Source organism: Apodemus sylvaticus, chromosome 11 (genome assembly GCF_947179515.1).
Source record: "Apodemus sylvaticus chromosome 11, mApoSyl1.1, whole genome shotgun sequence".
Taxonomy (NCBI): Eukaryota; Metazoa; Chordata; class Mammalia; order Rodentia; family Muridae; genus Apodemus; species Apodemus sylvaticus.
Genome location: NC_067482.1, coordinates 38,705,650 through 38,849,828, shown reverse-complemented (window position 1 = coordinate 38,849,828; position 144,179 = coordinate 38,705,650). Strand labels below are relative to the sequence as shown.

The 144,179-nt window shown below is 37.7% G+C and overlaps 1 protein-coding gene across 4 annotated transcripts; it reads right to left on the bottom strand.

The window, feature by feature from the left end:
• Positions 1 to 26,957: 26,957 nt before the first annotated feature.
• Positions 26,958 to 137,002, bottom strand: LOC127696217 (cytochrome c oxidase subunit 7B2, mitochondrial). Of its 4 annotated transcripts, XM_052198789.1 has the most exons (6): positions 136,941 to 136,998; positions 124,881 to 124,931; positions 114,305 to 114,349; positions 87,732 to 87,784; positions 86,132 to 86,166; positions 26,958 to 27,419 (listed from the first exon to the last, which is right to left on the bottom strand). In XM_052198789.1, exon 6 carries the CDS (start codon positions 27,366 to 27,368, stop codon positions 27,123 to 27,125), a length of 246 nt encoding a protein of 81 aa, XP_052054749.1. In that variant the 5' UTR covers positions 27,369 to 27,419; positions 86,132 to 86,166; positions 87,732 to 87,784; positions 114,305 to 114,349; positions 124,881 to 124,931; positions 136,941 to 136,998; the 3' UTR covers positions 26,958 to 27,122. The 4 variants fall into 4 exon arrangements, with proteins under 4 accessions (XP_052054749.1, XP_052054750.1, XP_052054752.1 ...); XM_052198790.1 differs by lacking the exon at positions 114,305 to 114,349; XM_052198792.1 differs by lacking the exon at positions 124,881 to 124,931 and having other exon boundaries at positions 136,941 to 136,985.
• Positions 137,003 to 144,179: the final 7,177 nt, after the last annotated feature.

Genomic DNA, 144,179 nt, shown 5'->3' with positions numbered 1-144,179 from the left:
GTGACAGGAAGAGGAACATTGTTAGTCCCATTGCAAAGTTACTCAAGAACCAGAAAGGATACAGGAAGTGAAGTCACACTTAAATCTCAAGGGCAGTACCTAGTGACTCACTTTCTCCACCACGTCTTCCCATCTTGAAGGGGCTACAATGTTTCCAAGCAATGCCGCAAACTAAAGCCCAATGTTGAACCTGAAAAGTCTATGGAAGATATTCCACATTCAACCACAAGACACTTTTACTACTACTTGTTATATAGAATCATTGGTGGTCATGGTCCTCCACTACACTGCTGTGATATAAAGTGTGAAGGGAAATTGCATTCCCTTTAAATGTTTTCCTTGAATTGGATTAAAATTTTTTTCTTTTTTTTTATTCCATATAATTTTTTATTTACATTTCAAATGATTTCCCCTTTTCTAGCCCCCCACTCCCCAAAAGTCCCATAAGCCCCTTTCTCTTCCCCTGTCCTCCCACCCACCCCTTCCCACTTCCCCGTTCTGGTTTTGCTGAATACTGCTTCACTGAGTCTTTCCAGAACAAGGGGCCACTCCTCCTTTCTTCTTGAACCTCATTTGATATGTGGATTATGTTTTGGGTTTTCCAGTTTTCTAGGTTAATATCCACTTGTTAGTGAGTGCATACCATGATTCACCTTTTGAGTCTGGGTTACCTCACTTAGTATGATGTTCTCTAGCTCCATCCATTTGCCTAAGAATTTCATGAATTCATTGTTTCTAATGGCTGAATAGTACTCCATTGTGTAGATATACCACATTTTTTGCATCCACTCTTCTGTTGAGGGATACCTGGGTTTTTTCCAGCATCTGGCAATTATAAATAGGGCTGCTATGAACATAGTAGAGCATGTATCCTTATTACCTGCTGGGGAATCCTCTGGGTATATGCCCAGGAGTGGTATAGCAGGATCTTCTGGAAGTGAGGTGCCCAGTTTTCGGAGGAAGCGCCAGACTGATTTCCAGAGTGGTTGTACCAATTTGCAACCCCACCAGCAGTGGAGGAGTGTTCCTCTTTCTCCACACCCTCTCCAACACCTGCTGTCTCCTGAATTTTTAATCTTAGCCATTCTGACTGGTGTAAGGTGAAATCTCAGGGTTGTTTTGATTTGCATTTCCCTAATGACTAATGAAGTTGAGCATTTTTTAAGATGCTTCTCCGCCATCCGAAGTTCTTCAGGTGAGAATTCTTTGTTTAACTCTGTACCCCATTTTTAATAGGGTTGTTTGGTTTTCTGGAGTCTAACTTCTTGAGTTCTTTATATATATTGGATATTAGCCCTCTATCTGATGTAGGATTGGTGAAGATCTTTTCCCAATTTGTTGGTTGCCGATCTGTCCTTTTGATGGTGTCCTTTGCCTTACAGAAACTTTGTAATTTTATGAGGTCCCATTTGTCAATTCTTGATCTTAGAGCATATGTTATTGGTGTTCTGTTCATAAACTTTCTCCCTGTACCGATGTCCTCAAGGGTCTTCCCCAGTTTCTTTTCTATTAGCTTCAGAGTGTCTTGCTTTATGTGGAGGTCCTTGATTCATTTGGATTTGAGCTTAGTACAAGGAGACAAGGATGGATCAATTCGCATTCTTCTGCATGCTGACCTCCAGTTGAACCAGCACCATTTGTTGAAAAGGCTATCTTTTTTCCATTGGATGTTTTCAGCCTCTTTGTCGAGGATCAAGTGGCCATAGGTGTGTGGGTTCATTTCTGGATCTTCAATCCTGTTCCATTGATCCTCCTGCCTGTCACTGTACCAATACCATGCAGTTTTTAACACTATTGCTCTGTAGTATTGCTTGAGGTCAAGACTCTGAAGAAGGAAATGGAAGAAGACCTCCAAAAATGGGAAAACCTCCCATGCTCATGGATCGGTAGAATCAATATAGTTAAAATGGCCATTTTGCCAAAAGCAATATACAGATTCAATGCAATACCCATCAAAATCCCAACTCAATTCTTCACAGAGTTAGAAAGAGCAATTATCAAATTCATCTGGAACAACAAAAAACCCAGGATAGCTAAAACTATTCTCAGCAACAAAAGAAAGTCTGGATTAAAAATTTTACTACTCAAACATAATCCCAAGAATATAATCTGAGACATAGCAAAATGATTATGTATGTAATTCCCATGTGGCCTTATTTACAAGTACAATAAGGAAGGAGAGAGCAGGAGATTTACTATCTCCATCACAAGGAGATAGTAAATGATAGCAAATTCTTCCATACTGTGGGGAATTGTATTTTATTTAAAATTTGTTCAAGAATAAATTTTTACATAAAAGTATTCATCATCACCCAGAGGCAGCTTGACTCCTGGAAGGTTCATCACAACCAGGCTCACATGTTTGACACACCCCAATACCTAATCTAACTGGGACCCTCATGAGACCCAGCAGAGGAAGGACCTATCTGCCTTGTGACACTATCAGGTGCAGAGCTGGAGCTCCAGACCCCATCATAATGTCTACCATAACCAGGCTCACAGGAGGGATAGGCTCCAGTCAGAGACAGCAAGGACAATTAACACCAGAGATAACCAAATGGCTAGAGGCAAGTGCAAGAATATAAGCAACAGAAACCAATGCCACTTGGCACCATCAAAACCCAGTTCTCCCACTACTTCAAGTCCTGGATACACTAACACACCTGAAAAGCAAGATTCTGACTTAAAATTCCATCTCATGAAGATGATTGAGGACCTTATAGGACACAAATAACTCACTTTAAGAAATAAAGGAGATCAAAGGCAAATAGGTAGAAGCTCTTAAAGAAACACATAAATCCCTTAAAGAAATACAAGAAAACACCAACAAACATGTGAAGAAATTGAACAAAATATCCAGGATCATAAAATGGAACTACAAACAATAAAGAAATCACAAAGGAAGACAACCCTGGATATAGAAAACCTAGGAAAGTCATAGATTCAAGTATCACCAACAGAATAGAAGAGATAGAACAGAGAATCTCTGGTGCAAAAGATACCATAGAAAACATTGACACAACAGTCAATGAAAAATAAAAAGTGCAAAAAGTTCCTAACCCAAACCATCCAGGAAATTCAGGACACACCCTACAAATAATGGTAATAAAAGAGAATGAGCATTCCCAAATCAAAGGGCCAGAAAACATGAACAAAATCATATAAAAAAACTTCTCTAAGATAAAAAAAGAGATGGCCATAAATGTACAAGAAGCCTGCAGAATAGTAAATAGATTGGATCAGAAAAGAAATTCTTCCTACCACATAATAATTGAAACACTAAATACACAGAACAAAGACAGAATAAAAGGAGTAAGGGGAAAAGACCATGTAACATATAAAGACACATCTATCAAAATTACAACAGACTTCTTCACAGAGGCTCTAACAGGCAGATCTTGGACAGAAGTCATGTAGACTCCAAGAAAACAAAAATGGCAGCCCAGGCTACTATACCCAGCAAATGTCTCAATTATCATAAGTAGAGAAACCAATATGGTTCATGACAAAATCAAATTTAAACAATACCTTTCCACTTATCCAGCCCAACAGAGGATAGTAGAAGGGAAATGCCAACACAAGGAGGAAAACTACACCCAAGAAAAACCAAGAAATTAGTCATCTCAAAACAACCCCAAAAGAAGAGAACCACACAAACATAATACATTAGCAGCTTAGTATTGTATCTGAAAGCTCTAGAGCAGAAAGAAGCAACCACACTCAAGAGGAGTAGAGGGCAGGAAATAATCAAACTCAGGGCTTAAATCAACCAATTAGAAACAAAGAGAACTATACTAAGAATCAACAAAACTAAGAGCTGGTTCTTTGAAAAAATTAACAAGATTGATGAACTCTTAGCCAAACTAACTAAAGGGCACACAGACAGTATTAAAATTAACATAATCAGAAATGAAAAGGGAAACCTAACAACAGAAATCATCAGATCCTACTACAAAAGGCTAAACTTAACAGAACTGGAAAATGTAGATGAAATGGATAATTTTCTAGACAGATACCAGGTGCCAAAGTTAAATCAAGACCATATAAATTATCTAAACAATGCCATAACCCCTAAGAAAATAGAAGCATTCCTTAAAAGTCTCCAAACCAAAAAAAAAAAAAAAAAAAAAAAAAAAAAAAAAAAAAAAAAGGCCCAAGGCCAGATGGATATAGTGCAGAATTCTATCAGACCTACAAAGAAGACCTAATACCAATACTTCTCAAACTATTGCACAATAGAAACATACAGAATAGTCCTAATTCATTATATGAATCCACAGTTAAGATAACACCTAAAACCACAAAAGTACCCAACAAAGAAACAGAACTTCAGACCAATTTTGCTAATTTCAGTGAAAAATAGTCAATAAAATTCCAGCAAATGGAATCCAAGAACACATCAAAGATATCAGAAACCATGATCAAGTAGGCTTCATCCCTGGGATGTAGGGATGATAAAATATGTGGAAATTCATTAACATAATCCACTATATGAACAAACTCAAAGAAAAAATCACATGATTATCTCATTAGATGCTGAAAAAGCAATTGGCAAAATACAACACCCTTTCATAAGGTACATAACTAAACATAGTAAAAACAATAAAGAAGAAACCAACAGCCGACATGAAATTAAAAGGGGGAGAAATTTAAAGCAATCTTACCAAAATCAGGGATTAGACAAAGTTGCCCACTCTCTTAATATAGTACTTGAAGACCTAGCCAGAGCAATTAGACAGCAAAAGGAGGTCAAAGGAATACCAATTGGAAAGGAAGAAGTCAACATATCACTATTTGCAGATGATATCATAGTATATATAAATGATCCAAAAAAATTCTACCACAGAACTCCTAGAGCTAATAAACAACTTCAGCAAATCAACTGGACATAAAATTAACTCTAACAAATCAGTTCCTCTACACAAAAGATAAACAGGCTGAGAAAGAAATTAGGGAAACAACACCTTCATAATGCTCACAAATAATATAAAATATATTGGTATATCTCTAACCAAGCAAGTGAAAGACCTGCATTACAAGAATTTCAAATCTCTGAAGAAAGAAATCGAAGACCTCAGAAGATGGAAAGGTCTCCTATGCTCATGGATCAGCAGGACTAGTATGGTAAAAATGGCCATCCTACCAAAAGCAATCTAAAGACTCAATGCAACTCCTATCGAAATTCCAACTCAGATCTTCACAAAGATAGAAAGAGCAATTTTCAACTTCATCCGGAATAACAAAAAATCCAGGACAGTGAAAACTATTCTAAACAATGAAAGAACTTCTGGGAGAATCAGCATCCCTGACCTCAAGCTGTACTACAGAACAATAGTGATAAAAAGTAGTATGGTGCTGGTACAGAGACATAAAGGTAGATTAATGGTATAGAACTGAAGACCCAGAAATGAACCCACACACCTATGGTCACTTGATATTTGACAAAGAAGCCAAAACAATGCAGTGTGGAAAAGACAGAATTTTCAAACACTGGTTTAATTGGTGGTCTGCACATAGAACAATACAAATTGATCCATTTTTATCTCCTTGTATGAAGCGCAAGTTGAAGTAGATATAGGAATGCCACATAAAACCAAATATGCTGAATCTAATAGAGGAGAAAGTGGGTAAGAGCCTCGAAAAAATGGAACAGGAGAAATTTTCCTGAACAGAACACCAATAGCTCTGGCTCTAAGATCAACAATTGACAAATAGGACTTCATGAAATGGAAAAGCTTCTTTGAGGCAAAGGACACTGTCTATAGGACAGAAAGGCAACCTACAGATTGGGAAAAAAATCTTTACCAACCCTACATCCAATAGAAGGCTAATATCCAATCTTGCAAAGAACTTAAGAAGTTAGACTCCAGAAAACAAATAACCCAATTAAAAAATGGCATACAAAGCTAATCAAATAAGTCCTAACTGAGGAATCTCAAATGTCCAAGCACCTAAAGAAACAAACCCATCCTTTGTCATTGGGGAATGCAAATCAAAAGGACCCTGAGAGTTCTGGGGGTACTGGTTGGTTCATATTGTTCCTCCTATGGGGCTATAGGCTCCTTCAGCTCCTTGGGTCCTTTCTCTAGGTCCTCCATTGGGGATCCTGTGTTTAGTCCATTGGTTGGCTGTGAACATCCACTTTGTCAGGCACTGGCAGAGCCTCTTAGGAGAGACAGTGACACTGCCGCATATGTAGCAGAGGTTGGCCTTGCCAGACATCAATGAAAGGAGAGGCCTTTGGTCCTGAGAATGCTGGATGCCCCAGTGTAGGAGAATGCCATGTCAGGAATGCGGGAGAGGGTGGGTTCATGAGCAGGGGGAAGGGGATGTGGGATAGGGGGATTTTTGGAGGGGAAACAAGGAAAGGGAATAATATTTGAAATGTAAATAAATAATAAAAATTTACAAAAAATACCCTGAGATTCTATCTTACACTCATCAGAGTGGCTAAGGTCAAAAACTCAGGCGACAGCAAATGCTGGTGAGGTTGTGGCAAAAGAACACTCCTCCATTGCTGGTAGAATTGCAAGCTGGTATAACTTTGGAAATAAATCTGGCAGTTCCTCAGAAAATTGAAATAGTTCTACCTGAACACGCAGATATACCACTACTAGGCATATACCCAGAAGATGTTCCAACATAAACAAGGACACATGCTCTACTATGTTCATACCAGCCGTATAGCTGGAAACAACTTAGATGTCCCTCAACAGAGGAATGGATACAGAAAATGTAGTACATTTACACAATGAAATTCTAATCAGCTATTAAAACGACGACTTCATGGATTTTGTAGGCAAATGAATGAATCTAGAAAATATCATCCTGAGTGAAGTCATTTATACCCAAAAGGCATGCAGGTGATATGCACTCACTGATAAGAGGGTATCAGCCCAAAAGCTCAGAATATCCACAATTCATAGACCACATGAAGCTTAAGAAGAAGGAAAGCCAAAGTGTGGATGCTTTAATCCCACTTAGAGGGGGAACAAAATAATAATGGGAGGTAGAGGGAGAAAAAGAGACCTAGGTCGAAGGAGGAAGGGGGAAGGAAAGGGAGGGGCATGGATCAGGTATGGGATGAGTCAGGAGAGAAGTCTAGGGGGCCAGGAGAATGAATAGAAATAAGTAGCAGTGGGGAGTGGGGAACAGGGAGGGGAGACTAGAAAGTTCCAGATGCCAGAGATGTGAGAGGCTCCCAGGACCCAATGGGAATGACATTAGCTGAAATATCCAACAGCAGAGAGAGAGAATCTGAAGAGACCATCCCCTAGTAGATAGACATGGCCCCCAGTGGATGGATGGGGGCAGCCACTCTCAAAAAAATTAACCCATAATTGTTCCTGTTTAAAGGAAATGCAGGGAGAAAACATGGAGCAGAGACTGAAGGAAAGGCCATCCAGAGACTGCCCCACCTTTGAATCTATCCCATCTGCAGACACCAAACTCTTTTTTTATTGATATATTTTTTATTTACATTTCAAATGATTTCCCCTTTTCTGGGTCCCCACTCCCCGCAAGTCCCATAAGCCCTCTTCCGTCCCCCTGTTCTTCCATCCACCCCTTCCCACTTCCCTGTTCTGGTATTCCCCTATACTCTTGCACTGAGTCTTTCCAGAACCAGGGGACACTCCTCCATTCTTTTTGGACATCATTTAATTTGTGGATTATGTCCTGGGTATTCAAAGTTTCTAGGCTAATATCCACTTATCAGTGAGTGCATACCATGATTGATCTTTTGAGACTGGGTTACCTCACTTAGTATGATGTTCTCCAGCTCCATCCGTTTGTCTAAGAATTTCATGAATTCATTGTTTCTAATGGCTGAATAGTACTCCATTGTGTAAATATACCACATTTTTTGTATCCATTCCTCCGTTGAAGGACACCTAGGTTCTTTCCAGCTTCTGGCTTCTACAAATAGGGCTGCTATGAACATAGTGGAGCATGTGTCATTATTGCATGTTGAAGAATCCTCTGGATATATGCTCAGGAGTGGTATAACAGGGTCCTCAGGAAGTGTCATGCCCAGTTTTCTGAGGAACCGCCAGACTGATTTCCAGAGTGGTTGCACCATCTTGCAATCCCACCAGCAGTGGAGGAGTGTTCCTCTTTCTCCACATCCTCGCCAACACCTGCTGTCTCCTGAGTTTTTGACCTTAGCCATTCTGACTGGTGTGAGGTGAAATCTCAGGGTTGTTTTGATTTGCATTTCCCTAATGATTAATGATGTTGAACATTTCTTAAGGTGTTTCTCAGCTCTCCGAAGTTCTTCATGTGAAAATTCTTTGTTTAGCTCCGTACCCCACTTTTTAATGGGGTTATTTGGTTCTCTGGGTTCTACCTTCTTGAGTTCTTTGTATATATTAGATATTAGCTCTCTGTCGGATTTAGGGTTGGTGAAGATCCTTTCCCAGTCTGTTGGTTGATGTTTTGTCCTTTTGACGGTGTCCTTTGCCTTACAGAAACTTTGTAATTTTATGAGGTCCCATTTGTCAATTCTTGATCTTAGAGCATAAGCTATTGGTGTTCTATTCAGGAACTTTTCCCCTGTGCCCATGTCCTCCATGGTCTTCCCCAGTTTCTTTTCGATTAGTTTCAGTGTGTCAGGTTTTATGTGGAGGTCCTTGATCCATTTGGAGTTGAGCTTGGTACAAGGGACACCAAACTCTTGACACTATTGCTGATGCTAAATGTGCTTACAGACAAGAGCCTAATATGGCTGTCCTCCGACAGGCTCTGCCAACACCTGACTAAGATAGATACAGATACTCAGAGCCAACCACTGGACTGAGCCCAGGGACTCCATTTGAAGAGTTAGTGGAAGGGCTGAGGAAGCTGAAGGGGACTGCAATTCCATAGGAAGAACAACAGTATCAACTAACCAGACTTCCACAGAGCTCCCAGGGACTAAGCCACCCAATGAATAGTATTCATGTTGGCTGGCCCATGGCTCCTGCTACATATGTAGCAGCGAATCGCCTTATCTGGCATCAATGGGATGGGAGGTGTTTGGTCCTATGGATGCTTGTTGCCCCAGGAAGTGGGGATATTAGAAGGGTGAGCGGGAGTGGGGGAGTGGGTGGGGGAGCACCCTCTTAGAGCAAAAGGGAGGGTTTGGGGGTAGGGATTTACATAGGGGATACTGGTAAGGGGGACAACATTTGAAATGTAAACACATAAAATAATTAATAAAAAAATCAAATGTGGAAAAAGAAAATATTCATCATAATATCCTGTGACAAAGGTAGGATACGCTATGATACTAAAGCTATATATGCAGAAATAAAAGAGAGCTTTATGGGAAAAAGAAACATTTCATTGTCAGTAATGACACCTATGCTGATTAAAATTTACTTATTTATAAGATTCTAAGTAATGCAGGTTTTCTTCAAAGATGATATGTCTGTTGTAAAACCAATATGATTTTAGAAGTGCAAGACTAAATATCTATTTTATTCCTACCCCAGAGTCCCCATAAAGAGACAACAAATAATAGCACATACAAGTAATACTGAGCAAATAGGAGCTTTCAGCAAACACAATTCTTATTAACCAGGGTGAGAGCAAACAAATCTTGCAGACTGGAATAAGAATTGTTTCAGAAATAGAAGCATCTGGCCTCCCAGATGTGAAGGGGCTGTCATGGAGCTCATCTACTGATGCTGTGCTGTACAACTCCACACAAGGAAGGGATGGTTTTCTAGTGGAACTAAAGCGGCTCTTTGTGGGGAAGCCAGCATAATTAATACATGTTGTTGTGGTTTGAATGTAACTGGCTCCCATAGGCTCATAGTGAGTGACACTAATACTAGGAGGTGTGGCATTTATTAGAGTAGGAATGGTATTGTTGGAGGAAGTGTTACTGGAGGTGGGTTTGTCATCTCCTATGCTCAGATTAAGACCCAGTGTGCCACTCTCTCCCTGTTGTCTGACAATCTGAGCTACCTCTTCAGTACCACGTCTGTTTGTGATGTCATGATGACAATGGACACGACTTCTAAACTGTAAGCCAAACTGTAGAGACAATTTCTTAGAAGCAACACCTGCCCAAAACAAAACAAAACAAAAAAAACAAACAAACAAAAAAACCAGCCTATGGCCAATGACCCAAGGCAGGAAAGAGGAGGTGGAACATTGGCAGAAAGAGAAGATTCTGGGAAATTTTGAGAGAATAGAGACATGGAAGGGGTTCACTGGGGTTCACTGGGGATTGAATTTCAGGTAATAATTTCCCCACACTGTTACTGCTAGGGGATAATTAGACTTCCAAACTGCTTTGAGGTTTTGGGTCAAAATCCCTTTTTGAAATAAATTAAGTTTTTTGATATTTACATTGGTATCTTGTTCAAGATTATTCATCCTGATCTTCTTGCTAGAGGTTTTTCTTCAACTTTGGGCAGTTCCTGGTTGTCTTTTCACATTGAAAATTGGGGAAATTATTACCTGAAATTCATTATCATACAATAGTATCCACAGATAGTGGCTAAAATATTTTAATACAAAAACATTATCTGTATTTTATGTAGAGGAACAAGAACTATTCAAAAATCAATTACAAAATTGGGAAAAGTTTCCAGTTGAAAGGATTTTATGTACGGGACTGTTCCTTTTAGTTTAAGTCTATGTTGCTTGAGCAGTTAAGCCAGGAACTAATATAAATGTTCAAATATAAGATACTCACATACAACCAGAAATGATAAAATAAATCAACAAATTGCTGTGCATACAACTGCATCATTAATTCTTCTAGCAATGAATGCATGTTTGTTTTTTGAGCTCTTGCTGACAGGCTGCACAGTGGATTATTTTGCAGTGGACTCTGCATAGTGTACTGAATTTTAGAAGTCCACATACTATAACTGTGCTATAACTCTTTACTCTCAGTTAATGAATGCCTCCACAGTCCCTTGGTTTTCTCTGCCATTATGTGTACAGGAAACTGATATTGGTCAAGAATTTTCCAATCATAACTTTTTCTACATATAAAAGACTTTCTGTGCCTCCTCATTACCAGTAAATTGGTAACAAGGTTTAGATCCGTTATAAGGGTCTGGGGTGGGCGGGCCATAGGTCTGTTTTTATTCTCTCAGTAAACATGTTTTACTCTCTTAGCAGTCAGAAATTGCCATTGCCTGGATATGTTCTTCAAAATGGGCAGCACTGCATTTTGCTTCTTTCATTTCCTTCACTTATTAGCTTTAATAATAAAAAAAGCGATCTTCTCACACCAAATATTTAATTTTAAATTAGATTTTATGAAGTTTAATTAATTGTTAAATGGGGTGATTTTTTTAAATGCTCTAAAACAAAATTCGAATTTTCTAATGCTTACATATGGTTCCTTGTGCTACCACAGGCGCCAATAAGAACGACTCTGATGGTGATGCCCTCCCCTGAAGTTTAGGGGCCATGTCTGCTTGTGATTCCAAGTTGAGGTGCCCAATTCCATCACGGCGTGCCCTTTTTGGCTGACACCTGAGTCCCAGTGCTGTATCTCGTATTCAGGCTTCTTCTGTCTACTGGTTGCCACTTCTCCCCATTCTATCTTGGGCATACCACATAGGTAGTTGTTTATATTGATATTCCCATTTTCTCTAGTTAACTCACTTCCCTCAAGGAAAAATGAAAATCTCAAAATTAGTGACCTAGGGTTATTACTAGACAGTGGAGTCAATTTTATCTATTCTCTGCACTTAACTTGTTAACCCAACACTATTAATTAAAAGTCCACATTTTCCTGGATATTAATTGTTCTTCCAAATTAACTATATAATCAACATGTCAACCTCCAGACAAAATTACTTCGGGCATGACAAGGGCCATATTTACAGCAGCAGGGAACAAAGTCTTGTTGGAGAGGAGTGTTGTTTCGACACTCACAGGAATTACTGACAAACCATTGCAAGACATCGTCATGGATTTTCCATAAGGGATACAATTTAGCTTCAGTGGCCCTGTACACACTTACAAAGGCCAGCAAGACAGACAAGTCTTCATACCAGACACTCCTAAGTGAATGGTTTCAGAGTTCAGAGACAAATGTGTCTGTTTACAACATATGCCTTTAGAAATATATTGGCAGAAATAGGACTGTATGCATGTATGTGTCCCAGTGAATGTGATAGACTCCTAGAAATAAAATGGCTGGGTCAAAAACAGATGTAGGATGCTGTCAAACTCTTCTATTTAATGTTTTCTATTTTCAAGCAGCAACATATGTCAAAACCTGTATTTCTACAGCTTCATCAAAAGCATCATAAAAAAGGATCAGAATTTAATCTATTTTACTTGTACTTCGCTCACCAAATAAAAATTTATTAAACAAATTCACCTTTTCCATTTAAATACTGCCCTCACAGAGACAACATTTTGACATGCAATAAAAGTCTACATATGAATTCTGCTCTGTTGATCTCATTGTATGTGTATGCAATGGGAAACTGATTTAAAAATACTCTAGAAAAGATTTTAAGAATTAATAGGGACCACATGTTTGCCTTCTGTGTTTCCGGATTAACTGTTGTTTATTCAAATAAATATTAATATTAGCTTGCCAAACACAAAGAAAATAATTAGTAATATTGTCTTATAACATTATAATGTTATGAATCAGCTCAGGGAAGACAAAACTTTATGTGACATTGTCTTACTTAACAATTAAGTTCATTGTTCACACATAAATTAGATCTTAGTTTATGTTTTCTCAGCTTATTCATTTTAACTTTATTAAGTAATAATTGCATCCATATTTTCTATTTGATGATGAATTTTATGGTTTTGTGGTATGATCCTGTCTTAGAGTTGTTACTGCTTATATTTTATTGTGTTTTCTGCATATATTATCTTTGGCAAATTGAGAATAACTTTTGTTGTCTAAATTTGTTGAAATTTTTGTGTAATTTCATATGCTAATACAGCAAAACTTATAATAACAAAGATGTAGACTACATTTTGGCATCTGTATACATTTCTTTACCTGCTCATGCTTTAATGGTCATTTAGTTTCCACATCTTGGTTGCAATGAATAATTGTGTATGAAATAGCCTGATACCTGTTTCAGAAACTACTTTATTTCCTGAGAATTGGAATGTGGAGTTACTGACCTGGGATTCATATAATAGTCTTAGAATTGTCATAGATATGTCCAGTGGGGTGTTTTTCAGTAAGATTAATGAATTCATTATGAGAGTTGTGCACTTTGGTGGCTGAGTGAAGTGTCTGTGAGTCCATGGGCTGGATTCCCAGCACCCACATAAGAAAAACGTGGATGACCTGGTGGTTCCTAGGATCTGCCAGCTGGGAGGGCAGAGCCAAGGTACTGAAATTTAATGGACAGCCACTCAGCATCCGGTGCAGCAAGAGATCCCACTGAAAAGAAAATACAGTGAACAATGGACGGAGACATCCAGAATGGACTCGTAACCTACACACTCACACACACACACACACACACACACACACACACACACACACACACACACACACGCAAACACGCACCTTTGGAGTGCTTATTTAGTAAATTAAGCTGTTGTTTTTCCTTGTTGGTTATAGTCAACAAAATTTTAATATTGTTCCATCATAATGGAGTTACCTAACATTTTTCAACAGAACACCTTTGTCCTGGATATTTTAGGGTGAAGGCCTGAGCCGTGGCAGCTCTAATAAGCAAGGCTCAGCCTCCAGTCCTAATGTGCCAATTACAGAGGTAAAGAAATCATGGTGGAAACATGAGGATAATTAGTGAGGCCAAATGGAAAAAGGAACACATAATGGGGTCTCCAAGTCTGTTTTGGGGTTACTGACATGAGGTTAATCTTTAAACAAAAGAAGAATGGGGCACAGAGGGCAGATGCGCATGGCCGGGCAGTTCTGACCTGGTGAGGCCCAGATCACCATGTTTGTTTTCCTAGTTCTGCAGGTATCTCAGGGATGATTACTCCGGCTCCTGAGTGAAGCTCATCACATCTGTTCTTACCTGACAGTTACCTGTCTGTACTGTGAGGTTTTGTTATTGGAATCCAAGGTTACTGGGGGTTTAGGGCAAATCACCTGTTTCCTGGCCTTGGAGAAATGAAGTAGGGTAGACAGGTTTTGAATGATTAAAGTGCAGACATGCTGATGTAAGCAGGTGACTGCAAGTCAAGGAGACTAATACAAAATGGAGGCAGAGACGCCAGCCCTGTTAGTATTCTGTCTAAGCTCAACAAGCCCTTCATCCTGCTTTTGTTTACAGAGTCAGTAGTCTTTCTTTAGCACAGCCTCTCCCAGGATGCTTCTAGACTCTTAGGATTATTAAATGTGACTCATGTTGTTACATTATACAATGTAATGAAAGCACAGTTCAAATGTACTACTTTGGAAACATGCTAACCAATTGAATCTTTACTTATATACGGAAGTGAGAAATTTGTTAAAAGTGATTAACTTGTGAGTAATGTTTTTGAAATGGGCATGATATAGGAAGAAAGCTCAGAGTAGCTTCGAAGGCTTAGTCAGTACCCTAGAGTAATTTATAGTTACTAGGACTGCAGAAATGTAGATTTCGCAGGCTGCCCTGTGAATCTCACCACCATTTTGAGAACATCAGGTGAGTCCATGGAATGGTATGAGTACTCTGTGAACACAGTCATAATACTTGAAAGCTCAAGTTCAGAAGTGATGGATAGACAGGCAATATAGAAGGTTGGAATTTGAAGTGAAGGAAGGATGTAGTTCATATATGACAATTTTGCAAACCAGTAACTGAACATTTAAAACAGGAATGCATAATGCCAAATAGGGTCTCTAAAATTAAGTCATAATTATAAGTCAAGGTTAACCTGAGATTAAAAAAAAAAAAAAAAAAACATTAAAAGCACCCCTTTAGCATACCAGATATATTTTTACCTATGTTTTCTTATTTTTATCTTCTGAATATTTCAATGTAAGCTTGTCAACTATCTATTCTCCATTGCAGCAAGAGAAAAAGGTTTAAGGGCTACTTAATATTGGTGCTACTTCTAAGGTAGTATAGTAGCACCACAGTATATACATATTTAATCAGATTAGATTTAAATAGGACTGGGCATAAAAGCAGAGACAGATATAGGTGACAGATGAAGAATAATAGAATAAAAAGAAAATCAAGAATACAGGAAGACTATAGTGGGCAGAAAAAGTCACATCTGCTCTGCTCTGCAAGGCCACAGACTTCTGTTTTCAGCTTCACTTTGTTCTCACAGAGTTTGTCCCCACACTCTATTGATACATCTACTACACAAATGTATTTGTCATGTATATCTTGGCAAATTTAATATACTGGTATGTGTATAAAAAGGGCTATATTGAAATGAATAAACCTAGGTATAAATTAATTTTCAAAAAGTGGTAAGTTACTTAAAACTCACACATCATTTGTGGCATTTCCTTATCCCAAATCATGTGACCCAAACTCCAAACAACAACCTTAAAGGTGACTTTTTTGGTGGAATAAGAAAGCAGACTGCAGGCGGCAGCAGCAGCAGCAGCAGCGGCTGGTCCAGAGGAAGGGCCATCAGCAGTAGAACCAAGCGGACAGGGTCCAGGCAGACCCTGCGCCCACGACCACTGGCCATCGCTGGCCAGCCAGGCTGCGAGCAGCGGAGGATTTACGGCGCCTTTCACCACACAGAAGCCACACCAGAACTCTGCCTCCTGCCAGTCAGATACGAGGCCTCCATATTGGTTCTCGGTCGCCAGAGAAATCAGACTGAGGTTCGCAAATATAACCCGAGACCAACATCGCGGGGGTCTAAGCCCGACGGGCGCTGGCCTGCACCCAGGCCCTGGGCTGATCGGGGGCCCCCAGGGTGCAAACCCGGCCAGGAGGTTTCCCCCTCCCCCCGCCGGCGCGCACGCACCACCACCATTTTGCCTAAGGGAAGCCAGAGAGACCTAGCAGGCAAAACCAAACCGGCTAACAGGCATAGCCGGAGGCGGACATAGCATGGGTCTCAGACGGTCAGGCCCTGGACTTCCCCCAGGTCCTGGGTTGCTCCATGGGCCATCTGTGTGCCGACCCAGCCAGGAGCTTGTTTGCCCTGGCCGGCGTGCACCGACGCCATTTTGCCTACGGGAAGCCAGAGGGACCCAGCAGACAAAACCAAACCAGCTAACAGGTATAGCCTGAGGCGGACATAGCAGGGGTCTCAGACGGTCAGGCCCTGGACTGCCCCCAGGCCCTGGGCTACTCGGTGGGCCACCTGTGTGCCGACCCGGCCAGGAGGTTGTTTATTCCGGCCGGTTTGCGCACCACCGCCATTTTGCCTATAGGAAGCCTGAGAGACCTAGCAGGCAAAACCAAACCAGCTAACAGGCATAGCCCGAGGCGGACATAGCAGGGGTCTCAGACGGTCAGGCCCTGGACTGCCCCCAGGCCCTGGGCTGCTCCGTGGGCCATCTGTGTGCTGACCCGGCCAGGAGGTTGTTAGCCCAGCAGATTCTCCCAGCACTCTCAGGGAGCGCGCACATGCCACCATCCTAGCCACCTGACAGATCCAATTAACACTCACAGCTGAGGGGAACTTTGCTCAGACATTGGCCTGCCAGGCTTTTGCCTAGACTCAGGGCCTGAGCAGCTAGGCTAGCCTTGTGTGCACCAACCCGGTTGGGAGTTCCGCTGCCCAGCAGAGAGATCAGCACGCAGAAAAGGTCCCTACAGCATACAGCCTCAGCACTCCCTGAAGGAGCAAACAGGCACCTTCTGGCTCACAGACACAATCTGGGGCAAAGAACACTAGGGCTGCAAGGGCACCCAAGAGGAGGAAAGCACATAAGCAATCTGCAACAGGGGAAACCCTGCCCTCCAGTGGTGCAGAAACAGCCCTAGAGCCTCTCAGGAGGCTGAAACACCAGCCAGAGACAAGACCAATTAGCTCCAGAGAACAAGATGGCAAAGGGCAAACGCAGGAACGCTACTAACAGAAATCTAGGCAATATGGCAGCATCTGAACCAAACTCTCCAACATCAGCAAGTCCTGGTTATGCCAACACACCAGAGAAACAAGATTTGGATTTAAAATCACTGTTCATGATGCTGCTAGAAGAACACAAAAAGGACATGAATGAATCTCTTAAAGAAATGCAGAGGAACATGAATAAGCTAGAAACCCGTATAATGGAAACACAAAAAACACTTAAAGAAATGCAGGAGAATAAGGCCCAAGAGATAGAAGCCAATAAAGAAGAAAGGCAAAAAAAAAAAAAAAACTTAAAGAAATGCAGGAGAACTTGAGTCAACAGGCAGAAGTCATGAAAGAGGAAACACAAAAATCTCTTAAAGAATTACAGGAAAACACAGACAAAAAAATGATGGAACTGAGCGAAACCATCCTGGACCTAAAAACAGAAGTAGAAACAACTAAGAAATCACAAAGGGAGACAACTTTGGAGATAGAAAACCTTGAGAAGAAATCAGGGGCCATAGATGCAAATATAAACAACAGAATACAGGAGATGGAAGAAAGAATCTCAGATGCCGAAGATATCATAGAAACCATTGACTCAACTGTCAAAGAAAATACAAAATGCAAAAAGCTTGTATCCCAGAACATCCAGGAAATCCAGGATACAATGAGAAGACCAAACCTAAGGATTATAGGTATAGATAAGAGTGAAGATTTACAACAGAAAGGGCCAGCAAATATCTTCAACAAAATTATGGAAGAAAACTTTCCTAACTTAAAGAGAGAGATGCCTATGAATATACAAGAAGCCTACAGAACTCCAAACAGACTGGACCTGAGCAGAAATACCTCCCGTCACATAATAATCAAAACCCCAAATGCACTAAACAAAGAATATTAAAGGCAGTAAGAGAGAAAGGCCAAGTAACATATAAAGGAAGACCTATCAGAATCACACCAGACTTCTCACCAGAGACCATGAAAGCTAGAAGATCCTGGGCAGATCTCATGCAGACCCTAAGAGAACACAAATGTCAGCCAAGACTACTATACCCAGCTAAACTCTCATTCACCATAGATGGAGAAACCAAGATATTCCATGACAAAACCAAATTTACACAATATCTTTCCACAAACCCAGCTCTACAAAGAATAATAGGAGGAAAACTCCAATACAAGGAGGGAAACTACACCCTGGAAAAAGCAAGATAGTTACCTTCCTTCATCAAACCCAAAAGAAGATAACCACTCAAATATAAAAAGAACATCAAAAATGACAGGAAGTAATAATCACTATTCCCTAATATCTCTTAACATCAATGGTCTCAATTCCCCAATAAAAAGACATAGACTAACAGACTGGATAAGGAAAAAGGACCCTACAATTTGCTGTATACAGGAGACACACCTCAGTGTCAAAGATAAAAGCTACCTTAGAGTAAAAGGCTGGAAGACAATCTTACAAGCCAATGGTCACAGGAAACGAGCAGGAGTAGCCATTCTAATATCAGATAAAATTGACTGTCAACCTAAAGTCATCAAAAGAGACACAGAAGGACACTTCTTGCTGGTCAAAGGAAAAATCCACCAAGAAGAACTTTCAATTCTGAACATCTATGCGCCAAATGCAAAGGCACCCTCATTCGTAAAAGAAACTTTACTAAAGCTCAAAGCACACATTGCACCTAACACAATAATTGTGGGGGACTTCAACACTCCACTTTCCTCAATGGACCGATCGGGAAAACAGAAACTAAACAGAGATACAGTAAAACGAATTGAAGCTTTGGACCAATTGGATTTGACTGATATTTATAGAACATTTCACCCTAAAGCAAAAGAATATACCTTTTTCTCAGCACCTCATGGTACCTTCTCCAAAATCGACCATATAATTGGACACAAGGCAGACCTCAACAAATACAAGATGACCAAACTAATCCCATGCCTCCTATCAGATCACTATGGTGTAAGAGTGATTTTCAATAGCAACAAAAACAACAGAAGGCCCACATACACATGGAGGCTGAATAATACTCTACTCAATGACACCTTGACCAAAGAAGAAATAAAGAAAGAAATCAGAGACTTTTTAGAATTTAATGAAAATCAAGGCACAACATACCCAAATCTTTGGGACACAATGAAAGCAGTGCTAAGAGGTAAACTCATAGCCCTGAGTGCCTCCAAAAAGAAAATGGAGAGAGCATACACTAGCGGCTTAATGACACACCTGAAATTCCTGGAACAAAAAGAAGCCAATTCACCCAGGAGGAGAAGAAGGCAGGAAATCATCAAACTCAGGGCTGAAATCAATCAATTGGAGGAAACAAAGCGAACCGTACAAAGAATTAACGAATCCAGGAGCTGGTTCTTTGAGAAAATCAACAAGATAGATAAACCCTTAGCCAGACTGACCAAAGGGCACAGAGAAAGTATCCAAATTAACAAACTTAGAAATGAAAAGGGAGATATAACAACGGAAACTGAGGAAATCCAAAAAATCATCAGATCCTACTACAAGAGCCTGTACTCAACACAACTGGAGAATCTGGAGGAAATGGACAATCTCCTTGACAGATACCAAATACCAAAATTAAAGCAGGACCAAATAGATCATCTAAACAGTCCCATAACGCCTAAAGAAATAGAAGGAGTCATAGAAAGTCTTCCAACCAAAAAAGCACAGGACCAGATGGCTTCAATGCAGAATTCTATCAGACCTTCAAAGAAGAGTTAACACCAATACTCTTCAAACTATTCCACAAAATAGAAACAGAAGGAACACTACCCAATTCCTTCTACGAAGCCACAATTACGCTGATACCAAAGCCACACAAAGATCCAACAAAGAAAGAGAACTTCAGACCAATTTCCCTTATGAACATCGATGCAAAAATACTCAATAAAATTCTTGCCAACCGAATCCAAGAACACATCAAAACGATCATCCACCATGATCAAGTAGGCTTTATCCCGGGAATGCAGGGTTGGTTCAATATACGGAAATCCATCAATACAATCCACTACATAAACAAACTCAAAGAAAAAAACCACATGGTCATTTCATTGGATGCTGAAAAAGCATTTGACAAAATTCAGCATCCTTTCATGCTTAAAGTCTTGGAAAGAACGGGAATTCAAGGCCCATATCTAAACATAGTAAAAGCAATATACAGCAAACCGGTAGCCAGCATCAAACTAAATGGAGAGAAACTTGAAGCAATCCCACCAAAATCAGGGACTAGACAGGGCTGCCCCCTCTCTCCTTATCTTTTCAATATTGTACTTGAGGTACTAGCTCGGGCAATTCGACAACATAAGGAGGTCAAAGGGATACAAATTGGAAAGGAAGAAGTCAAACTATCATTATTTGCAGATGACATGATAGTCTACCTAAGTGACCCAATAAACTCCACTAGAGAACTCCTAGAGCTGATAAACAACTTCAGCAAAGTGGCAGGTTATAAAATCAACTCAAGCAAATCAGTGGCCTTCCTATATTCAAAGGATAAGCAGGCTGAGAAAGAAATTAGGGAAATGACCCCCTTCACAATAGCCACAAACAGTATAAAGTATCTTGGGGTGACTCTTACCAAACATGTGAAAGATCTTTACGACAAGAACTTCAAGACTCTGAAGAAGGAAATGGAAGAAGACCTCAAAAAATGGGAAAACCTCCCATGCTCATGGATCGCCAGAATCAATATAGTTAAAATGGCCATTTTGCCAAAAGCAATATACAGATTCAATGCAATACCCATCAAAATCCCAACTCAATTCTTCACAGAGTTAGAAAAAGCAATTAACAAATTCATCTGGAATAACAAAAAACCCAGGATAGCTAAAACTATTCTCAGCAACAAAAGAAATTCTGGGGGAATCAGTATCCCTGACCTCAAGCAATACTACAGAGCAATAGTGTTATAAACTGCATGGTATTGGTACAGTGACAGGCAGGCAGATCAATGGAACAGGATTGAAGATCCAGAAATGAACCCACACACCTATGGCCACTTGATCCTCGACAAAGGGGCTGAAAACATCCAATGGAAAAAAGATAGCCTCTTCAACAAATGGTGCTGGTTCAACTGGAGGTCAGCATGCAGAAGAATGTGAATTGATCCATCTTTATCGCCATGTACTAAGCTCAAATCCAAATGGATCAAGGACCTCCACATAAAGCCAGATACTCTGAAGCTAATAGAAAAGAAACTGGGGAAGACCCTTGAGGACATCGGTACAGGGAGAAAATTTCTGAACAGAACACCAATAGCGTATGCTCTAAGATCAAGAATTGACAAATGGGACCTCATAAAATTACAAAGTTTCTGTACGGCAAAGGACACCATCAAAAGGACAAATCGGCAACCAACAAATTGGGAAAAGATCTTCACCAATCCTACATCAGATAGAGGGCTAATATCCAATATATATAAAGAACTTAAGAAGTTAGACTCCAGAAAACCAAACAACCCTATTAAAAAATGGGGTACAGAGTTAAACAGGGAATTCTCACCTGAAGAACTTCGGATGGAGGAGAAGCATCTTAAAAAATGCTCAACTTCATTAGTCATTAGGGAAATGCAAATCAAAACAACCCTGAGATTTCACCTTACACCAGTCAGAATGGCTAAGATTAAAAATTCAGGAGACAGCAGGTGTTGGAGAGGATGTGGAGAAAGAGGAACACTCCTCCACTGCTGGTGGGGTTGCAAATTAGTACAACCACTCTGGAAATCAGTCTGGCGGTTCCTCCGAAAACTGGGCACCTCACTTCCAGAAGATCCTGCTATACCACTCCTGGGCATATACCCAGAGGATTCCCCACCATGTAATAAGGATACATGCTCTACTATGTTCATAGCAGCCCTATTTATAATTGCCAGATGCTGGAAAGAACCCAGGTATCCCTCAACAGAAGAGTGGATGCAAAAAATGTGGTATATCTACACAATGGAGTACTATTCAGCCATTAGAAACAATGAATTCATGAAATTCTTAGGCAAATGGATGGAGCTAGAGAATATCATACTAAGTGAGGTAACCCAGACTCAAAAGGTGACTCATGGTATGCACTCACTAATAAGTGGATATTAACCTAGAAAACTGGAATACCCCAAACATAATCCATACATCAAATGAGGTACAAGAAGAAAGGAGGAGTGGCCCCTTGTTCTAGAAAGACTCAGTGAAGAAGTATAGGGCAAAACCAGAACGGGGAATTGGGAAGGGGTGGGTGGGAGGACAGGGGGAGAAAAGGGGGCTTATGGTACTTTCGGGGAGTGGGGGGCTAGAAAAGGGGAAATCATTTGAAATGTAAATAAAAAATATATCGAATAAAAAAGAAAGCAGACTGCACATCAGTAACAGCAATGCAGCACGCATCAGAGCTGTTGATACAGATAATGTGGTACTTAGAGTTTACATCTCACCATTCACTGCCAGCCTGAACATGCCACGGTCAATACCATTAATCCTGCCTCCATTTTAAGCAGTAAAACAATCACAAATTCTTATTAAGAGTTTAAGCCTCCTCATCCTCAAAAATTTTCCATAAAATGTTTATTATTCCTATCTACTTTATCACAATCCAATTAAGATATAAGGCAGGTGGTTGCAGAACTGAGTAAGGATCTGAAAACAGAACTAAACTCAACTCTTATAGGAAACTGCCTTAAAACAAAAATCTAACAAGAATAATGTATTAAAAGATCAGAAAGCAGTTTTCAAAAAATGTATTTTGTTTTTATTTCTGCAGTAGTGGTATTTATCTTGTAAATGTTCTTATGTATAAGTCATATTAAAACCTTCTTATATGTATTACCTAATGAATAGCCAGCCATGTACCTCTCTTCACATCCTGTTTGTCAGACACTCATTAGTTACGGGTGTGTGTCTGATTGGAAGATCTTTCATTTCAAGAAAATGTGAAGTGTTTCCATGGAGATCAGATTGTGATAGCCCAGTGACGAACTTCTTGGCTATAATTTCACATTGGTTTCTATGGTTTCACGATAGGAGAAGAAAATGAAGTTGCAGATTTTTTTGTAATGTAAAAGGTTATTGGAAAATAAGAGATACTGCTCAAATTAATGTCATCTCCCCGAGGAACCCAGCTGCTGTTGCTGCAAAGCATGGAAGATTTTATGTCATATGAATACATGCATATGCTTTTTTTGTACCTGTCATGACAAAGAACTGCTGTAACACATAAACAGTGTTATAAAATTAGCAGACACCTTTCTCAAAAGGGAGGCTTTTCATCAGTGAAATGCTTTGGTAATGGTTACTAATAAATAACTCATAATCACATTTCTTACATCAAATCTTTTAAGATGTCACATAGTATATAGAAATATGCATCTTTATTGACAGAGTGTTGTGTAATTGCCATTTGAAGTATTAATTCTAAGCTGAAAAACACCATCTGACAATGCTAAAGAAATGTTTTCCTGTGGAGCTGGTGTATTTTAAATAAGGAGTAAATTCATAGCACTATTTAACCAGAGTGCTATTTATTACAAGCTTTGAAACCAAGAAGTGAATATAGGAATGGTTCCTCTTCCGATTACCCTCAGAGTCCCACTAGTGAGATAGTTGCTTTCTGTCACTAAGATTTTCTTTATTGATATAAAAGTGAGGTTTTACCAGGAATTACAGCAGTAGGATCATTAACAATGCTACTCTGAGACAACCAACTGAGTGAATCTGTATTGGATGCTTACTCCTGACCTGAGGTGAGTGTACCTCTTTCTGAATACTTTGTAGAAAGAAGAGCTCCTGCACAAGAAGGCTCCCGCCTCCCCCATCTTGTGTTCATTCCTAATTGATAGAAAATATAAGCTTACAAATGCCTTATGGGAAGAAGTTTCAGAATAGTTAGTAAAATCAAGCAGACATGTAAATGGTATCTAGTTATCTAATTACAATCCTTAATGGAAATCAAATTCCTAGTTTTAAGTTTTTTTAAATGTACGTGGGCTAGAATTACTTATAGTTACACATTTAGTCATCATTCCAGCATCACTGACAGCCTAACCTACCAGCTCCTGCTCCAAATGTAAATTCACAAAAAGCATTCCATACCTATGGTCTTACAGATTTCACAAGGTGGTAATAAACAGAGAAGTAAAAGACTTCCTGAAAGTTAGATAATGAAAAAGCTATCGAGGAAACAAGGGAGGGCGTAGCAGAAAGAGAAAGCAAGGCCAAAACAGAGGGAGCCATGGTTAACAGGTCGACTCTGAAAACCAGGCATGTGAGCAAAACCAAGAAGTGATCATTACAAGTGATAATCCAAAGTGCAGCCAGCCTATCACAGAAAAGAGACAGGAAGGCATCCGGAGGCAGGAGGCAAAATGGCCACTGCAGCTTCCAGAGCTACTTTTCTTTTTCTTTTTTCTTTTTTTTTTTTTTAAAAAAAGATTTACATGGAAAATATTTCAGATAAACACATTAAAATTGACAAATTTCATGAAAAATTAAAGAGTAAAGTGGTAAACATGTAAAACATTGCTAAATTAATTGAAATATGGGATAGAAACATTTCCATTTTATATGCAAAATTTTCCATGGAATAGTCCATTTTAACGTGTTTGTCTATTTATTTCTTGAATTTTATCAGAAATATTTTCCATGTAAATCTTCAATGTTATCAGAGCTACTTTTCTTATCTAAGAGCTTTGACTCTAGAGACAAAAAGCAAGTGGCATCGTGCCAGTCTAGATGATCCTGATTTATGTGAGCTAATTTTATATCCAGCCACTTTGCTGAAGTTGTTTATCAGGTTTAGGAGTTCTCAGGTGGAATTTTTGGGGTCACTTAAGTATACTATCATGTCATCTGCAAATAGTGATACTTGGACTTCTTCCTTTCCAATCTGTATCCCTTTGACCTCTTTTTGTTGTCTAATTGCTCTAGCTAGAACCTCAAGTACTATATTGAATAGATAGGGAGAGAGAGAGCAGCCTTGTCTAGTGCCTGATTTTAGTGGGATTGCTTCAAGTTTCTCTCCATTGAGTTTGATGTGTGCTGTATATCGCTTTTACTATGTTTAGGTATAGGCCTCAAATTTCTGATCTTTCCAAATCTTTTAGTGTCTACAGCGCATGGCCATAGCAGAAAAGTTCCTGAACAGAAGACCAATGGTTTATGCTCTAAAATCAAGAATACACAAATGGGACCTCATAAAATTGCAAAGTTTCTGTAAGGCAAAGGACACTGTCAATAGATCAAAACGGCAACCAACAGATTGGGAAAAAATCTTTACCAATCCTACAACCAATAGAGGGCTAATATCTAATATATACAAAGAACTCAAGAAGTTAGACTCCAGAGAACCAAATAACCCTATTAAAAATGGGGAACAGAGCTACATAAAGAATTCTCAACTGAGGAAACTCAAATGGCTGAGAAGCACCTAAAGAAATGTTCAACATCCTTAGTCATCAGGGAAATGCAAATCAAAACAACCCTGAGATTTCACCTCACACCAGTCAGAATGGCTAAAATCAAAAACTCAGGTGACAGCAGATGCTGGTGGGGATGTGGAGAAAGAGGGCCACTCCCCCACTGCTGGTGGGATTGCAAGCTGGTACAACCACTATAGAAATCAGTCTGATGGTTCCTCAGAAAACTGGACATAGTACCCAGCTATACCACTTCTGGGTATATAACCAGAAGATGCTCCAACATGTAATAAGGGCATGCAATGTTAATAGCAGCCATATTTATAACAGCCAGAAGCTGGAAACAACCCAGATGTCCCTCAACAGAGGAATGGATTCAGAAAATGTGTTACATTTACATAATGGACTACTACCCAGCAATTAAAAACAATGACTTCATAAAATTTGCAGGCAAATGGGTGGAATTTGAAAATATCATCCTGAGTGAGGTAACTCAGTCACAAAGGAACACATACTGTATGTACTCACTGATAAATGAATATTAGCTCAAAAGTTCAGAATACCCAAGATACAATTCACAGACCATATGAAGCCCAAGAAGAAGGAAGACCAAAATGTGGATATTTTAGTGCTTTTTAGAAGGGTGAATAAAATACTCACAGGAGGAAATATGGAGACAAAGTGTGGAGCAGAGACTGAAGGAAAGGTTATCCAGAGACCACCCCACCTGGAGATCCATCCCATATATAACTACCAAACCTGGATGTTATTGTAGATGCAGGGAAATGCTTACTGATGGAAGCCTGATACAGCTGTCTCCTTAGAGGCCCTGCCAGAGCCTACCAAATACAGAGGCAGATGCTTGCAACCAACCATTGGACTGACAGCAGGGGTCCTGATGGAGGAGTTGGAGAAGAGACTGAAGGAGCTGAGGGGGTTTGCAGCCCCATGGAAGGAGCTCATGGGGACTGGACCACCAACCTAAGAGTGCACATGGAGCCCATGGCTCCAGCTGCATATATAACAGAAGATGGCCCTGTTGAGCATCAGTGGGAGGAGTGGCCCTTGGGCCTGAGGGTGTTTGATGCCCCAGTGTAAGGGAATGTTAGGGAGGGAAGACTGGAGTGGTTGGGTAGGTGGCGGAGTACCCTCATAGAGGCAGGGGGATGGGATAGGTTTTCTGAAGGGGAGACCTGGAAAGAGGAAAACATTTGAAATGTAAATAAAGAAAATATCCAATTAAACAAAAAAAAAATAAAAACAAAAACAAAAAAACAAAAAACAAAAAACAAGATGATCCTGACTGCTGACCTGAGTCAGGGTGAGGGAGGTTCAGGGAAGAGATGCAGCAAAGCAAGGAGACTAATGAGAAAGTTTATTTATCAAGGGCAGTGAAAGAATGGTTGGTACACACCAGCCTGGGAAAGAGTAAAGGGCGGATTAAAACTGGTCAGCTGATGACAAAATATGCAGTGGACACACAACTAAATACATTTCTAAGGTACATATGTATGAATGCCTACTGAAGGCAGATATACAGAATATGTCATTAAATCAAAAGAACTCTTAAAATTCTACTTTCAAATAGATGGTCTCCACACCTGGGTATCTATATCTACTGCTAGTGTACTGCTTTCAGGAACTAAATGATAATTTTCAACAACTTGTTAGTTCTTTTGAATGAATTTTATTTCTTTTGTTATGCTATATTTTAATGAACAGAAGAACATTTCCATGACAGGTTTGTTTTGAGACAATTCTGCATTATTGAATCTAAGATGGTTACTTATTCTTCCACTCTTTTGGGGTAACTCTGCCAACAGGAGACAGGTTCCACTCCACTCCCATCTGTGTCATATAAATTGCATACCCAGCAAAACAGAAAGTGGTCCCACTAATTAGCATCATATTGCCAAACTTGTCATGAAAGTCTGGTGGGGACTTTGAGTGGTTCTGTCTTCCCACAACTTTCAGAATGCTTGGAGTCTTGAGATAGTTTAGTGCATATCTGGCCAAGGGAAACATCATGATGTATGACAGGATTATTACTGATTGAAGCAACAGTCTGTTTTCAGAGATCTGAAAAAAAAAAGATAACATAACATAGCATAGCAAAGCATAACATAACTTAAAATAACATAAGGCAACACAATAAAACCTGGGCAATAATATCTGATCTATAATCAGTTCGTCCTTTACTTCAGTGTTTCATCTAGACCCCTAGATCTTCTGGAATAGTAGTCAAGGACTATGATAGTTCATTTTGCTTGGTCCATTGTTGGTGAGTGTCTGTGTGTGTGTGTGTGTTTATGTGTGTGTGTGTGTGTGTGTGTGTGTGTGTGTGTGTGTGTATACATTCATGTGGAGGCCAAATTTTCAGTGTGGTCTTCTACTTCTTTTAAGTTCAGTTTTTGAAACAAAGGTCTCTCACTATACCTCCTTATGGTTTCATGTAGACTTTCAGGCTGAGAACCCAAGATCTTCTGCAAGCTTTGTCTCCCATTGATGGAATTAGCCATGTGCACAAGCCACACTGAGCATTTATATAGCCGTTAAGGATCTGAAGGCAGGTCCTCCTGTTCTTGCAGTAAACAATATGCCCAATACACAATCACAGCATTGTGACTCTGACATCATGATGTCTGGATTCTAGCTTCAGCTAAGCCACGGGTTAACCAAACATTTACACAGTTACTGAAATCCCTTTGTTTCATCTTCACTGTCAAACTGGTAACAGTGGTGTTTACTAGTGCATGTGATAACACAAAAGAACAACAAAATAGATAGTTCCAGGATAGATAAATCTATTTTCAACAAAAGAACTTCTGAGGGAATCACCATCCCTGCCATCAAGCTGTATTACAGAGTAATAGTGGTAAATACTGTATGGTATTGGTACAGAGACAGGCAGGAAGATCAATGGAATGGAATTGAAGACCCAGAAATGAACTCACACACCTACAGCCTTTTGATATTTGACATAGGAGCTAAAACCATGCACTGGGAAAAAGCATTTTTAACAAATGGTGCTGCTTCAACTGGAGGTCAGCACATGGAAAATAGCAAGTCAACCCATTCTTATCTTCTTGTACAAAGCTCAAGTCCAAGTGGATCAAGGACTTCCACATAAAAGCAGATAACTGAAACTTATAGAGGAGAAAGTAGGGAAGATCCTTGAACACATGGGTACAGGGTAAAAGGTCCTGAACAGAACACCAAAGGCTTATGCTCTAAGATCAAGAATTAACAAATGGGACCTCATAAAATTGCAAAGCTTCTGTAAGGCAAAGTACATGGTTAATAGGACAAAACAACAACCAACAGATTGGGAAAAGATCTTTACCAATCCTACATCCCAAAGATGGCTAATATCCAATATATACAAAGAACTCAAGAAGTTTTAGATTGTCTTACTCATCAAAGTATGCAAAGGTTTCTCCATTGGCAGAGTCTACACTTATCAACATGCCCAAGACAGACACACAGAATCATTTCCTACACATCACACTAGTTGAATATCCTATCTAAAACCTACTAAACATTTTAACTTTCCACCAGAATTGGAAGATAATCATGGCATTTATCACATCTCTTTCTCCAGTTCTTTTATTTCTTCCTGTTTAGTGACTAGGAAAGAACAGGGTCAGAGAATAATTTATGATGAATTTTGTCTCATGCTTGCTGCTTTATAACAAACTCACTTCATTATTCCCCACACTGAGACATTATAATCCACAAACTTTGCCTCCACAAACACTGATTGCACACCACTATAACATATTTTGTCCTTTAGTTACTCATGCATCTAGGAAGCACTTCCATCTTCCTCAAATTTTCTTGTAATAAAATTGGCTTCTGAGTGTAAGAATTTCTCGTTGGAAATTCCTACCTAGTATTTATGTGGCATTACATTTTATAATAAAATAATGCTGCATTGTCTGAAATTAAGACATCCCTCATTGCTTCATATATTTGATCCCATGATCCCTAGGTTGTGAGAATATTTTGGAAACCTGTGGAACCTTTAAGAGATAGATCCTAGCTGAAAGAAGTAAATTTGAGATTTACAGAAAGATTCTCCTTCCTATCTCATATTCTTGTCCGATCTTCCTGTTTCATCTGTGTCTTTATATGCCCAGGTGTGAGCCTATTCTCCACATCTATAGCCAGCACACTTTCCAGCCATTATGCCTTCCTTGGGGTATTCAAGCATCTTCTCTGAACTTTCATCCATGATACATTCTTCTCAGTTTCTGTTATGTTTTCTGTTACAATAATAAGAAATATAACTACTACAAGTGCTATTTTCTCCTTCCTCCTTCCTGCTGGTATCAGTAACACCTACCTTATAAGTACTCTGATTTATGAAGTACATTTTAAAACTAAAATTAATTGATTAAAAGCATTTTCGACATTGAAAATTTCTACTTAAAAATTTTACAGTGAATTCTGTGTGAGCTTGTATCCTTAGTTCCTTATCCAAACAACTAAAATATGTGGGTTCTAATGGAAAGTTTGGTAATATTCAAAAGTAAAGGCATAGAAAGATGAATTTCTTTAGGTAATAAGAAACAAGTAAAGATACTCCCACCCTTGTAGCAATCAAATAAAATAAATATGTTCTGAGTAAATATACCTAAACAAAATGTAGTATTCTATTTAAGATTTAATATTATGTATCTAATTTATATAGTAAAGTTTAGTCTAAGTTCTGGAAAAAGAATAATCACTACTGTAATACAACCTACTAATTCTAGGAGGAAAGTATATTGATTTGAAATTTCACTGGTACAAATAGTAATTTAAAATCACTAAATGCAAAAAAGGTAAATCAAAAAATAATAAAAGAAAATTAACATTTATTTAGCCAGACAAAGAGGAAGGGCAGTATGTTTTTTAAATAAAAACAAAAGACAGGATAGGATATAAGCATAAGTCCTGTTCTTAAATTCAAGGTGCTTTGGGGTATACTAGATCTTCTTAAGGTATAGTTAACATTGAATACTGTCAAAGTGACCAAGCAAATGAAAGCTGCCAACCAACCAACCAACCAACCAGTCAACCAACCAACCAGTCAACCAGTCAACCAACCAACCAAACAGTCAACCAACCAACCAATTCATCAAATGAACAAACGAATATGGTTAGCAAACATAACCCTTTACTGGAAATGCTTCCCTGTACTTTAGAATATTTTCACCTGGTGACCTGTGAGTCTGTCCCTATACTCACAGCAAGCAGCACTACAGCTGCTCACAAAGCTTCTGGCCACAGGAAGTGGCACAGCCACATTTGAGGGAAGAAAGTGGTTAAGAAGCAGCCCAGCTGCTGGAACTTCAGACAAGAAAGGAATCTGGGCCCTAGGAATAGTTCTAATGAGATGACACTGAGATCCAGTCTTCAAGAACTAGTAAGAAATAGAAAAAGGCCAAACAAAACCCAGGGAGAGGCATAGCGTAGCTGAAGCAACAAAGGCACATGCTCAGAGATCTAAAAAGCAGGAAGACAAATCAATCAGGTGACTTCAGTAGCAGTCAAATAATCAATTTAACCCAGCAGATGAAAGAAGGGACAACACTGCGAAGACTTCTTATGGCCACTATGGAGTTTGGACTTAATACTCCAGTAGTTTCTATTGCTCAGAATGAATTTTTAGATTCCTAATCCCTGCTACTAAGGATTTTCATTCTGCATTCTAACTTTTGTGAAAATATAAAATATAGGAAATAATATAAGATCTGGAAAATGTTGCTTCTTTGTTTATATTTTAGTTGCATTAATATCTAAGATATTATTTGTCAGGATTGATGAAAAAATCATATTCAGGGCTGAAGAGACAATGCAGAGGGTAAAAGCACTTGACTTTTTTAGCAGAACTCATTTGGTTCTCAGCACCACGTGGTAGCTGACAATAACTCCAGCTCCAGAGCATCTGTTGGCATCTTCACCCCAGCAGGCACTGCATTCATGTGATATACAGTTATACATGTATGTAGGATGATCACTCACACACATAAAATAAATCTTTTCTAAACAATGTGTGCTATTTCATATTTTAAGAATGTGCTCATATAAAAGCAAAATCAAAAGATCAGGAAAACTGAGTTACACTGAAACTTACTAGAGTGATTACAAATGTTTTGAAATAATAAAGTGATGAGGGGGCATCTGGAGGACCCATGCCAAGATGTCCTCTAAGTAATCATGCCTTCCAACAGATGTGGTATAAAGGAGGCTTTTGGGGAGAATGAAGGGAAGTGGGGGTGGAGAAGTGGTAAAGGCAGACAAACTGGGTCAGAGCCATGAAGGTAGAGAAGGACAGAAAGGAGGACAAAGACTAGTGGAGAACATGTGGGAAGAGGGGAGCAGAGAGAGGGGGGAGAAAGAGGGAGGGATGGAGGGAGAGAGAGAGAGAGAGAGAGAGAGAGAGAGAGAGAGAGAGAGAGAGACCGAGAGACCACCCGAGACCTGCTGGGGTGAAAGCAGACCTTTTAAATGCTATCCATGCCTTGCTTGAGCAGTATTACTGGCAGATGATGTCATAAGCAATTGCTAGGTCCCTGGGAAGAGCCTAGTAGAGTTGCCTGCAAGCTAATATCTGTGCATACTAAGCAAGCACCCACTCATGATCACCATGTTAGATGTCTTAGTAAGGGTGTCTATTCCTGCACAAACATCATGACCAAGAAGCAAGTTGGGGAGGAAATGGTTTATTGAGCTTATACTTCCACGCTGCTGTTCATCACCAAAGAAGTCAGGACTGGAACTCAAGCAGGTCAGGTAGCAGGAGCTGATGCAGAGGCCATGGGGTAATATTACTTACTGGCTTGCTTCCCCTGACTTGGTCAGACTGCTCCCTTATAGAACCCAAGACTACCAGCCCAGGAATGGTACCACCGACAAGAGGCCCTCCCCCCTTGATCAGTAATTGAGAAAATGTCCCACAGCTGGATCTCATGGAGGCACTTCCCCAACTGAAGCTCCTTTCTCTGTGATAATTCCAGCTTGTGTCAAGTTGACACACAAAACCAGCCAGTACATTAGATTTACATTTCCAGTCCCCTTTCTACTTCTACTACCAAGAATCACATCATTTTATTTAGTACAAGTGGCAACTTAAATTCTAAGAAAATACATTCTTCTATGTCCTACCATGGGATGAAAACTCTCTAGGAGTGGATCTCATTACTATGCAGTACAACTTTGGCCACTCATCTTAAATCTATCCGAATCCTGCTTTCATTCAAAAAAAAAAAAAAAAACAGAAATGAAATAATAAATATTGAATTTATTTAACTTTGTCCCAAGCCTGCAAAATTCGAAGAGTCCCTGGAATTATTGTTATAAAAATAGAGATTTCTGTGTCCCATGTCAAATACAAGAGAATATCTGGGGAACTGCCTGGGAATCTGTATTTCTAAAATAAGTTCTCTCACAAGCTGTGCCTCTTTCTAGAGATCACCTATAGAGTGCTATCCAGTTCTAGATGCTCTTGAACTTCCCAAGGAAAGAATCAGTAAAGAAGAGCACTGGGGTAACTGAATCCACCACCATGATGAGTTGGAAACAGTACCTGAATGATCCGCAAGAGTTATACGGACACCCTAAGATTAACTCAGCCAACAGAAACAGTTGGCAGCATTTAAGGACATTAAGACAACTAACAATGCTGCTTGTTGGTGTTCCGCCATAAAATAAATGACATATTTCAAAGCTGAGCTCTTGGACCACTTTATTCAACTGTCGCACCTTTGTTTCTACATGCTTTTTATTTCGAGTATTTTTTTTTTTTACAATTCTGGAATATCAATGCAAAATAAGAAACAATAAAAAGGCAATTGTCCTGAAATGAAAGTGCACATAACCTGTGGTGTCCTTAGTTCATTTCTATGTGTGTCTGAGGACTCCAGGAGGGATCACATGTACATTCTGCCAAGTGTCTCCATCATTACTGCTTACGCTTTCAGGCTTTTCATAAAAAGAAATAAGGGAGCCATGAAAAAAGGGAAGGAAATGGTGAAAATGCGGAATGATGGCTGTATTTTATAAGTAATGGCATCATATCCCAACTCATTGAATTGATGTGTTTGCTTAAGGCTAAAGTTTACATCAATTTCTTAAGTCTAAAATGTTACATAAATAAAGGGAAAGGCAAATTATTAGCACACCAAATTAAGATGCCAGGAGGGGAGTAAAGAGTGCTAGAGAAACTTTTGACTTGCAGACATTGCCTGACTGTGAGGAATTTAACCTAATCACAAAAGAACACACGTGGTATGCACTCACTGATAAGTGGATGTTAGCCCAAAAGCTCAAAAACAAACAAACAAACAAACAAACAACAAAAAAAGTTACAATTCACAGACCACAGGAAGCTCAAGAGGAAGGAGGACTGAAGTGGCAGTGTGTTGGTTCCTTTGAGAAAGGGAACAAAATACCCACAGGAGCAATAATGGAGACAAAGTGTGGAGCAGAGACTGAAGTAAAGGCCACCCAGAGACTGCCCTACCTGGAGATTCATCCTATAAACAGTCACCAAACCCCTGATACTATTATGGACAACAAGAAGTGCATACCAAAAGGAGCCTGTTGTGGTTGTTTCAGGAGGGGCACTGCCAGACCCTTACACATGCAGAGGCAGATGCTAGCAGCCAACCATTGGACAGAGAGTGGGGTTCCCAATGGAGGAGTTAGGGGGCAGACTGGAGGAGCTGAAGGGGTTTTACAGCCTCATGGGAAGAACAACGAAGTCGGCTACCCAGATGCCCCAGGACTCCCAGGGACTAAACCGTAAATCAAGGGGTACACATGGTTCCAGCCAAAAGAGTAGCAGATTGTCAGGCATCAGTGGGAGGAGAGGTCCTTGGTTCTGTGAAGGCTCAATAGATGCACCAACAAAGGGAAATCGAGGGGGCAGAGAGGTGGGAGTGGGTTGGGTGGAGGGGCATATACTTGGAGGCAGGGATGGGAGGAGGGATGAGGATTTTCAGAGAGGAGAGAAGCCGGGAAAGGTTTTAGCATTTGAAATGTAAATGAAGATTATATTCAATTGAAAAATAAGGTATGCATAATCTTGAATGTTTTCTGCCCACTCCCTTTTTGATAATGATGTCAACCAGATCCAGGACTACTTCAAAGGGCACATTCCTGTTTGTTTTTCTGATAAAATCTTTAAAAGATTCTAAATGGGTGATCCTGTTATAAGTAGTAAAAGCCATTCATGGAGCAATTTCCAGTAAGAAACAGCAAGGACATGAATATACAGTGGGTCAAACACAGGTCTGAGTTGTGCTAGTCCTATGATGTGGCCACCGTGTTTCTCCATCTAGTCTTCAGTTTTGTACAGCATGGTCAGAATTCATTGCACAATGTGTGTGCAAATGACAGTCATCACAGGATCTGCTTTGTGCTAAGGAAACTTGCAAGACTCGAGCAGCTAGATGGAAGGCTACGGTAACCACACTTAGTTTTAACTATGTTCTAGTTACCGGAATGCTTAGTCTAACTACAGACTCACTAATTGACATTGATTGCAATTAGAGAGGACCCTCATTTCTGTATCCTCCATACCATACACCTTTTTTTACTACTTTCCTTAGATATGGTTAAGAGCTACTTGAAAACAGGACTGCAGGGCCATCTACACATTTGGGGAAACATAAAGGCAACAGATTGAAGACCCTTTGTGGTACTTAATGTACTGCAATGATTCCTAACAAGAACAGTATATGTCACTTTCTAAACTCAACTAAGGATGCCATGATTTTTCTGCCTGGAGCATATGCATATTAAGATTTTCTAGAATAGCTTAGGGGAACAACAAAAGATGACTCTACGTTCCAATCCTATTACATCACAGTATTCTCTCCAATGGGTTAATGGTTCCAGAAGGCACTCAAGGGGAAGAGGCAGTGTGGTAATCCCATAAAGCCTTTATATCCACAGAAGACAATATGTATGGTCATTATGTGATTGAGAATTGTGAAATTGCAATACTTGTATAAATGTTCTTCTTGCCTCTATACCCAGTTTTATCTATTAAACATCTTATGGATAGACCAATATCATGACTCTTCAGAGAACAGTGAAGCTGTATTAACAACCTAGTTGAAACGAGTGTGAAAGTCATTTCTGCCTACTGCCAGTGATATACATAGCTAAAAGTAAGCATTAATACGCTTAACTTTGACATAACAAAGACATTTTATTTTTTTAAAAAACAGAAATTACTAATTTACATCTTGAATTGTAAATATTTTTCATTGTTAAGTAGAACTCAGGGCAGTAAGGTACAACCTGGAAATCAATTTGAATGAAATGCCAAATTCAGTCTATATTTATTTACTATTTTCTAAAATTTCTTAATTTTATCAGTTTACATATTATCTCTATTCTTCAAATTTTGCTCAAAATTTCTCTGTAAATTAAAACTCTTTGTGAAAGACTTTTGTTACAGCCATCACCTGAACAACTGTGGGAGCATTTGTAGAGAAATTCCATTTGACAAAACTTTCACTCCAAAGTTCTGCAGCAGTAGCACTGGTCACTTTGCGGGTGTGTGCCGCTTTGCGGGTGTGTGCTGCTTTGCAGGTGTGTGCTCACAAGGTGTGTGCCACTTTGAGGGTGTGTGCTCAACAAGGTCAGTGCTGTTCTCTACATTTTCTCACCCTCTTCTTACTTTCATAACATTTTGGGAACTGCCTGAAACTCTTTTTAACAGATGTCAACATTGAACCTTTTTTCTTCTTCCAGTTTGCATTCACTGTTTGAAAGTGGGAAGAACTGTAAGAGAGGGCCCAGGGTAGCCTCTCATTAACTGATTTCTCCCTGTGGACCTTCAGGAGAAACAGCACAGCAGAATAAAATCATATCACAGGATATTCACTTTTGTGAATTGATATTTTGTTCCAGTTTGTGTTTTAAGGTCCCAAGGGAAGGACACTAAAGAAGAAAGCCTTAAAGAATCTACCCACCTGAAAAGTATGTAACAAAATACAGAACACACACTCTTATCTTAAAATAATAAAATTTCCTATGGAAATCCTGGTTTGAGAAAGATTACCAGGTTTAAGTTTCCCTTTCAATAATTCAACAGAGGTCAAAGATCATGTTCTTTTATAAAAAAGAAAGACCGCTATGTAAATAGGTCATATGTTTTGCATAAACAAAGGTTTATGTGGCTTAAACCACTTTGTCCTGACAGAGTAGATGAAATCTATTTTGGTACATTCAGGTCATTCAAATGGTCAGATCTGAAATATCTGGAGACTACTTTAATTTGCCCTTTGTTTTACTTTTTGAGGGTAGTGGGTCACTGAGTAATCACAGCTGAATAAAATAGTCATTGAGAACAAAGTATATAAATAAGATTGAATATCGTACTATTACTTTCCTGCCTTTGCTATTTTTTTTTGTCTGCCTTTAGGTATAGTCTCACCATGTAGCCTAATCTAGCTTCAAAGTCATGATCTTCCCATTTCTGCCATCATGCTTGGCTCTGGTTTGACATTCTCAGTTACAGAGAATCAGAGAATTTAATGTACCTCTGAGAACAAGGAGGAACAAGAATAAAAATGGAGAAAAAGCGGGGCACGAGAATGCCTTGTGCAGCTCTGAAACAGTAACACAGTGTAGAATGGAAGATGGGAGAATATTTAAGAATTAGGGATGATAATCTCTGAAGCAGGTGGAATGGATATTGTATGCCATACCCAAAATTAATAGTTATGTACATAAAATATCTATAGGTAATATAAAAGTAAGTATAAAACAAAGAAGTTTACTTGTTAGGTAACAAGGATCAGTGGACTAGTTCTCCTATTTCTAAAGTTTCAAGTAAGTATTTGATCATTCCAGGGACAGGCTATGTTAGTAGGCAATGATAACTATAAAAAATGAATACATGCACACTCACTTTTGTACATTTAAATTTCATACATGTGTGCATGAATGTACAAGAGTTTGCATGTGTTTTATGAGCATATGTGTGTGCAGATAACATGCCTATAACATAGCCACCAAAGACAATGTCTGGTGGTGTCATTAGTACTTTCCTCTTCATTCCCTTGAGACAAGGTCCCTCACTGAATTTGAAGTCTGGCTGGTGGGTAGCAAGCTCCAACAAACTCCTGCCTCTATCTCCTACAGAGCTAGAGTTATAGGTATATCCCTCGGTAATGTCTGGCTTTTTATGTAACCCCGACTGGTTTGAACTAAAGTTCTCTCATTTCCCAGCCAAGTGCTTTTACCTGTTAAGCCATCTCCCTAGTTCCTGGCTACCACACTGTTTCCTGCAATTGCATGTTTCTAGAACTAAAAGTCTCTCTTCAAGAACTCTCTACATGAAAGTATTAGAAGCCCCTAGCTACCTAGCACTGTGTTAAACATAAAAGTGAGATCCTGGCACATAACATAAATCTTTAGAAAAACAATAAGAAATATTATCCCAAAGGAATAAATGACAAACAATAATCAAATTTCAGGCTGAAAATAAAATAGAAACAAAAGAAAAACTAAAAGAATCAGTGAAATAGTTGGTTCTCTGAGAAAAACCAGGAAGACTGACAAACCTACAGCCAATGTAGCCTATAGATTAACAGAATGTCTACATTAATAGACTAGAGATAAAAAGTGATACAATAGAAAAGAAACTGAGAAAATTCAGAGACTCATAAGGACAAAGTAGAATACAGAGAGTCATAAAGAGATGAAGTGGATACACGTAGGATTAACTAGGGATTGGGGCTAGAAAGTCAGTGTAAAGAACAGAATACTGGGAGGGAAACACAACACTAAAAAGTTTTTGCAGAGCTGAATGGAAACCTATTACTGCAGAATCTCTCTAAAACATACATATTTGAAAAAGAATTTAAGTGTAGTCAGCATATAATGGAAGAGACAATGTCCTAACCAGACATCTTATGCCACCAAAACTTCTAATGCTAGGACTAGGTTACAATTTCTTGAGTTGTTGGCCAAAGGGCACTCATAGAACCCCTCTCTAAACATTACAGGAAACTGTCAATGCTATTGGTTATTCTCCATAATCTGATGGTAAGGGCCTACTGTAGATGACACAGCTTACTTATGTCACCAAGCATGGAGAAGTTTGGCAGGTACCCAACCAGAAGTTTCACTCCTACTGACTAGTGCTCAGAATGTTGGAAGGTCTTTGCAAATGGCACCAGAGGAGAAGAATAATATACAGTGTCAACAAGCTACAAACTTTGGGACCTGCAAAAGAAAAGAGATTTGCTTGCAACATAAACTGGTCCAATAGTGGTACAAAAATTATAGGAGTAACCAATTCTACGTTTTGTTTGTATTTATGGCTCATTCCATGAGATGCTATCCCAACATAACACTGCTAAGTAGCCAAGTACCAGAGAACAGACATGTCATGAGGCAGGAAAAAAATGTGCTATTATTGTGCTAAAGGATCATGACAATAAAATGACTCATAATGACAAAGAGCAGATCATAATTCACTCTACCCTCATCAGGAAAGCTGTTGTTTGTTAACAAAGTAACCGACAACATGACAACATACAGACTGAGTGACTTTGAGGCACTCAGCCCTAAATGAAATCTCATTATTAAATCTCTCCCCCCTGAGGCTTGGGGATCTATATTTTTTGTTGTTGTTACAGAACTTTCATTGGACTGGGCGTCGAGTCCCAAATGGAGGAGCTGGAGGGTGGTCCAGAGGAGCTGAAGGGGTTTACAGCCCCATGGGAAGAACAACAAAGTCGGCCACCCAGACACCCCAGGACTCCCAGGGACTAAACCATCAACCAAGGAGTACACATGGTTCCAGCCAAAAATGTGGCAGAGGAATGACTTGTCAGGCATCAGTGGGAGGAGTGGTCCTTGGTCCTGTGACGGTTCAACAGGTTCCCCAACAAAAGGAAATCAAGGGAGGGATGGCATTGGGTCAGGTGGAGGGGCATATACCTGGAGGCAGCGGATGGGAGGAGGAGCTGGGAGTTTTGGGGGAGAGAGGAAACCTGGAAAGGTTTTAACATTTGAAATGTAAATGAAAACTATATTCAATTAAAAAAAAAGGGCCAGGGGTGGTGGATTCCACGGAAACAACTTCTTCCAGAAAGAAGATTGATATAGACAGACATGAACCCCCAGAGACTGACAACATGTACAAGACACCCCATGAGTTCACACCAGATAAAATTCCAGCACTAAGGGTAAAACAGACAAATTCAGATGTAACCTAGAACCTGAAAGGTGATACATTTTGGGAGGGGATACATCAGTTTTCTCCAGTGGAATGTCACTGGGTATATCAGCTATACTCCAGGGTATGCCATTCACCCAAAAATAGCTGGACAACAGAAAAAAAAAAAAACTCCATAATTTTTTTAGTATGTGTGTAGTTGTTGTTTCATTACTTTTTTTCTAGTGTGTCTGTTTCATTTTCATTTTTGTTTTTCCTGTTTCTGTATCTTTTTTCCTTTTGAGAAACAGAACATGAATTTGATGTGTATGAGGGTAGAGAAGTTTAAAGATGGGAAATATGTTCAAAATACATTGTAAAAAATATCTTCAATTTAAAAGATGAAAAAAGTTCTAGAATGAACCTCATATTTTAATTGGCACTATTTTTGTTTATAATATTATAAAATGATGAAAGATAATCCTCAGAGACTTTATAAAAGTGACTAGACACAGAATAATCATAATTAAGATAGTGTGATTTTTAATTGTAGTTAGAATTAACAATAGCCACAGTGGAGCAATTTGCTTTAGAGTTCATGATGCTGCATGATCACTTGCAATTTTACATACCAAAAAGAATACATTTTAAAACTTGGATAATGATATCAATTATATATGCTTATTATAAATCAATACGTATATTTTAATATCAGAAATAATACTAGTGAAATCACTTTCAGACATGATACATATTTGATCAAGATTTGGAATTAAACTAATTAAAATATTCTTTAATAAGCCTCATAATCATTGCCAAATATTGAGAAGAGTTTACAAATAGCATCTTCCAAAACACTGGCAATATTCAAAAATATTGATGAATGAATGTACCGATGTGCTAAGTTGAAGAAACCCTAAATAAAACATCTATTTATTCAACTATAGAAAATATTCACAGAACAAAAATATACTTTAAGTCAAAAAGTGATTTCTATTGTATAAACATTATATCCATAATGATATATTATACATTATATTGAAGGGCAAGGTGGAAGAAACCTGGTCTGTGGGCATCTGGGCTTAGTCAAGGAGTCAAGGAACTCTCAGTCCATTTCTTAAATACTATCCAATTTCTGCTCAATCATTCTCTATAAAGTGTTATTGCAAAGAATACTGATTATCTCTGACTACCAAAATGACCACTTTGGATCACATGGGGGGTAGTGATTGTAATAGTGATTATGCTCCTCTCTGAAAAACACAGTAGTCACTGTGATTTTTCTTGAATTGTATTCCGGTCTCTAAGGCAACTTATTTAAAGATTCACAATTCTGGCTATATTGGCTCAGTTGGTGAAGTACTCCCTACCAGCAGGAGGGTCTGAGTTTTGAACTTTAGCACCCTGACCGTTGACCTTTTTGCTGTGAAAACAGAGAAAGGAGGATCCCTGACTCTTGCTGGCCAGCTAGTATTCCCTAAATGGTGAGTTCCACGTCTACTAAAAGACTTTGTCTCAAAAATATGTTGATAGTAATTCAAGAAAACCACCATACATTTTCTAATATTTTTATTTTTTATATTCTTTGTTTACATTCCAAATGATTTCCCCTTTCCCAGATACCCCCTCCCCATATGACCCATAAACCTTCTTCTTTCCACCCATTCTCCAATCACTTACCTCCTTTTTCTCTGTCCTGATACTCCCCTCTAACGCTAGATCAATCCTTTCCAGGATCAGGACCCTCTCCATACTTCTTCATGGGAGTCATTTGCTATGCTATTTGTGCCATGGGTACTCAGAGCTTCTGGGCTAATTAATATCCACTTATCAGAGATTGCATTCCATGTGTATTCTTTTATGATTAGGTTACCTCACTTAGGATGATATTGTCCAGATCAATCCATTTGCCTAAAAATTTTGTGAATTCATTGTTTCTAATTGCTGAGTAGTATTCCATTGTGTAAATATACCACATTTTCTGTATCCATTCTTCCATTGAGGGACATCTGGGTTCTTTCCAGCTTCTGGCTATTATAAATAAGGCTGCTATGAACATAATGAAGCGTTTGTCTTTATTGCATGCCGGGGAATCCTTTGGGTATATGCCCAGGAAAGGTATAGCAGGGTCCTCCAGAAGTGTCATGTCCAGTTTTCTGAGCAACAGCCAGACTGATTTCCAAAGTGGTTGTACCATCTTACAGCCCGGCCAGCTGTGGAAGAGTGTTCCTCTTTTTCCACATCCTCGCCAACACCTATTGTCTCCTGAATTTTTAACCTTAGCCATTCTGACTGGTGTAAGGTGAAATCTCAGGGGTGTTTTGATTTGCATTTCCCTAATGACTAATGATGTTGAACACTTCTTAAGGTGCCTCTCAGCCATCCAAATTTCTTCAGGTGAAAATACTTTGTTTAGATCTGTACCCCATTTTTAAGAGGGTTATTGGTTCCCTGGGGTCTAACTTCCTGAGTTCTTTGTATATATTGGATATTAGCCCTCTATCAGATGTAGGGTTGGTGAATATCCTTTCCCAATTTGTTGGTTGCCGATTTGTCCTCTTGATGGTGTCCTTTGCCTTACAGAAACTTTGTAATTTTATGAGGTCCCATTTGTCAATTCTTGATCTTAGAGCATAAGCTATTGGTGTTCTGCTCAGGAACTTCCCTTGTGTCCATGTCCTCAAGGGTTTTCTCCAGTTTCTTTTCTATTAGTTTCCGTGTGTCTGGTTTTACGTGGAGGCCTTGATCCACTTGGAGTTGAGAACACATAGTGCATGTGTGTGCATGTGTACATGCATGTGTGCATGTGTGTGCATGTGCACATCATCAACATTGTCTTCTATCAGCCCTTTAAATATAAAAAAAACATCACAAATCCTGTTTCCTTCTAGCTGAAAAGAGAGTCTTATGCCTAAAGTACCAGCACTTGGAAGGTTGGTGAAGTACTGATCTGAGTTCAAGGCCATCGTGGGCCAGCATAGAATACAAAATGAGACCAAATATTCAAAATGGATTCTTCTATAACCTTCTATGCTTTTGTTTTTCTAGATACTAACAACCACTATGATAGATGATTACCAAATTATATAGCCACATATGAGTCCTCAATCCCAAAGACCCCTTTAATATTCACCCCAACAGCACTCAGGACAGGAAAGTAGGTAGGCTAACTACCTATTCTTCACCTCTTCTGCCTCTCCTCCAAATCTAGTCCCCTAGTCCATAGCAGACTACTTGCTGTGGCATCCCCTTTCTCTCTTCCAAGATGATGTCTTTTGCATCACACAAATCTCCTCCAATCATCTTCTTACTCATCTCTTTGTCATAGCCTCTAAATCGATCTGCATTCCCTGGGAAGACATCAGTCAAGCCTGTCAGAGAAACAAGTAGACCAAAGAAACAGGCCAAATGCAGATGCCCACCTTTCCTTCCATTCCGCTAAATCAAATACCACAATCCTATCCCTAGCTCTGCAGCAGATCTCTCCTCACTCTCTGCTCCTACGAAAAGGGAGTAAACAGATCACAGTTGAGCATTATGCTTTCCTCCTTTCGTGGATACCCTCACCAGCAGACTCTTGTCAACAGAGAAGCTGAGTATCAATGATAACAGAAAATTTAAAAAAAAACTCATGGAAAGTGAACAAATTACTACTGAGGGAAAAATGAGTCTAGAAAGAAGTTATGAAAGAAATCAAAGACTTTCTAGAGTCCAATGAAAATGAATACGCAACATATTCAAATTTATGTGAAGCAATGAGGACAGCACACCTGAGAGTTTTGTAACAAAAACAAAAATACTTCCAAAGGAGTAAATGAAAAGTAAACTAAGGGTTGAAATCAATAAAATATAACCAACATCAGCAAAAATAACTAAAAATAAAAATGAAATCAATCAACAAAACAAAGACTTTTTTTTTTGAGAAATTCAGTAAGATTGGCAACCCCTTAACCATATCAACTAAACGGTGGAGATAGAAGGTCAAAATTAACAAAATTAGGTACCAAATTGTACTGGCTGGTTTTGTGTGTCACCTTGACACAGGCTGGAGTTATCACAGAAAAAGGAGCTTCAGTTGGGGAAGTGTCTCCATGAGATCCAGCTGTGGGGCATTTTCTCAATTAGTGATCAAGGGGGGAGGGCCCCTTGTGGGTGGTGCTGTCCCTGGACTGGTAGTCTTGGGTTCTATAAGAGAGCAGGCTGAGCAAGACAGGGGAAATAAGCCAGTAAGTAACATTCCTCCATGGCCTCTGCATCAGCTCCTGCTTCCTGACCTGCTTGATAAGCAATTTAAAAGGGTTTCTGAGAAACAGAAACAGTGATTAAATCTATCAACCAAAATCAGCCGAGAGCCACATAGTTTTAGAGCAAAATGCTGCCACACTTTCAAAAAAGTTAATGTCAATATTCTGAAAATGACTCTACAAAATAGAAAAAGAAGTATTTCCCAACTGATAGTCAAATCACAAAATACCCCAAAAGAAAATTACAGACCAAATTACTTTATGCAAAAATACTCCAATAAAATACTTGTAAACCATCAATAAGATCATCACATATAATTAAGTAGTCTTCAGCTATCTTCCTCCCAAAGATGCAGTAATAGTTCAATATATGACAATCAGTATATGTAATCAATCTCACCATATAAACAACTGAAACAAGAGCCAGATGATCAACTCATTAAATGTCAAAAAGGCTTTGACAAAATCTAACACCTCATCATGATAAGAATCCTGGAGAGATTCAAGATACAAGGGATATTTCTCAATATAATAAAAGTCATTATAGCAGTCCCATAGCCAACATCAATTTAAATGGAGGGCACTCAAAGAAATTCCATGAAGATCAGGAACAAAACAAGGTTTCTAGTCTTGTCCCATCTATCCAACACAGTACTTGAAGTTTTAGCTAGAGAAGTAAGATAAATCAAGGAAATCAAGGAGACACAAATTAGAAAGGAAGAAGCCAAATATCATTATTTGCAAATTATGATAGTATATGTAAGTAACCTTAAAAATTCCACCTGGAACTCTTACAGCTAATAAAGACTTTCAACAAAGTAGATTAATATAAAATTAAATAACAGAAACTTTTCTAGATACAAATGACACATGCACTGAGAAACAAGTCAGGAAAACAACACTTCATAATTCCACCAAAAATTGTAAAATATCCTGTGATAATTCTAACAATGCAATTGAAATGTCTGTCTGATAAAAACCTCAGCAAAAGACACTGAACAAAAACTGAAGATGTTAGAAGATGGAAAGATCACACATGCTCATGGGTCAGTATAATACAGCAAAAATGGCCATAATATCAAAAGCAGTCTACAGATTCAATAGAAGTGTAATTCCCATTAAAATCCCAATACCATTCTTTACAGATCCTGAAAAGACAATTTCTAGCTTCATAGGGAAACACAACACACACACACAGAGAGAGAGAGAGAGAGAGAGAGAGAGAGAGAGAGAGAGAGAGAGAGAGAGAGAGAGAGAGAGAAAGAGAGAAAGAGAGAAAGAGAGAAAGAGAGAGAGAGAGAGAGAAGAGGTCCTGAACAATAAAAGAACTGTTAAAGGTACCACTATACCTAAACTCAAACTGTACTAGAGAAGCTATAGAAATAAAAATAGCATGATGATGGTTAAACAAAGACATATTAATCAATGCCATCTAATTAAAGAATAGGACATAAAAGCACATACCCATAAACAAATATTTAAAAGAGCCAAAAAAATACACACTGGAAAAAAAAGATAGCTGTTTTCAACAAATGGTGCTAGTTGAACTAGACAACTTCATGTAGAAGAATGAAAATAGATCTATGTATCATGCTGACCAAAGCTGAATATATGCACCGAATATATGCATATATCAGATATATGCACTGAATCTGATAGAAAACAGTCTGGAACTCATTGGGACAAACAAAGTAACAAAACAACCCAACCAACTTTCTCAAGAGAACACCATTAGTGTGGGCACTAAGATCGACAATTAATAAATAGGACCTCATGAAACTGAGAAGCTTCTGTACAGCAAAGGACAGCATCATTAGGACAAAGTTGCTGTCTACAGAATTGGAAAAGATTTTTAGCAAGTGAATTTACATCCAATAGAAGACTAATATCCAAAATATATGAAGAACTCAAGAAAATAACAAATGGCTGAGAAACACTTTACAGAATATTCAACATCTTTGGTCATTAGGGAAATGCAAATCAAAACCTGTCTGAGATTTCATCTTACTCTTGTGAGGATGGCTGAGAACAACACCACAAATAATAGCTCATAGAATGTGGGTTCAGGGGCACTGCTGTTAAATGCACAAACTTGTTCAGCCACAATGGAATTCAGTGTGGCTGTTCCTCAGGAAGATGGGAATCATTCTACCTCAAGATCCAGTTGTACCACTTTTGGGCATAAACCCAAAGGACTCAGAGATACACCCATTCTCACTGTAAGGTGGCCCCAAAATCACCAAGCTCATAGCCATACATAATATACATGCAGAGGACCTCACACAGACCCACGCTTGCCACTTCAGTCTCTTTGAGCCTATGTGAGCCATACTCAGTTGATTCAACAGGTCTTATTGACCTGGTGTCTTCCATTACTTTTGACTCCTACCGTCTTTCCTCTACCTCTTCCATGGGCATCTCCATCATTGCCCTAGCATATCTTGCAAGGAAAAAAAGAGGAAGGAGAAGGAAGAAAAAGGAGAGAGAGAGAGAGAGAGAGAGAGAGAGAGAGAGAGAGAGACTGAGACTCTAAGGAAGCTCAAATGTATCAGCAAAAATAACTTACATTTATAGTAATTCTGTTCTTAAATTGATTGTCATCAATGTTCCCACATCTTAGAAGTATTACTACTTCTGGGCTGATGAGATGTCTCAGCTGTTAAGAGTGCCGACAGTTCTTTCAAAGATCCTGAGTTTAAATCCCAGCAACCACATGGTGGTTCACAACCATCCATAACAAGATCTGACACCCTCTTCAGGAGTGTGTGAAGACAGATACAATGTACTTACATATAATAAGTAAATACATCTAAAAAGAAAAAAGAAAAAATACTACTTCCGCCCATATAGTTTTGAGCAATTTGTTCAGACATCTTGACATCTCAATTCTTTCACATTATCAATGCATTATAAGATTCTTTAAATCCTGCATCTTTACAAAAGTGTAGATCTGCTCAATTCCTTATATCTGTTGCAATGCCAGTCCAACTTGTCTCATTTACTCTCCTTGACTGTTCTATAATATCTCTCCATTCTCTACCTCCCGGTCTCTTCAACTACTGGTAGCAAAGTTATCTTCTGCAAGTACAAGTAAAATTGTACCATAACACAGAAGAGTCCCAGTTACACTATGTTTAACAGTTCACAGGTCCTTATGTAAATAGCGTGGTACACAAGAGAATAAATGGATTTACCAGATGCCTAGCTCAACTGTGATCAGAGAGGCTTCTTCCAGCAGCTGATGGAAGTAGGTACAGAGACTCACAGGAAACATCAGCAAAGAATTAGCCCAAATTGGAAACTTCCGTGGGCTCAGGGAAACCTTCAGAAAAGGGAAAGGAAGAACTGCAGAAGGCAGAGGGGACAAGACCACCAGAATAAGGCCGATAGAATCAAATAAGCAGAGCCCTGAGGGCTCACAGAGACTGAAGAGGCCAATATAGAGCTGCACGGCTCTGTACCAGGTTCTCACATATATGTCACTGTTGTTATCTTGTTGTTCTGTGAAACCTCTAGCAGTGAGAGTGCCTCTCTTTCGCCTGCTCTTGGGACCTTTTTCCCCTACTGGGTTACCTTTCTGAGACTGATATAAGGGTCTGTAGCTCCTCTTAATGTATCTTGTTATGCCATATTTGATTGCTATCCCTGGGAGGTGTGGTCTTGTCTGAAGGGAAATAGAGGAGTAGTTGATCTGGGAAAGAGAGAAAGTGACAGGAGAGGGGCTGAGAGGAATGGAAGAGAAAGCTGCTGTCTGGATATACTGTATGAGAGAAAATAAGCAAAAATAGGAAATAAATGAAAAAAATCTATTTGCCAGAATTAGGAATGACCATAGCAGTAAGTATAATACAATTATACAAGTTCTAAGCAGAAGACCCAACATATAATAGTCCTAAGGTAGAAACTTAACAACGGCCTAGTGTGACGGGCGGTAGTGAGCCTTTTAACTGTCCAGTCACTTGTGCTCTGTGCAGATGAAAGCAAGGAAATGTGGAGAGCAGAGGAGTTGTTTACACAGTAAGCTAAATGCTCTCCAAGCAGTGGCTCAGCTCTTCTTTAATCAGAGCATTTTTAAGTAAGTTAAAAAAAAAAAACCTTTTTAAAGTGTTTCTATGCCTGTAAAAGCCAGGCCTCCTAGAAAAATAATCCCTGTTCTCTCTGTACAACCTGCTTGTCAGCAAAACCAATAGCAGGGGTCCACATAAATGCAGCATCTCAAGCGCAGTATAGTCTCCTGCTGTGTTCTTGCAGCCAAGGTATCCATTAGAGAGCTGGCACAGCTTCCCAGAGCACATTAGAAATGGCCTTCCTAAATACACAGTCTTCTTCCTTCCTCGTACAGATTATATTGCTTTAATTGATCAATCATTCCTACTGTGCTCTGCTGGTCCCAGGACAACTGGAAGGGATGGACTGCTGCTTTACTTGCTGTGGTGGGCTCTCCTGATGAGGAAGTCCAACACAGTCTGAAGGCTGAAAAGACATTTTCCAGGTTATTGCATCCTTTTACTATTTTTTGCCTGAAGTGTTAATGTTTGAACTCAATACCCCAAGCTGTCTGAAACTCAAAGGTTCACTGCTTTGCTCTAGGGAACTACAGATCTCTGCTGGCCAACATGATGAATTGCTTTTTGTTATGCCCTTCTAGGACCTTTGAAAGTACTGCAGATTAAAATCAAGAGAGCCCAGGAGAAATCAGAAATTCCAACAACAGGTCAAACCTTGTTGAGTTTAGTGAATTATAAAAGACATCAAAGTTCCACTACCCATTAAGCTGCCTCACTAATTTCTATCACAATGTCCCTCAATGTAACTTACAGCCTTTTTAATTTTAATGATGTGGTCAGACAGCATATAACCATATGGATGATATGGTCCTGAGCGCAAGACCTAGAAAATTCTAGTCAAAGTTCTGCAGCTTAAGTAACTACATGACCTTGAGCATGGGAGAAATGTTTCTTGCCTTGTTTTCTTCATATGCATGCAGCAACAGTGTTAACTATTTTAGAATGAAAACAAATGGCTCATGAAAGACTTAGTGAGAAAAGGTACAGGTAACAGTGAGATGTACTATCCGGGAGAAAAACAAAGGGTCCCTAGCGATCTTATATCATAAACCACACTTGAATTGATAGAGCATATCCTATTCTTATTTTTAGTAATCAATTTAATGAGAAGAAAGACTTTGTCTCATACTGTAATTCTCAGGTTCTCAATGTATGTTTGATGAAAGAATAAATAATATAGTTAAGTCAACACAATCAAGGTCAGCTGGACTGTAACTTAGTGAAAATATATGCGCTTATATGAACACTATGCCAACCAGTCTGAACTGAATAGGATGAAATGAATGAAGGCACTGATGGAAAATTCCAAATCCAAAGTCATATAGAAAGCTTTAATTAAACTCTGGTGGGCTTAATACAAACAGTTATAAATACAGGACAGAAAGCTTTAGGGAGGAAGGGAGGCCAAAAACGTTTTGAAGGAAATAACAGAAATCAGAGAATAATAGTAAGAATGCATTATTTATAGGTATGTGGTTGGCAAAAAACAAAATTGATAAACCATAATATAGGCAATTATCTCTGATGAACATAAATGAAAATTTCAAAATATTAGCATCTAAGTTCACCAGCATGTTAAAAGGTTAATATACCATGATCAGTGGAGCTTAACAGTTAAAGGCAAATAAAGCTTAACATATGCAAATTGATACACATACAACATATTGCATCATTCATATATTATAATACACATACACACACACATGAATGCGCGCGCGCGCGCACACACACACACACACACACACACAGACACACGTACACATATACCAAAAGTGAAGGATTAGATTCCTATGATAATCTTATAAATACAGAAAAACTATTTGACAAATTCAGCATCCTGTTGCATTAAAACTTTTGGGAAAAGTTAGGCATAGGACCACATCAACAAAATAAATGTCACATAAGAGTAAATCCTTGGAGAGCTACTCAATGATGAAGAGGTAGAAGCCTTTTTCTAAGACCATGAGGAAGAAAGATTCCAAAAATTCCAATCATATGCGGAACTTAGTAACTGAAAGCTATAGCCAGAAAAATCAGGCATCATAAATAAATTAAACGCATAATGATCTGAAAGGAAGAAATAAATCTTTTGGTTTCAGGATGACATGATTTTAATATACAAAGAATGCCCTGAAGACTCTACCCCCAAATTTGTGGAAATAATAAATTCAGTGAGGTTTCAAGATATAAAATCAATTAATAAAGTTGTTTTTACATAAAATAAAAATGAACTTCCAAGAAAAACTATTTAACTATAACATCTTTTACAATAGTTTCAAAAATTTTAAAAACACTTAGGAATACACTTAAACAATTAGATGAAAGATCTGTATAATATAATCTATAAATCATGAACGAAAATTAGTTATGAACACATGCATATATGGTAACATCTGCATTTATGGAGAGTTGGGAAAATTGTTAAGATACATGCTGTCTACTTTGAAGTAACAAATATAGCTAAAGCTAAGTTTCAAAGTGTGTGTGTTTATAGCAACAGAAATTAGTAATGAAATTTACATAAAACTAAAAACAATCTAGGACTTTCACATCAGTCTTGAATCAGACTGAAGTTAGAGTTTCTACTTCACATGATGCTAAGTGTACCATAAAATTTTACAGATTGACATGGCATGGGATTGACATAAAACAGATTAGTTTTAAAATAGATTAAAATAATGCAAAAGAGAACCCATAAATAAACCTACCAATTTATAGGAAATACCTTTGCCCAAACAATGAGAGAAAACAAGCCGGGTGTATTGGTGTAAACCTTTAATCCCAGAACTCAAGAGAAAGTTAAGAATATCTTTCTGAGTTTGAGCCTATACTGGGTTATACATTTCCTGGAAAGCCAAGGTTACATAGAAAGACCAGGTTACATAGAAATACCTTATTTTAAATAAAAGCACAAAATATGGGAAGGATAGAATGTACAATAAATTATGCTAGGAAATTGATTATCTTAGAATAATGAAATTTGAGCTTTTCCTTAATTGATATACAAAGTCAAGTTAAAATGCATTAGACTTAAATGTGAAACAAAACTATAGCAGTTCAAGAAAGATAGAAGTTCTAGTAAGATAAAAAAAATTTAACATTAGACTGAATAGTGATATTTTGGATATGACCTCAACTGTAGGAACAAAAGCTAAGAGAAAAACAGAACTATACCAACTATCAATAAAACAGACTGCATGAAAATAAGAAACCACCTGTATAACAAAACAAATTAAATATAAGAAGGCACAAACTAATGATGGGAGAAAATTTCTCCAAACTACATATATTTGTATGTGTATATGTATGTGTAATTATGTGTATGTATGTTTGTATATATTTATTTATATAAGTATCTGCCGTGATCTAATAGTCAACAATAAAAATTACCCAACTAAAACTGAGAAAAGCGCTGGTGTGTTTGCACATACCTTCAATCCTAGCACTGGGAGGTGGAACTAAGGCCAGCCTGGTCTACAAAGAGAGTTCCAGAACAGCCAGGGTTATTACACAAAGAAATCCCACCTTGCAAAACAAAAAAAAAAAATGAGAGAGAGAGAGAGAGAGAGAGAGAGAGAGAGAGAGAGAGAGACTAAATAAATGATTTTTCCTAAAGATGCCAAATAAATGTCTATATTAATCAGTATTTCATCACTGTGACAAAACAATTGAGAAAATCAACTCTGAAAAGGAAGAAAAACTTATAGGTATTGAGTAAACTGTTTCAGACCTTTTAGGCCATGGGCAAGTGGCTCCATTTTTGGGACCTAAGTGAGATGGAACTTAATGAAGGGGAGTTTGTAGTACAGCAAAGCAGCTCACGTATGGTGCAGAAAGGAATACAGAAAGTAAGAGGGTATGGTGCAGAAAGGAATACAGAAAGTAAGAGGATGGGCTTGGATCCATAAACTTCTTGTGCAGCCATGCTCTACCCTCATTGTCAGAATGTATCTTCTTAGAAGTATTCTAACACTTCCCAATGGTACTACAGGCTGGCAGCCAAGAGCACAAAGCACATCCTTTGTATATTCTTCAATTTCAAACACACACACACACACACACACACACACACACAAATGTCCAAGAAGCATATTTTGAAAATGTTCAAAAGCAATAATTATCAGGGGAAATGCAAATAAAAATCATAGTGAGATATAACCAAGTTCCCATTAGGATGGTTATTATCAAAAGGACAAGAGAAAAGGACACATTTGCATACTCTTGGTAGAAACGTAAACTGGTGTAGAAAACATTATGAGAGGTTCTGAAATCATTAAAAACAGGAGCATTATATGAAAGAGCAACTGTACTCTCCAGCATGGATACAAAAAGAGTGAAAAAATCAATAAAGACATATCTGAACATCTCTAATCCAACTGCAACATCTTTTTACGATGTCCACAGAGTACAATCATCTGTTTTCAAATAAATAAATAAGGAATAAAGAAAACAGAGTATATGCTACTATGGACACTTCCAGTATTACCAACAGCAAAATGAAGTATGCTTCTGTCATAAAATATAATAACTTTGTAACACAAAAATGAAGGATATTCTGCTAAGTTCAAAGAGCTAAACACAGGACAAATACTCCTGAGTTCTATCCCTTACTTATATATCTAAAATTATAAAAGTATATAAGCAGAGAGTGTAGTAGTGGTTTCCGAGGTCTTGATGTAAGGAAATGAAAAAAATGTTGGCTTAAGGATTCATAATTTTAGTCATGAAGTCTAATTTCCAGAGTGAAATGTACAGTATAAAGAGCTATGAGTAATTAGACTATGTTATATACTAAAACTTGCTGATTATAACCCTTAAATTTTGCCATCACATACAAATGAGAATGGTAAAGGTTTTCATGAATTTGCAAATTGTCTAAGAGTATTAATTATTTTATAATCACTTTCACTCTACACACACACACACACACACATCAAAACATGATACAGACTGTGCTGGTCTGAATAAGTATAATCCCCCATAGACTCCTGTGCTTGAAAGGCTGGCACATAGAAAGTGGCACTATTAGGAGGTATGGCCTTGTTGCAGTAGGTGTGGCCTTGTTGGAGAAACTGTATCACTATGGAGGACTCCTGTTCTCTAGCGATGCCCAATGTGACAAAGGCCCCTTCTACTGCCTTCTCATCAAGATGTAAAACTCTCACCTCCTTCTCCAGAACCATAACTGCCTGTATTCTGCCGTGTTTTCTGCCATGATGATAATGGACTAAACCTCTGAAACTACAAGCCAACCCCAATTAAATGTTCTCCTTTATAAGTTTTGCCATGATGATCATCATGTCTCTTTACTGCAACAAAACCCAAAGAAAGACACAGACTTTATGAATAGATAGTTTATATTTGTTACTTACATTTCAATAAAGGTGAGAATGATAAAAGCCTGAATGGGGCATTGAACAGAACATGAGCTGTTCTAGGCTTCTTCAGGCTGTTGACTCAAGGTGATCAAACCATCCTCTCAGAACACAAGTGAGAAGCAACAAATAATCACTGCTAGTGCTTCCTAACTTAATACTAAGAATATGTTTGTATTGTAAGAAGACAATTATATCAATTATAGTCACTTATGAGATTAAATGGGATTTGTTGCTGTTACTGTCTTTTGAGTTTATATCATAAAATACATTCTCAAATGCCAGGAAACAACTAATATTACCTACCTACTTATCTCAGTTGCAGACTGTAGGACCTACAGGATGGTGCTTCAACATAAACAGAGAAAATAGATGCTTTTTCTAGATACAAAATTTAATAGTATTTCAAATAGAAAAGTACAAATATCCCCTCTAGTACATTATAAAAAGTATGTGTTCAAAGAAAGTAGTCACATACTGCAGAAAGTCACATAATGTGTAGTTCAAACTCCCAATGAAAATACAGGGATGAGTCTATGTCTTTCTCAGTGGAAAAGAACATGCCTATTTTTTATTACTTTACATCTCCCTGAAGTATTCTATGCATTACTTTAATTAGCATAATCCATTAAAATTTGGTGATAAATGTGCTGCTTAGATGCCTGTATCTAAGTGGGTCACATTGCAATGAACCAACCCCAGCATGATGTATAAATGAAGGATGTGTAACTTCTACAGAACCTATTTTTCTCCAGTTCTTAAGTAAAACATCAAGCAGCAGGATTTGGTCCTATTCTTTCATTATTTATGATTTCTCAAAGGATACTAAATGAAGTTTATCAAAGTCTAAACTCAACAGATTTGATCATTTTTCTCCATGTTTTAGTGATTGATTTAAGCTTTTACATGTGTCAACAAAAAGTTTATAAGAATTAGAGGTATGGTAAAAAAAAAAAAAAAAAGGAAAATAAAAAAGTGTTTCCTGGGAACCAGTGACATTTCTGTGACCTGAGATCTTCAAAGAAGCCTAGTACCAAAAAATAAATGCGAATCCTAAGTCCCTATGAAAAGCTGGGAAGCCAATGCTCAGGACCGCCTGAAAATGTAACAGACTCTTTAATGGATCATTCATCTAAAACATATGTTTAACGTGTCCTAGGACCTCTCTGGTAACTTGGATATAAATCAGGGAATATGACCTACTTTCTGATCTCAAGAAACTCACAACTCACTGAAGAACAGTAACAGCAAAATTGCAGATATTCTGAAATATCTATATAGAAATATTGGTTCTAGAAAGCATGAGACAAAAGAGTGACCTGTAGCAATTAGCAAAAGGATATTCTCATCGTGCCAGAAGGCAGGAACTGCCCTCTCCCCCAACATGGAATTTTCCATTGGTGGTATTTTAAATAACAAATGCTCATTAGGAAATTCAGACCTTTTCACTTTGCATTTCATGGTAGACCAATTGTACTAGGTTTTGATATGAGAGATTAGTAAATAAACTTTTAATGTAACAGTGTAGTGTTGGTTTATATACATACACACACAGGCAGACATACATAGATAAATATATATACATATATAAACATATATACACCCCATTAGGTGTACACACATACATGTACACATACGCACACACACACACACACACAAATTAATTATATTTGAAAAGAAAACCTTAAGTCTGCATTACCTCATTCAACATAATATTTTCTAGATCTATTCATGTGTCTAAAAATTTGATGATTTCATTGTTCTTTATTTATAGATGAATAGTATTCCGCTGAGTATAGGTACCACATTTTCATTATCTATTTACCCACTGAAAGACATTTAGGCTGGCTCCATTTTCTGGCTATTGTAAATATGGTACCTGTGAACATTAACTGAGAAAGTATTTGTAGATTAGGATGGCAAGTCCTTTGGGCATACGCCAAAGAGTGGTATATTTGGTCGTATGTTAGACTTTATTTTTTGGCTTTGAGAGTTCTCCAATCCTGAAGTCCAGGGAAGCTGCACCAACTTACACTCCCATCACAGTCTCTCAACACAACCTCACCAGCAGCTGCTTTAAGTTGTTTGGTTATTCTTAGCCATTCTGACCAAAGTGAAATGAAATCTCAAAGTTGTTTTAATGCACATTTCTCTAACTGCTAAAGATTATGTATACTTTTTGAGGTATTTCTTAACAATTTTAAGTTTTTTTATTGAGAACTATTTAGATACCTTAGCCCATTGCTACACTGTTTCAGTTAATAACTCATATGATAAAAGTGATCAATGCTATGAACAAAGACAAAGGAGAATAGACAAGGTGATATGGAGGTATCTATATGGTTTGGAGTACAGTGTTTTAGAAAGCCTCCATGAGCAGAAATGTATAGGGCACCACAGAGTTGACCCCTGCATGTTTGGAGAAAAAGGTTCAAGCAGAGACAAAAACCAAGTACAAAATGCTTAGGGCCCAGCAAGCTCTACACAAACCATAAACAACAGAGCCCAGCTTGGTTGGAAGAACAGTGAAGAATGCACATAGGCAGGATTCAGAGATGACACAGACAAGGTGTAAGTAGAGATTTCATAGCAACAGTGTGTTCCCCTCCCCTCGAAAGCTATGTTGAAACCATACCCACACACACACATGCTTCTGGGTAGAAAAGAGATCAGGAGGCACCACACAAATGAAATTGGATTCTTACAAAAGGAATCCTAAAGGACCTTTGTCCTCCCACCTAAAGGCAGGGAGGGCATAGAGAGCTGTCTTTAAACAAGGACATATTTTGTACAAGAGCCAAAATGGACTATGACACTTAGTACGAAACCACTGGAAAGTAATAAGCAGAGAAATCTACATTTCAAATTTTTGCACAGAATGACTATTCAGTGCAAAAAAAAAAGATAAACAGGAAAGCAGAAGAAACTGAAATAAAGGCACTTGTACTTGACATTTTTATTGGTCAAATCTAGTAAATTATATGCTCAAATCTAAGAACAGAGCAGCAAAGTACATTCCTTCAACAGGGAATGATAGACAAACTACAAGAACAGTTCACAATACTGTTTCAGGGATACAGGAATGAATAAGAAAAAGGTATACAATTTATTTAGTTGTATTTAAATTCCCAGGACCAGACATGTTCACCAAACAGTCACCACAGAAAGAAAACAATATTGTACCATCCAATTGCTAGGATGATGAGTAAAAGAAATCCTGACCAAGGGATCTGAAAAGAGGTTCCTGGGAACTAGACAAGACCAAGAAAGCTCAGCTGGAAGACAAGGAAGACATTGGAGATAGAGCGTCAAAAGTCAACACCTAGTTAAGCTGGCTGGAAAATGCACTCTGGGTTTAGTAATAGTAATGCACAAGCCTTGAGACCTGGATAGTGACTGGAATAAAAAAAAAGTACAAAGGTAAAGTAGTTTTAAAAAAGAAATGGTAGAAAGAGGGAAGGGAGGAGAAAGAGAAGATAAAAGAAGGAAGAGGACAATGAAGGAAAATAAATATGAACCAATCAACAAAGAGAAATCATGCCACGCACTTGCTCATGGATGAGTTCTACAAAAGCATTTCTACTTTTCCCCAGTACTTATGTTAGACATGCAGTAAGAATTCAGTAAATGTAGAGCTAGAGAGATGGCTCAGCAGTTAAGAGCTCTAGATGCTCTTCCAGAGGACCCAAAATTGATTCTCAGCACCTACATAGTGACTCAAAACTATCTGTTATTCCAATTCCAGGGGAATCAAATGCCTTCTCTACAGAAACCAGGCACACATGTGTTGCTAGAAATACTAACAGACACAGGCAGGCAAAACACGCATGCACTTAAAATAAAAATAATAAAATTTAAAAGAAGCCGGGCGGTGGTGACGTACACCTTTAATCCCAGCACTTGGGAGGCAGAGGCAGGCAGGCGGATTTCTGAGTTCGAAGCCAGCCTGGTCTACAGAGTGAGTTCCAGGACAGCCAGGGCTACACAGAGATACCCTGTCTCGAAAAAACCAAAAAATAAAAAAAATAAATAATTCAGTAATTACAATCTTTGACAGTCACCACCAGTTAATTTTAACTCAACCTTAATACATGGGATTTTTCTGTAACTAGGATTAGTGGAAGGTTGTAGAAAGTAAGTACAATTTAAAAATTAAATTTTATGGTAGTTACTTCAAAACATCAGGATTACTTTTAAAGGCTATGATCAGAGCAACAATATCATTTCACATCATTTTTGTTCACATTTCTCCGAAAAGAAATATTACAGTCATTAATTTCCCTTTATCAAAATACAGTAATAAATACATTGTAAATATCAACTTTTCTTCCCAAATTTTACATTATTTATATTTTTCCCAGCAATACTGTTTTTAGGCATTAATTTATGCAGATTTTCAGTTTCATTATTTTTACAACTATCCAACCAAGATATCCATAGATCAAGAAAAATAAACACTATATATAAAATTCAATTACAAGTGACCTACTTAGATAATTTCTCCACGTTACTCTCAAATTAAAAAATAAACATTTAATGCTAATGCATGGGATGAAACATATAGAAGCAGTAGACAATTTTTAAATATAGCTTATGCTTTGAATATTTAATCACATAAGCTGATGATCCACTGAATAATTTGATATATCAATTAGCACTATCAGCATTAAAGTATCTGCTAGTATTTTTAGCATCTGTTACTGCAGTTAATAGAATAACCAATGAGGGGAAATCTTCACCTTAGGAATTCAGTTGAAGGCTCCTGTCAGAAGACAGGCTTTATGCTGTAAGCACTATTCAGATATAACAAGGAAACTGTCAGAATTTCTTGACATCACAATTTCTTTATCCCTTTATCTAGACACTTAGACTGTTTCCTTCCCTTGGGTATTGCAAACAATGATATGATGAAAAGGGAGGAGGCAGATATTTTTAGAAAGGTGGTGATTTTGTTTCCCTTGAGTAGATGTTCAGAAAAGAATTGCTGGTTCATAAGGAAATTCTATTTTTAAATACTCAAGGTGCCCCAATGCTGTTTTCCACAACTGTTCTATCAATCTACAGTTCACAATCAAGATACCAGAGTTCTCCTTCCTCTCTTCTTACTCCCACACTCTTCCTTTTAATGATAGCCATTCCAGGAACAGTGAGGTATGCAATGTAATTAACAAAGCAAAAGCACTCAACTACCTAGAAACAATGAGTAGTGGCAGTTCAGTTATCATAGCATGGGTGGGGGAGGGCTAGTCTTCCAGCTTTAGAGCACCTCAGAGTCTCATTCTGTTCTCTAAAGAACAATGGCAGGTTAGGATGAATTTATAGACATCGGTTTAGAATGTCTATAGAACTAACTGGACTCATTTAGAGAAGATGACAAACAGTATTTTAATACTTCATTTGTATACTTGAAGACTTTAACTACCACTCAGTTCCAGAAGAGCATCTATTATGTGTTTTATATTTAAGTCCTCCACAGAATGAATCTCTGGCTTGTTGCAAGACTATTGGTTGAATTGGATTTGAAAGTAGAATTACAACATAGATACGGAGAAAGTGCTGAGGTATATATACTCTAGGACATTCGATGCAAGAAAGACTTTCCTGGGGAGCAAATATCTGAGATTAGAATTCTAAAAGGTAGAGTCTGAAAGAACCTTGATACACAAAGATCTAAGGTCCTGCCTCAGACTGGCATATGAAACTTTATAGACAGAATGTAGATGGATTCAATCCCATGTGAGTTATACTTTCCTTGTTTTTGGCTATTTCCTTTAGTCTACAGAAAACTTCCTCTTACTTATTTAGTTCCTGAATATCCATGTCACACCACCATCAAAACTCTTGTATTTTCTCCATGGTTCAGTTTCCATCAGATGACTGTTTCCCATCCCTGATTCCTCTGGAAATAATGGCCTCTTTTTGTATAACTGGTGACACACATACACACACAAGCAACTATAGGAATGCTGAGAGTAAGAGAAAATCCTCCCAAGGGGATCAGCCCCTAATTGGTTATCTAACAATAAGCGGTCAGCTCTGAAATCATATACATAAAAGTAATACAATGCTTGATATATACAAGTAATACAGTAATTGACTCAAACTGTCTTCATATTTTATTTATTTATATATTTTTATAAACAGATTTTTTCTTTATTTCTTTGTATATATTTTCTTCTAATATGTCACCAAAATTTAAAGATATTAAAACTAATTTAATGATAAACTAACATTTTAATAAAATGCTAAAAGAAAAATGTTATTTATGAATAACATAATCTTATCATTCTTTTGATGCAACCAGATCATGAATGATCCACTAGACAAAATTACATACACTGAGGACTACAGTCAAACTTAGATGTGGAGACTATCATTCTAAACAAGCCCCCACCCCCATCCCCGACACAGCTCAAGTTTCCTTAAATGCCTGTTTGTTCTTTTCTGGAAAAAAAACTCCTAAGCAACAATTAGTAATTTAGTATTTGTTTTTGATTCTTCACAAACATAGTTCAATTCTTTTACAGCATAACAAAATATAGTTGAACATGTAATAAAGAACTATACAGGACTTCATTTCATGGTCAGCGAATCCAACCTACACTTAAATATTGGGAGGTTTATCAGCTCATCTATGGATTATCAGTGCTATTTTCTTTTCTCTTCCTTCAGTGGTTTCTTTGACTACTCAACAGCCTGTGATCCCAAAAGATGAGAGCAAAATACAGGAATGCTCAAGATAAATAAACAAGCTGTGAAAACACACAACAGAACCAATCAACACTGGGCCTCCCTCCTCCTATGCTACAGAAGAACTAAAAAAATTACCATGGAAGCAAGGAAGGAAGGAAGGAAATAAGGAGAGAGGGAGGGAGGGAGAGAGAGAAGAAGAGAGGTAGGGAAAGAAGGAGGGAGGGAAGGAGGGAGGAAAGGATGGATCTCCAAACAAAAGCCACTTGTTAAGAAACACCACCTACTAACATTGAAAATATTTGTTTAGTGAAAGGATTGTTTCTGAATTTTTAAATTCACTGATCTACAACAGCTACTATCATAGAACCATAAAATTTCTGATAGGTCATTATTATTTCTGATATTAACAATGTCCTGCATCACTGAGGAAAAAAATTACAAAAGAGGAAACAAGATTATGCATTTCAGCTGATCCAATGGGAAAAGAAATGTATTTTTATCCAAATAAACCACTGGAGATTCATTAAGTCTTTCAACTTCCTATTTCAAGCTACCTGAGCCAAGGAGACTGCTTAGGGCTGGGGATGTTTCTTGTTGTTACTGTTATTTGTTTGTATGTGTTCAGTTTTTTAAAATATTTTATTTCTTTTACTTCTAGAACTGCTGAGCCTGTTGCTATAAATTAATCAGCATTATATTCTGGGACAAGGGTTAATTTTATAGATACAATTAAAGGCTATTTCGCTAGATTTCAGAAATTTCAATATAGGTGACACATACCAAAGTTTTAAGATATAATTATCACCTAATGTTAATAATGTTATTTTGAGAAAAAAGTATTACTGAAGAGTTAAATCCTAGGCTTGTCACATTTCCACTTCCTCTTTCCCCATTAAGTAAGAAATTCCATTGTGAGATTCAATCCATCTCATAAAGCCACTTCATTTTAACCTAACTTACACCTGCAACACTAATTCTTTGTATCATTCATCCAGAACATTAAGTAGAAGTAATATCAAAACACACAATATCCTATAATTTTAATACAAATATTATTTTGAAAAAATTAATTTTACATATATTTTAGGTGAATCATGATTGATCTTGACATTTCTACTTATTTCATTAACATTACATTACAGCCAACTTTCTGATAAATAATTTCAGAATTTCCTGAGATTTGATTTGTTTTTACTAAACTGAGATCCCAATCTCATTTATCCAAAGGGATTAGAAGAGTCTGTGATCCAAAGTAGAGAGCAGCTGTGTTATCTGGCCCTCAGTTCAATAGAGCTAGCTTCTAAACCCATACTGGCTTCTTCCTGTACAAGGCTAATTTTAAATCTGTTTTATTAAGAGAGCAGTTATGCTAACGGCTTTCTCTAGAAACAAACCCTTGCAGCAAATAGCTATCTGATCTTCTCATCTAAGCATTTTTTTCCCATGAAAATTGATAGGATAATGTGTCACTGCTAATCTTATTACCTGATTGTCCTGGTTTGGATTCAGTCAGTGTTTTCTGGTGTTTTCTCAAAACTGTACTATATGCTTCAAGGAAAGATGGTATTTTTTTTATTATATTTATGCGTGTACACATGCATGCACTGATGCAATCACAGGACTGAGGGAGTCAGAGGACAATTTGAAGGAGATGTGTCTCTACTTCTATTACATGGGTTCTGGTGATGGAATTCAGAACACCAGGCTTAGAGATGGGCAACTTTCATCTACTTACCCAACTCACCTGTCTTCTTTCAGCACTTTTCATTCTGGTTTTGACATTTGACATTGAAATAAGATGTAGCTCAGATAAGTACAGAGCCAAAAAGGTGTTTGATTTTATGTTCATGCCTACAAATGTGTGTGTGTGTGTGTGTGTGTACCACATATATTCCTGGTGCTTATGAAGGTCATAAGAGGGAGAAAATTAACCTCTTAAAACTGGAGTTAAAGATGGTTGTATGCTGTTATATGGGTACTAGAAACCAAAGCTGTTTTCTGGAAGAACAACCACCCAATGCCTTCCTCTCCCTCCTCCTCCATTCCCCTGTACCCCCCCCCCCATTTCCAAGAAGATACTGAAGCCTCTCCACAGTTACCAGTTACTCCATGTTCTTAGTGTCTGCATATCAGATATTGAGAATTACATCCTACTGAAATTCAGAGGCCTTGGACCTCCTTGTAATTACTCACTTCAAAGGTTAAAATAATATTATTAAATCTGGCTGCTTCTATAAGCATTATAACAAAAATTCAGAAGGGTCCCTTTAAGATATTAGATATCAAGACAGTAGTTTCATCAAAATAGATGTGCTAACCTGGACCATTTATTTATTGATTCACCAAAGCTATTATTAATTAATGGTGATCTGAGTAAGAAATATCTGAGCTACATAACAGCCCTCAGCTGCTACAAATGATTCTATTAAGTCTCAACTCTATCTAAGCACAACCACCTGTGTCTTAAAATCTTTGGTAAATAAGAATGCTGTTTGGAGTCTTTGGCAACAGCATGTAAAACCTGCACTGTCAACTATCAACTGGGTAACTTGACCATCAAGCTGTTAAATAGGCATTCACAGAATACTCATCAAAGTCTTGTGTGTGTGTTCATGCTGATAGTAAGCCTTGAAGGCAAAAGTAAGTTACATGGCACAAATGACCATGCCCTCACCTAATGCACTCCCATATATCCTGGTTGCCACTATGATTCAATGAAAGATTGGATACAACAATCTGCCAATCTGCCTGAGGACCAAACTTAGTACCTTTAACTATTGCCTCTTGTTTCTTACACATCTTAACAAAATACTGAAGATTTTGATAATGATCAACTTTGCTTTAACATGTTCTAAATAGACTAAGATGGTGACACACATGTATAAATCTCAACATTTTTGAGGTCAAAGCAAGACGATTAGGAGTTCAACTACATAAGACTCCATGTCACTTTTTTAGGCAGCACACACCCAAAGTTCCAGGTACCATGTTAATAAGACAAAGAACATCTCTTAATTGACAGATGACATCCATCCTAACAATGCCTCTAAGATGCATTCAATAACTTTCCATTCTAATCAAGTGTTTAAACAGTGGGTACAGATTCAAGATTCCAAAGGACTCTGAGCTATGTTGTGGTTTAGGATAAATGGATGAATGCTTAGGAGGGAGCAATCTTCTAAGACAAACAAGAAAGTCATGTCAGGTAAGTTCTGGTAACATCTCTTTCAGCATTTTTGGAAGTCACTTTCAGCATGGCAGAAATATTTATATAGGCAGGTTCTATGGCTCCTTTCACAGACTGTCAGCTGAATGCTGGGTAAACAATGTATAACAAAGACTGTCACAGTATTCTCACACTGCTTCTCTTCTGGTACACATTTCTAATTTTCAGTCAGACAGGAGTCTATCAGCAGCCCTGCACGCTATTTACTTGACAAGGAAAATGTGGCAGGCACGTCACTCAGATTTATGGAAGGAAGGAATTCCTGTTTTGAATTTGAGTCAGTTTTCTAAAGTTTCTGACTACAGCAAAGACATAAAGTCCTGTTCACACACCTGTTCAAGTGTCTCATGCTTAGATTACTTAGTAAGAGAAGTCCAAGGAACTGGCATTGGAGGGATGTGAGACCCACCTAAATTATCCCCCAGCCCCCAGTGCAGTGGATGAGATGAAGGGCTTGGGGCTAGCATGCTGTGAGGAGCTGGCACTGGCAAGGCGTCCTCACAAAGCTTTAATGCAGGCTTTAGCCCCACCTTCTTATCCTGCAGGCCCAGGTGAAATAAAAGTTGACAGTCTGTAAGATATTCTACAAAGTTCCTTAGCAATCAGGATCTACAGCAAACAACTTTGTCTTGCTTTAGAGAAGCTAAATCCTAATTTTACCCTTAAATGAATTTTCCAATTATATAGAAGTTTGTGATTTGATAGATTTTTTTGATATTCTAACAATCATGCAAAAGCTCCTAAATTAATGTCTCAATAATTTCTAACTTTGCTGGCAATTTTTTTCATTTTCTATCTCTTATAGGAGGGGAGAACATAATTACACTTCAGAAAACAAGGAAAATGAAATGTTACATTCTAGAGCATGTGTTGCCAGTAAAAACAGAACTTATGGTAACAACTGTATTCATTAATATTAAAATTCTAGCTTCTTTGTGCCAGGCTAGTTACTATGCTACGGTTGCCATGCTACAGATTTTCTCATCAAATAGCACAGTTCGGTGGTCAATTCTTTTACACACAAAGATTCTCAGCAGCCTTGAGTCCAAGTTCCCCTAAGCATCTCGGGCAATGCAATCTCATCCTTATATTGTCTCTGGTTTTGTCTCTAAATCTGTTTTCAGATTTATCAAAGCCTGCATCCTGCATTCCTTTGGTCACTTTCTGTATAGTTTCCTATAACTGCCTGTGTTTCCTGGTCACAATTAACCCTGATTTCTTTTCTTCTTTTCCCTTTCCTTATTGATCTTCCAAGGGATAAAACTGTTCAGAGAAAGTTAAGGAATCTCATGTTTTAAAATTCAGAATGGGAGGAGTTATCATTGTTCAATCTTCCCATTGTGCTACTAATGTACTTTGGGCTAATAAAACATCAGCACTCGACCTTAATAAAAACTAGTATCTACATATTAAGTGAATGTACGTGCTAATACCTAAGATATCACATACCTACAACTCTGATAAAAACTGCAGACATTTTTCACATCTATTATTCATCTGCATTGCAATACAGTATGTATCAGCATCTCCAATTCTTAATTTTGCAGAACAGACTGCTAATGGCAACATTGGTGAAAAACAAAGACATAAAAAGTATAAATACAAGTGCGATACACAATTAAAAAGAGTGCTTAGCTGGTATTTTAGTGCAAATTCCCCTTTTCTTTTCTCTATATTGTTTGGATCTGCACTCAGCTTCACATGATGTCCCCCCTACTCTTTGCCACAACACTTCACTGATTGTTTTCCAAGTCTATGAAGTCTATGATCCCTGATGTACTAATACAAATTTCTATTTCTATCAACTGCTGCATTAAAAACTCAACAAAATAAAAGAAATATACTTAAGTATTTTCTTGAAAAGTCTAAATATTTAAAGAGATGAGAAGGCAAAAACTGTTTTTGGAAGCTCTTATGAAGGCCTCATCTGGGCTCTAAGCATCTTTACTGACAAATCCTGCTCCTTACTCAGGGGTCAAGATCTCCACAGTTATGTTCTTTCTTTAGTCATTTCTATTGAAATGCAGTTGATTACTGTTTGTTGTTTTATGGGTAAGAAGGTAGAAGATTCAGCCTGCCATTTTGCTGACATCTCATTTAAAAATAAATATAGATCTAAATACAAAGAATAAAGTTCTATTTAATTGTATAATAAATATTTGAATCATTTAAGGTTGATTTAAAACCATATAGTAAGTATACTCTGAGATACATCATCTTATGAACCCAATATACCCTAAATTTATTTCAGTGCATTAAAGAGGAGAACAGTGAGACCAACATCTCCTACAAAAAAAGGTGCCTAACTGCAGGCTTCTGGAAGGAACAGGAGATATGGAGTTGATGCAGGGATAGCTTATGTTACAGCATGAAACTGACATGCCTTACTTTTGTGCACAGTGGACAGGTTGTTTATAACCACTCCTGTTTGTAACAAATCACAAGCAAATGTCTACCCTGAAAGAAACAAAAGTTAAATAGTAAGCAATCAGTAATCTATATAACATTACTAGCTAAATCTTAATATTGATGTCAAGTTAATACTCCATTTAATAAAAAAGTCTACTTTTCCAAGTTCTTGGGTTGTTATTATTGATAATGAACTTCAGCACATATTCTGGATCCATATATTCATTTTGGTCTGCCAATGCACTAGCACAATTATTTTAGGAAATAAGATATAATAACTTGCTTTCTTATCTGAGTTTAATTCACAATGACTTGTAAATAATGGAACAGTGCTTCATAATGTGACTCTTTAAATGTATCTTTAATATAATTATCTTCAATCAAAAAGCATATATTCACCTAGAAGCAACTACACTTAGAAGTCATGACAGTCATGCTTGTTATTATGGCCCACAATGAAACAATCCTACTTGTTAAGTTACATTATTGCCTTTTCTATTTTAAAAATTTTTTATTGTATTTTATTTATGGGTCTGAATATGTTGCCTGCATGTATGTCTGGAAAGCATGTCTTGTGCCCACAGAGGACAGATATAGTGGTGGATTCTCTAGAACTGGAGATGTAGGTGATTGGGAGCCACCATGTGGGTCTGGGAATCAATCACAGGTCCTCTGTAAGAGGGCAGCCTGTGCTATTAACCACACAGCCTCCTCTCCAGCACCACTACTGCCTCGCCTCAGTATTTTACATTTTGTGCAGTTTGCGTTTAGCTTCACCATACATTTGCACAATTTTGGACAATAAATTTTCAGTTTAAGAAATCTGCTAATAAAAGAGCTCTGAACAAATTATACAGGAGAATATTCTTGTCTTGCCATATGATGCAGAAGGAAATGCAGACTAAATTTCCCTTAAGCAGCACATCAATAATTTATAAAACACTATCAATCTTTCTTTCTTGTGCAGGATTGGAGAAATGCATATTCCTTCTTATTTATCTTATTAAAAGTAGTTTGGCCTCAGTGGGAGAGTATGTACCTAATCTTGTAGAGACTTGATGCCCCAGGGAAGGAGGATCTTGGGGCATATGAGGTGGGGGTGAGGGTGGTGGGTGGATGGGAGCACCCTGCCAGAGGCTAAGGGGAGGGGAGATGGGGTGAAGAACTCTGGGAGGGAACAACATTTGGAATATTAAAAAAAAAACAATAAAAAAGAAACAAATGTATCCTTGTCAATATTATCTGATCAGAGGGTTCTTATCAATGCTACAGAGAATGCTGCAATGCTCTGTGGACATCAGCTACTTTAACATCTAAAGAGTCTGTAATAGACTAGTTATTTCAGAAGGTAACACATTGTTTACCTAATAAATCATTTATTATATTGATATTTCTATTTTGGAAAAGTAGCATATAAATACTTATAAAAGATTTATCCATACATGAGCTGGTCTGAGTTCCCAGACATATATATGTTGAGACCCCAGGGAACCCAGGGAGTGGGGAGGCCTGTCAAGGATCTGGTGGAGGTAGGAGCAGAGAGCACCCTTTTGGAGTCATGGGGGAGGAAGGATGGGATAAGGAACTGTGGGAGGAAGGACTTGGAGAGGGTCAACGGGTGGACTGTAAAAAAAAAAAAAAATTATCTAACCACAAGAGGATATTTTAAAATTCCTTTAATATTCATGGACAGATAGTGAGCTACTGCTGAAAATGAAAAGCTACATAATGACAATCACAGTGGGTGGAGTGGCTCTGCCTGTGTCCTCCTCCCACGCAGCTTCATCCAACTCATCAGAAATAAAACAAACCTAGAAATGTATGCACAAAGTGTAATATTTAACTACATAATATAATCATGATAGGAAATTTTGTTATATTCCTAAATACATATGAGTAAAACAAAATATATCATGGCATCCAATGCCTATAATGATATAGTGCAACCTCAACTCACAGTCTTCTTTAAACTTCATGTATACTGAAGTTTACCATTCACTTTACACTTCATGCAGCCTCCTCTCGTGAACTGCTTAGGCTGATCTCTCCACCTTAAATACCTTTTCTTTCTTACATCTCATCCTGTGTCTTTCGTCCTAGAATAATCATCAAAATGCCACCGTGTTTCAAAACTTACCATTACTTAAACTTAAACTGAAGCAATCTTAGTGTTCTCTGAACTCCCAAAATACTGAGACAATTCTTTCAAAACCATGTTCTATATATAATTGTAATAGTTTTCTGTTACTATATAGTCATTTATACCCATCTTGAAATCATTTTTTCCTGAAAACTTAAAGATGTCTTTGGATGATTTTTAATTGACGCATACATGTCTTAAGTATTTGGTAGACCAGAGGGTGGATACCTGGGGAGGGCAGAGGGTGGGGAGTTATAGCCAGCTCTGAAGCTCCTGAAGTGAGGATAAAAACCACATTCAGATAACTCTGCAAAAGGAGTCTGTACTTTTAACCACCACCACATCTCTCCAACCTGCCAAAAAGTTTTCTGATTTTCTTGCAAAATATCTTGTTAATACTATAAACTCAATTTTAAGTGCTGAAAGTATTTAACTTGAAGTATTATTTAATTTCAGAACATTGCTCTTCTGCCTTTGGATGCTTTCCTACAGGCAGAAAAGGCCATCTGTATACACACTTCAAGACTGTAAAATCTTGCAGGATTTATCTGATGCAGAATACTTGCTGTACAGCAAGTTTCCTACAAATTGAACCATTCTCTCCTTAGGGAGGAAAGGGGTTCCTGGGACTCAAGCTCTTCAGAATCAAGCTCACAGGTCCTGAAGAGCTGAAACTCTTAAAACTCATGTGTTCACCACCTTTACCACCCCAGTTATAGAAGCAGTAAATGGTTGCTATGGAGAAGTCACTTTCCTCCTGCAAGTCACACAATGCTCCATGGCAACAGCTTTGGCCGGTGTCACCCAGCCTTTGCTCAACCTCTCAACCATGCTCCAGTAAGCAATTCTTAAACCCTGGGTTTACTACATTGGAGTTTAGTGGAGTGTTACTTACTGGGGTGAACAGACAAGGGTTCCTGTCGTACCAGTATATGTCACATGATAACATTCCACATGTTACTGACTTGTTTGCATTGTAACTTGGGCTGTATTTGGACTAGAATTAGTCCTGTAAAATTAGACATGGTGAGTTTCTAGGTAGGGACTGCAGTGCCATAATGATTAATTCAAATTCTACTTTTCAGCATAGAAAATTATTTTTGGGTATGCATCTAAGATTTTTGAAGCAGGGATATATTAAGATTTCCCCCATTATGCACCTTAGATTTAACACAAGAAGAAAAAGTATTATTAAGGCCTAGCTCAATACTTTGATGATGTGGCTCAGACTTCAGAGTGGGAAACTTATAAGGAAGCGACAGAAAAAGAAAGAAAACAATTTACTCTATGAGATACAATATGAGAAGAGCAAGTAGAATTCAAACTTCAATTATGCAAATTAAGTGTCTTATTGATGACATGTTACTGCTCTTCATGAGAGCCTGTATCATTTGACTTGTGCAAGAATGGAAAAATAAGAATTACAAGGGAAGTGCAACTCACTAAATACTCACCAAAAGTCTGTACTCATTTTGAGTACGGGATTTGCATATTATTGAGTTTTGAAAATAAATAGGAACAGAAACAGAAACATTTGTTAGCATCACTGTGGATGAAGAAGTTGAGATTTGGGCATTTGTGTGCAGTTCCAACGGCCATGCCAGGGTCACATGTCAGCCTACCAGCTCTCCAAACCACAGCCTCCCTACTAGCACAGTGCAAGCAAGTTCAAGTATGCAGCTGATATTATTGCTTTTTACCACGCCCCCTTTCTACTTGGTCTCTTCATTTAGAAAACTCTAATTTATTAGCTAAATACAAGGTCCAAAATCACACAGTGTAAAGACTGCCAAAAAATTTACCTCTTGGACCGTGCAGAAGGAGAGAAAGAAAAACTGTCATTTGCATGTATTTTATGGCATCCAGTTTAGAGTTTTTGTAGTATTCCCGAGTGTACAAATGAGGGCCTTCACTTGGGCTCTTTGCTTTCTGCCTGTTTTGTCCCAATTACAATGGGCTAGTTTTGTTTTTCTATTTTGTTTTATTTTATTATTATCCCATAGGAGCATGATTTTTTTTTCTTGTTCTTTTTCTAAAGGGAGATAGAAATGTGGTGGAGCCAGATGGATAGGGAGGTGGGGAGGAGCTGGGAGAGTTGAGGGAGGGGAACCTGTAGTTAGGACGTATTATATAAGAAAAAAAAATCTGCTTTCTATAAAAGAAAACTTTACTCTCTTGAAGAAATATAAAATAATAAATACAGGTTACAGAAGCTAAATCTGCCTCTAGAGACAAGTTCAAAGAAATCTGAGAAACGCTTGGAGATAGGGCTGAAGAGTCAAATTGGGGATCCTGGGAAGACAGATTCTCGACCCTTCTCCATAGACCACAGCCTGCAACTAAGACAGTTAGTGGTTTATGCTACTGAGACCCTCTTTAAGCATAAGTGTCTCCCAGCTTCAGAACTTGCCTTAAATATATGATACTTGAATAGATTTTTGGACCTTGGCTTTTCTGTGAATAATTCATCAGAGAAAGTGATTGGATTTGCAATTTAAATTTCAGAAATATGCAACCTTGCAAAGGAAAATTATTTTTAAAATACTATGCTGAGGCCTCCAGTGAGTCTCAGGAGGCAGATGACCTAGGTCGTTTCAGTGCACCTGTGCCACAATACAGGGACTGAACATCTGGACAAGTCAACTGAGCAAAGAAAAGCACTACATGTCAATTTTTATTATTCAATGCTATTATATGAATTCAGTGACCTTTATCTAATCTCATGTCATTTTTTTATACATTTGGAAGAAGGTAGGACAGTCAGTCTACCAAGGTCTTTTCTAGAAGACCACTACTGAGAGTTTTGCAGTGACCTCTGTGAAGTACACAGGAGCATAGAAGGTTTCTTCTCCTAGACCTGAAGTATCTTTAAATATAATAGGATAACAACTATGTACACATAAATGTGCTCAATCCTGATCAGTGTCCTCTGGGATGGCATACATGTAATTAATCATCCCTATGAAATGTATCAGACAGCACTTCAGTCTTTTGATCCCAACATACAACTTACTAATCCAGGCAGGGCAATGTTAGAGATAGTGTATTTTGTTTTAATGACTCCTTAGATGTCTCTTTGTTTTAACAAAGAATCATACATTCCATATGAAATCACAGGGCAAACTGAGGTACACCTTGAAAGATACATATGAGACAACTCAACATTTCTCATAAATAAAAAATACTGTTAGACAACACAGACAATTCCTTCAGACTGAATTACATAAAAGAACATAGAATTAAATTTGGCAGGGTAGCTTTCCACGAATCCAAAAAGAAAAAAAGAAAGAAAAGAAAAAACAAACATTAAATATTTTGAGTCTGTTTTCAATCTAGTCTTGAAATAACACCATTAATACACAAGTCAATAAATAATAAAGCATTTATACAGCAACGGGTTTAATGAAATAAGAATAGAGTTTAGAACATAGTAGACTGATACCATTGCCTGTTTGTGGTAAATAAAAATCATTTTATCTCTTTGGCCTCAGATTTCCTAATATTCAGAAGTGTGGTTGTAGGAAAGAAACACAAATAGAAAAGAGTGTAACCAATATAATTCTAAAGTGTTACTCAAATCTTCAAGCCAAATAATAATCATTGTCACAAACACATTGTCAGTGTCAATGACTAAGTGTTATAATGAACTTTGACTATACTGCGAACAAAATTCTAGGAAGCCATGTTATATCAAATGACTCTTACATTTCCAAAACTGTTTTCAAGAATTTATTTGTATTTTTGATAGTTAAAAACTGAGAGAACACAGTGTAAGAAACTAGAAACTAGAATACAGTATAAATCCACAAGAAAATCTCAGGGACAAAAAGATTATACAGGGAGTTAAATTGGGCAAAACAGTGAAACATAAGACAGAAAAGAACTTTCTATTTGTATTTTTCTCTTTCTTACATACTGCATAAGTATTTGTCCATCACTCATACAAAGATAATGGTAGCATGCCAATGACAGAAACAGAAGAATTGACTGATTTAAAAAAAAAAAAAAAACAAAAAAAAAACTTCATGACTCCTTAATTGAAATTGTACTTTAAAAATAACCTTCTCTTATATCAAAGTGATTAAAAGATGGACATGTTTCACAAATGTTTCACAAAATATATATTAATTAATTCAGAGACTGAAGGAACTAGAAAGAGCCCTTACTTCTATTGTCCCCCTAAATTAATGTGGAGGTCTTTGAAAACCTCCTAAGACTATTTCCAAACATACAATAAGCAAAAGTTAATTCAAAGACATGAGGAATCTGAGGTATTTCTGGCAGTGCTGCGGAGCTTTGTGTACATAAAGAAACATGTACACATTTGAAAATTTCAAAGTATCTTTGGATTAGATTGTGTTGTGATGCCTGACTTTATAAAATGCTGTTGGGGTTGAAGGCTGGAGTTTCATAAAAATTTCACCTTGCAATTAAGAATTTTCAACCATTTATGAAATGTCTTCCCATTTTATAGTTAATGTTAATTTCTAATCATTGACAATCATAAAATAAAAACAGAAATCAGTTCTAAAAAAGAGAAGCAAAGATGTTCTGCATCCTGTGATATCAAATATTCATCAACAAAGATACACTTCCCTATGTGCAAATGTTTATGTGCAGGAGCAGGCCTGTGAATGAGCACACAGAGAGGCGAGGGGTAGCACTGGGTGTATTTTTCACTGTTCTCAAACGTATTTGTTCAGACACTTACTGAGTCCAGAGCTGCAGTTTCCATGAAACTGACTGGTAAATGAGTCCTGGGGCCCACCCGTCTCCTCCCTAATAGAGAGGCACAGGTATGTTCCACCATTCCTATTTTGTATATGGGTACTAAGGATCTGAACTCAGGTACTCATGATTATACAAGCTTTACCCACTGAGCAACTCCCCCAACTCAAGACTCATTTCCTTCTCTGAAAATTAAAGGAGTAAAATATCTTATTACAAGTTTGCTTTTATCTTTAGAAAATGTAGAATAATATGAGAAATAAATAGTTTTGAAATAAATTTCCTTGTGATCCTTCACTGGGAACTTGACTAGATTTGAAATGACATAGGAGACGCATCTGTAAGGATATTTCGGGAGAGGTTTAACTGAGGGAGGAGGCCCCACTTCGAATATGGATAACACCATTCTACAAACTGAGATTCCAGACTCCATACAAAGGAGGCAGACAGTGGACACTAGCATTCATCTTTGTTCCCAAATGATGCAGTGTGACCTGCTGCCTGATGCTCCAGCCACCATGAAGTCCCAGTCAATATGAACAACATTCCCAGACCATGAGCTAAAGGAAATCCTTGTTGTCTTAAGTTGTTTATGTTTTTGTTTTCATTTTCGTTTTTAATCAGATATCAAAATATGACAAATCATAGGAATAAGAAAGCAACATTTACCATCAATAAATATTTGACTTGTTTATATATATTTCTATGGTTGCATAACAATGTTTGAGGCAAAACTGAGTTGTAAGCAAGTAAGTACTTACATACATTAAAAAATGCATATAGATAAAAAGGAAATCTACAATTTATTTAATTCAGAACAAAGGTCTGAATACAGACAGAAATCTAAATCTGGAGATAAAATAGTGACTGAAAAGAGAATCATAACCAAATGTCTTTAATATAAATAAAAAACCATGTCAAAGAAGCTAGAACAGTACACTACCAGAAATATTGAATAAATTCTTAAAGACTATTTGTGAGTGTGGAAATGTGATATCCCTGAGTCTATAACAGATGTAAGTGGATTGTACACTTCCTTAGACTTTGACTTCATATAAACTACCAAGTCTCTGATAAGGACAGGAAAATTCTGTAAAGGCTCCCTCCATTCATGTTGCCTGCTGGAAAAACAACAGCAACAGCAGGTTACAGGTCTTTCACCATCATTCCGCCTACTTTCTCCTACAGAATAGGACTCTTGCCTTACAACATAAATGCTAAGCAGAAACACAGAAAACTATAGACTGGAAGAACTGGAAAACCACCACAGTCAGTGTTAAGGAATTTTAACCAAGTGTAATGTTCATCTGAAACATGTACTATATGATAAGTAAGTCTACACTGAAAAGCAAAAGTGGATACAAAGACCCAGGGAATAGAAAAGGGACAAGGTAGCTAGCATGAAGGAACAACAAACAACACAAAACAAACATCCATCTCTCAGGCTGTCATGGGAAATTTAGTAGGGTTACTATACCTGGTAGAATTAAGAGAATGCTGGGATTGTTTTCAGATGTACTTAGGCTTTGAAGAAATTATTATGAAAAATAGTAATTGTATTCTGTGATTTATAGAGTTGTTTTTCTGAAGTAGCTTTATAGCCTTTGCATGACTTCAGTCAGAAGAATTTCTTGGCAAACCAGTAAGTCTTGCATTATTGAGTACTGCAAACAGTGCACAATGAAGGCTGAGATGGCAGAGGTGACAAGTGCCTTCAAGAAGCACTCAGATTAGATCCAAGGTTCTAGGAGGAGAAGTCTGCTCACTCAAAAGTAGTAGCTATTATGTAACAGCCACGCTTCAGAAAGATTGTTTCAGGTTCAACCCTTGAGGCTGATCCCCTTGCTTCTTTAAGGTTTCATTACATCCTTGAGTGTTTCTCGTTCTTCAACTCCTTTGAATGACTCAGATGACTAGCATCAAGTGAGGTAAGATCATGTGAAATTGCCTTGAAACTTTCTGGATGAAGGAACAAGAAAACATACAAAGCTAACAACATGGAAGAGTTAAAAGCTCATGTTCATTTAAACCAGGCTTAACCAAATCATCAGAAAAATCACCAGTTGCCCTGACTACAACCACAAGGCTAACAAAGATAGTTACGTCAGACTATAGCACAAATCTTGACTATGTTAATACAAGTTCTATCACAGGTCTAGCAGAACAAAAGTATGTTGATTGGCAAGCATTGAAGAAGCCAAATTTTCAGCTTTTCAACAATAACAAATTCATAACATGTACAAGACACAGAGAAACAACCAAATCAGAGACCTCCTGCCTCTACCTGGGCACAAAGAGGTTGGTGCATATACCACACACACACACACACACACACACACACACACACACACACACACACGTGAGTGATTTAAAAAATGAGTTGCTTATATTTCATCTCCACTAAAAGGAATGCTAAATGAAGGACTGAGTGCAGATGAGAAATGACAGCGAATAGTTACCTGGTAACCACAGGAAGGAATAAAGGGTTCCTGAAAACAGTGTACTGCAGATCTGATGGCTATCTGAGCATGTGCTTGTATGTATGAATATTTATTCTTCTATTTCATTTACTAGGTTAATGAAGCCAAGCATGAAGTACACCCAGTGATGAGTCCATTCATCTTATATTCTAGAAGAAGCAGAAATAATCTCTAGTGACACAAACCAAACACTGGTCGCCTAAGGGTAAGTAAGCAAGGGGAAAAAATCAACTGTAAAAGGTCAGAAAGACAAAAATTGAAGGGATAAAAAAATCTGTTTTGATTGCATGTGTAAGAACACAGAAATATATTATCTGTCAAAACGAATTAAAATATACTCAACATGCTTATATACACTGTAAATTAGATCTTATTAAAGTAATCCCAGAAAAGAAGCAAAACCTACAAACTTAACAAAATATAAAGAAAATTTTCTGTTCAAGGAGGAACACTTAAGTTCAGAGAGAGAGTAGAGCAAGAAGACAGACACATCAGCACTGTGTAAAACAAGGTACTAATATAGACTACACAAAAATTCCTTAAAACATTACAAAAAACAGCAAATTCAATGGGAAGCAAGGAAAAAATGCTGCACATGTAAAAAAAAAGGCTCAGTCTCACTAATAATGAAATAAGGATGTGAAATTACTATTTTTTTCAACTTGAAAACAGAAACTTCAGTAAAACTTAAGATAGAAAATATGATGGTAAAATTAAGCTGTGAGACTCCTAAAACAATTGAATTCAACAGTCCTATAAACATGCAAAGCATACTTAGTAAAGCTATGAATATGGCCCACAAAACATCTGACAATACTAGGTATTAATAATGAAGGTTAGATGAGGTAATAGGAACACAATATAGACTTTTATTCAAGAGTCAAAAGAATAGAGTTAAGTCCATGTAAAGCAAAACTAATACTAAAGTAATACTATGTAGTTTTCAAAGAAAGACTTAACTGAATGTCTTAGCTGAATGAGTACTGACAGAAAGGAATGTTAGTAAAAATGAGGAATTAAGTTTAAAAACACATGAAGATTCAAAAGTGATGTTAAGAAGAGAAATATAGTTAGGTCAGCACATAAAATTAAGAAGTATGCACCTTCATGCCTAGCACACTGATACACTTGTCATTATCCTATCCATGAGTCAGCATACACTGCAACCACAATTGGAGCAGCAGCATCCTAAGCACAAGCTTCAGACTGCCATCTCTTGCATATCCAATTGGATTCAGCATTCCTTGTGAAACTTCAAAGTCTCACTGCATCATTACTTGTTCTCCTCTAAAGAGAATTTATTTTTCATGGTAAGTGTCATACTGTCAAGATCCATCTTGTTTTAAATAGAAAAGTGTGTCAAGAATCATGGTTCAGTTCAGTTGAATATAATCAAGAAATAATCTTTCTTATTTCATAACCATCAGAGATGTTGGCCATGATATAATTACATCATCTGCTGGCTCAGAACAATCCAATCCACTTACAAAACTGTTGGAGATCTAATTTCTACTTCAGATTGTACCCACTTTTACCAAACAACCTGACAAATTTCTTCCCATGTTCAATTTTCCGAGAAAATCTTGTTAGTAATAGCTTTTAGAGAATATCATCACAAAGCTCTTTGTCTGGCACAAAAGATAATGAATCCACAGCTCTACAAGGGGCCTAGACAATATCCTACTGAGTACGGTAATCCAGAAAGGCAAACATCACAGGTTCCCTCTCACTGCAAGCTATAACTGCAAAGCTTTACATGTGAGTGCACAAGATATATTTTAGAGTAATTGCACAAACAAGGAAAACAAAAGAGATCATTCCTGGGGTGGAGGGGCACAATAGAGGTACAAATAATCTGACTGGGAAATGGGAAAAATTGGGGTAGCAATTCTAATCAGGAGGGGGAGAGAGAAAGGAGGAAGGGGGTAAAATAAGGGTAACAATATCTTTAAAATTTGTAAGGAATTAAACTATGAACTATCTATGAAAAACATATTGAATACACAAAGGTCAGAGTTGTGATGGTTTGAATGAAAATGGTTCCCATAGGCCCACAGGAAGTGGTATTAAGACAAGTGGCCTTATTGGAGTAGGTATGGCCATATTGGAGGAATTGTGTCAGTGAGGGGTGGCTTTGAAGTTTCAGAAAGTCAAGCCCGGTCCAGTGGTTCACTGGCTTTTCCTGCTGCCTGCTGATCCAAATGCAGAACTCCCAGCATAGTGTCTTCCTGCACATTATCACGCTTCTCCACATCTCAACAGTGGACTAAACCTCTGAACCTGTAAGTCTGCCCCAATGAAATGTTTTCCTTTGTGAGAGTTTCCATGGTCAAGGTGTCTCTGAATAATAGAAATCCTAAGTAAAACAATCAGTATATATAAATAAGCATACATAGTTTAAATGAAATTTTCACATTTAAGCCAACAATGATCCATCAAAGAGCCAAAGACAATCTAACAAAACAATAATAACAAATCCAAAATACTGAGTTTAAGAAGCCTCGTTTTGAATTGTTGTTCAGAGTTGTCCAATAGATTCCCAAAACATTACAGGTTATTGGTATTGCCCTTAGTTAACCCTGAGAGTTGGAAGGAAAGTCCTGATTGCTGAAGGCATAATGATGCACTTTAAACACAGAGTCTAGAGACCCTTAAACTGGAACTAACCCAAAACCTCCTCCGTGAAGATTTTATGGTACCAGAAGGTGTCACAAAAGTCCACCGCAGCTATGATGCCTATGAGCAGCATGACACAATAACTGTGGGTGTGAAGAAGTGGTAACCAGCAGCTCTCTACTTGATAAGACCCACTTAAGGAGAGGAAGAACATGCCTGGTACTGGACACCTAGAAAACCAATCAGGGCTAGTGAAATCATGGGTCTTAGAGAAGGACCTACAATTGTTAATTTACTAAACCAACATAACCCCTATCTGCATTCTAAGTGTGGCTCTCACTCATCATCAAAGAAACTCCTTTTTGCAAAAGACAAAGACCATTACAAAGCAAATAAACAGCAATCAATCAAAAATGTAAAGTTGTGAATCCCTGTCACAATAAATACATGTAAAATAATTATGTACCAAAGGGTCAGAAATGCTGAAAGTGAGAGAAAATTAGTCTTCCTGAAGAAAGAGCATATTAATTGGCTATCTAATATCAAATGATCAGCCTGGAAAAAACATACAAGTGACATTATACAGACTGAGCAGATTATACTTATATATTTAAGTATATATGTGCGTGTGTTGGGGGCAGGTAAAGGAGAGAAAGAAGGGCAGATAGGAAGGAAAGAGAAGTGGAAATAATTTCACTGCATTGCAATCAAAAAAATGAAAAGAAGTAATTCTTAAAAAGCACTAGAAAAGCATAGCATAATATTTTAATAAATGACCTTTTGTCAGAGAATGAAGAAACTATCACTAAAGAAAAGAAAATCAGACATGGTGGCACATGTCTTTTTTAGGGTTTCTATATCTGTGATAAAACAACACCCAAAGCAATGGAGAGGAAGGGTCTACTTCATCTTCTAGGTTACAATCCATCATTGAGGGAAAGGCAGGGCAGAAACTCAAGACATAAACTGAAGCAGAAACCATGGAGCAGCGTGGTGTCTTACAGTACATGGAACCATGTGCCAGAGGTGGCACTGCTCACAGTGATCTACACTGTGTTCCTACATCACTCACTAATTAACAGAGTCTATTGTTTGTACAAGTCATGCTGGTGAAGGAGCATTCTCAACTGACGTTCCCTCTTGTAATGACTCTAACTCTAGTTAAACTGATATTAAACTAGGCAACACAGTGGCTATAATTCTAACCTTGGAAAGGTAAAGGCAGGAATACTGACATAAGTTTGTGGTTAGTCTGGTCAATGTAGCATAATATCTAGGCCAGCCAGAGACACACAGTAAGGTGTAAATAAAAATAAAATAAAATAAATAAAAATAAAATAATATAAATTCAAGTAAAACATTGAAAAAATTTTTAAAGAATAAAAAAGAAAAAAAGAGAAATAGTAATAGCATTGCCTTTAGAGAATTCTGGCATCTGGATATGTAGGGACAAATATCCCATATAAACAGAGGAAAAAAAGACAGAAAATGAACAATGCGAGGTGTTTTAGTTTGTGTGGTATTACATTGAAGAGTCTTAGAAATAACACAGAAAATGAGTATAGAGATCAGATTATAGACTAAGATGCCAAACTTCATTATACAACATCTGAGTAAAAATAATTGTATTTGGCAATGAAACTTAGAATATTAATCAGCTGCATGGGAAGGAAATGAAGAAATGGAATGAAAGGAGAGATTGCTTAGGTATGACCCAGGACTTAAGAGTAGATCCTGCTATTAACTTGCTAAATGGCCTCGCTATCAAATTGTCTTCTGAATATTTACACTTATACCCACACTTGGGGCTACTCTTGGTCAGAATATGTGTTTTTGGAGTAGGCAGCAGTCGAGGGAAAGACTGGCCAAAGCATTGAGCATGAGAAAGTGAGTCTTCATGCCTCAGCAGGACATCTACATCAAGCCTGGCCCTACTAAAGCCAGACAGCAAACAGCACTGAAGAGAGCACAGAAAGAATGCGGCGCTGGCAGAGGAGCAAATGCTCTGCTGTGCTGTCTTCTGGACACGGCAGGGCTCGGACACCCGTGAACGTCAGATAGCAGCTGGGATTGCCTGCCTTAATTTGTATAGCATTGCTTTCTATCATGAAAAAAAAGGTCAATATGTGTGAAAACCTAGTTTAGAAATATGAATTATTCTCACATAAAAAGTTTCACTAATAATGAAATAAACCATGTGTACATCAGAAAGTCCTACATTATCTAACACGTTTGATAATGCTCTGTGGCGATGAGATGACATTAAGAGATGGGCATTATTTTCCAGTACTGGTAAAAACAGAAAACTAGAAAGAACATAAAGGACATTTTGGAAACTCACTCATTATTACAGATACATCTATCTTTTACCTCCAGCTGTACTTGCACTGATACAAAATAATATGCAGGAGATTAGATTTATCATTTTCTTTACAAATCAGTAAACTCGGTATTTTTAGTTGGTAAAGATCCTATGATAATAATGATTTGCTTCTAAAACCAACAAAAAAGTACAAGAGCTGTGAGATTTAGTTCAGTGAAAAAGTAGGGATAGAAGCTGAGAGGCGGCTCAGCACTAAAAGCATATGCTCTTGCAGAGGGATGAGCTTGATAGCCGTAACTCTAGCTGTGGGAGTTCCAGTGCTCTCTTCTGGCCTCCAGAGCACTCAACACTCTGTCTGTGTCTCTGTCTCTCAAACACACACACACACACACACACCACAAACAAAACAAACATAACTTAGGTATCCATCAATATATTTGTAAAGCAAATTCAGACACATATAGTAATGAAGGAGGATGAACTTGAAAACAGAATGGAAAGTGAAATGAGATGCATGCAATAATGCTTAATATGACAGCATTCATATGAATTATTGAGAAAAAACAGAGACTAAAAGAGATTAGAGATTCCCATGTTATAGAAAGAGAGAATGTTAGCATGTAAGAAACAGCATTTTTCTTTGGGTTAATGAAAATATTTTCATACAAATAGTAGTGATGGTTTTAGCCAACATTGTGAATATTATAAATACCACTGAATTATACATTTAAAATAATTGTAATGGATATGATGTACTAACTTATTCTGGTTTCTACTGTTAATAATGCAATGCTATAGATTGCTTAAATGTTTAAATACAGGGGTAAATTTGTCTCATGCTCTCATCTCAGGGATTATATCTGGTGACAGTCTTCTTAGTGACAATATCTGAATGCAATACAGAGATAATATGCTTCTATTTGGACTCTCTTCATATAAAGCCACCTGCACTGGCAGGCTCCATCCTGACCACACTGTATAATCGCCATCACTTCACACGGTCCCCACTTCTAAACACCAGAGTAAGTTTATACTCTTCTGGCTCTCAAAGCACAGAAGCTGTATTTTACAGCAACAGAAGAGGTTGTGCAGCCTTCTGTTTTATGCATCCCTATGCTTTCTCTTGCTGTTTTGTGTTACACTTCAAAATTACCAAAGATGCATGAAAAATATTAAAGGTGGTAAAAACTGATTTGAATATGATCAGAACTTGATTTAAAAGGCCAAGTTTGAAGTAAATAAAATTATCATCAATATTGAAAGCATAGGGGAAAACTTAAGATGGATTTTTACTGATACTTAGACACCTAAAGTTTAAATATGAAGAATAATATTATCATTGGATATTATTAGTACCAATTAATTGTACACTGAAAAATAGTCAAATGAATATTTTATAACTTCCAATTATGGTTTCTTTTGATCTAGAGACAGTTATTTGTTGTTTATTTTAGTTCAAACTTTGAAGCACAGCAAATATGAAATCAACATAAGAGAAAATTCTGATTTTTTGATAAATGCTATTTAGGATTCTTGAGATAAAGAAATTTGGCCAAATACCATTCCTTTGACACCCTGGGTAATCCCAGAAAATGAATGAAAGGAATACATCATTATATCCAACGAATCAACCAAACTACTCAGTTCAAACATTTTCAATAATATTACAAAAGCTGGCATTTCTACAGCAACATTAAATTAAGGAAGACAATCTAAAGAGGTCATATTTCTGTTCTATGACATTTGACATCATTCAAGATAACTGTGCTGCTGCTATAGGTCAAGATCTGTCTCTTTTATTATTTTGAAAGTCTCACACACAGACACACAGACACACACACACACACACACATGCACCAACAGATAAGACAAACAATATTATCATGGGAAACCTTCAGTATGTCTTTATTAGATCATTTAAAATACACTGTGATCTAATACAATTTTATTAATATATGTAACACAAATATAATGTATACACTATTTCAGAAAAACTAAGTTAATGTTATCAGATGAAGAAACTACCATACTTTATTTTATAAAATAATCGTGTAAACTATGCTCATAAAGGCAAAATACCTACTATTCTCTCTCTGCTGCATTTAGTCACTCTGAATTATTAGGAAGATTACTTTTGTACCACAAATGACTGCTAGAGATTGCTTCTCCTGCAGACCCTTGTACCTATGCATCAAAGCATAATTTAGTCCATTAATCTTAGGTGGCATCAAAGTGTAGACGGTGCTGTGGCTAACACTTCTGGATGCTTTATTGGTATTCACAGCTACTTCTAATGCAAGGTTTGATGCATACTGGAGACTTATTCAAACCTAAACCTCTGGCAACGTTCCTCTTATTCATCTTCTGATTATACCCTTGAATGTTAAGAGAAATGATAATGTGTTTAAATTTCTTTCTATAGTGTATTCCAAGACCCAAAAATCCTAAATGGCATGTAACCATACTCCAGAATGTCCTCTTTATATTGCTTTGGCTTTGGCTGGGACTCTTTCACTACAAAGTATCCATTTAAGCAAACAACAAACATCAAGAACTGAAATTGATGCCAATGTCCCTGGACCTTCCTTTGAATTAGGGTCTTTGAGCACTCGATGCCATTTCAGGACAGTGAGGCGTTATAATTTTTATGTCTTGAGATCCTTGTTTCATCTTAGCTTCTTTGAACCTCCTTGGTTTTAAAAATAGGGCCCTTATTATGGTCTGTATCTGGCTTCCCTCAGGGAGACTTTTCCAAGAGCCTTAGAGTAGAGCAGCCTATTTTATGCTCTCTTGAGGAGTCTTGTTCCCTAGCTCTCCCAGTCCGTGGTTTGTTCCGGGCTGTTGGCTGCCTGATGTTTTGATGCCTCTGTCCATTAACTAACTCTTGCCTTTCAACAACTGAGCAGCAGTGCCTGGTTTACTGCCTCCCCTCTTGGTTTCTGGCATACTGCTTCAATCTGCGTGTCAAGAGAAGCCCTGGCAAATCCCTGTGTCAGCCTCTGCCCTTTCTGCAGATTGTTCTTGCCAATTTGGCTTTCCAAAGACAGCCTGTCAGTAGCTTCAAGTGGGGATTTTATCTTTAGTTTCCTAGACTGTGCTCATTTTCATGATTATTAAGAAGGAACAACTGACACTTACAGATAACTGACTACCTACACTGTGCCAGGTAACGAAGCAGGAAAAAGGTTCTGCCCCTGAAGGCTGATAGCTCACGGAATAGACTCATTTCCAGGTTTTACAACCTGTGCTAGTTTCTAGGGATTCCAAGTTCTCTTACCATCACAAGGTACAACCTTGGTGGCTTCTGAAGCACAGCTTACATTACTGAGGCTGAGGAACCACTTCCCAGAAGATTTCACCTCCATAATTGCTGGTTTCTTCTTAATTATTGATTATTTCTCAGATACAGCTGACCAGTACGAATTCTCCCAGTAAAAACAAAGGCTTCAACTTAGTGGGGTTCTTGTGTGCAGACCACTGCTGACTCTTCAGTCCTGTCTAAACAGAACTGCATTATTGATTCAAAGTAGTAAATGGCTCTGAAAGAGTCAAACATCCTCCTGATGCCTCCATTTTCTGCATTGTGCTCCACATTCTTATCTTCCAAGCTCCCACAAAAGAACTTCACCAAAACTACCAAAGTTGTTCCACAACACTACCCCAAAGAAATCATTGAGTCTCTCACAGAAATACATCCACTTTTAAGATACCAATTTCTATCCTAGTTACGGTTATGACTGCTGTTATAACACCATGGCTGAAAAGTAAATTAGGGAGGAAGAGGTTTATTTGACTTCCGTATCCATGTTAATCATTAAAGGAATTAAAGAATATCAAGAAAAAATTCAAACAGGACTGGAACCTGGAGACAGGAACTTATGCAGAAATCATGGAAGGTTGCTGCTTACTGGCTTGCGCCTCATGGCTTGCTCGGTCTGGTATCCTAGAGAACTAAGGACCCCCCCCTACCCAGTGATGGCCCCATCCATAATAGGCCAGGCCCCTCCCATATCAATAAATAATTAAGAAAATCCCCTACAAGTTTGCCTACAGCCAAGTGTTGTAGAAACATCTTTTCAGCTGAGGTTTCCTTGTATCCAGTGACTCTGGCTTGTGTCCAATTGAGATAAAACTAGACAGCTCACTCTGTAAACTGAAATAACAGAAAGAAATAGCAAGTCTTAAAGCTGGCCACTAAAGAGGTGCTAGGTCTGGGCATGTGCTGCCATGGAACTTCAGTCTGGGAAAGTGCCCTAGACGGAAAAGGTGAAGATGAAAAGGCCTTACCAAACACAAACCAGATGTAAATCAACCTGGACAGAAGGGCTCCTGCTACATGAAGGCACGGGGTGGGTGAGGAGAGACCATTCTGAACTTTAGAAAGGTTTCCGTGAAAGGCAACACAAAGTTCAAGAGGAAAGATAATGGTAGTGAGATAACCAGGAAGCAAAATAAGCAAGAACACAGACAAAAGACACTGGCTGATTTTGAATGGTTATTAATTACATACTTTAGGGAAATCAGGCTAGTTCCAGTGGGTACAATTTATTGGTAAGGGGTAAAACTAGAGATGGGGAATTCAGTGAAGCTACTCTGTTCTAATTGCCTAACAGAGGGTTGTAAACTAAAACAGTACCAGAGGATTTGGAAATACAAAGACCAATTTCATAGATATTAAACAAGTTCAAAATTAACAAGCTTATTAACCAGGTGCTCTTAGAGGGAACAAAGGGAGCCCACACAGCTACAGGGCAGACATGAGGATAAAAATTTAGTGTAGCTCCTGTCTATTTCATTCACTCACTGACTTGACATTAGAGTTAAACTGGTTTTCGTAAGCTTGGTGCATGTTGGGTAATGTCATACATAGTGATACATGTATAATCACGCGTACACTACTCTTGTCAGACCTTACAAAAAGAATCAGCCTGCCAAAGAGAAGCCAATGATCTACACCCACTACTTCTTCTTTATTGATTATTTAAAGGTGCACTTATGTGTCTTCTACAACTTGCCTATTGTGAAGAGTATCACAATAAACTTGGATATGCAGGAATCTTTTTGTTGTGTAGATTTTAATCCTTTGGATATATGTCCCCAAATAAGGTAACTGGATCATAGTGGTAGATCTTGGTATGGGCAATATTGTTATTGTTTGGTTTTATGTTTAAATATGAACACCCAGACACAAGAAACAAAAAGCAAACAAATGTCAAATAGAAATTATATCAAAATTACAAGACTGTCCAGAGCACCGAAAACCACCAACAATGTGCTTTTAAACTTTCATCAAAGAGCCACTTCCTAGAGCAAATCTCAAGGACAAAGGGGAATATAAGCCGTCTAGAGTCTGTTAAACAAGGAACAGTCTTGTTCACATTGAGTTTCCATGGTAAGCTACTTGATAACCATCAAAACTATTATTAATGAAACAATAAACATATGATTTTGGATACTATAGCAATGAAAGAGCAAAATCTGATTATTAAAGAAAAATCAAGAAAATAATCCATAAGGATTATGATGGGACATAATGGGGGCTTCATACAGACAATGCAAATACAGGATTACATCCGGAAAATGGCAACATGCAAAGAATTGTATTCACATCCCAAGGCCAGAGAAAGCTAAAAAGATATGCTGAATAAAAAAGAAGCAAGTAACAGTTTAAAATATATGCATGTCTTATATCCCGTATTTCTATTATCTCTAAGAGTGTATCCTTTGATGTCACCCCTGGTTTGAGAAAGCTTTCTTGAAGAGTAAGTTCCCAAATTAAATCTGTTTTCTCTGTAAATGCATGCGTGTTTAGTTTTTCCAAAATCCTACATTCATCTACATTTGTGTATTATGGAATTGATAGCCCTTAAGGACAATAACATCAATAGATACAGTTATGACTGTTAGTTGCAATCAAATTAATGATACAGTACTATGATTGAATACTCATTACATGTTAGGAATAGTTGATCAGCATATCTTGACTTCTGCATGAAAGAGTTCTCTAATAGTATTTACTTCAAAGACATGCTCTTTTAAGAAATACTCACTCTGCCTAAGTCTGGCACAGAGTAAGAATGAAATATATATATATATATATATATATATATATATATATATATATATACACATACACACACACACACATACATATACATATATAGTGTATTTTATCAACGTCCAGAGAGATGCAGGCCGGATTCTTCCCTGAAAGATGAGATTAAACCTGTGAATCAGTGGCCTGCCCAAGCATCATGATTTCCAACATCGATAGGAAAATTGGATTCAAATGGCTATTCAACAAGTCAGGAGGTACATACCTGGCTGATGGCTTCAAATTACATGAAAAGGTAATCTACAAAAAAAAAGACACAAAGCCTGTAAGAAATGATTTAAACTGACAATAACTTTTAGTATAGAAGGAGAGAATAGGAGAAAGTAACTATCTCTGTAAAATTTTTATATATTTTAGATTATTATATGGAATTTAACCTCACAAGGTATAAAAAAACAAAAGAAAAACTAGCAGTTATAAATAAGTACTCTGCTGGTCTTGACTGAGATATTTGGTAAGACAGTCTTAATGGGTGGCAGGGGAAAGCTAAGATCCCTAGACATGGTACAGAATGAAGGGTATTTATACTTCATGCTCAGTAGCTGCAGAAAAACAGCAGGCTTCTAAGAGAGTCTCAATGGTTGTCTGTATTCACATGATAAATTTCTTAAAATATGAAGGAACATAATTGAGTTCTCTTGATTAATTATAAAAATGTCCACAAATTTACCAAGACAGACTTGTTAACAGCAATTTACCATAACAAGGTTATTCCCTCTGAAAGTTACTCCATAATAATTACGTATTTCACAATGAATGAACAGGAATTAACATGAGATAAAGAACTTTAGAAATCACATGTTCCCATATTCTGCTTTCAAACTGCTCCTAGATATGAGTTGGAATGGGCACCAGAAAAATGTTCCCGCACACATCTGTGGAAAGTTGCACACTATATACATGCTGGTCAGGCTAGCAGGAAAAGAAGGCCATCACTATTTAAATAGCACAAGGAGATTCAAAAAAACCATGTAAATTTCTCAGAACCATGATTATACAGTCACACACCAGGGGGCGCTCTTAACACTGAAATGATGGATGACATATTTTATACTACTTGGTGGTCTCAGCTGGCTAAAAAGAAAGCTTTTGTTTTGGGTTTTTTTTTTCTTTGTATGAACTATTTACAAGTGCTTCTCTCTTGTATGTGTTCGCTGACAGCACAGATTTCCTTCTGCATCCTACTGTTTGTGTGGTTAGCACTATGAAGCTAGTCTATCAAGGAAAACATTTTCTCCTCTAGGAAATGTTTATTTTGAAAACATTGTGTCAAATTAACTGACATCAACCTCTTATTCTCCCTGTAGTTAGACTGATCCCCATTAACATAAAGAGATAAAGTGGGTTGATGAGCAAACATTTAAAATATGGCACAAATATAAATCTTATTTTTGAAAATTTCCCATCAGACCTTTTAATTCCTTCCAATCTCCCCTTAAAAAGGAAGCATGATTTGGTATGTGTACGTGTAAATGACGGAGACATACAGGCTGTGTGTGTGTGTGTGTGTGTGTGTGTGTTACTATGAAGAAAGCATTGTACAACTAACTGTGCTTCATCCTCAAAGGTTCCGAAAGCAGATCTAGCAAACTTGACCTCACATTATATCCCAGGCACACCTCAAATTCACACAGTAACCCAGGTAGACCTTCAATTTGTAATCTTTCTACCTCAGTCTTTCCAAGAAGTAGCTACAACCACTGCCATGTGTCAGACACATGATTCAAAATGTTGTTCAAAACAGGACATTGCAATGGAATCCTAATCTAGAGCACTCTAACCCACTCTGTTAATGTTCTCATTACCTGCAGAGTCAGTGGGGTGCAGACACTCTCCTCTGAAGTTCTGACTCACCTGCCTAAAAGCACAGAAGAAAAATCAATGTGAGTATTCAGAGAAACTGAAAATGACGACAGGTGAGTAGGCTATGCCACCCACAAAGGGTCACATAGCACTATATTAAAACAATGTTTGCACACAAAGGATACCAAATAAACATAAATCTTATGAAATGACTCAAACATGAAATGTAAGCAAAGTATGGGGCAAGACATCATGCCTATCTGCCCATGGTCCTTGGGACAGGGCTTATAAAGCTTTCCTCAGCCCCAGTTGAGATCACTGTTTTATCTGTAAGCAACCTCCTGAGGGATACTCACCTGCAGTCAGGTAGGCAGGCATTAAGAATTACAGACAAGGGGCATGGGGATCCCCAATGGAGGAGCTGGAGGGTGGTCCAGAGGAGCTGAAGGGGCTTACAGCCCCATGGGAAGAACAACAAGGTTGGCCACCCAGAAGACCCAGGACTCCCAGGGACTAAACCATCCATCAAGGGGTACATATGGTTCCAGCCAAAAGTGTGGCAGTAGAATGCCTTGTCAGGCATCAGTGGGAGAAATGGTCCTTGACCAGGAGAAGGCTCAGTAGAGGCCCCAACAAAGGGAAATCGAGGGGGGAGGTGGGAGTGGGTTGGGTAGAAGGGCATATATGTGGAGGCCGGGGGTGGGAGGAGGGGTTGGGGATCTTTGGGGAGGGGGGAAATCAGGAAAGGTTTTACCATTGGAAATGTAAGTGAAGATGATATTCAATAAATAAAATTCAAAAAAAAAATCACTGACAAGGTCCGCCACGTGTAGTGAAGGATTTTAGGAAACTGGACGTGTCTTTTTTACATTTGTGCCCCCAAACCAATTATCAGTAAACTAATACCTCAATGCTATGGAAAACAAAAATATTCATTTTATAGAAGTAGCAAAGATTTACAGTGAAATAACATGAAGGAATTTAATATATCTACCTTATATTTTCAACTGAAGTCCACATGAGTGACAGCAGCCCTCTCCCACAAAGCACATGTTAACATGGTGTGGAGAAATATGTAGAGACAAAAAAACAATAGGAGAAGGGCCAGCTACAGAGGACAAGACTCTGAGAAAAAGATATGTTGAATGAGAAATCAGAAAGTTGCCATTACCTACTTTACATCCTTCTTTGTTTTTGTAATAAAGAAGTCCTGAGACATTCCGCCAAGTGCCATACAGCCTTGTTTGAAGTGAAGCAACACGTAACAGAATATAATCGGACAGGAAAAGTTGTTGAGTTCCCGCACAAAGCTAAATCAAAGCAGTGGCACTAGTGTTCTCTGTGGTCCATCCTAGAAACACATCTGGAGATAGCTGATGTAGCGACAGAGGTTACTCCCCATTAGGACTGGAATGGAGAGTAAAAGGCACACTAGCAACTGAAGGTCACATTTCAGTTGATGACAGACACAGGCAAGTTATTAACAAATCTGAAAATTTGATGACATTATCTTTCCACCAGCACTTAAGATTCCAGGATTAAAGCAAAGGGCTGAGGACTCAGACAGGAGAATGAGTAATTGTGTTTTTACTCACTCACCTGCTCAGATATCCAAGAGTTGTAAAGAAATGCCTGTCTATGTTCCAGGCAGAGACAGATGCTTGCATTCCTGAAATCCACACTCTTGCAAGGAATAGGGATTGTGAACAAGTGCTCACACAGTATCAACATGTAAGATGGCTAAGTGTCAGGCTGAGAAAGAGGCGAACTGCGCACTGCTACGACAATCTGGAACGAACAGCACCAGCTACAGGAAAGCTCAGGAAGAACATGATTGCATGTCCTTTCCCACAGAGAAAAAGTATACACGTTAGGAGGCATCAGAAGAAAAGAGGCCTCAAGCAGCAAGAAATGGCCAGTCAAAGGCTCTCACAGGATAACAAAAAAGCCAGTTGCAATTAAAAATTTTTAAAGAAAAAAAAGAATAAAGTATATAATTTTTGTAAAGAATAAAAAGGAAGAACTTTGATGAAGAGAAAATAGTTTGGAAATATGAGGAACAAAATGTTCTCATAAGTAGATATGACATGTGAAAGAACATAGAGTATGAGATGACACACACGTCTTTAAAGTGAACAACCAAAAGGGAGGCTGAAATTCATTGTACAAAAAGTATCAGGTGATTAAAGAACCTGACTTGCAGCAGTGGGTGTGTGAACTATAAGTTGATTAGCAGGCACAATTTTAATCACATGAGGCCCGTGAGTGAGAGGCAAGAGAACGGGATAAAGCAGAGAGCTATCTGCAGACTGTAGACTTCAGAGTGGTTCACTCTTCATCTTCCAGTGTTCACGCCCCTCTCTGACTCCCATCTCCCGGAGTGAAGGCAAGCCTTCCAACTTGTTTATAAGCCATAAAACAAGATTAGTGACAAAATTCTCCAAATTATAATTATAATTACATTATTTCCTTATTACTATAACTTTAAACAATTTCTTCAAAGGAAATACACAACAGAGAGCCAGTATAGACAAGAACTAAGAGCAGCCTCTAGCTGCCCCTTTGCAAAGCCACCAGATTCCACCAAAGAGCAAGCCCCTCCTTCCCATGGCCCTAAGGAAATAAATCCTTCCAACAATCTGAGCAAGTGTGGAAGTAAATCTGTTCTCCAGGTAACATCCCAGTTACAGATGACAGCCTAAGTGCAGTCATAAACGAAGATTCAGCTGAGTTATGACTAGACTTCTGCTCCATAGAAACTGAGATTATAAAATGGGTGTTATTTTAAAACGCCACGTTTATGGTAATTTATAATGCATCAGTAGAAAGTAACATAAACCCTAGGTGGCTGCAAAATTTAGAGGCCAGGGAGCTATGTAAAGCAAAGAAAATACATAACAAGAAAAGCCAATGAAGTTCGAAAGAAGTCAAGGGAATTTTTTTTCAAGAATGAGATTGCTAGCTTTCTCCAAGAGGCAAAAAGAAAAGGGCAAGATGAGCCTGTGTGTGAGCCTGCCAGCAGCTCTAGGTAATGAGCAATCGGGTGCTGTAAGACAGGCCGGACCCACTTACTTCCGCCTTTACAGTTCTCCTTCCCACTTGCTAGGACAAATGGTAAGAGGAACTGATGCTATGCAGGGACAGGTAAATACCAGGAAGTATTTGCTTTCTTTCTGTTGTAGGTTCTCCTGCACTAATCCTAGTTCTTCAACTGGAAGCTCTGCAGGTGAATTACCAACGATGAGGTATCTTGCCAGAGTTTTGGGAAGTAGTGGAGCTTTGTAATCTAGTCAGCTGTTAACTGCTAAAGTAAATGACATCCAGTGTTACTCAAAGCCTTGAAGACCCAATTAGTGCCAAAGCCATGATACTTCACTGTTTAGGTCTTTGAAAGTTGGTATTCCAAAACTGGCTAATGACACAGAATCACTGTTGGCTCATTTTAATTACTAAGTAGCTAACATAACCTATTTTTAAACTTTTCATTGTTGTACGACATACTTAGGTTGCCTTTTAATTTATTTTTTCACACACACAAAAAAATCAATACAAGTTCATCTAATGAACAAGTATCATCTTCAAAGTCCCGAGCTAACTAGGCCTTGTTCAGTGAAAGTCGCTTCCTGCTGCTCCTTGTAACAGTGAAAATCTGTGTACAAACTTGGACTATTTATAAAATACTGTCACACAAACAAAGACTGCCTTGCCCTAAAGTGATTAGTATTCAGCCTTTATCTAGATTTATCTATGGTTAGATCCTATTTTCCTACAGAGCTTTGAAAGCAATTTTTCTTCCACTCATTCAATGAAGATTTAGTGAGCACTTTTTCAGTTACATAAAGGCACAAGTTAGATAAAAAGCAGAGAGGTAGTTAAGCAAACTGTTTTAAAAGTACATCTCAAGTATAAACCTTTCTCCTACTTCTTCAATATATGTATAATTATGAGCATTCATATTTGATATATGTACTTTTAAAAAGCATTTTCTTGTGGTAGTAATATAAATCTGTCCTTTGCAGTTCTACCCTAGGTCTCTAGTGCTAGAGGCCTAAGGAGTCACCCAGCTCCTCCTGATTCGCTGTTTCCCATTCATCACCTCAATTAATTTTAATGGCATTTTTAGCTCTTAAATTTGAAACACACCCTGACATGGAGGAAAAGCTGCAAAGAATGTTCTTTCATTTCCTCTAATGTTAACATGTTATATAAAGTACAGGATCTTAATAGTAATCCAATAGTATTAAGTAAAGTAGTCTTTATTTGATATTTACCCATTTCTCTATAAATGGTCTTCTCCCACCCTAAGATCCTTCCCAGGACCCGTGTTATTATATTTATTGGCTTCTTCTCCTCAGAATCCTCTGTTTTCATTTAGTGTTCCTAAATACAGAGCCCCGGTGTATGTTTATGGAGAAAAGCTGTAAGCTGTATTCAGGAATGAGCTGTATTATTGTCTGTGAATTCAGTATTTTAAAAAATGTGTTTGTGTGTATTCAAAAGGAAACACACATGTAAAGCAAGGTTACTGTCAGTTGAAAAACATTTGCCTGATGGCTGAAGATGATGAACATTTTATTAGCGATTGTGTTTCCTCTTTTGAAAAATATATTTAATCTCCACAGACCATTTTAATTTATCTTTAATACATAGTTTGCTTTGCTTTTCATATACTCTAGATAATATTTCTGTCAGATACATAGCTAGGAAAGATGGCCTTCATTTTGCTTTTACCTTTGCAGTACAAAAGCTTTTTAAGTTTGGTATAGTCTGGGCTGGAGAGATGGCTCAGTGGTTAAGAGCACTGACTGTTCTTCCAAAGGCCCTGAGTTCAAATCCTAGCAACGACATGGTGGCTCATAAACATCTGTAATGAGATCTGATGCCCTCTTCTGGAGTGTGCCAAAACAGCTACAGTGTATTTACATATAATAAATAAATTTTTAAGAAAAAAAAGTTTGGTATAGTCTAGTCAATTGCTAGCCATATTTCCTGAGTAACTGGAATCTTCCTTATAAAGTCATTACTTATGCTCCTATCTGGAAGTGTATGCCTTATTTAGAGAAGGCAGATATTGAATCCATGTAAACTGAAGGATAAGGAAGCTGAAGGCAGAAGTGGGTCTATATTTATACCAATAGCATGATAGGTTTTTTTTCTGTGTGTCTATCTGTCCTCCTGACTCCCTCATTCTGTTTCTTTTTTCTTAATAATCCTGTGTTCACTGCCTGTCAACTGGTTGCTCATTTTGCCTCTTGGCATGATGTTTTGATAAACATGGTACTGTAGTATAACTGCAAATCAGGAATGCTGACTCCATTAATTTTTATTCATCATTACTGTTTTGCCTATCCTCAGTGTGTGTGTGTGTGTGTGTGTGTGTGTGTTAAGTGAAATTTATGATATTTTTCAATTTCTTTGAAGAAATGAGTAATTTTAATAGGAATCCTAATGAATACGCAGATTGCATTTGGTAAAATGGCCATTTGCACAGTAGTTATTTTTATCATTTGTTGAGCATCTTCCATCTTCTGTTGTCTTAAATATCTTTTTTCAAATCTTAGAGTTTTTAATTATGCATTTTTTTTAATTCTTTAGATTCATTTCAAAATATTTTTTAGGCTATGTGATTGTGTCCTGATTCTTTTTTATTTTTAATATGTTATTTATGTCAAGACAACTGACTTTTGTTTGGGTGGCAGTGTGTGTGTGGGGGGGTGCTTCACTACTATTCATTAGCATTCATGGTGCTGGAAGGTGCTATGCACACTTCTAGAGGAGAAAAACAAGCCTCGGTATCCCTCAGCTCTGGAACCTTCAAGTTACACCAAATACTGGGAAGATATTCCCACTGATACAGTTGCATAACATCACGGAGTAAGAAGCCATTTTCTTATTAGATCTCAGCTGCATCTCATAAGATGGGTCAGACACTGTTAAAGGAACCAAAAAACTATCATGTAGGGCATAGGCCCTAGAGTGTGGGGCAGAGGGGTCTCTGCAAGTTTCATGCCAGTACAGGAATGATTCACAGACAGGAGAAAATAAAGGAAGCTCAGTTCAAAACAGCTAAGTAGCCAATGTTGTTTCAAACTTAGGAAATCTTACCCTGAGTTGTTTATTTTAGGTACATTTAAGAACAGCATAATTTGGGTGAAAAACTTCCAGGTAATAATTAACTTAATTCTGTATCAAAAACAAAGCACAGAGTAAGCTAAATAAGTAAAGTACGACAACTTCAAATGTCTTTGTAAAATGCCTGGGACATCTTCTATAAAGATGAGCTCTATATCTATATTGACTGAGAAAAATCAAACTCAGAATAAGGGTGTAGGGGAAGATCTATTGTTGTCTTGGCTATAGAGCTATCTATCTCAAAGTTTACCAAGTCTACCCCAGCCTTGTGCACAGGTAACGGTTAACACCCTTTCCTTTGAACAGACAACTCTGTGTTTAACGTTTAGGTTTCCCTGGTGCTTATCTTTTAACACAAAGACTTCTGTGCCTCCTACACTAGAAAAGAATTCAATGTTATCATTTTTCAAATGGGAAAATAATTTAAATGATTCCTAATAACTAAAGGATATACCCATTGGTCAGAGATTCTCTCAGCAGTCAACAACTAAGCTTTCTTCTCAGTAGATGGCAATTAGCAAAGACTTTCAAGTGTGCAAGCAGAGAATAAAAAACTGTGGAGTGAGCCCGGCTGTGGTGGCGCACACCTGTAATCCCAGCACTCTGGGAGGCAGAGGCAGGTGGATTTCTGAGTTCGAGGCCAGCCTGGTTTACAGAGTGAATTTCAGGACAGCTAGGGCTATACAGAGAAACCCTGTCTCGAAAAAACCAAATCCAAACAAACAAACAAACAAAAACTGTGGAGTGTTAAGCACTAAGTTTGTCATTCATATTATCTTCACTCCAAGGTTCAGGAATTTTTGTAGAAGAGACAGAAGGGTTATAGGTCAGAGGTGGCTGATGACATCAGAAAAAGTGTTTCTAAGGTAACTGTACACATAGCCTCCAGTGTGCATGTGACAGTATACACAGACCTACACAAACTGAACCAGACAAATTCTAAGCAGAGAGGGAAGGTGGACATGTAATCCCACCATTAACTGAGGAGCTACTGGAATTTGACATCTTCTGATAGAAGCAGAGTTAGTTTTCTTTAATAATGCAACTAACCTCTATAAGACTAACCAAGCATCAGGACAGGCCCTGCTCCCAGGACTTGCAGGGCAACACAAACTGGACTTGATGTTACAGAGAAAGAAAAAAACATAATCACTCTAAAGTTTGGCAGGAAATAATGGGACAGTTCTAATGGAAGGATATATTTGATATGGATAGACAGTACTTCTCCCAAAAGGTATGAGATTTTAAACAAAATTCCGGTGCTAGTTATAAGATTACCTCCCTTAGGAGTTGCTGGTCCTTGTTCCTATGAAGGTTCAATAGATGTCCCAACAGGGAAATTGGGGGGGGGGGGGAGTAGGAATGGGTCAGGTGGAGAGGCATATACTTAGAGGCAGGGGGTGGGAGGAGGGGTTGGGGGTTTTCAGGGAGGGGGGAAACCAGGAAAGGATTTAGCATTTGAAATGCAAACAAAGAATATATTCAATAAAAAAAAAGAGTAGTTGGTCAGAAAGACTCCAAAAGACACACTTCCCCCGAAACAACATAGGAAGTTGCACTTGTTCTTTCTTATATGTCAGAATTTAAAGGTAAGAATACCGGTAATAGAACATAGAGAATTCAAGCTGGAACTGAGCAGGAAGATACTCCTTTTTGTTGAGCTTTCATAGTGCTAGGAAGTGCGGCTTAGGATGCTAGGGGAATGAGCCTTCTTATTGACCTGTGAATCTTGTGCACTAAGAACCTTATAGGTTAAGATGTACCCTCTAGTACAATAGTGGAGTGACTATTATGTTCATAACTAACCACTTTCTGATTTGATTAGAAGCCTACTCAATTTTTTTTTCTTTGCAACATGGTCATAATCTCAAATTGCCTTCTAAATATTGACATTTATCTTTATATTTAGAGAACAGTGCTATAGCTCAGTCTTCATCATAAAAGCTTACTGCAGCAGGCAGTGGTTAATACAAAAACCTACTACATGCCAAAGGCTAAGTGATGGTGATATTTTTGGCTTAAATGGGGTGTCTCCACCATCTCCTCCAAGGCTCAAGGAATATCACAGAAGAGGTTCAGAAAGAGTGTAAAGTCAGTGGAAGGGACCATGTGAGCAAAACAGTTGCTCTGGACATGACAGAGCTGTTACATCTCCCAGCAGCTGTAGTTACCTGTTCCAGACTTGTACGAGATTAAGACCTTCATGTTTCACCAGGAGTAGACAAAGGATCCATAAGCTCCAACCTTCCTTAAGAGGCTTATCAGGACTTCATTTTCTTCCTTAACATAGCCAATAATAGCTTACCTCTACTTTGGGAAAATAACCTTCCACCTCTGCTCAAGCAAGCATTTCTAATTAAATGTAATGAAAACAGACAAGAAAGAAGATGGGTTTCAGCAGGGGTGCCAAGTACAGGAAGAAGATTGGAGATGAAAATAACTAAAATCCATTTCACACACAAACACACACACACACACACACACACACACACGAAACTGACAATAAGTAGAACATTATGAAATGTTTTAAGGATTGGACCAAGAATGCACAACTTATTGTTTTAAGCAATACAGAGCTCATTGAAGACACTACTTTGTCCCAGGATATTTAATCACACTGTGAACCCAAAGATTGTGTTAGTTACTGGGGGGAAAAAAAGCTGTTTCTAGTTGTGGTGTGTCTCAGTCTTAGCCCACACCTTTAATCCCTCAAACTAGAATACAGACTTGCCCTTAGTACACACCTTTAATCCCAAACAGTGAAAGTAAAGCTAGTTTGTAGAAGGAAGCACCTACGTTTAAAAGTGATGTCTGTGTGGCAAAGTAACCAAAAAGAGAAAGATTTGACAGAATAGGATATGCCCAACTCTCACAAGAAAAGAGAAGACAATGTGGCTACTTAAGAAACACTAGTGCAGGGCTGGAGAGATGGCTTAGCAGTTAAGAGCACTGACTGCTCTTCTGGAGGTCCTGAGTTCAAATCCCAGCAACCACATGGTGGCTCACAACCATCCATAAAGAAATTTGACGTCCTCCTCTGGCGTGTCTGAAGACAGCTACAGTGTACTTAAATATACTAATAAATAAACCTTTAAAAAAAAAGAAACACTAGTGCAGACAAAAAAAGGGGGGAAGAAGGAGGCAGTTTTAAAAGTTTGACAGAGACAGGCTGAAGAGAGAACAGGCCAGATTCTGGTAAAGATAGGACAAGCCAGAGAATTGGAAGGGGCAGAAGACTAGAACAGATTGCTAGAGTTAGTTTGAGGCCACGCAGAACATTTCAAGAAAGGCTGAGAGAGAAAAGTCAGACTGAAGCAGTTAGCATGGAGAGGAACTTTGAGCCCTAACAGCTGAGCTGACTAACTAGCCAGAAGTCAGAAGGACCTGGAAAAAGCATGCTTATTGAGTAATATGTCTCAGACGCTAAAGACATTCTAGGCCTAGTTAAGACTGGACAGAGGCTCAAAGCTTCCAGAACTAGGCTTACATTAGCAGACTGAGGGGGTAAACCTCCAGATAACAGTTGCACCAGGCAAATTAAAGTCACTTTTACATTACTTCCCACAGTAATTTCATTTCTTCATTATGTCTAAGTTATTTCTTCATCATGTCTAAGTGCTTTCCAGGGTATGTGTACATGTGTCTTTTACTGTAACTCTTTGAAATCAGTCTTCATTTTATCTTTGTGACCTACAAAATATTCCATAATTTAAAGAGTTAGATTTATACAGTGATATTCTACTAAAATATGACACATTTTAATTTACTGGATTCTATAACATCTATAAATAGACGCTATTTCCCTAGAATCTAGGTTTGTCACATATAGCTATATACAAGTATGCTTCAAATGAATAGCAAGATGACATTTAAAATAAAAATAACAAATGTCTTATAATAATGGCATATATAAAGTAATAATTGTATCAACAATTATCAAAAGAGCTTTTCGGTGTTCCTATTAATTTCAGATAATTTAGACTACATAGTACAATGAGTATAAAATTGGAATTACACAAACCTTGCATCTATGTCTGAAGGAACATCATGTAAAACAGGGTGGAAAGATTACAGCAGAATACCAAGATGTCTGCTGTGAAATTCTCTCCTAGGAATTGCTGCATAAACAATAATGAACAGAAGTGCTATTCAATGAACATATTAATGTGTAAAGAGAACATTTCATAAGCTCTCATTTGTAGATGAAGAGCTACAGGAAACTGCTGACCACTTGAAGGAGATTAGCCTTTCCTAGGGGTGAACCCTTTATTGACTGACAGAGCAACACAGATCTACAGATGTCTGTTATAAGATATCTAGAAAACCCCAGGAAGAATCCATTTGTGTATTCACATACTTTGTGTATAAATAATCAAATATATTTCAAATGAACTTTTCTCAGCAGGGCTGATAGTATAACAAGATTTGTCCAAGAGACAAAGACCACCTAACAAAAAACTCAATATTAAACATGAAAAGCCCTCTTTTGAGTTGTTGATCAGGACTTTCCAAGACATTCCCAAATAATATAGCCTACTGCTATTGCCCTTGGTTCCCACCAGTGGTGGAAGGTAAGTCCCTATTGCTAAAGACACCATGAACTTCAGACACGGCCCAGAGGCCACTGAGCTGGAATTAACCGGCATGCCTCCTCTCTTAGGACTAGCTTTCATAGTACTAGAAAATGTCATGCAAGCTTCCCAAAGAGGGAAGCAATGAGCAGTCCTATCAAGCTCTGGCCCTATAAATGACAACAATATTCAACATGGCACAATGGCCATAAAGGCCTAAAGGTGGCATGCATTCCTTGGTGGTAAGAAAGGTCTCAAATGGTTTTTAAGACTTACTCAACAAGAGGAAAGCCTGGGCACTGGAAATATAGCCAACTACTCACTGGTAGTGAAGTCCCAGATATTGAAAAAAACTTAGAACTACCACTTTACTAAATCAACATAATCCCTAACAACAATCTAAATAGTTCCATTGTGCCCACAAATAAGTGTAGTCCTCACCCATCCCCAAGGAATTTCTCTTCAAAACAGAAAGAAAACTACAGCCTATCAAAATGCAGACTTGTGGAACCCAGTCCAAATGGATACATCTACAAAACACCCCTGTATACAAGCCTCAAAGAACAGAGAAGAATTTTAAAAAAAAAACCTAACAATGATTATCAAGAAATGGTCTTTTACAAGATTTTTATTATCTATTGTAAAGAAACTGTATATGGAAAGAAATGCAGTTATTAAAATAATATATATTTCAGAATATTGTACATAGTTTTTAAAGGCTTATTTATGAAAAATGTAATGGCACGAAATGAAAACCATTCTTAAATTGTTTCAGTTTTGCCTTTTTCATTCAGATAGATATTCAGGTAGTTAAATACATAAAACTAGAGAAAATGGTGATTTAACTGTCTAATTATTTAATTGATGACTAGCTTTCCTTTGTATAGAGGAAAAATAAATATATTTCACAGTTCAAAAAAGAGTTAAGTATGGCTGGCTTTCTTTTAGAGCCTGTAAAATACAGTTACTTGAGAACAGTTAAGGTAAGTATTGATTATTTATGATGTGGATTATCTGTCTTGTTTCCAAGTGCCTACAAATCAGTGCGTATTAAAACCCAGGAATAGAGTGGGATGGTGAGCCCCTGATTGTCCTTCAAATCCATTGTCTAAGATCCCCAGGATCGGCCATGCTTCAGTTCACAGGCCTCAGCGCAGTTCTGAAAGACTAGGACATTAATCTTTACTGCTCAGGATTACACTATATCGACTTATTTGTTGTACCATTTCTAAGCTATCTTTCCAACTATAAAATCGAGTTGTCCTCCTCTGACTCCTTCCACTGCCCCTCACTCTAAGGACAGCCTTTGCAAATAAAAAAAAGAACATTATACATGTTCTTCTGAACAGATATAACACATACATTACATTAGACAAAAGACAAGGTGTCAGATGATGACAAATCAGAGTCCAGTAATTAAGGGCACAAAACTGAAGACTGAGGGCAAGACTCAACATCTCACCAACGTCATGATTACAGAATTCCTAACAGGTGTGTGTGTGTGTGTGTGTGTGTGTGTGTGTGTGTCTTATTAACTATTATAAATGAAAATAATAGCCAGAGGGTTTCTGTGAGGATAAAATTAAGCTATACAAAAAGTTAATAACACATACAAGTTAATTTGGATTGTTAAGTGGAAAACATAACTATTTCAGCGTAATCCATTTTACTTCTTAACCCAGATCATTGAAACAATGAGTCTCTACTTAAAATGTGTCTGAATAAGAATCATGTAGTCTGGGTTCTAGTTGAAGGTCTGAATTTTCATTTCTAGACCTCAGTTGGTACCATGAGGAGGTTGTGTACTTAATAAACTTTACACTCCTGGCTTCTTTCAAATTCCTATAATCTAGAGAGCTGGGAGGGGAAAAAAGTGTTTTAATACTGCTTCTTACAAAATATTTTCACAGTAGGAACTGAAATAGTGGAGCATTTCAACATATTTATGTAACAGCTGAATTAAACAAAGAGTGAGTGGAATTTCCCAGTGGGAAAGCTACAGAAGTAAAACTGATCAAAGCAAAGAGTTTCCAGGATTTATGCAGCACTGAGGTTTCAGTGACTGGTGGAGTAGGAAGAATGGTGGAGGCGTCCTTCACCTTCTGCGCATGCCTCTGCCACAGTGAGAAGGATCTACATTCACTCCATAGTATCTGCGTAGAACTCACTTTAAAACTTTCTTTGAGAGTCTTACACATGGCATGGGATAGGTTACACAGAATATCTAAAACACATTAAGGTATGTATGAAAATATTATATTTTTATATACCATAAAATAAATAATATACACAGTTAAATAAAATATTAAGATACTGTTCAAATGGGAAATGAATTGTTAGCTTTAGGAATTGTAAATACCAACGGTTTCCAAGATAGATATACAGGAAGAAGAGTAAATCGGGACAAGGGAGGGAGGAAGCCAGTGATTAATCCCTGGAAGAGCTGTCCAGCCCCTATGTGACCACTGCTTCCACAAGGGAGTACAGGCCCAGGGTTCCTATATCTAACTTTACAGCCATAGAGAAGAAGGTAGGTATTTATGTAATATTTCTGTTTTTAACTGTTGGAATATCATTTAAACCAAAAAGACATATCTCTGGAGCATATGTGTTTTTATAGGATGACAGTTGTAACAGTAAATCTCTAGTTCATTAAATGCTATAGCAAAATCTTTGCTGACAATAAAATTTTGAATGTTTAAGATGAAATAGTATTTTCCTCATAGAAATACAGATTACTATATAAATCATGATTTTATGGAAAAAATTGTCACAGGAGCTAGATGTTCGAACTTAGAACTACTGAGAGTTCATTCCTACCCTAGATTTGTTCAATTCCAGAAGTAGCTCATACATGCGCGCGCGCGCACACACACACACACACACACACACACACACACACCAAGGGAGATGAATGAAGAGAATGGAATTTGAAGCTAGATGCACAAGATCAGAATGATTTTCAGAAATGTGAAAAAAAATTTTAATTAGATACTGTAGTGGCTATTCCTGGTTGTCAACTTGACTATATCTGGAATGAACTACAATCCAGAATTGGAAGACTCACCTCTGATCCTAATGTGGTTTTTAGAGGATACCTTGAAAACTGTTGCGATACGAGTTTCTGACCTGGATCTTGGCATGGAAATCTTGAAGCACAGTGCCTATGAATTCCAGATTAAGACAGGGAAATCTCTGAGTTCAAGGTCATCTGGGATTAAAGGTGTAGTGGCACATACCTTTAATCTGAGCCACACCCTCTGCTAGAGACCTACATAAGGACATAGCAAGAAGGAAGACATTCTTCTTTGCCAGCTTGCCTCGTGGGACTGAGCAACTGCTATAATCTTAGACTTCCATCCACAGCTGCTGCTGACCATTGTTGGGGAGCTGGACTACAGACTGTAAGTCATGGACAAATTCCCTAACTATATAGAGACTGCCCATACATTCTGTGACTCTAGAGAACCCTGACTAATACAGATATTTTCTTTATTTAAATTTCAAATGTTATCTCTTTTCCTGGTTTCCCCTCCGAAAACACCCTTTCCTATTCCCCTCCCCCTGCTCACCAATCCACCAACTGCCACTTCTCTGTCCTGGCATTCCCCTATACTGGGGCATCAAGCCTTCTCAGGACCAAGGACCTCTCCTCTGATGTCCAACAAGGCCATCCTCTGCTACATATGCAGCTGGACCCATAAGGAATGAGCATGTGGTTTTTAGAGGATACTTTGAAAACTGTTCTGAAGACAGCAAACATGTCACATTGGGAAGCAGGTTAGGTGACATAAGACACATTAATAATACTCAATTTAACATTCACTACACAACAAATATTGAAACCTAATAACTTAATAAATTGCCATTATCCATTCATTTTAATTCCCAGTGTCAGCTAACAACTAGCTGAATCCTTTATTGTTTTTATAGCTTGCCTAAGAGACACAAAGTTTAATTGATGACAATTATATGCAGATTATATCTGCATATGGGCAAAGTTGTCAAAGCCTCTGCTCCTAATTCAGACAAGAAAAAAAACAACTCACATTTAGCACATCTTTTTCAACAATCTATAGTGATGTTTGCTATAGTTCTGTGAAATGTCTTCCCTTGACACCCTATACAACAGCATATTCTTGTGAAGCAACAAAAAGCAACCCCTGATCACTGTTTAAAACATTATTCTGAGCTCGACAGGTAAAAGCATTTGCTGCTAAGTGTGATGACCTCAGTTCAACCCACAGGTCCACACAGTTAACTAAGATAACTGACTCCTACTAGTTATTCTCTGACCTCTACCAATGTGTTGTAGTATGCACACATGCCCCTACACACACCCATAAACATTCTTAAAATTAAAATCAGTTATTCACATAGCTACAAAAAATTAGTTGTCTGGATAGAATCTTACAAGTACTGCCTTCTTTAAACTTCAAATTGACTATCGTCATTAAAAGTATCTTTTCTTATGGAGCAAATAAATCACAAACCTACATTTAATTTATTGAAAGTATCTTTAAAATGTCAAATTGTAATTTCTCAGGTTTTCCTTCAAAATAACAAAGAAAGCTTTTTTCAAGACTTACTGAGTGTTTGTTTTTAATGATAAACACACACACACAGAGAGAGAGAGAGAGAGAGAGAGAGAGAGAGAGAGAGAGAGAGAGAGAGAGAGAGAGAGAGAGAGAGAGAGAGAAAACAGAGACAGAGACCAGCACAGGAATACCTTCTTTATATGTAGTAATCTAGTGAAAGGTAAGTCATGGTACAACTAAAATATTCAAGTAATGGAGTTGCGACTGATGATACAGTCTCCTCCAGGTAAAGAATGGCTTTGTAAGACAAGGAGCTGCCCAGAGGAAAGAATGGAAGGTTAGGGTTTGCCCGTAAGCATGTATGCAGTAACCATAGTTTACACTGAGGAAGTAACTTACACAAAAATATAGAGGAAGCAAAATGAAAAGAGCGTATCAGAAACAGTAGTCACATCTTCCTCACTTCATCTCAGTGCCCTCCCAACAAAAGGAAAAGTGTCATGGTATCAGTTCTATTTTAAGGTTCTTTTTCTAACATACTAAAGCATAAGGCAGTGTGTGTGCTCCAACCACTGTTTCATGAATAGATTATGTCAGTATTTAGTACATTTCAAATATTAAGAGATAATAAAATGTGCATGTATGGTTCTAGAACTTTAAACTGATATCTCAAAGTTACATGCAATTAATTTGGTTTTATCTTTTTTTATATAGAAATCAAGAATGCTCTATAAGCAAGTGGCTTTTATTTAAAAAAAAAGTTCATCCCTTTCTCCCAGTTTTTAAAAATTCTGATGTCAAGTGCATGTATACATGTTTACATATATGTTTACATGTCTGGGTCACAGGTTTGCAAGAATTAAAAATCAGAACCCCGGCATACAAGAATTGATATATAAGTGTCTTATTCCTTTGACAGATAAGGCAGAGTTAGGAAATCAAGGTATATGCTCATAGCAACCTCTCACGTACGACAAAAATGTTCAATTTGATATTAGGCCAATTCACAAATGTGAAGAAGAGTTTCATTTCTATACTTGTGACAGAAATATTTGCAACTGGAGGAGCTGGTCTGGAGCAGGAGTGAGACTGGGGCTGTCCCCAAACTGCAAACCCTGGAAATCTCATCCTGAGACTGGCAAGAGTTAAAACTACTTTCTCTTTCCTCTCAGCCTGTATGCTCCAGCAAACAACCTCTAACTCTCCTACCTCTCCTACCTCTAAGGACAGACAGTCAAGCAGTCTTTGGCCAAATTATAAGTTCAAGAGAAGAATATGCTCAGCGGGTTTTTGGAATTCCTTTTCATGTAAAAGATGCATTCCCAGCACCTCAGCCCCACCCTGATAACCTTACTCACTCCGCAAGATCTATACAGCCCTTGCTCACCTCAAATAAAGTTGAGCTGTCTCACTGAAACTGTACTTGGAAGTCATTCTGTCATACTTGCAGCACCCCAAACCCTGTCCCCACAAACCTCTGCTCCCCTCACCCCCGTGGGTTGGTGGCCAATCACCTCCAAAGAAGGAGACACACAAAATCACCCATAACAAAAAGCAAGGGAGGGAGAGAAGAACGAATTTTAGCCCACAAGTCCAGGTTACAGCCCATCACAGCAGGGATGTCCAAGTAGGACCTTAAAACTTGTCACACCACATGCAGTCAGAAGCAGCAAAGCTAAAGTATGGTCACCACTGAGCTCAGCCTCCCCCCTTTTGTAGTCCAGGACCTAAACCTAAGGAGGAATGTTACTAAAAAAGGCTTTGTCTTCCCCTATCACTCAATGTATTTGAATCAAGGCAGTTCCTATAGAAACTAGAAAAGATGATCCTGAGTGAGGCAGCCCAGACCCAGAAAGACAAACATGGTTCATACCTCTCACAAGAGGATATTAGCTGAAGAATAACTATATTACAATCCAAAGACCCAAGGAAGTTAAGTAACAAGGAACGTTCGGCGGGGTGGGGCGGGCGCAGGGTGTGAGGAGTCTCACTGAGAAGGGGAAACAGAATAGACATTGTAGGTGGATGACACTGGACAGAGAGTAGGGGCTGGAGATGGAAACAGGAAGGCTCATGTAGGAGAAGGGGCAGGGAAAGAGTACTAGGAAAGACAACTAGAATCAGGAAGTATCTCTGGGACAAGTTAGAAACCCAGAGCGAAGGAAATTCCCAGGAATCTATGAAGGTGACTCTAGCTAAGATTCTTAGCAATGGGGGGATAGAAACTGAACCAGCCACCACCCATAACCAGAGAACACTTCCAGTGGAGGGGTTGGGACACCAACATATCCACAAAACCTTCAACCTACAATTTGTCCTGTCTTCCAAGATGGGATGGCTGACAGCGGCTCAGAAATCGTGGGAGTGGCCAAGCAATAAGTGGTCCAGCCTGAAACCCATGCCATGAGAATGCATCCCTGACACTTCCTGAAGGGCCAGAGATTAGTATCCACCTGCAATCCCAGTGCTAAGAGATAAGTATCCACCCATCTAAGAGATAAGTATCCACCTGCAATCCCAGTGCTGAGGATAAGGAGGCAGAAGGAGGCTTTGGGCTGTGAGACAAACCACTCTGGGTTGCATCAGTGAGTTCCAGGTTAACCGTCAGGCCCTGTCTCAGTTAAGAAAGCTATCCAATATTGAACTCTATTCTTCACCTATATGTACACACAAGCTGAATCAAGATTAGAGAAATAAACCGGTTATGCTTACTGGGTGAATACACAGAAACACCCCATGTGTTTTTCTTTTTGAAAAGTAAGCAGCAGTATCTCACATGGTTATGGAAAGACTTATGTGATGGCTAGCTTTGTTTATTTGACACTGTCCAGATTTACCTGGGAAGAGAGTCTCAATGGTCTATTTATTGCCTGGTTGACACTTTTAACACTATATACTTTGATCTAGTCTCTAGAAATATATAACTTTGACTTTCATTTCTATAACCAAAAGGAACTTATTCAAAAATGGAACTAAAGCCATCTTACAGCATATAGTTAAAGTAATAAATCCGTAAGTCAGGATGTCAGAGTCAGGATTCATGTCGTCATCACAGCCTTGCTATGTACCTTGGAAAGATTCCTGGTCCTCACATCAGTAAAGTGAGACTATCAATGAGTCCTAAACTCACCAGGCTTTGTGTTTGTTAAGGAGAAAGTAAGAATATGGTAATAGTTTATTGTATTATTATTTTACTAAATATATTATCTTGTTCTTTATTTAACTTAGCTAAATTCTATTAATCAAGTAACTATGATATTCAATTGCCAAAGGCTAGAACAGGATGGCTGCCAAGGACAAAATCTACTTGCTGCCAGATTGCATACTATCTTATTAATCAGTTCAAAATTGATAATATACATAGATACCTCTTGTTTTTTATTAAAAAGTCATGGATTTGTTTCAAATTCTTGAAAACTAGTTAAAATGGCTTATTTAAAACATAAAGCCAAAATTAACTGTATATTTGATTTTTCTGAACAATACAAATGTAACTAGGAGAAAAAATAATTTACTTGCGGTATTTTTAAGATTCACAAGACATTTCCCAGACAAAGAGATGTTTTCATTGAAGTAAAAATAGAAAATAAATCCCCAAAGAATGAATGGGACAATTTTCACCAATGTAAACTTTACTAGAACTAAATTTTTCAGTTGTAACACTTATAATAAAACTAAAAACAAAAAGCTGAGATCTATGTGCTATTCATTACTCTTAAAGTACTTTGCTGCTGCTGTGACGAGACACCAATCAAGGCCATGTATAAAAGAAAGCACTGCAATTGTGGGAATGGCTAACCAATGACTGGTCCAGCTTGAGACTCACACCTCAGGAGGGAGCTCATCCCTAACACTGCTTGGAGGGGTTGAAACCAAAACCAATAGTCTATAGAGGCACAGAATAGAACCAAAGATGGATGGGGAGGAGGAGTCAATGAAATGATGCCTAGTGACATTCTGCTCTACTCACATACCTAACCTCACTATCTTCAGAGAGGCCTCATCCAGCAGTGAGGGGAAAGATGCAGAGACCTGCAGCCAAACAATAGGTGGAACTCAGAAAATCCTAGTGAAAGGGGGGAAGGAGGATTAGGATACAGAGGAGTCAACACCACAAGAAAATCCAGAGTAACAAACCTAGACTTGTGGAGTTCACTGAGACTGAACCTACCTACAATCAAGGAGCCTGCATGGGTCTAACTTAGGCCATTTGTATATATGCTACAGTCCTGTAGTGTGGTGTTTTGTGGGACTCCTAACAGTGGGAGGGGGGGTTGTTTCTGATGCCTTTGTCTAATTAAGACACCCTTGTCCCCCTACTGGTTTCTTTGTCCACTCTTAATATGAAGGGAGGTACCTAACCTTATTGTAACTTGATATGCTCTGTTTGGTTGAAATCCCTGGATGACCTGTCCTTTTCTGAAAGAAAATGGAGGAGGTGAAGATAAGGTGGGGAGGGAAGAGATAGGAAGGATGGAAAAGGTTGAAGGAAGAGAAAGGGTGCGTGGGAGGGAAACTGTGGTCAGGATGCAATATATGAGAGAATAAATTAATAAAAAATAAACAATATTCATAAAGGAACAAAAATAAGAAAAATGAAGCTCACAATGGAACTGGGAGCTTGCTTACACTTTCAGGTTAGTCCATTTCCATCACAGTGAGGAGCATGGCAGCAGGCACACAGGCCTGGTGCTGGAATAGTAGCTGAGAGGCAGGGAAACAGACTAGGCCTGGAGTGTGGGCTTTTTAAACCTCAAAGCTTACCCCAAATAACGTTCCCCTTTAAGAAGGGCATACCTGAATGGATGCAAAAAATGTGGTATATTTATACAATGGAGTACTATTCAGCCATTAGAAACAATGAATTCATGAAATTCTTAGACAAATGGATGGAGCTAGAGAACATCATACTAAGTGAGGTAACCCAGACTCAAAAGATGAATCATGGTACGCACTCACTAATAAGTGGATATTAGCCTAGAAAACTGGAATACCCAAAACATAATCCACACATCAAATGAGGTACAAGAAGAACGGAGGAGTGGCCCCTGGTTCTGGAAAGACTCAGTGTAGCAGTATAAGGCAAAACCAGAACAGGGAAGTGGGAAGGGGTGGATGGGGGAACAAGGGGAGGGAAGAGGGACTTTCAGGGACTTTCAGGGAGTGGGGGGCCAGAAAAGGGGAAATCATTTGTAATGTAAATAAAAAATATATCTTTTTTTCTTGGTTTATCTTTAAAAAAAAAAAGAAGGCCAATACTTCCTAATTCTTCCTAAACTGTCCATCAACTGGGAACTGAATATCTAAATATCTGAGTCAACCACATAAGGGCCATTCTCATTTAAATCACCGCATAAGCTATTGTTGTAACAATCAAAGAGATTATGGTCCATCCTGTTGATTCTCCTGTTGGGTCTGTTTCTCCAAACTAGAAGGCATGCTCACACATTCATTATACTGGAAATCAACTTCATGTTTAATAGTTATATTTTATATAGACTCTGGTAAGTTTTGAAAGCATAAAGTATTATTGGTTCATGAAAATCATCTACTAGCATATAAGTGCAAATCTACCACACAGGCCTTGATCTCACTATTTCAAAAGATGATCTGGATTATCTACTAGCATGCTTGCACACTCTAAATATAGGAATTACAGACATGAAAACCAATACTTTTTGGAAAGTTCTCTACATATTAACATTCTTATAAATTTTACAACAATGACATACAACTCTAATGTACAGTTGTCATGTTTTCTTCTGCCATGTTTGATTATTAAATATATATAGGCATAATGCTGTATGTGTATGAATTTCTTGACATATTTGCTGTTATCAAACAAGTCTCCTAAGTGTTCTCTGAAAATTACAAGCATATTACGCTTTCCAGTGTTACATACTGAAAATACTTCCTACTACCACTCTGCTTCCAGATGTAGGCTGGGTACTAAGGCTGCATAATTCACTTAGAGTACATGTTACCTACATACAACTGCTATACTTCAGAACTTCCATGCAATTTATCACCATTCAGTACCTATTCTCTCAATTTTACTCTATAGTTTAAAAAAATATCTCTGGAATATAGCAGATATTTAGATATGTCACAGAATGAAACAATTACTAAACAAAAAGATCAATTCAGTAGACTGCAAAAATGCTGTAATTTACTTTACTTCACTGCCTGTTCATTTGGCCCAGTGTCTTCTGAGTTCAGCTTAACCCTTCACTTCTCTCCATGTCACTGTTGCTTCATCTGTCCTTGGAAAGAACTCAGACACACTGCACAATTAGAGGCCCCAGACAATTTCAGCTCATTTTTATTGGTTAGAGGTAAATTTTGCCATTCCAGTCCACATAATAAACATGATATAAATTAGATTTTTCTAAAACAACCCTTTCATCATTCCCCACTCTTGATCAGGATAGTGTGCTTCTAGTGATTATGACTAAAGGCACAGACTCTCTACAAGAAAAGGATCCAACTCTCAGGAGTAGCATGCTATTTTAGTTATCAAACTGATATACTAAGACTTCTCAGCCAATCTTCCTTCCATAAGAACAAATTTCTTTTCATTTCCCATATTCCAAGGTTACTTTTTCAATCACCCAGTGACCAGGAAATATATTCCTGTGAATTTACAATATATTTATCCTCCAACTCTGTAATTTAGCAAATAGCATCTAACTAGATAGTAGCTCATTAAATACAACTAGTATCTCACTAAATACAAATGGCATCACTAGATATAAACAGTATCTCACTAAAACAAGACCAGAAAAGCTCATTAAAGTACCCAAAAGGGGAAACTGGCAAGATGCCTCAGTTGGTAAAGACATCTACCTATCACCAAGCCGGACCACTTGAGTATGACCACCAAAGAAGACATGGTCAAAGGCTCTTACCTCCACTGAGCCATGCCCGAGCCCACAGCCATGCACAAATAAATAAAATATAATTTTAAAACATTTTTGAAAGTAAAACTGTCTATGCTGGACATATAACTCATTATTTATACTCCAGAGTTGCTAATATCAAAATCACTACTGAAAAAAATGACAATCTTTAAAATGCCAGTCTGGCAACTGTATTTTTTAATAATAATTTCAAATCAGTAAGAAGTATTGTTTGGTGAAGCCTGAGTGTTTACATATGGTAGACTCATTTTGTCTTTCTTCATCAGAAGATTCATTGAAAGAATATTGCAGTAGACTGAAAATGCTATTTTCTCAAATACATTTCATGACACACTCAATTTCTCATACACAATGGATATATTTCACTTATATAATGTAGCTTGAAAGTATCATTTCAAATAAAATAAAGTAAGCTCTACTTCTACTTACTATTAATAAAGAGAACTATCACAGTAAATTTAAAATTAGGCAAAGGTATAAAATGCACATGTTCATCTAACAAGAAATAAAAATTTGGGACCAGGAACTAAGCACATCGTTTAACACAGATTCTATTTCTCTTATGTATTTCTCTCCTGTTCTAATACCAGGCAAATTACTGACCAAATGCTGGGAAAAGGAGGCTGGTGCAACATATTAAATGGTAATCAGAATGTATTTACTTACAAACATGAGAACATTAGATAATTATTGGAGATAACAGGAATATAATTTTGCAAACTAAAATTATACTACTAAACTCTCTATTAGAAATATAACTTACAGAGCCAGGGCCCTGAGCAGACCTTGAGTCCAAAGCCCACAGCCAGTCCCACAACACCTAGAGAAAGCTCCACTGCCAGATGCTCTAACACGCCCAGGATCATAGGATCAAAGGTGAGGACCACCCAACATCTGCTCCAACACCGGGAAGCCCTGGGATCAGCAGATCCCAAGCACACAGGAACTCTACCAGACCAGTATCATGGGTTCCTTCCAATTTGTCCGGGCCGGTGCCCTGAGTAGACCTTGGGCATAAACTCCGCAGCCAGTCCCACAACACCCAGAGGAAGCTGCACTGCCAGGCGATCTAACTCTCCCAGGATCACAGAATCACAGGATCCACAGGAGCTTGGTCACACCAGGATCTCAGGATCCTAGAGGCAGCTTGACTCCCAGGAGCTTGGAAGCACCCAGGATATCAGGATCACAGGATCACAGAATCAGAGAATCACAGTGACAGCTTGACCCTGAGAAGTTCTGACACAACCAGGATCACAGGAAGGAAAGGGTCCAGGATATAGGGAGATATAGAGAGTGCAGGTAGCACTAGAGATGACCAGATGGTAAGAGGCAAGCTTAAGAACATAAGCAAAAAAAAACCAAGATTACGCTGCATCATCAGAACCAAATTCTTCCATCATAGCAAGTCTTGGATATACCATTACACATTACACTGGAAAAGCAAGATTCAGATGTAAAAATCACTTCTCATGGTAATGATGCGTCTCATGATGATTAGGACGTTAAGAAGGACATAAATAACTCCCTTAAAGAAATACAGGAAAATACAGGTAAACAGCTAGAAGCCCTTAAAGAGGAAACACAAATATCACTTAAAGAATTACAGGAAAACACAATCAAACAGGCATAGGAAATAAATAAAACCATCCAGAATCTAAAATTAGAACTAGAAACAAAAAAGAAATCACAAAGTGAGACAACACTGGAGTTGAAAAACCTAGGAAAGAGATCAGAAGCCATAGGTGCAAGCATTACCAACAAAATACAAGAAATAGAAAGAATCTCAGGTGTAGAAGATAGCATAGAAAATATTGACACAACAAGTCAAAGAAAATGCAAAAAGCAAAAAGCTCCTAACTCAAAACATCCAGGAAATCCAGGGCACAATGAGAAGACCAAACCTGAAGGGAGCAAAGATTCCCAACTTAAAGGGCCAATAAATATCTTCAACAAAATTATTGAAGAAAACTTCCCTAACCTAAAGAAAGAGATGACTATGAACATATAATAAGCCTACAGAACTTCAAATAGACTGGACTAGAAAAGAAACTCCTCCTGTCACATAATATTCAAAACACCAAATACACAAAACAAAGAAAGAATATTAAAGGCTGTAAGGAAAAAATGTCAAGTAGCATATAAAGGCAGGCCTATCAGAATTACGCTAGACTTCTCACCACAGACTATGAAAGCTAGAAGAGCCTGGGCAGATGTCATACAGACCCTAAGAGAACACAGATGCCAGCCAAGACTACTATACCTAGAAAAACTCAATTACCATAGATGGAGAAACCAAGATATCCCAGGACAAAATCAAATTTGCACAATTTCTTTCCACAAATCCAGCCCTACAAAAGATAATAGGTGGGAAACACCAACACAAGGAGGGAATCTACACCATAGAAAAAGCAAGAAAGTAATGTTTCAACAAACCTACACAAACATAATTGCACTTCTAACAACAAAAAATAACAGGAAGTAACAATCACTTTCCTTAATATCTCTTAATAAGAAAGTTAATATTACCAACATATCATAATTGATTGAATTTCAAAAATATGAGGAATTAGAAATTCGTTAGCTGTCACCCAGTGGTCTCTGTAATTTGGTAACTGGAGAAATATGTCCAATATTGTACAATCCATATACACTTGCTACTTGTTTGTACATGATCGTGTCTTGCTGTGTACCACATAATGGTCTTGAAATGATGCTTCTTCTATCTCTGCCTCTCTATTAGTAGGATTGTTTTGATTGATATTTTTACTCTATACTATTATAGAGTAAAATCTATATCCAAGTAATTTTCAGAACAGCTTAAGTATTTCAAAATTGCTTAAAAAGATAAAAGAAAAGTAGACAATATGGGAGATGACTTGTAAGAGAACAACAATGAGTGAGACTGAATGTTTTGCTTGATATTTATAATTATTGTTAGCAATTTTGAAGATGACTTTAAAGTTACTCTTTTTCTGAGATAAGTGCTTTTTAAAATTATCACAGCCAATGTACCAGAATCTTACCCTCAAGTAATGTCTGTGCCACCCTCCAAGCAGAGAACCATTGTTCATTGAAACAGTTGATGAATGACTTCATGTATAGACCACCTTAATACACATTCCCTTTCTTAAATGAATGTAACCAGTTCCCTGTGGACTGAAAATGATGACAATCACCCAAGACAAATAGTTTTGACCATAGCAGGAAATCTGTATCCAAATAGTTGTGTCTACAATTCATTCCTTGGCACAGCAGAACAGTCAGCACTTAGCTACCATGGAGCTAAAATCCTTTATTGATGTGACGGACATTGAAGTACAGCCTTATTACAATAAACTCCAATGTCTAAAAATTGTTCTTATTTTGGGTTTGTACCACAGTAAGAGCCAAGATTTTAAACTCTACTGAAAACAAAACAAAAAAACAAAAAGACTTTATCTTTTTATGTTCATTTGATAACATGTCCATCATTTTTATGATTGGTATAACAGTATATATTGTGGGGCTGGTGAGATAGCTCAGAGGTTAAGAGCACTGACTGTTCTTCCAAAGGTCCTGAGTTCAATTCCCAGCAACCACATGGTGGTTCACAACCATCTGTAATAAGATATGTTGCCCTCTTCTGGTGTGCCTGAAGACAGCTACAGTGTACTTACATATGATAAATAAATAAATCTTTAAAAAGAAAAGAAATATAACTTACATAATAACTGGAATTTTAGCTCTAATTCTTTTGAAAGGGGAAAGGGGGTTCTTAGCTTACTTGGAGTTTTATTTACCATGTACTCCTGCCCCATCTCAAAGGCAAGAGACTAAAGATAACAAAGATTGATTTATTTCTCAACCCTAGCTGTACTGTGTCTAAGTGACAGTACAAACTGTGCCAATAAATACATAAATATGATAAATTACCCTGAAACACAAAGTTTATAGCTTTCATTGAACCTGTTCTATAGCTGAATTTGTGGTTTCACTAAACTTTACATTAATATATCAAGATAAAAGGAACCAACTATGGTTCCAACTTTCTCTCTTTTTATACTACGGCTTAAACAAGACTTAGTTCTGGTATTTTCTTCCCAGTATAGCATAGAGTTTTCCAAAAGTCCAAATGATTTTACATATAGCTACAAATAATGCAGTACTATTAAAACCATGTAAAACTGTGTCCTGCATAATACAGAGGAATCACACAGCAGAAACTTGTCATTTTCCTAAATTGTACATGATGTCATGATTAGTCCCTTTTCTACCTATAACCATCAGGATTATGCAACATTTTCTCATTACCTGTGAAGAACATTAAAATGACAAAAATGACTGCATTTCTTACACATTTAAAATACATACTTCACAATTACAGCCTGATTTAAGGCAGATGTTTTAAATAAAATAAAGTAAATCCAATTACCTCTTAAGGTTGCCCAAAAGGTAAGATACACCTCAATATTAAAATCTGAAGCAAAAAAAAAAAAAACCATTAAAGTCAATTTCATATCCAAGGGCAGTAATAGAAGTAAATTGCTCTATGTTTTTAATTTATTCTATAAAGACATGTTTCAGCATGAGGAGATCCATTGCTTTCAATGACTTTGTCAATTATTATGATTTATTTACTTTGTATCTTCCCAAAACTACATTTGAGACTTAATATTTTAGCTTATAACTTTATCATGTCTTAATTCACATAGGTAGCATCTTCTCTAGTCTACAATGTTTAGTGTTTTCTTTTCAATAGTAAATATTTACATATAAAAGCATTAATAAATAGTACAAGAAAAGCTGACAAATTACAAATGAAATATGAATAGCTAAGTAGCTATAGTTTAATATCCTACTATTTCATAGTTGTGTTGTAGATTTATATGTATGCAGTGCTTTGTGTTTAATATTTACAAAATAGATAAAATAAATTATTAACCTATTTAAAAAAAAGATCAACTACCAGTAAATATACAACACACCAGAAAAACAAGATTTGGATCAAAAATCACTGGTCATGATGCTGGTAGAGGAACACATGAAGGACATAAATAAATCTCTTAAAGAAATTCAGGAGGAAATGGATCAAAAGTTAGAAGCCCTTACAAGGGAAAGACAAAAATCATTTAAAGAAATTAAGGAGAATATGAGTCAAAAGATAGAAGCCAATAAGGAGGAAATGCAAAAATCACTTAAATAAATACTGGAGAACTTGGGTCAACAGGCAGAAGTCATGAAAGAGGAAACACAAACCTCTCTTAAAGAATTACAGGAAAACACAAACAAGCGAGTGAAGGAACTGAGCAAAACCATCTAGGATCTAAAAACAGAAGTAGAAACAACTAAGAAATTTCAAATGGAGACAACTTTGGAGATAGAAAACCTTGGGAAGAAATCAGGGGCCACAGATGCAAATAACAACAGATGGTGTCCTTTGCTTTACAGAAACTTTGTAATTTTATAAGGTCCCATTTGTCAATTCTTGATCTTAGAGCTTAAGTTATTGGTGTTCTGTTCAGGAACTTTCCTCCTGTACCAATATCATCAAGGGTCTTCCCCAGTTTCTTTTCTATTAGCATCAGAGTGTCTGGCTTTATATGGAGGTCCTTGATCCATTTGGAGTTGAGCTTCTGCATGCTGACCTCCAATTGAACCAGCACCATTTGTTGAAAAGGCTATCTTTTTTCCATTGGATGTTTTCAGCCTCTTTGTCGAGGATCAAGTGGCCATAGGTGTGTGGGTTCATTTCTGGATCTTCAATCCTGTTCCATTGATCCTCCTGCCTGTCATTGTACCAATACCATTCAGTTTTTTTACACTATTGCTCTGTAGTAATGTTTTAGGTCTGGGATACTGATTCCCCCAGACTTTCTTTTGTTGCTGAGAATAGTTTTAGCTATCCTGGGTTTTTTGTTATTCCAGATGAATTTGATAATTGCTCTTTCTAACTCTGTGAAGAATTGAGTTGGGATTTTGATGGGTATTGCATTGAATCTGTATATTGCTTTTGGCAAAATGGCCATTTTAACTATATTGATTCTCCTGATCTATGAGCATGGGAGGTTTTCCCATTTTTTGAGGTCTTCCATTTCCTTCTTCAGAGTCTTGAAGTTCTTTGTCATACAGATCTTTCACATGTTTGGTAAGAGTCACCCCAAGATACTTTATACTGTTTGTATTCTAAAAAGTCTTTGATTTCTTTTTTTCTTCCTTGACCAAGGTATCATTGAGTATTGTTCAGTTTCCATGTGTATGTGAGCTTTCTGATGTTTTTGTTGCTATTGAAGACCACTTTTAATCCATAGTAATCTGATAGGAGGCATGGGATTATTTCCATCTTATATTTGTTGAGGTCTGTCTTGTGACCAATTATATGATCGATTTTGGAGAAGCTACCATGAGGTACTGAGAAAAAGGTATATTCTTTTGCTGCTTTAGAATGAAATGTTCTATATATATCTGTTAAATCCAATTGGTCCAAAGCTTCATGTAGTTTTACTGTGTCCCTGTTTAGTTTCTGTTTTCCTGATTGGTCCATTGAGGAGAGTGGGGTGTTGAAGTCATCCACAATTACTGTGTTAGGTGCAATGTGTGCTTTTAGCTTTAGTAAAGTTTCTTTTATGAATGAAGGTGCCCTTTAATTTGGAGCATAAATATTCAGAATTGAGAGTTCTTCTTGGTGGATTTTTCCTTTGAGCATCAAGAAGTGTTTTTCTGTTTCTCTTTTGATGACTTCAGGTTGAAAGTCAATTTTATCTGATATTAGAATGGCTATTCTATTAACGAAAATGAAGGCACAACATACCCAAATCTTTGGGACATAATGAAAGCAGTGCTCAGAGGAAAACTCATAGCCCTGAGTGCCTCCAAAAAGAAAATGGAGAGTGCATACACTAGCAGCTTAAGGACACACCTGAAAGCCCTGGAACAAAAAGAAGCCAATTCACCCAGGAGGAGTAGAAGGCAGGAAATCATCAAACTCAGGGCTGAAATCAGTTAAGTGGAAACAAAGAGAACCATACAAAGAATCAATGAATCCAGAAGCTGTTTTTTTGAGAAAATCAACAAGATAGATAGACCCTTAGCCAGACTGACCAAAGGGCAGAGAGAAAGTATCCAAATTAACAAAATTAGAAATGAAAAGGGGGATATAACAACAGAATCTGAGGAAATTAAAAAATCATCAGATCCTACTACAAAAGCCTATACTCAACACAACTGGAGAATCTGGAGGAAATGGACAATTTCCTAGACAGATACCAAATACCAAAATTAAATCAGGACCAAATAGATCATCTAAACAGTCCCATAACCCCTAAAGAAATAGAAGGGGTCATAGAAAGCCTTCCAACCAAAAAAAGCCCAGGACCAGATGGCTTCAGTGCAGAATTCTATTAGACCTTCAAAGAAGACCTAACACCAATACTCTTCAAACTATTCCACAAAATAGAAACAGAAGGAACACTACCCAATTCCTTCTATGAAGCCACAATTCCGCTGATACCAAAACCACACAAAGATCCAACAAAGAGAACTTCAGACCAATTTCCCTTATGAACATCGATGCAAAAATACTCAATAAAATTCTTGCCAACCGAATCCAAGAACACATCAAAACGATCATCCACCACGATCAAGTAGGCTTTATCCCAGGGATGCAGGGTTGGAAATCCATCAATACAATCCACTACATAAACAAACTCAAAGAAAAAAACCACATGGTCATTTCATTGGATGCTGAAAAAGCATTTGACAAAATTCAGCATTCTTTCATTCTTAATGTCTTGGAAAGAACAGGAATTCAAGGCCCATACCTAAATATAGTAAAAGCAATATACAGCAAACCCAACATCAAACTAAACGGAGAGAAACTTGAAGCAATCCCACTAAAATCAGGGACTAGACAGGGCTTCCCACATTCTCCTTATCTTTTCAATATTGTATTTGAGGTACTAGCTCGGGCAATTAGACAACATAAGGAGGTGGAAGGGATACAAATTGGAAAGGAAGAAGTTAAACTATCATTATTTGCAGATGATATGATAGTCTACCTAAGTGACCCAAAAAACTCCACTAGAGAACTCCTCCAGCTGATAAACAACTTCAGCAAAGTGGCAGGTTATAAAATCAACTCAAGCAAATCAGTAGCCTTCCTAAACTCAAAGGATAAGCAGGGTGAGAAAGATATTAGGGAAACGACACCCTTCACAATAGCCACAAACAGTATAAAGTACCTTGGGGTGACTCTTACCAAACATGTGAAAGATCTATATGACAAGAACTTCAATACTCTGAAGAAGGAAATAGAGGAAGACCTCAACAAATGGAAAAACCTCCCATGCTCATGGATCGGCAGGATTAATATAGTTAAAATGACCATTTTGCCAAAAGCAATTTACAGATTCAACGCAATACCCATCAAAATCCCAACTCAATTCTTCATAGAGTTAGAAAGAACAATTCTCAAATTCATCTGGAATAACAAAAAACCCAGGATAGCTAAAACTATTCTCAACAACAAAAGAAATTCTGGGGGAATCAGTATCCCAGACCTAAAACATTACTACAGAGCAATAGTGTAAAAAAATTGAATGGTATTGGTACAGTGACAGGTAAGTGAATCAGTGGAATAGAATTGAAGACCCAGAAATGAACCCATACACCTATGGTCACTTGATCTTCGACAAAGGAGCTGAAAGCATCCAGTGGAAAAAAAGATAGCCTTTTCAACAAATGGTGCTGGTTCAACTGGAGGTCAGCATGCAGAAGAATGAAAATTGATCCATCCTTGTCTCCTTGTACTAAGCTCAAATCCAAATGGATCAAGGACCTCCACATAAAGACACACACTCTGAAACTAATAGAAAAGAAACTGGGGAAGACCCTTGAGGACATCGGTACAGGGAGAAAGTTTCTGAACAGAACACCAATAGCATATGCTCTAAGACCAAGAATTGAAAAATGGGACCTCATAAAATTACAAAGTTTCTGTAAGGCAAAGGACACCATCAAGAGGACAAATCGGCAACCAACAAATTGGGAAAAGATCTTCACCAATCCTACATCAGATAGAGGGCTAATATCGAATATATATAAAGTACTCAAGAAGTTAGACTCCAGAAAACCAAACAACCTTATTAAAAAATGGGGTACAGAGTTAAACAAAGAATTCTCACCTGAAGAACTTCGGATGGCGGAGAAGCATCTTAAAAAATGCTCAACTTCATTAGTCATTAGGGAAATGCAAATCAAAACAACCCTGAGATTTCACCTTACACCAGTCAGAATGGCTAAGATTAAAAATTCAGGAGACAGCAGGTGTTGGAGAGGGTGTGGAGAAAGAGGAACACTCCTCCACTGCTGGTGGGGTTGAAATTTGGTACAACCACTCTGGAAATCAGTCTGGCGGTTCCTCCGCAAACTGGGCACCTCACTTCCAGAAGATCCTGCTATACCACTCCTGGGCATATACCCAGAGGATTCCCCACCATGTAATAAAGATACATGTTCTACTATGTTCATAGCAGCCCTATTTGTAATTGCCAGATGCTGGAAAGAACCCAGGTATCTCTCAACAGAAGAGTGGATACAAAAAATGTGGTATATCTACACAATGGAGTACTATTCAGCCATTAGAAACAATGAATTCATGAAATTCTTAGGCAAATGGATGGAGCTAGAGAATATCATACTAAGTGAGGTAACCCAGACTCAAAAGGTGAATCATGGTATGCACTCACTAATAAGTGGATATTAACCTAGAAAACTGGAATACCCAAAACATAATCCACACATCAAATGAGGTATAAGAAGAAAGGAGGAGTGGCCCCTTGTTCTGGAAAGACTCAGTGAAGCAGTATTCGGCAAAACCAGAACGGGGAAGTGGGAAGGGGAGGGTGGGAGGACAGGGGGAGAAAAGGGGGCTTGTAGGACTTTCGGGGAGTGGGGGGCTAGAAAAGGGGAAATCATTTGAAATGTAAATAAAAAAATATATATCGAATAAAAAAAAGAATTTAATGAAGATGAAGGTACAACATACCCAAATCTATGGGACACGATGAAAACAGTGCTAAGAGGAAAACTCATAGCCCTGAGTGCCTCTAAAAAGAAACTGGAGAGAGCATACACTAGAAGCTTAACTACACAACTGAAAGCCCTGGAACAAAAAAGAAGCTAATTCACCCAGGAAGAGTAGAAGGCAGGAAATCATCAAACTCAGGGCTGAAATCAATCAAGTAGAAACACAGAGAACCATACAACGAATCAACAAAATCAGGAGCTGGTTCTTTGAAAAAAATCAACAAGATAGATAAACCCTTAGCTAGACTGACCAAAGAGCACAGAGACAGTATCCAAATTAACAAAATTAGAAATGAAAAGGGAGATATAACAACAGAAACTGAGGAAATTCAAAGAAATCCTCAGATCCTACTACAAAAGCCTATACTCAACACAACTGGAGACTCTGAAGGAAATGGAAATTTTCTTAAACATATACCAAATACCAAAATTAAATCAGGATCAAATAGATCATTTGAACAGTCCCATAACCCCTAACGAAATAAAAGGTGTCATAGAAAGCCTTCCAACAAAAAAAAGCACAGGACCAGATGGTTTTAATGCAGAATTCTATCAGACCTTCAAAGAAGCCTTAACACCAATACTCTTCAAACTATTTCACAAAATAGAAACAGAAGGAACTCTACCCAACTTGTTCTATGAAGCCACAATTAAGCTGATAACAAAACCACACAAAGATCCAACTAAGAAAGAGAACTTCAGGATAATTTCCCTTATGAATATCTATGTAAAAATACTCAATAAAATTCTTGCCCACTGAATCCAAGAACACATCAAAATGATCATCCACCATGACAAAGTAAGCTTCATCCCAGGGATGCAGGGATGGTTCAATATAAGGAAATCCATCAACACAATCCACTACATAAACAAACTCAAAGAAAAAAACCACATGATCATTTCATTAGATGCTGAAAAAGCATTTGACAATATTCAGCATCCTTTCATGCTAAAAGTCTTGGAAAGAACAGGAATTCAAGGCCCATACCTAAACATAGTAAAAGCAATATACAACAAACCGGTAGTCAACATCAAACTAAATGGAGAGAAACTTGAAGCAATCCCACTAAAATCAGGGACTAGACAAGGTTGCCCCCTCTCTCCATATCTTTTAAATGTAGTACTTGAAGTCCTAGCTAGAGCAATTAGACAACATAAGGAGGTCAAAGGGATACAAATTGGAAAGGAAGAAGTTAAACTATCACTATTTGCAGATGATATGATAGTATACTTAAATGACCCAAAGAACTCCACCAGAGAACTCCTACAGCTGATAAACAACTTCAGCAAAGTGGCTGGTTACAAAATCAACTCAAGCAAATCAGTTGCCTTCCTATACTCAAAGGATAAGCAGGCTGAGAAAGAAGTTAGGGAAATGACACCCTTCACAATAGCCACAAACAGCATAAAGTATCTTGGTGTGACTCTAACCAAACAAGTGAAAGATCTATACAAGAAGAACTTCAGGTCTCTGAAGAAGGAAATCAAAGAAGACTTCAAAAAATGGAAAAATCTTCCATGCTTGTGGAATGGCAGGATTAATATAGTTAAAATGGCCATCTTGCCAAAAGCAATCTACAGATTCAATGCAATACCCATCAAAATCCCAACTCAGTTCTTCATAGAGTTAGAAAGAGCAATTCTCAAATTCATCTGGAATAACAAAAAACCCAGGACAGCTAAAACTATTCTCAAGAGTAAAAGAACTTCTGGGGGAATCAGTATCCCAGACCTCAAACATTACTACAGAGCAATAGTGTAAAAAAACTGCATGGTATTGGTACAGTGACAGGTAAGTGAATCAATGGAATAGGATTGAAGACCCAGAAATGAACCCACACACCTATGGTCACTTGATCTTCGACAAAGGAGCTGAAAGCATCCAGTGGAAAAAAAAATAGCCTTTTCAACAAATGGTGCTGGTTCAATTGGAGGTCAGCATGCAGAAGCAAGCAAATTGATCCATTCTTATCTCCTTGTCCAAAGCTCAACTCCAAGTGGATCAAGGACCTCTACTTACAAGCTGACACACTGAAACTAATAGAAAAGAAACTGGGGAAGACTCTTGAGGACATGGGCACAGGGGAAAAGTTCCTGAACAGAATACCAATAGCTTATGCTCTAAGATCAAGAATTGAGAAATGGGACCTCATAAAATTACAAAGTTTCTGTAAGGCAAAGGACAGTGTCAAAAGGACAAAATGGCATCCAACAAATTGGGAAAGGATTTTCACCAACCCTAAATCCAACATAGGGCTAATATCCAATATATACTCAAGAAGTTAGAGCCCAGCGAACCAAATAAGCCTATTAAAAATTGGGGTACAGAGCTAAACAAAGATTTTTCACCTGAAGAACTTTGGATGGCTGAGAAGCACCTTAAGAAATGTTCAACATCATTAATCATTAGGGAAATGCAAATCAAAACAACCTTGAGATTTCACCTCACATCAGTCAGAATGTCTAAGGTTAAAAACTCAGGAGACAGCATGGACAGGGCCCTTGTTCTGAAAAGACTTAATCCAACATTGTAGGGGAGTACCAGGACAGAGAAATGGGAGGGGGGTGATTGGGAAATGGGAGGAGGGAAGAGGGCTTATGAGACAAATGGGGAGGGGGAAACCGGGAAAGAGGAAAGCATTGGGAATGTAAACAAATAATATAGAAAAAAATTTTTAAAAAAGTCTTTCAGATTGTAAAATAAGAAACCCAAAATTCAGTGAGGGAAAGCTCCATACAGACCCACAACAGTGGATTACAAAATCCCATGTGCAAGGAGGAGTCTGTCTACTGCCAAGAACTTTTCATTGTTGGAAAAGTTCACAGCTGTGTAGTCTATATTCCTGGAAGAAGTCTTCCAAACACCACGAAGCCTTAAGTAACATCTCCTTTAGTTCAATTAGCTCCACAATTCTAATAAAAGCAAGCACCATTATGTGTGCTACACATTGAGGACTTGATTAAAAAAAGAAAACTGGAAAAAGGAGGGAAACAATGCAGGAAGTGAAGGAAGAGGGGAACTGACCCCATGGCCTATTCCATGTCCACCTGCTTGCTTGGCTTTCTGGGAAGGATTTTAGGCATTTGAGGCAATTTTTATGTGCCTTCTTCACTGTAACCTCCTAGCCTAAGGGGGAAAAGCCTGCAGACTTAAGAAGCAGAACTTCTAGATCCAGTAGGTTTGGATCTACAAGAAATCAGAAAATAAAAGTTGCCTCATAGCCTTCATATGAACCCTGCCTACCAAACAATATTCAAGTTTTTAAGATTCTACTAATATCATGGACAAAGAGTCACACTTAAAGGAAAATGTCTCATGTTCATGTGACTATGAAGTCATAGTGATTTAATGCAAACACAAGAGGCTAGATGCTCAGATTCTTCCCTAGTTTCCTTATTAATTAGTTAGCCTAAGTATGCTTCATACAGACAGACAGATGAATGAAAACAAAGGAGAAAGGTGGCCTGGCCCAAAATGCCTCTGTCATCTCCTGGAAATGCTTCATTCCTTCTCAGAACCATTAATCAGAAAAAAACAGTAGGCTGCCAGCCCCAGCTGAAGATGTAGATGCCCCTAATGCCATGCATGCTTGCTGTGCTGACACTACTTTTAATGATTCAAACATCTGGAAAACAACATTTCACAGTGACAATCCGAACTTTACTGATAAGCAATAATTCCCATGCTGTGTACTGAGCATTAGAAGCACAATAGGAATAGCAACGTGGTGCCTCTCAGTACTTGCCATAAGAGCTCAGGGAATTCCACTGAGATAAAGACATTTGTATCTTCCGGAAGTGTCATGTCCAGTTTTCTGAGGAACTGCCAGACTGATTTCCAAAGTGGTTGTACCATCTTACAGCCCCACCAGCAGTGGAGGAATGTTCCTCTTTCTCCACATCCTCGCCAACACCTGCTGTCTCCTGAGTTTTTGACCTTAGCCATTCTGACTGGTGTAAGGTGAAATTTCAGGGTTGTTTTGATTTGCATTTCCCTAATGACTAATGATGTTGAGCACTTCTTAAGGTGCCTCTAAAAGAACAAGTTAAAAAAAAAAAGACATTTGTATCTTGACAGTACACCTACATTCTACTAAGACTTAAGTGAATTCCTAAGGAAAGTATGTCATGTTGTTTAAATCTTGGCCTTTTGAATTTCTATTGTGTTCATGCCAGCTTAGAATCTGGACATTCATTACAAATATTTGTCTTCTCCTCATAGAAGTATACATAACACTTTAGATAACAGCAAAATATGGGGAGACTGGTATAATTTTTTCTTAATTATTTTATTACATTGATATTGCTTTTTTACTAGGCTCATATTTCTATTTCATCCAATTCCAAAAGTCCCTCCCCCTCATGCTCTATCCTCACATCCTCGAACACCATAGAGTAAGTACCAAGGACACTTTAGAAGCAGCACAGTAGCATCTGGACATAACGGTACACAACTTTCATCTCACCATTTGGAAAGCAGAGGCTTCTGTGAGCTCAAGGCCAGCTTGGTTTGACTGGACAGGCAGAGCTACAACAGTGCAAACTTGTCTTGAAACAACAACAACAACAACAACACAAACAACATTAAAAAACAAAACTAAATGAAAACAAAAGTATAGCTACTTTTCTGTACTTTCTATCATTCTTATAACAATCCTGTTACATGAAATAAACCAAGGCAAATCTGCCTGCTAAAGCTAGATAGACTATCAACCACTTTGGCATGCAGATGTAAATTTTGAAAGGGAAATAAATAGGACATATATAAGTTGTTTACAACGGTCATTTCTTTGGAATAATTCTTGTCTGTTTCTTTCTATATTGCTCAGTGTTTTACTGTATTACCTTTATAAAGAAATTATGTTTGCAAAGGATGAAAGATCACTATAACAGAGATATAACAGTGGTTCCCTGAGTATCCATACCTCACAGCCAGCGAGTCCAGATACAGGAGTAACAGAATCAGAAAGTAGAATCTGTAAAAGGTATTCAAGATTTATGTCACTGTGGTACAATAGAGCACAAAACTAAGTCCAAGCCTTCCTCATATTTGTCATATTTTCATAATTCCAAATATTTGGCTTCTGTTCAACAAGAGATTAACTGCTAAATGCTAAATCTGCCCACATGGCTGACAATTATAATAGATGTGACTATGGTCATACTCCTAATGCCTAGTCCAACAAGACGCTGCACTACTAAGAACGGTCCTCAAGATTATAAATGATGCTTTGTTCATTCACTTCTTAACTACTGCCACAAGCCTATGAGTATGGTTCCTACCCTGGGCTATTTTAGATTTTGATTATACATAAGAAGAAAACAAAGAATTTGACAGTGTCTCTTCTCAAGGGTCCTAGATATACCCAACAGATGGAAAAAAAGACAAGATGACTGCTACCTTCACCACAATAATATGTAAAGCCTGACACGCTGATGCTTGGACAAACTAAGATAGTCCTGTTGAAAACAGAAGAGTGGTCAGACTCCAGATAAACATGTAAAGTTGTGGACAAACATTTTTCTCATGTAGGGTGTGAGACCAAAGAAGACAATGTGCTGACTAATTGATTTCAATTTGGGTAGTTAAATGTTAGCAGCTAAAACAATAGAACACTGTAGGGAAATGTTCAGTAGTAATAACCAAGAACTTGAACTTACATGTAGATAGAGGTGAATCAGTGTGAAGATCAATGTAAAAAAAGATTCAGGTCAGGTAGCGGACCTGGGAAGATGTCAACATACAAACTGTAACAAACCATAAGGTGAGTTTGCAGAACAATAGAAGCAGTCAAAAGATGGTTCTAAACCAGGTGGTGGTGGTGCACGCCTGTAATCCCAGCACTCTGGGAAGCAGAGGCAGGAAAATTTCTGAGTTTGAGGCCAGCCTGGTCTACAGAGTGAGTTCCAGGACAGCCAGGGCTATATAGAGAAACCCTGTCTTGAAAACACAAACAAACAACAAACAAAAGCAAACAAAAAAAGAAAATGGTTCTAAGATCCCCACATTTTTAGTTTAGAAGATGATACAGCAGAGAGGACTAAAAAGGAGGTGCACAGAGACAACTGGGAACCTAGGAGAGGATGCTAAGTTATCATGTCCTGACTGACTTTAGAGTCCTCGCCAAAATAACAATCATAGATCCCATTTAATATGTCTTTGAGATACAGAGCTGATAGGGAATATAGTGCAATGCTACTACTGGTTAGTTTGTTCAGCCTTTACCCCAGTCTTACTTCTTTTGCCTTTTCTTTCTGCCAGTGTCATTGCTAAAGGACAGATAATGCAATACAGACTGAAAAGACTACAGATTTTTCAGAAAAGCAGCTCTTGCAAGCTGAGCATCATCATAACCAATGTATAACCAACTCAAATTGCAAGCACGCTATTGTGATGCAGTGAAGAAAAAAATGGGTCTCTTATGTAAGCATATATCTTTTGTTACCACTCTGTGTAAAAGGTCATCTTATATATGTTCATTTCCTTACTCTCTTACCTTTTTCAGTTAAATGTAATTTTAGCTATCATTAAATGTCTTTCTGGGGAAGACTGAATCCAAAGAACCAAGATTGAATAAAATCCACAATGCTCTAATGAATAGCAGCTTAACATATCAATACCAATACCAAAGGGAGAGATAGATCATCTTTCCCCAGAGAAGTCAGGTGCAACAGCTTGTACATTCCTGACTCTTCCTGTATCTTCCTGATATAAACAGTCTGTAACACATTTAAGCATGAGGTGTTTATTGCTTTGGCCACAATACAGAAACTGTGGCCCATGCAAACATGGACCATTGCCTCCTGTGGGGAGCTGCCTCCAGCTTTTGGTTATTTGGAAATGTGATCTTCTAAATATTTGACTCCCTAATTCCAAATTAGTTCTTGACCTCATATAAACATCTAATTAAATAGAAAAGGATGAAAAAGATTCCTTATACAAAGAGAAAATTAAAGTGACCCTACATATTTGTAAATCAAGTTTGTAATGTATAGTTATGACAGAACCATTACAGGACTGCTTTTCTACTATAAAAACATTTTTGTAGTCAAATAAAGTGAAGTGACATACTTAAACAGTTTTCTTGGGTGAAGGTGGTATTAGATACTTAACTTGGTAAGAACATAGTGAGAATCCCTTAAGAGGAATAGAGACTATGATTTTCACATTTACTGGCTATAAAATTCTTTTTATACAAAGTTTCCTAGAAAATGTTTTCAAAAAAAATGAGACAAGTAGTCTCCACTATTCTAGCCAGCTCAATTCATTCTCCTTTTATATTTCCCTTTATTTATATTCTGTTGTAGAACTTTTCTTGTTAGAAAATACTTATTTATACTAGTCTGGGAACTCTAAGAAAAGAACTTTCTCCTTCAAATTTCTTTATTCTTCATTAAAAGCTACGTACAGGTCCAGGAAAGAAAAAGAAAAACGACAACAACAAACCACTGGAAAAAAATGCATGGAAAACTGAATGCTGAATCAGTGATTAAATTAACAAGTGTTTGGTTAATATGGTCGGAGCCCAGCCAAGCAAGATTGGCTCCTGTGGCAGTTTCAGCAGGGATGGTGGAATAAAATGAAATCTCAAAATGCTGAAGTCTGCTAAAGCTTCCATTAGCACGAAAAGGAATCTGAGTAAGAACCTTTGAATAAAGTCAGAGATGTGGAATTTTGGAAACAGAAGTAGTAATGCAAAAAAAAAGGGGTACAACCTAAGAAAAAAATGTTAGCTATGCTTTTAAAAGTAAAACTAAAGATGAGCACTGTATCACATGCCTATAATTCTCCATGCTAGAACTTGTGGTATAGGATTTAAACTCAGAGGCACAGGTAAATAATAGAGCAAAATAAAAATAAAAGTTATACTTCACTTTTCCCTACAGATGAAAGAATCAAGTAGGATTTAGCTAACAATGTGGAATATGAATAATTTGTCAAGACAGGACTGAAGCATCTAGCCCCAAACTACAGTCTATGCCAAACTATCAGTCACCCTCCAAGACTTGACAGTAAGACCCTACTACTGAAGACTCTGGATGCCTATGCCATAGAGCATGGAGAAATCTAGGTGATGCTCAACTGGAAGCTTTATCTCTACAGGCTAGGATTCATAGGGATGGGAGTTACTCTTCATGGTATCTCAGGAGAGAAATAATCCTCAGTCAGACCCAGTGATGAATGTTGAAGTCTACATCAACTGCCAACACAGCAGATATGTCTACTGTTGCAATGGCAAAATAGGGGTATGAACATTATTGAAATAATTAACTTTTTAAATGTAAGGCCTGCTCCGTGAGATGGAACTAATGTTTAGCACTGTCAATGAAGCCAAAAACTTGAGGCTAAGTCATGGGCCAAAGGGGAAATCAACTATGATTATTCTGTGAAAAGAATATAGTAATAGAATGACACCTAATAGCTTATGCTATACCTGTACAACAGAGCATGTCTCAACTCCCATCAGAAGAGCGCCTATTAGTGAATGGCAATGAATACAGAAACCCACAACCTATAAACATGCAGAGAATTAGAGACTTCCAGGCCTAAATGGGAATCTCTGTATCACAACTTGACTCCCCTCAATGCTCAGAGATATATATAGAAGGAGGCTTGGAAGATTTTAAGAGCAAGAGTTAGTGAATGGTTTCAAGGAAACAGTAGTTCCCTGACACAAAAGATGTACACATGAATGTGCAGAGACAGTGATAACATGCATATTACCTGCAAAATTCAAGCCAGTCAAAATCCTAGGATAGAGAAAACAGGGTGAACACAAAGTTCCCCCATTAGACAAGGATCTAATGCCATTAGATTGCTGCTTGCTGATGGAGAATGACATTCAGACAGAAAGACACTTGTTATATTGCTGATGGAGAATGACATTCAGACAGAAAGACACTTGTTATATTGATCACATTAAAGAACAGACCCCACACCCACAAGTAGACAAACAATAAAAACTGGACTCCCTGTTGTTGTTTGATTAGAGAGTAAAAGCATGAAGTTAGGCAGAAAATGGAGGGAAGGAATGCATGGTAGGAGCTTGGGAAAAAGAAGGAATAGGATCCAAATATACTTGTAAGAAATTTAAACAAACATACAAATGAAGGATTGTAGATATTAACAAGTTATGGCTTTGCATTTTATTGTATTTGACATTTTGACACAAATCTGTATTTACTTTAAATCTATACAAATGTATATTTATATTATATATTTTAAGGTTCCTCAAATTATATAAGCTTTAGGCTGTATGAAATGCTGATCTCAATAAAGGAACCGCTATTAATTAAAATACACTTAACTAGAAAATAATTACATTTCAACTTGAAATTGAGCTGACTCTTTTCAAAGCCTTTTTTCTCAACATCACCATCAATACCAATTAAAACTCAGAGACAATTTCATCTCCTTATAAGAATAAATTTAGGGGCTGGAGAGAAGACTCAGCCATTAAAGGCTAGGCTCAGAACCAAAAATATAAGAATAAATTTAGAGGAAAGAGAAAATCCAATAAGACTTCTAACTAAGGCAGTAAGTATGCCAATAAAGCAGATTTAAACTTATTTTGTTGAGACATGTTCCACTGGCTTTCTGTTACAGGTCTGACCAAAAAAAAGACTTATTAAGTACCTATGAGTATAAAATTTTCCTTGTGGTTAGCCTTTCCTCTCTTTAAATTTGACAATGATTTCCTAATTTGCATGGCAATAAGACAATCTTACGGAAAAAAAAAAGTATAGCATATATTGTTTCATTTATCTCCAAAGTACCAACCTACTTTAATTTTGGATGCTTTTTATTATTGTGATGGATATACTATGAATAAATGTACATAGTGGTCACTTCATGGCTAACAAAGTAGATACATGTGATTAATTCATTAAAGCTAGAGTGATTCATCCTAATAAACCTATTGAACTTTTTCCTAGACAATCATCAGTATTGTAGAATGGCTTCAGCAAGCAGATAGGAAGGCCAATCATACTTGAGATCATTTTTTGGAAGATTCACAGCTGCTCAGCTATAAAAGCTCATGGTAAAATCAGCTAGAAGGTATTTTACAGGTTCATTTCATACTGTCTAGCACTCAAGAACATAAATTAAACGGGGGAAGAGAAAGAAACCTAAAAGCACGGGGTTCCACAAAAAGAGGAAACTCCTCATACTTCATATAGTTTGAGGTGACCAAATGTTGTCAGTTTTGCCATGACTAGCAACAGGCATCTTCTGCTATTATTAATGCAGTTCAACTGATATGAGCAGACAAAATTGAAAAAGGAGAAGAATGTGCTTTATCATCTGTAGCAGAGTTTCAATTTTCTCTTTCAACTATAGATGAATGCATTTTCTTCACAAACCCAAGACAGAAGATCTTGATTACTGTTGCAAGAATAATCTTAGTCTTTGTGTGAGGAAGATAGGGAAAATAAATAGTTTTCTAGATGATATGTCACCTTGTGAACTTACAATACAAGATATATTCTTGGAGGTAAGGAAATTAAATTATGGTAAATGGTAGACCCATTAAAATGACAATCGAAGGCTTATTTTATAGTTCATGGCTGGCTTCCCAATTGTCCTCTATTTTTGCTTCACCTCAGGGGCACAGACAATTGAACCAGAAACAAACAGGGTCAAGACAGGGGCAACTGTCTGGGAATACAGGTCACTCAGGCTGTAGGCCTTGTCATGAATTGTTAGCTCTGTCTTAAAATTAAGGTTCTGAAACTCTTTTGGCTACCACCCTTGTTTCAGACCTTTATACACACAGACTTACAGTCAGACAAACAGATGTGCATATGCCCATGCATGTACACACACACACACACACACACACACACACACACACACGCACACAAAGGGAGAAAAGAGGGAAAAGGAGGAGTGAGGGGAGGGGGAAAGTGAGAGGGGGCAAGGAGATAGATAGAGACAGCGAGATAGAGACAGAGAGAGAGGGGGGGGGAGAATCACATCAGAAGTTTCTCACTTTTATCAACATAAAAATGTCCAATACTATACCACTGGCTCAGATGTACTGTTTATCTGTAACAGAATACTCATCATATGAGCTTCTGAGGTTTTTGAGTGACCTTAATTTGTCCCCTTTCAGCAGATAACACAGGCTTCTGTTAAGAAAGGGCAGTTTATAGTACCTATCTGAATGAGGAGATACAAGCGCACACTTATTCCATATACTCTCAGGCAGCCCTCAAATAACCCCTATGGATATCAACTAAGCATAGCTCTCTCATCATTACTTTCACTTCTCAAATTGAGAATGTTCAGTCCCATTGTACCTGACAAAATGATTTGTATTAGATGTGACCATCTTAAAAGTGTGTATTTGCAGTAACAATAGGCTCAAGTATCTCCAGTACATACTCTGGGAACAGTACAAACAAGTTTAATAGATTTCCTAGACTTCATTTTCTCTAACTTACATAAAAATTAATACTTATAAGCATATTACATCAGCTTCCTTAATTGTGCCCCCATAATCTTTCAAACTTCTACTTTTCTTAACACTGTATATTTTTTTCTCCAAATTATATCAGCTTTGGCCTTATAACTTAAAAGGCCATCCTCACCCTCATAACTACTAAATTTGGTGAATGCTAAAACTTTACCTTGTGACCAACAACTCAATACCTTAGGTTCACTATCTAGAAAATTCTTTGTCCCAAATATAAGCGTTGGCCTATAGACAATTCAACATTAAAATTGATTTTCCAATTTTTCTTCCAAATTTGTATTCATTTCTCTAATCAAGAAGTTATTTCTAAATTACCTCATTCCCTCTACTTATAAATTAAGTCTATAAACATTATATTCCTTTGAATTCTCTGTTCTAAAAGCCAAAATTACATTCGATGTTCTCATCATTTCTTGTTTGTATTATTCCAGTATCTCCCTAATTGGTCTTCCAGACTTCCATTTCTCCATATTAAATTTACCATTGACTTATTTTCTTAAAGTACTTCTTGTTATTTTTTCCTGTTTAAAAACTATACTAATATCACATTGCCAACAACAATGAGTTTAATTTTTTTGGTGTAACCTGAATCATTTATTTCTCCTGCATATATTCTGTTCCCTGCTTATAGATTTATTCATTGAACCTGTGTATGATGATTAGACTCAATCTCTGATGCTTTTCTTCATATTACTTCATGTATATCAATAAATTTTTTTATCTGTAGATGGTAAAGAGTTAACCAAAGCATATTCAAAAAATGGAATCATCAAGTCAGATATTTATCAAAAGGAAATTATTCAAATGCATCAAAATATATTCACATAATAAAGTATTACTATATAATTGTAAAAAAAAGCTTGGGACGATTTCTAAACAAAAAATGAATGTATTTTCACAATATGTAGTTAACCTTCCCCCCAAAAGGCACACAGCAGTGTAAAAGATTAATTACTTATGCAAAAAGGAAGAAAGTTATGAATATATATTTATATTTGTGTATATTTATGTTAAAAACATGACTCAGAATGAAGAACCTCCTGGGCACTTGACCTAGTTTTGACTCAGGAATCCAGTCTGCTTTGGTCTGTTTCTGTCACTTGCAAATTAAATGCTAAGCCTATATTTAAAATAACTAAAAGAAGCTGTGGAGATTTAATATGCATGGCCCAAGGAGAGGCACTATTAGGAGGTGTGGCCTTGTTGGAGTAGATGTGACCTTGATGGAGAAAGTATGTCCCAGGGGTGGGGGGGGGTGGGGAGGTAGGGGTAGGGGGATGGGGGGTAGGGGGGATTTGAGACCCTCTTCATAGCTGCAAGTGAGCCACTCTTCTCCTTCAAAATAAGAACTCTTAGCTCCTTCTCCAGCACCATGCCTGCCTGTAGACCTTGATGATAATGGACTGAATATCTAAGACTGTAAGCTAGCCCCAATTAAATGTTTTCCTTATAAGAGTTGACTTGGTCATGGTGTCTTTTTGCAGCAATGGAAACCCTAACTAAGAAGTCTTACTGCAGAAGGTTGAAGCAATATATCATGAGTTAACAGTGACCAAACAGTGTATATAGGACAGTGTTAGGCATTTAATTGCTATAAGCTTTCATTTTTTAAAAAAAGGAGGAGGGAGCTTACTAAACAAAGACTGCAAGGGATGGGAATGGGTAGAGACATGAAGATTTATAAATGTATATATTTTTAAACCACTTTAGGGTTTGAAACAGATTCATGGACAAAGACCAACAAAATAATATGTAAATATAGAACTATCTCTCCACCTACGATTTTAAATATAAGACACTCCTCAATCATAAAACAGCATTCCATAAAAAATTAGAAACCAAAGATAAATGGTGACTACAGAAAAAAGGACATCAAAGTACTTTAGTTCTGAGCTTCAACTGGATGCACGCTAGTTTACATGTGCACCTTACCATCCTGGGCACTCGTATCAGTGTGCTAATTTTTCTGCTATATGTTCATGATATCTAAGAGGAAAATGGATTCGATGTACTGTGGCCAGTATGGATGAAATCTGATCTATATGCCTGTCTTTCAATAAAGTTTAAAAGATCATCAAATCACCAGATTTAGGTTTAAGTACATTTTCAATCTTAATATTCATTTTTAAAATTTCTTCATTTCTTCCTAGTTTCTGGCATTGTTTGGGTGCTAATGGAAGTATAATTTTTAAAAATAAAACGGCCTCTCTCTAGTAGACATGGACTTTCAACCAAGAATCTTTCTTCTGACTAGAGAATCCCTACACTGGTGAACTGTGCCTCTTAGGGCAGGTCTCAGTTTCAGCTGCAAAACCACTCTGAATAGATGAGGCCTGAATTGGAGCTGCCACTGATGCTTCTGAAGCACGCTCCCTCGGTGTCCAAAGAGAATTCATGTCTCTTCCCCGTGCTCCTTCCAGCACTGTCAGTTGTTCACACACTAAATATCATTCTTTACCACTACATTTGTTTCTAAACAATCCAGGACTAGGTCTCTAATTTTCATTTCATTCTAGCTTTCACCTACACTTCTTACCTTTTTTTAAGTTAAGTATATTTAAGAAGTTGAGGCCTATGAATGTAGTTCTCAAAGCAGTGCCCTGGCCTAACATACCTGAGGCCCTGGGTTCGCTCTGGATTTCTGCACCTTTCAACTACTTATTTTCCTCTTCTCTATTACACAACAAATTAATGCTGCTTTGTTGCAAATAAATATTTGCCTTCTGTGCTTTTTATTTTCTTAACTACATCTTTTTGGTAAGATACTCCTATCTATATTCTTAATGCCTAGTTTGCTCTACTACTAACAATAAAAATGGCTTCATTTTGAGTTTTCCACAAGTACCTACTGTTCAAATACCCCCTACCCTCCCCCATACATACATACATCTCCCTGAAATTAATAATTTCAGGAAAGAACTTTTCCTCATGCTAGATGACTAGCCCATTCAACATTTAACTTATTCTACATCCTGGCCTCTTGCAAAATCTTTGTCCTACAATTTGTCCTACCTACAAGATGTGTTGGGGTAATTAATGATAGCTGAGAATTTGTGGACCTGACCAACCAATTACTGATCCAACTAGAGAGGTTAAGAGGGGGGAGCCCATGTCTGATACTGCCTGAATTGCCAGGAACCAGAAACTTAACATCCAGAGACCCAGGATAGAATCAAACATTACTGGCAAAAGAAATCAATGAAATGATTCCTAATGATATTTTGCTGTACTCATAGATCAGTGCCTACCTCAATTCTTATTAGAGGCATCATCCAACAATTAATGTGAGCACATGCACAGCCAAACACTAGGTGGAGCCAGAGGAACCCCATAGAAGAGAGATAAGGAGGATTCTAGGAGCCAGAGGAGTTACAGAAACCAGGAAAACAGCCCACAGAACACAGATTCAACTAAGCAGCGTTCAGGGGCTCACAGAAACTGAAGTGACAACCATGCATCCTGCACAGATCTATACCAAGTCCTCTGCATATATGTTATGTTTGTGTAGCAGAGTGGTCTTCTGGGACTCCTAACACTGGAGATGAGGGATATCTTTGACTCTTTTACCTGCTCTTGGGACCCTTTCCTCCTACTTGGTTGCCTTGGTATGAAGGTTTGTGCCTAGTCTTATTGTAACTCACTCGGCCATGTTGGGTTGATATTCCTCAGAGGCCTGCTATTTTTTCTTTTTCTTTTGTTTTCTGAAGTGAATAAAGGAGTGGATCGGGGGAAGGGGGAAATGGGTGTGGGGTGGCTGGGAGAGTAGAAGGAGAGGAAACTGAGGTTTGATGTAAAGTATGAGAGCAGAATTAAAACTGTTTTTAAGTAAAAAAAATATATAGCTTATCTAGCTAAGTCTATGTTAACTACTATGAAAACTTTTATTTGAAACACAAAATACATTTACATTCAAACTTCATAGTAACTATATACCTTGAAAAACATGAATAGTTCATATACTCACGGATCTGCTATGATTTTCCTTTTGTACTTTTTAGTTTTCTATTAGCTTACAAAGCATCTGAATATGTATTACATACATATAAGTAATCTCATGGGCCTCTTTCTACTTCCCCAACCTTTACCATATTTACTTCTGTAGTAAAATGGTCATGAAATATATGAAAACATTTTTATCATTTCCTTAGATGGCTCTCTGAAATTTCTTTTACATAAACCTCCACCACATGCTGATTTGGTATCAGCCTTCTGTTTCAACCAAGTATTCACTGAGCGCACCCCTTCCTAACACTCTGTGGCATTCCTCTGGGTCCCTCTTAAAAGTATCTACACCAAATCTCATTTCTAGGTCATCTCTAGTAAAGCTTTTATTTTATTCCTGAGGAAGTTTTCCGCTGGCTCACATGTATACTGTTTATGTTCTTCCATTGCTATAAATTAATACTGATGCACTATTTTAGTATACTAAAATCCTATGAAAATTTGAGTAGTGACATGGATGGTTCCTCATTCCTTATAAAGTGACTTCATAATTCTAGCTTCATAATTTGTTATCTTTATGCAGCTCCTGTGGTCAAGTAAGTTTGGATTTCAGTAATCAGAATTACTGTCAAGCGTACACAGAATTATCAAACTGAAGATTAAGAAGAGCTTGGAGCAACTTTAAAGGCTATATGCAAGTCCTATATGTCCAAAACTTGTCCTTGTGTAATTCTCTCTGGATGGGGTAATAAAATGATGGAAAAGCATAGTCTACTTTTTATAAACAGTTCAAGACACTAAACAGTTCAGGAAGTTACTCCTGCTGTAGGGAAAAAAACTTTGAATTCTAAACTGCTTCCGTGCAAATTAAAAAAAAAAAAAAATCTATCATCTTCATCACATCTTTGTCTCCTACAAAGTTACTTTTAAAAAAATTATTATCTACAGATTTCCAGGTCAGTCCTAGCAGTGGGAAAAAGTTCAGGGCTTATTTAACACACAGCTATCTGTTTTCTACTCCTGTGTAGACTGCACCTGCTGCTCTACTCAAAGCTCACTGGCCATTTTTACAGACCGAGGTGCCCAAACTTGACTCTATAGAAGGCAGTGTAAGCTTTTGTGTCAGTGGAGAAATCACTCAGTGCTGAAACGAATCCCTAGCTCGGAATCTTACTCACTACCTCCTGCTTGTAACTGCAGCTGAGCTTGCCAGGGCCAGCCTGGACCACAGTGCTCAGAAGCTATGCTTTGAGGTAGAAGCTAACCTGAGCTACCAATGCACCGAACAAGCAGGCTGTCTCCACAAACAAACAAAAAAAAAATGGGTATCACGTCACGATTCATTTTGAAACAGAATTTTCCTTCCACGTTCACTCTGCATCCTAAGATACTGGGCTGTGAGGGAAATCCCGCAGAAACGGGCCCCTTTCCCCTGGGGGTGCGGTGGGGGCGAAAAGCAGTTAACTAAGCCCTCAGAACTACTTGTACAGCTGGTAATTAACAATTAGAGACGATTTCTGCGAACTACTGATTAAAAAAACTGAACCCCGAAACTGTACTTACGAGCTACGCCACAGGCAACAGCCTAAAGAAGATGGCGCCGAGGAGTTTCCAGTACCTGCCAATATCCCCTCAGTGAGGAGGCACTTCCTGTGTGGCTCCCGCCCTAAAGGAAAGGAAGGGGCGTGACTCACTGGAAGATGACGCCTTCCAACCTTCCAAACTGACCAATCAAATGCCATCATTACCTCCACAGGAAGTGCCGAGGAGACTGGCTTTGGGAGTGTTTCAATATGTCAAATGTCCCTGTATAAAGGAGAAGTTACACATCCTCACACTCCAGTGCATCATAGCTTTTGTTGGCATTTCTTCTCTTCTAAACCACAGCACTCTCTGACAAGCCTACTACGGACTTTCCCCCACTTATTTTTGTCACACTTAGTTTTGAGGGAACTTTGAGATTATTTTTAAAACCACAGACAGAGGTCAAAACTCCTTGTAACTATCTGGCCTCTCCTATTTCAAGATGTTTATAATGGTGACAAAATAGTCTCATGACCAAGATGGGATCTTTGAAAGAGAAGATAGCAATATAATTATTTAGAATTCCACGAGTTTAAGATTAGACAATGTGATTGTGATGAACCAATAAAGGGTATAACTAACTCAAAGTCGATTTTGCAAACAAAATTATTTCTAAAAACTAAAATAATATGATGGGATATTATAGTATATATATTAAAGGCAAATATTCTCAACACTTATATGTTCATAATATGAATTTAAAACAATATTAAAAATTATTGGCATGTGTTGATGTATTTTAACAAATGTATTTGCTTTAAAGTCTTTTATACTGTCACTAATGCTTTCTGGAGAACATATTTTGATATGGTATTATGTCTTTTAAAGTTTTAAAACAATCTCTTATGGTTTAGAAGAGAATGGCCCCCAGAGGCTGATAGATCTTAAGGTTTGGCCCTCAGTAGGTGGAATTGTTTTTGAAGCCTAAGGAGGAGTGGCCTCATTGTAGGAGGTGTGGTCTTGTTGAAGGAGGTGTGGCTTTACTGGAGCAGATTTGTCTGGGTGACCTTGAACTGTCAAAATCCCAAGTCATTCCCTCCATTATCCCTTAGCACTCTCTGCCTCCTGCTTGTAGATCTCAGGTACTTGTCCAACAATTACTACAGTCCCTGCAATGATAGCATGAACACTGACCCTCTGATACTGTAAACCCCAAAGTAAAGGTTTTCTTTTATAAATTGTAGTGGCCACGGCATTTTATCACAGTAATAGAAAAGTAACTGAGAAGCCGTCAGTATTCTTAAATTGTTATAGGTCTCCTGTCACTAGAGATTCACCAGTTTGACTCAAGGTTTAATTTTAGTTAGATATGGGCTTGTTATTTAAACAAACAAACAAACAAACAAACATGGCCAGGACCAGAATGTTTACTAGGCAAGTTCTTGGCTATTGTTAGTCCAAGGATTATATGGGCAAAAACCACAAGATTACATGTATTTTGCTTATTTGTAGGGTGTAATTTTAACATATCTGTCTTACAGCTGTCCTAGTCATGTCTTTGAGGAGAGTAAGATAACTCTGACTGCAAAGCAGAAATATCAGGTGGTCTTATGACCTATTATCTTACTAGAACAGCAAAGTTTTCAAGACTGGTCAATTTGAGAATAATCTTTAATTTCTGGAACAGAGGAAAATGGGCTAACAAGATACAGTCTGTACTAGGTAGATTTTTGCATACTATAGACTATTTTAATTTATAAAGCAACAAGCAGTAGTAAAATTGAACAATATGCCAAAAAATATATTCACATATAGTGATAAGTATTATGAATGTCAAGCCCCTGGATGAGCACTAGTAGACTACCCCTTTGTAATAAATAAAGCAATATTTTGCGATCTTACAAAGTCAAGTTATAATATGAACAATATTTTTTGTTTCTGACTGTGTTTGGCTAATGGTTTATGCTGTTAATGTATCAAATATATATTAATCTGTACTACATCAGATTAAATATCATATATATGTGTATATAACATAAATACAATGTAAAATGAAAGTAAATCATTTATTATTAATATAAAAATCACCTGATATATAATTATGTAACTATATACCAGAAATGTTCAAATACAATTAAGTGCAACAAGTTAATAAATAATAGTGATATCACATGCATATGAACAATTGTTTATGCAGTTCAAACATGTCTTGCCTCTCAAAGTATAAGTTCAAAATCTTCTAACTGAAATGAGTCCCCTGAAGATTATCTCATCTCCATTCAAGAGTTAAAAAGATAATGGTAACTGAAACCACAATGTTGTGAGATAGAAAGTAAAATAAAACAGCACAGCTCACTCCTGTGGCAAGGAGCTTAGTTTCCAGTCCTGAGGCCTCTGGCGGGAGCACTCAGATCTCTCCGCTTCCGGATCCAGATCAGCCTGGGTGGCAACACCACATCTCCAGGTGCTGCAAGAGGCAAGAGGAGCTTCCGGGCAGTCAGCGGGGAGAAGACAGTGTACTCCAGTGAATCCAGCGGGCCCCAGTGGGAGCCATCAGGTGTCTGCTTCAGGATCTGAACAGCCTGGGCAACAGCACCCTGACTCCAGGCAGTGCAGGAGGTAAGCTGTGAACCAGAGGCCACCTGGGAAGGGGCAGCTTGCACTGGTGAGTCCAGCATTGACAAGACCAACTAACACCAGTGAGAACTAGATGGCAAAAGGCAAACGCAGGAATGTCACTAACAGAAATCAAGGCAATATGGCAACATCTGAACCCAATTCTCCTTTACCAGCATGTCCTGGATACCCCATCACACCAGTAAAACAAGATTTGGATTTAAAATCACTGGTCATGATGCTGGTACAGGAACACATGAAGGACATACTAAAAGAAATTCAAGAGAAAATGGATCAAAAGTTAAAAGCCCTTGCAAGGGAAACACAAAAATCATTGAAAGAAATCCAGGAGAATATAAAAGCCAATAATAAGAAAAGGCAAAAAAAAAAAAAAAAAAAAAAAAAAAAAAAAAAAACAATTAAAGAAATACAGGAGAACTTTGGTCAACAGGCTGAGGTCATGAAAGAGGAAACACAAAAATCTCTTAAAATTACAGGAAAGCACAAACAAGCAAGTGAAGGAGCTAAGCAAAACCATCCAGGATCTAAAATCAGAAGTAGAAACAACTAAGAAAACTCAAAGGGAGACAACTTTGGAGATAGAAAGCCTTGGGAAGAAATCAGTGGACATAGATGCAAATATCAACAACAGAATACAAGAGATAGAAGAAAGAATCTCAGATGCTGAAGATACCATAGAAACCATGGACTCAACAGTTAAAGAAAATGCAAAATGCAAAAAGCTTGTAACCCAAAATATCCAGGAAATCCAGGACACAATGAGAAGACCAAACCTAAGGATTATAGGCATAGATGAGAGTGAAGATTTACAACTTAAAGGGCCAGCAAATATCTTCAACAAAATTATGGAAGAAAACTTCCCTAACCTAAAAGAGAGAGATGCCCATGAATATACAAGAAGCCTACAGAACTCCAAACAGACTGGACCAGAACAGAAATACTTCCCGTCACATAATAATCAAAACACCAAATGTAACAAACAAAGAAAGAATATTAAAGGCAGTAAGAGAAAAAGGCCAAGTAACATATAAAGGAAGACTAATCAGAATCACAGCAGACTTTTCACCTAAGACTATGAAGGCTAGAAGATCCTGGGCAGATCTCATGCAGACTCTAAGAGAACACAAATGCCAGCCAAAACTACTATATCCAGCAAAACTCTCAATCACCGTAGATGGAGAAACTAAGATATTCCATGACAAAAACAAGTTTACCCAATACCTATCCACAAACCCAGCCCTACAAAGGATAATAGGAGGAAAACACCAATACAAGGCGGGAAACTTCACCCTGGAAAAAGCAAGATAGTAACCTTTCATCAAACACAAAAGAAGTTAAGCAATCAAATTTAAAAAATAATGTCAAAAAATAACAGGAAGTAGCAATCACTATTCCTTAATATCTCTTAATATCAATGGACTCAATGCCCCAATAAAAAGACATAGACTAACTGACTGGATACGTAAACAGGACCCTACATTTTGCTGCTTACAGGAAACACACCTCAGGGTCAAAGACAAACACTGCCTTAGAGTAAAAGGCTGGAAGACAATTTTACAAGCAAATGGTCTCAGGAAACAAGCTGGAGTAGCCATTTTAATATCAGATAAAATTGACTTTCAACCCAAAGTCATCAAAAGAGACTCTGAGGGACACTTCTTGCTGGTCAAAGGAAAAATACAACAAGAAGAACTCTCAATCCTGAACATCTATGCTCCAAATGCAAGGGCACCCTCTTTCGTAAAAGAAACTTTATTAAAGCTCAAAGCACACATTGCACCTAACACAATAATTGTGGGTGACTTCAACACTGCACTTTCCTCAATGGACCGATCAGGAAAACAGAAACTAAACAGGGACACAATGAAACTAATTGAAGCTTTGGACCAATTAGATTTAACAGATATATATAGAACATTCTATCCTAAAGCAAAAGAATATACCTTTTTCTCAGCACCTCATGGTACCTTCTCCAAAATCGACGATATAATTGGTCACAAGACAGACCTCAACAAATATAAGAAGATCGAACTAATCCCATGCCTCCTATCAGATCACTATGGAGTAAAAGTGTTCTTCAATAGCAACAAAAACAACAGAAAACCCACATACACGTGGAAACTGAACAATATTCTACTCAATGATACATTGGTCAAGGAAGAAATAAAGAAATAAATTAAAGACTTTTTAGAACACAATGAAAATGAAGACACAACATACCCAAATCTATGGGACATAATGAAAGCAGTGCTAAGAGGAAAACTCATAGCCCTGAGTGCCTCCAAAAAGAAAATGGAGAGAGCATACACTAGCAGCTTAATGACACACCTGAAAGTCCTAGAACAAAAAGAAGCCAATTCACCCAGGAGGAGTAGAAGAAAGGAAATCATCAAACTCAGGGCTGAAATCAATCAATTGGAAACAAAGAGAACCATATAAAGAATCAACGAATCCAGGAGCTGGTTCTTTGAGAAAATCAACAAGATAGATAAACCCTTAGCCAGACTGACCAAAGGGCACAGAGAAAGTATCCAAATTAACAAACTTAGAAATGAAAAGGGGGGTATAACAACAGAAACTGAGGAAATCCAAAAAATCATCAGATCCTACTACAAGAGCCTATACTCAACACAACTGGAGAATCTGGAGGAAATGGACAATTTCCTTGACAGATATCAAATACCAAAATTAAATCAGGACCAAATAGATCATCTAAACAGTCCCATAATCCGTAAAGAAATAAAAGGGGTCATAGAAAGTCTTCCAACCAAAAAAAGCACAGGACCAGATGGTTTCAGTGCAGAATTCTATCAGACCTTCAAGGAAGAGTTAACACCAATACTCTTAAAACTATTCCACAAAATGGAAACAGAAGGAACACTACCCAATTCCTTCTACGAAGCCACAATTACGCTGATACCAAAACCACACAAAGATCCAACAAAGAAAGAGGACTTCAGACCAATTTTCGTTATGGACATCGATGCAAAAATACTCAATAAAATTCTTGCCAACCGAATCCAAGAACACATCAAAATGATCATCCACCATGATCAAGTAGGCTTTATCCCGGGAATGCAGGGTTGGTTCAATATATGGAAATCCATCAATGCAATCCACTACATAAACAAACTCCAAGAAAAAAACCACATGGTCATTTCAATGGATGCTGAAAAAGCATTTGACAATGTTCAGCATCCTTTCATGCTTAAAGTCTTGGAAAGAACAGGAATTCAAGGCCCATACCTAAACATAGTAAAAGCAATATACAGCAAACCGGTAGCCAGCATCAAACTAAATGGAGAGAAACTTGAAGCAATCCCACTAAAATCAGGGACTAGATAGGGCTGCCCCCTTTCTCCTTATCTTTTCAATATTGTACTTGAGTACGTACTAGCTCGGGCAATTCGACAACATAAGGAGGTCAAAGGGATACAAATTGGAAAGGAAGAAGTCAAACTATCATTATTTGCAGATGACATGATAGTCTACCTAAGTGACCCAAAAAACTCCACTAGAGAACTCCTACAGCTGATAAACAACTTCAGCAAAGTGGCAGGTTATAAAATCAACTCAAGCAAATCAGTGGCCTTCCTATACTCAAAGGATAAGCAGGCTGAGATAGAAATTAGGGAAATGACCCCCTTCACAATAGCCACAAACAGTATAAAGTATCTTGGGGTGACGCTTACCAAACATGTGAAAGATCTATATGACAAGAACTTCAAGACTCTGAAGAACGAAATGGAAGAAGACCTCAAAAAATGGGAAAACCTCCCATGCTCATGGATCGGTAGAATCAATATAGTTAAAATGGCCGTTTTTTCAAAAGCAGTATACAGATTCAATGCAATACCCATCAAAATGCCAACTCAATTCTTCACAGAGTTAGAAAGAGCAATTCTCAAATTCATCTGGAATAACAAAAACCCAGGATAGCTAAAACTATTTTCAGCAACAAAAGAAAGTCGGGGGAATCAGTATCCCTGACCTCAGGCAATACTACAGAGCAATAGTGTTAAAAAACTGCATGGTATTGGTACAGTGACAGGCAGGAGGATCAATGGAACAGGATTGAAGATCCAGAAATGAACCCACACACCTATGGCCACTTGATCCTCGACAAAGAGGCTGAAAACATCCAATGGAAAAAAGATAGCCTTTTCAACAAATGGTGCTGGTTCAACTGGAGGTCAGCATGCAGAAGAATGCGAATTGATCCATCCTTGTCTCCTTGTACTAAGCTCAAATCCAAATGGATCAAGGACCTCCACATAAAGCCAGACACTCTGAAGCTAATAGAAAAGAAACTGGGGAAGACCCTTGAGGACATCGGTACAGGGAGCAAGTTTCTGAACAGAGCACCAATGGCGTATGCTCTAAGATCAAGAATTGACAAATGGGACCTCATAAAATTACAGTTTCTGTAAGGCAAAGGACACCATCAAGAGGACAAATCGGCAACCAACAAATTGGGAAAAGATCTTCACCAATCCTACATCAGATAGAGGGCTAATATAGAATATATATAAAAAGAACTCAAGAAGTTAGACTCCAGAAAACCAAACAACCCTATTAAAAAATGGAGTACAGAGTTAAACAAAGAATTCTCACCTGAAGAACTTCGGATGGCAGAGAAGC

Coding starts and splice junctions, on each gene's coding strand:
- LOC127696217 (XM_052198791.1), bottom strand. CDS start 27,368: ATGATGTTTCCCTTGGCCAGATATGCACTAAACTATCTCAAGACTCCA.